Source organism: Phaseolus vulgaris, chromosome 2 (genome assembly GCF_000499845.2).
Source record: "Phaseolus vulgaris cultivar G19833 chromosome 2, P. vulgaris v2.0, whole genome shotgun sequence".
In the NCBI taxonomy this organism is placed as follows: domain Eukaryota; kingdom Viridiplantae; phylum Streptophyta; class Magnoliopsida; order Fabales; family Fabaceae; genus Phaseolus; species Phaseolus vulgaris.
Window position 1 is genome coordinate 7,634,418 of NC_023758.2, and position 144,179 is coordinate 7,778,596.

The 144,179-nt window shown below is 30.2% G+C and overlaps 6 protein-coding genes across 10 annotated transcripts; 2 read left to right on the forward strand and 4 right to left on the reverse strand.

The window, feature by feature from the left end:
- The first annotated feature begins 16,038 nt into the window (after positions 1–16,038).
- LOC137810552 (cysteine-rich receptor-like protein kinase 2) lies at positions 16,039–20,961 on the forward strand. 5 transcript variants are annotated; one of them, XM_068611895.1, is made up of 8 exons: positions 16,039–16,270; positions 17,560–18,374; positions 18,501–18,614; positions 19,069–19,208; positions 19,284–19,494; positions 19,623–19,857; positions 19,985–20,135; positions 20,257–20,961. In XM_068611895.1, the coding sequence occupies exons 2-8, from the start codon at positions 17,612–17,614 to the stop codon at positions 20,590–20,592; spliced, it is 1,950 nt and encodes a 649-aa protein (XP_068467996.1). In that variant the 5' UTR covers positions 16,039–16,270; positions 17,560–17,611; the 3' UTR covers positions 20,593–20,961. The 5 variants fall into 5 exon arrangements, with proteins under 5 accessions (XP_068467996.1, XP_068467995.1, XP_068467994.1 ...); XM_068611893.1 differs by lacking the exon at positions 16,039–16,270 and adding an exon at positions 17,067–17,297; XM_068611892.1 differs by lacking the exon at positions 16,039–16,270 and adding an exon at positions 17,106–17,293 and having other exon boundaries at positions 17,558–18,374.
- A 135-nt stretch (positions 20,962–21,096) lies between these two features.
- LOC137810554 (2-phytyl-1,4-beta-naphthoquinone methyltransferase, chloroplastic) lies at positions 21,097–25,295 on the reverse strand. Its single transcript, XM_068611897.1, has 8 exons — positions 25,085–25,295; positions 24,935–24,999; positions 24,743–24,833; positions 23,822–23,910; positions 23,467–23,600; positions 23,323–23,384; positions 22,874–22,973; positions 21,097–21,312 (listed from the first exon to the last, which is right to left on the reverse strand). Exons 1-8 carry the CDS (start codon positions 25,187–25,189, stop codon positions 21,212–21,214), a joined length of 747 nt encoding a protein of 248 aa, XP_068467998.1. The 5' UTR covers positions 25,190–25,295; the 3' UTR covers positions 21,097–21,211.
- Positions 25,296–31,959: 6,664 nt separating this feature from the next.
- LOC137810555 (homeobox protein knotted-1-like 6) lies at positions 31,960–40,520 on the reverse strand. Its single transcript, XM_068611898.1, has 5 exons — positions 39,865–40,520; positions 39,629–39,748; positions 39,381–39,516; positions 32,437–32,675; positions 31,960–32,305 (listed from the first exon to the last, which is right to left on the reverse strand). Exons 1-5 carry the CDS (start codon positions 40,144–40,146, stop codon positions 32,147–32,149), a joined length of 936 nt encoding a protein of 311 aa, XP_068467999.1. The 5' UTR covers positions 40,147–40,520; the 3' UTR covers positions 31,960–32,146.
- Positions 40,521–61,859: 21,339 nt separating this feature from the next.
- Positions 61,860–85,634, forward strand: LOC137808990 (uncharacterized mitochondrial protein AtMg00240-like). The gene is made up of 2 exons (XM_068610134.1): positions 61,860–61,974; positions 85,354–85,634. The coding sequence occupies exons 1-2, from the start codon at positions 61,860–61,862 to the stop codon at positions 85,632–85,634; spliced, it is 396 nt and encodes a 131-aa protein (XP_068466235.1).
- A 7,244-nt stretch (positions 85,635–92,878) lies between these two features.
- On the reverse strand, positions 92,879–98,458 carry LOC137810557 (protein trichome birefringence-like 2). The gene is made up of 5 exons (XM_068611899.1): positions 97,031–98,458; positions 94,915–95,107; positions 94,641–94,831; positions 94,059–94,217; positions 92,879–93,452 (listed from the first exon to the last, which is right to left on the reverse strand). Exons 1-5 carry the CDS (start codon positions 97,696–97,698, stop codon positions 93,107–93,109), a joined length of 1,557 nt encoding a protein of 518 aa, XP_068468000.1. The 5' UTR covers positions 97,699–98,458; the 3' UTR covers positions 92,879–93,106.
- A 28,125-nt stretch (positions 98,459–126,583) lies between these two features.
- Positions 126,584–132,840, reverse strand: LOC137810558 (protein NSP-INTERACTING KINASE 3). Its single transcript, XM_068611900.1, has 11 exons — positions 131,677–132,840; positions 131,043–131,175; positions 130,844–130,915; positions 130,508–130,651; positions 130,325–130,396; positions 130,116–130,175; positions 129,928–130,022; positions 129,692–129,838; positions 128,642–128,983; positions 127,831–128,222; positions 126,584–127,115 (listed from the first exon to the last, which is right to left on the reverse strand). Exons 1-11 carry the CDS (start codon positions 131,777–131,779, stop codon positions 126,804–126,806), a joined length of 1,872 nt encoding a protein of 623 aa, XP_068468001.1. The 5' UTR covers positions 131,780–132,840; the 3' UTR covers positions 126,584–126,803.
- Between the last annotated feature and the right edge of the window lie 11,339 nt (positions 132,841–144,179).

The window sequence follows — 144,179 nt, forward strand, 5'->3', positions numbered from 1 at the left end:
TTTTGTAATTCCCACTCTAAAGCTACTTCTACTTTGGTTGGGTCCACTAACACTCTTTGTTTTGAAATCACGTATTTCAAAAAATTTACTTCCTCTAATCAAAATTAAAACTTAAATAGTTTAACATACAATTGTGTGGCTCTCTTTTAAGGGTATGTTCTTCATATTCCTTAAATGTCTTAAAATAAATGAAAATATCAGTTATAAAAATAATTACAAAGTGATCTAAAAATGGGAAAAATATTATGTTTATATAATCCATGAATATTGTACAAGCATTATTCACACCAAAAGACATCACTTGATATTAATAATGACTATACTTGGTTTTGAATGCACTTTTTTTGTATGTCTTATGCCTTTACTCTAATGTGATGATATCTTGATCTTAAATCTATCTTAGAAAACACAAAGGGTCATCTTAGTTGATCCATCAATTATAGGGAGAGAAAGTTTATTCTTTATTGTGAATTTATTTAATTGGCAATAATCTACACATAGTCTAAAGCTTCCATCTTTCTTCTTAACTAACAAAATAGGAGCTCCCCAAGATAACACACTAGGACAAATCAACTATTTTTCAAGTAATTCTTCCATTTTTTTTTTCTTCAGTTTTGTTAGTTCAGAGGGTTACATTCAATATAATAATGCTTTAGAAATTGGTCCAATTTCATATATCAAATCTATTTAAAATTCAATTTCTCTATTGGGAGGCAAATTAGGAATATCATTGGGAAAACCATTAGAAAAATCTTGAACAACTGCTATATTTTTAAATCTACTACCTCTTTGAATTTTGGACAATAACAAATAAACTTAAATTTCATTATCTAAAGGCTCACTCACTAAGTTAGTAGATGAATTCAAAAGATCCTCAAAATTGAAAAATATTACCGATTTTTTTTCACAATTCAAAAGGGCTTGATTGGAAGATAATCATTTCATACCTAAGATTACATCTAATTGTGAAAAGGATAGAGAAATTAAATCTACAAGAAATTTCCAATTTTCAATGAACAAAGGACAATTTAGACTTTATTAATAGTTACGTATTTACAAAAGGGAATCAAAACAATCAAACTAGCATCTAGAAAGGAGATTAGAAAGTCCAGGTGTTAAATACAATAACTAGAAATGAATAAATGTGTTGCGCTTGAGTCGTACATTATATTTAAAGTTTTACCTTTAATGAAACACGTACCTTCAATCATATCATGGTTTCAAGCGGCTTTAACTTCATTCATGGTGTAGACTCTTCATGTTGTTGTAGGTCTTGCCTTGGGTGCAAAAGGATTGAAATGTGATTTTTTTTTGTCCGCATTCAGAAAATACATGATAAGGTTTTTCACACTTTGAAACAGATAAATCCGTTAAGATGACAATCTTCAGCATAATAATTTTATCCAGACTTAAGCCACTTAATCTTATTATTCGTAGGTCTACTAGAATTTTCGAAAGAAAATTGGTTGGGTTGAGATCTCCATTGGGGGTGGTTATAAGGTTTTCACTCCTTTGGTCTTCTTTTATCGGGTTGGGGTATGAAATATTTTGGTTTATTATTTTGACTATTTTCAAAATCTTCCAGAAATCTACACTTGTGAATAAGTATAGAAAAATCAAAAATTTCTAATATTCCAACTACTTTTCTCAATTCAGGCATAAGTCCATTCTCAAATTTCATACATTTCATTATCTCATCTGGGTGATAAAAGAAAGTAGAATATTTCCACAAATCTTCAAACTGATAGGTATATTCTCCTACTATCATACTCCATTGCTTCAATTTCATAAACTATATTTCTTTTGCTCTCTACACATCATTAGGAAAATATTTTTTCTAAACTTTTCATTATAAACACTTCCCAGATAATGATTATTCTCCCTCCTTATAATGATTTCAGGTATTATCACACCAATTCTAAGTCTCTCCTATCAACATAACTTACCTTTTGGTTGTAAACAAAGTCATAACTCAAAATCTTTTCTCAATCTCCTTAATCCATTATTCAACTTTTTTTTGGGTTATAACCTTCGAAGAATTGTGGAGGTTTGTTTCTCCTAAATTCAACCAAACCTTGTGACTCAATGGTTTCTTAAGGCCTTTGGTTCTTTGATATAGTAGCGACCATGTCTCTGATAACTTACACTCCTTCGATCAATTCATTTCTCCTTCTACTTGTCATTCGGAATTATGCAAGTTAGTATAAAAATCTCATTTCACAAAGTCTCACATAAAATATTGTTTTAATACCATCTAATGTGATGTCTAATCACACCATTTAGTAGTTAGTAAAGTTTTTTTTTTAAAAAATTACAAGTCAAAAAATATATTTTATTTTATATTTATTAATTTAATGATTCAACTTATAAGTCATAGACTTTCTAAAATATAGTTCTTTAATTATTAATTAAAAAAATTACACATCTTTATTTATATATATAAGTATTTTACAACATTATCAATCATAATTATACATTAAAACATATTCACTTGCATTTATATACACAATAACATATCTCTCTAGTAGGGTTGTAAGTTTATTTCATCTTTCTAAGATAAACTAGTCTAGCGGCATAGTATACAATAGGTCAACATGAGTAAAACAATAAACATAAAAGAAGTTAGAACAAATACCGTGGAGATAAATTAAATAACATGAAACAAAATAACATACAAATATAATTTATTTATTTTTTTATGAAAAAAATATAAATTATTTTAATATTGACTAGTCGGATAAATGAGACTCACATATTCATACACAATTATTTCATCTTATTCAATTTCTTTTCTTTTTTTCTCATTTAAATCCTCAAGCTAAAACGTTAAGCTATAAATTAATTAAAACTTGAGTAAATCTATTATTAATTATTTTTTTCTTAATTTATAATTTAGATAAAATTAATTCTCTTAAATTATTCATTGAATTAATATATATATATATATTATAATATGTTTAGTACAAATATAAAAAGTTTTTGTAATTTAAAATTTTGAACATTATTGTTTAATTTGCTCAATGATATTTATGATTAGATACTATATCTTTATAATCATAGAAATTATATGATATTTTAATAAAATGAAGGACACTTCACGCAATAAAATAGAATAAAATAATACAAAAATGATAAATGTCTCGTCTCTTTTACCTTATTATTATTATTAAAATGTTCACGGATGGAAGTGAAAGACTTTGAAAGTGACCTAATATTATTTGTTTTCAATTTATTATATTTGTCTTTGGATTAAGAGGATTTGTGAGAATTTGAAGAAAGTATGTATAAAGTATGTTCTGTTTGCCTACACTTATTTGTTATGAGCGATGATCGATTTGCGGGAAGGAAGACACGTAATACAATTATTTTTCTATTTTGCCTCCAAAAATAGTCAATTCATTTTCAAACTATTAAAATATAACCAAATTTCAAAGATAAAAAGATAAATAAATTTACATAATTTTTAATTCTAAAAAAAATTCTGAATGCAAAATAATTTTTATATTTTATTACTATGTTTTATTTATATATTTGATTAACAATCATATATATAAAAAAAATTAAAATTATTTGAGAAATAATTTTTAAAAATATATTAATTATATTACAAAACAAAAATATAAAATATATTTATGATAAAAATAAAAATATAAAATATATTTATGATAAATAAAATAAATTATATATATTAATAAAAATGAGAAAAAGTAAATATATTATAAAATTTATATACATAATCAATTATCTATAATATATAATCGATTATATATAGAATTCAATAACATAACGATTAATGTAGTATATAAATTTTACCCATAATCAATTATATACTATAGATAATCTATTATGTATATAAATTATAAATATAACTAATTATAATAATATAATATAATAAAATAATATAGTAATAAAATAAATAATAATATTAATAAAAATATATTTATATATTCATAGTAATTAAAAAATGTTATTAATATTAATAATTAAAATAAGAATATTTTTTAAAATTAATATATAAAATCATAATAAAACTATAAATAATAATATTAATTAAAATAATGATCATAAATATAAATTAATAAAAATTAAATAGATTTAATAATATTATTAATAATAATTTTTATTTTATTTTATTTGTATCAAATATTTAATGGTATTATTAATAAAATAAATAATAACAATTAATAAAAATAAATATAGTTATTTATATAATAATATTATTATTATTATCAACTAGCGGGAACACAAGCACTGACGTGCCTGTGTATCCGCATTTTTTTTTATTTCTATTTCTTTAGTATTTTTTTTATTTTTCAAAAACAATTTCTCTTAATAACATTAAAATGAGAAGTTAAAGAGTATACAGTTAAAGAGTAGTGTGTATCTCAAGATAGAAAATAATTAAATAGAATTTGAGTTTCATATTTTTTATAATTTTTAATATTTCATTAATTATGGGTAAAAATATATGTATTTGGTAATAGTTAAAATTTATTTAAAACTACAAACTCAACCGAAAAAATAATTTAATAGAATTTGAGTTTCATATTTTTTTTAATAATTTTTAATATTTTATCAATTATAGGAATTAAACCAATATTTTTCATTAGGTCTATAAACAACCAATAATATATGACAATCATTACAATACATATGACACCATTAAACAATAAACCAAAAATTCATCCTCAATTGTTTGAAAAATATTATATACAAAAGAAGAAAATGCAATGAAATCTGCTTCTCTTTTCTTCACCTTAGACCCTTGGACCTGTATAGAGACTCGTTCAAATTGTTCCCATCTTTTGCACCCAAATCTAATGTTCCTTCGTGTTAGAACCTTACGATGGGGGGAGTGAGCGCAACAATCCTTCTCTGATTCCTCTATTTTGCTATGAATATTAACTCTCTACAATTAACAAATAAAAAACAAACAAAATATTAGTATAACATGTAAAACATAGATTTAAGAACACGATGACATACCTTCTCTACATAATGTTTTCTCTACATAATGCTCTCTGGTGAGAGAACCTATTTTGAAGGTGGTCTCTAAAATCATAACTTTATGAAAAGTTAAGATGATTTCAAAAATCAAAACCTAAAAGAAGAAAATATAGAGGAAAAGCAAAGATAAAGAAATGGTGATGACAAAAAACTTAAAAATTAAATTGGAAGTAATTTTTCCGTAAAATATGAGGAAATGAGAATATAGTTTAGTTAATGCTTTGTATGATTTCATTTAAATCCATAAAATTGTTACCAAAAAGGGTCTTATGATGACTTTCATCATGTACCTCTGTCTCCTCTTGTTGAGTCTTTCTTATCCCCCTAGTCACATGTTTCAATCACAATTTCAGAAGACAAATTAGTGTTTTACAAATTAAAATGCATATAAAGAGAATTACCTATTGTTGTGATGAAGCGCGCAACTTTTGAGTCTTTTCGTTCTCTCTAGTCACAAACTTCAATTACAATTTCATGAAACAAATGTCAAATTAGGGTTTCAGAAAGATTAATCAAAGAAATGAAAGTATGATTTTACATGAAAGTGAAAAGGAAAGAGAAAAGAAAGTGAGAAGTATGGTAAAAAAAAGAATGTGTTATGTGTAGTGGAGAGAGAAAGTGGGAAGTAGGTACCTATATAGGAGAGAGAAAGTGGGAAGTAGGATAAGTGGGTTATGTGTAGTGGAGAATCATAAAATTTGTTTCTTAAATCAATTTTAAAATTCTACAATTTTAATAAAAAAGAATATCAGTTTAAATCAGAAAAGTAACGTACCAAATCTCCACTCTCCTGCTAAAGTGGTCCACAAAATATTACAAATATCTTTAATTTTTTATTTAATAGAAAAGAAGATCTTTAAAACAGAAAAGTAATTAATCAATCTCTCCACTCTCCAGTTAAATAATAACAAATAAAATAAATTAAAAAATTATTTTATTAATTTTTGAAATTATAAAATGTCCAAATAACCAGAATAAATTAATACAATAAATTATTAAGTAAAGATAAAATGAAAAAAAAATTAAGAGCAGTTAAGAGGAGAATAAGAAATGACAATCATGATATGATAAGAAGGAATAGGCACTTACCTTGATAGGCACTTACCTTGATCCATGAGTGATCCTAATTGAGCAGTTACTTTATCTCCTTTTGCCCAATCTATTTCTTAGCAATTCCGTTCTTGTCACACACTTTCGTGATGGTTAACAGTGAAACAACTATTATTTGCAGAGACAGAACCCTATAACCTTTAGTACCCAATCTCCATCAGATGTAGGTTTTCCATTAGGTATATCATCATATATATATTTCTCACATTGACCAATGGGCCTTTAATTCTATTATTATTATTAAATCATATTCGGGCTCAAAGCCCAAACTCTAAATCATGTGAGTCACTTTATAGAAATTAATTTACATAATTTCTTACATTCTCCCACTTGAATCATATGAGTTATAATACTTTCATGATTTAATAATTACATAAATGCGCATTTAAAAGGTCTTACATAAATTGGTTCTATCATTAATCATAATCAAGGATACGGAAATAATAAGAGTCATGGCGGTTACATGTCATTTCAATCGACACATTTCCTTCCATGTACTATTATATCATCCTTTCTCCTTAATATGACTTTATAGTGAGAAATTCATAATAGGTTCAAACATAATGTCATTGTCATCAATAACAACATAATTTGTTTTCCACAACATAATAACATAATTTGCATGCATATACATAAAGTAGAAAACAACATAAATTTCAGAAACTTTATTTATCAATGAGCTCAAAGTGTCAAATAAGCATTAATAACAACATTCATAATTCACTAGTAACATAATGCCCATATTTACAACATGACCAGTAAATGTTTTGGGCGGTAACCCTTTTGTTAAAGGGTCAGCAATCATAAGATCAGTGCTAATACGTTCTATTGACACTTTATGTTTCTGAACTTCTTCTTTAACGACAAAGTATTTCAATTCCATATGTTTAGCACCTTTGGAATACTTGTCGTTTTTAGAAAAGAAGACTGCTGCGGAGTTATCACAATAAATTTTCAGCGGCTTGGCAATACTGTCAACAATTCCAAGTCCTGAAATAAAATTCCGCAACCAATTAGCCTGAACTGTGGCCTCAAAGCATGCCACAAATTCAGCTTCCATAGTGGACGCAGCAATGACTGACTGCTTCACACTTTTCCATGAAATCGCTCCTCTGGCTAAAAGATACACATAACCAAATGTAGACTTTCGTGTATCCACACAGCCAGCAAAATCTGAATCTGTATATCCAATCACCTCAAGATGATCAAATCTTTTATAAGTAAGCATGTGATCCTTCGTTCCTTGCAAGTATCTTAAAACTTTCTTTGCAGCTTTCCAATGATCCAATCCTGGATTACTCTGGTATCTACCAAGCATACCAACTGCAAAACTAATATCTGGTCGTGTACAAGTTTGAGCATACATTAAACTCCCAACAATAGATGCATAAGGTATATTCTCCATTTGTTTCCGTTCCAAATCATTCTTTGGACATTGCATGAGACTAAATTTGTCTCCTTTCTGTATTGGAACAGGAGATGTCGAACATTTATCCATTCTGAATCTCTCTAAAACTTTATTAATATATGATTTATGAGACAAACCTAACAATCCTTGTGATCTGTCACGGAATATTTCAATTCCTATCACATAGTATGCCTCACCCATATCTTTCATCTCAAAGTTATTAGAGAGAAACTTCTTAGTCTCACTTAATAGACCAAGATCATTAGTTGCCATGAGAGTCACATATAGTCTTAAAGAACCATTTACACCCGACTCTCTTGCATCCTTCTGACAATTCTATAAGGCCCCATACATCATTCTATGCCATTGATTTAAGCTCATCTTTCATAGCATATAACCACTTATCAGAATTATCATCATTGATGGCGTCTGAAAATGAAATTGGATCATTATCAATACCTAAGTCATTTTCTGACTCTTGTAGATAAACCACATAATCATTCGAAATAGCAGACTTTCTTTCTCTTTGAGATCTTCTTAATACTATTATTTCTTGTGGTTGTTCTACTACAGGTTCATTGTTAACTTCATGATCATTAATTTGTTCTTCTTCTTCATCGTTGAGTGATTCAACTACATTAGGAACAACAATACTTGAAGTAGAGGTACTAGTTAAAGGAACTTGTACTCTAACTTCCTTAATCTCCACATTTTGTGAAGTATCACTCCCACTGGTTTCACCAATTTCAATGAACCGTGCATTTCCAGATTCAACAATTCTTGTGTTATGGGTAGGACAGTAAAACATATACCCTTTTGACTTTGCTGGATAACCAATGAAATATCCACTGATTGTTCTTGCATCCAATTTCTTTTCTTGCGGATTGTATATTCTGACTTTTGCCTGACATCCCTAAACATGCAGGTGTCTCAAACTGGGTTTCCTTCCTGTCTACAATTCAAAAATGTGTTTGAACTGCCTTACTAGGAACCCTGTTCAATAGATACATGGCAGTTTTTAAAGCATGCATCCACAATGAAACAGGTACAGTTGACTTACTTAACATGCTCATAACCATATCCATTAAGGTTCGATTACGCCTTTCTGAAACACCATTTTGTTGTGGTGTACCTGACATTGTGTATTGAGCACAAATACCACGTCTCTCATGGAACTTAGCAAACGGACCAGGGTGTTGTCCACTTTCATCATACTTTCCATAATATTCACCACCTCTATCTGACCTGACAATTTTCACCTTTCTGTCTAATTGTCTTTCCACTTCATTTATATAAACTTCTAAGGCATTCACTGCTTGCGATTTTTCATGCAGTAAATAGACATAACCATAACGTGAAAAATAATCAATAGAGGTGATAAAATACCTTTCTTTATTGAAAGAACTTGCATCAAAAGGTCCACATATATCAATGTGTATAATTTCAAGAAGCTGAGTACTTCTTGTGGCTCCCTTCTTTGTGTGTTTTGTTTGTTTGCCTTTAATACAATCCACACATACATTCAGATTAGTAAAATCCAAACTTGGAAGTATTTCATTCTTTACCAATCTCTCCATCCTTTCTTTGGAAATATGTCCCAAACGTTTGTGCCACAAGAAAGCAGAACATTCATTCACTAAACTACGTTTAGTGCCAACATTATGATGCGAGGTCATAAGAGTTTCAACATATAGATTATCAAGGTTCAATTTATATAATCCATCATAAAGAGTATCAGATACAATCAAATAGGTACGCTGATATAAACTGAAACATCCATTCCCAAATTTAAAAGAGTATCCGGCAACATCAAGTTTAGACAATGAAACTAAATTCCTAGATATACTAGGTACATAAAAAGAATCCATCAAGTCTAATTAAAATCCAATGTCGAGGATTAAACGATAAGTCCCGACTGCTTCCATTGGAACCTTCTCTCTATTCCCCATGAAGACAAACTTTTCATTTGGCTTTATGGTTCGGGTTAAAAGGAATCCTTGCATCATGTTAGAAACATGAGTTGTGCATCCAGAATCAATCCACCAAGAATTATGTCAAACTTCAGTTAAGTTTGATTCAAAACATACATAATAAGCATTATGCTTACCCTTCTTTTCGAACCAAGCCTTACGTTTCAGACAATCCTTTTGGAAATGTCCAGATTTCTTGCATAAATAACATTTGCCATTCTTCTTCTGGAGCTTAGTAGAGGACTCATTTATCTTCAGTGGTCCTTTACCCTTTCCATGTTTCTTGAAGACCTTCTTTCCAGCTCCCTGATTGTTCACATAATGTATAGAGTGGTTTCCTCGATTTTTCAATCTAGTCTCTTCCTGAACTAACATGTTATAGTTCTCATCCACTGCCATTCCAATAGACTTAAGTCTTGCCGCAATATTAGTCATTTCAATGACATGTTCGTGCATAGTACGAGAACCATCAAATTCCATGGTGGTTAATGTACTCATTAATGTCCCAACAAGAGACTTATCAGTAGTTTGGGAGCGCTCTTCCACAAATTTCATAAATTCTTTTGCACTATCAGTTTTGGGAAGAGCCGACTTAATATTACTTGTTATGCTCATTCGCATAAAGATACAGGAACAGATACTTGATCACACATGTTTAACATTAATACTTTGAGTCATAAACTAAACATACAATACAGATTCAGAAAACATTCTATGTATACTAATGTTCTCCTTTGGGAGATTCATTAATACACAAAACATAATGATGCTAATAGTATTAACTTTATTTGGTAAGATATGTGCATTAACTAGAAACACTTGTTATCTTTGGATATACAAGCAAAACTATTAACACATACTCACTACCAACAATCATATCCATCAATTATAAGGACAACTAATCAACCTTTGGGTGATCCAAAATGCCATATAATAATGAATTTCCATTTACCCATATATATAAATAATTTAGCATCCATTCTATAGGTAATTGGAATAAAATTTATCAGTAATCTGGAATTAAATAAAACTTAAAGATTTGATCACTTTGGTGATTAACAAATCTATCATACAAATAATTCCAGAAATTATATCATTAATTGAAATAAAATTCATCCATAATTTGGAATTAAATAAAACTTAAAGATTTGATCATTTTGGTGATTACAAATCTATCATGCAAATAATTCCATAAATAATATCATTATATAAAATTTCATCCATAATTTGGAATTAAATAAAACTTAAAGATTTGATCGCTTTGGTGATTACAAATCCATCATACAAGTAATTCCAAAATTTCAATTTAAAATTAAATACATAAAGCGGAAATATAATTTTCCATTCCTCACTTTCAATCAATTAATTAAACTTTAATTTAATGCAAATTAAATTACATTATGACATAATAAAATTTCATTAAAACTTTAATTAAACTTTAATTTAATGCAAATAAAATTACATTAAAACATAATAAAATTTCATTAAAACTTTAATTAAACTTTAATATAATTCAAATTGAATTAATTAATAATAATAACATAATAAAATTTGAATTAAAACTTTAATTAAACTTTAAAAAAAAATGACGTAAAGCCGTAAGGTGCACATGAATTAATTAAAGTAAATGATTAATTGTGAATTCGTGCTGGAACGAATTTAAGTTGTACATTTTCATCTTTCTTCAATTTATGATGCTGTGAATTTCCGAGCCCAGTAATACCAGGTAAAGAAAGTCTCAACCATAACTAAAAGTGCCACAGGAAAAGATGATTGCAGTTTCATCTTTCTTCAATTGAATTAAAAATTCAATTAATGAAAGTTTTCAAAATGACATAAAGAGGCACACTTCATAAACCCCTAATTTTAAAATTAGGGTTCTTCAATTGGGAGTAATTAAAATTAGGGTTCTTTGACTTTGATGTTTTAGGACAATTAGGGATCTATTATAGAGGAATGAAAACCTTAATCTATAAATCATAATTTTAAAATTAGAGTTCTTAAATTGAAAATATTTTAAAATTAGGATTCTTTGATTTTGGAGAAGCATTAATGGAGAATCACAACATGAGCAAAGAGACTCTGAGACCATAATACAATAATAAAATTAAATATTAATATAAGGATAAAATAGGAAAAAAAAAATAAGAGCAGTTAAGAGGAAAATCTCATTTATATATAGGTATAGATTATAAAAAATAAATATATAAATTAATTAATTAGTCTTTTTATAGATAAATTTATAATCTTAATTTTTTATTAATTAAAATTTTAATCATAATAATCACATCCAAAAAATTTATTTTTATGAAAAAATTTCATGTCTCGAGATTATAAGAGATTCGTGTTTTTTTAAAATAATTATTCAATGATAGTAAAAAATTTACAAAAATTTTAATTAATTCAAATTTACACAAAAACATGTTACATTTTATTATTCAAATATTTTTAAAAATAGTGGTAAATTTGTAAACTTATATTTTATATCTTTTAAAAATATTAAAAATTTTCTCACATCACATCACTCATAAACCCCAAGAAACTTTCTCACACATCTACTCTAACAATTCAAACATTATTTCTCTACTTTCTAAATATTTAAAAGTGTTGTTTTTCCTTTACTATAAATTTATAATAACTATAATTTTATTAAATATGAAGTAAATTTACAAATGTTATTACAAATTTTACTATAAAATTCTATTAACACTTGCTCTAAAAACGAAAAAAACTTTTACACAGCCTCATGATCTTCTAATAATAAATTGTTTTTATTTAAGAGACCAAATAAAAATTATTGTTCAAGGTCTATTTAAGTTTCCCTATAATTCTGTAAAAATATTGTTAATAAATTTATTTATTAAACTATAATAATAATTGAGTAAATTAATATTATGTAAGTAAAAAATATAATTTACCTTTAAAAATCTTCTTAATTCTTTGTAAAACACATTTCTATAATTTTTTAGTTTTAAAAAATTACATAAAAACTAATGTCATATATTTAGACGGTTAAAAATATATAATCTATAATAAAAGATTTAATAAATAATAACATCATAAAGGTAGATATTTGTTTACACAAAATTTGTTATTATAACATTATTATTTGATATTAAATTATCTTGTACAGTAAAATAATAAATAAAAATATGTACATTATTATGTATAAATCTACACAATTAAGTTTATATTTTCACAAAGTAACTATCTTTTTATTAAATTTTATTATTTATTTTTATTTGTTTGTTATTAGTTTCGTGCAATAAAATAAACTTGCAAACGATGAACATACAAGAAAGAACATGATCTACATGAATAAAATAATGTATGACATTATTTATTGTAAATTTCAAATAATTTTATTTCAAGTATTTATTTCAATTTTAAAAAATAATCATTTAAAGGTAGAATTGTAAGAACTTGTGTAAACACAAGAGATATATTTAAAGGTGAAGTTATTTAATTATTTTAAAATAAAATAAAATAATTCAATTATTTATTTCATTGAATATATAATTTATTTATTTATTTATTAAAAGATAAATAATTTAAATATTGTACATTTTTTTAAATTACTATTATTCTAGTAACTATTGAAATAAAAAAATTATAATTTTTTATTATTATAAGTAGTTAAAAAAATATATAACTTTTAAAATTTCAGGTAATTTTTTATTGTGTAGGTAGTTTTTATTGTGAAAAATCATTTAAAATTAAAAAAAAAAATCTAAAAGGTAAAATTGTAAAAAATTATGTACACAAAATAGGTGTATCAGTATCTATGAAATAGTGAAATCTATTATTACTTACTCGTCCATATATTTCAATGAATACAATTTCAAAATCAATCATTTACATATATCATAATCAAGTGTCTAAGTTTGGGTTACTTTTCATGTCACAAGTTACTCACATCTACTTTTGGAAGACTCATGTGTGAAAAAATCCTGACTCGTCCAACGAGGATTCTACTTATTCAACGACTTTGCATAATTCAAAAATCCTGCAAAATAATTATTCTTCAAATGGGTTTGAGCTAACTTTTCATTTCATTTTTATGCTTAATATTGAATATTTTGCTTCAAAATAACCACAAGTTGAAGCAATTTGTCACATGTGCAGTAGTCTAAGTCAAACTAGATAAACACACAAAAATTCCATTCATTTAAATTAAACAATTTGATCTCAAACTGAAACATTTCAAACATTCAAATAACACACAATCTCTACATAAAATCAATTATTGTGACCATTTCATTTTCAAATCTAGATCATTTATCCTAAGATACTATAAAATCTTAATTAGCTTCCCTTATGTGTCTAGCTTGCTCAAATCAAGTTTAAGCTCCCAATTTAATTATTCTCACAAGAAAGCTAAACCTGACCTAGAAATCTCTTATCAATTATCTGATTATACCCTTATGATTCTGAACTAACATAGATCCATCTTTGCTCTAGAAGGACTACATGCAAACTCTAGTCCTTAAACATACAAAATTTCTAAAAATAGACTAAAAATGAGAAAAGAGAAACTTACTCTAAAATAATTCTAAGATAAAATAGCTCTCTTCTCCACCAGATTACCTGTGACAAACTATGATTTACGAAGGAGTAAACAAATTTATCCAAAATCTAGAGAAAATATAAAAAGGGTAAAGAGAAATGTTTTAGGGTGATGGTTTTTTTGAAATAAAATATAAATACTTAAATTTTTTGTATTTATAAATTTTATACTTAAATAATAAAATATTCATGGTTAATCTAGATTATACTATTTCTTGTCTTCAACAAGCTTCTTATATGATAAGGGGTTTGTTGCAATTCCAATTTTCAGAGTAAACATGGATTCAAATTCCTAGTTATCTAAAATATACTTTGTAAGACATCCCTCACTATGACCTCCTAATTGGATAGCCATGACCAAGTAAAATGACTATGGTTTATGCTTGTTTTTATAATCCTTTCTTTTGTATTTTTCCTTCTACGAGTGTGATATTGAATAATTGGATTGGGTATATCACTTCTCATAATTTTTTAGACAAAAAAACTCTACTCATACTAAACTTTTGCAAGTAAAAGTAAGTGATTAATAACATTCAACTTCTCACAAATGTTGAATGAAGATATTTTCATGTTATGGTTCATAAAAAATAATATATTGATTAACTGACCCCATTATATCATGCAACACATGATGAAATGTCAGGATAACAACATACTTCTTCCAAACATCATTTTGATAACACTGATCATGTAGGTATATGGGTTGGACTTGTCAAACGATCATCAGTCATGCTAAAATGAAATCACTACTTCAGGAAGAAAAGTATGAGAAAGTTGAATATCTACCAATTAAATGGTGTTTGGCAACTTGGTAGGTCTGACGACCAAGACGAAGAAGATGATGAAGATCTACCATTAATAGAAAAACATGTTCAAGGTGGTCAACTTCAACCCTCAATCCCTCCTTATGCATAAATGTTAACCCAAATTTGGGACGAGATTCAAAATATTCAGGAAAGTATGATAAGCATGAGGTTGATATGAGCACACGTTTAGACTTGTTTGACACTCGTTTTGACAGGGTTGATGAAAAGATGGACTGACTAGAAGGTTGATGAATCAAATTGAACGTCATCAATGACAATGATTGTATTATAATTATGTTATTGTTATTTTTCATGTTTAACCTTGTTATAGTTGTTATTTAATTTTTTATAACTAGTTTATTGATAGCCGTTATGATTTCATAATCCTTTTAATGCATTTTTCATTAATAAAAACTACATTGCAATACAAATATTAGTTATTAAATAATTTTAACTAACACAAATATTGTAATAAAACAAAATAATAATAATTAATAATAAAATAAAATTTTAATACAAAAATATTTAATTATTTAAAATAAACAACTTATATAATAATTATTATTATTATAATAAATATAATAATATTATTTACATTTAATACAAAAGTATTTTCTAAATATAATTTTTAAATTTATGAATATTTAAATTATTTATTTCTTTATAAAAATTGACAATTTATATATATATATATATATATTAAAAAAATTACATGTAAATTATTTTTTCAAAATTAATTATTCAACTATATCGAATTATACTACTATTAATTTTAATTCATCCAAATTTAACAAAAATACATAATATTTTATTATTCTATTTTTTTAAAGATAATGGTAAATTTATAATCTCACATTTTACATCTTTAAGAAAAATAAAAATACCCACATTATCCCATCACTTAAAAACTTTAATAAATTTTTCTCACAAATCCATATTAACATACCCCAATCCAAACACACTTATTTTCTTAACACTTTCTTCCTAAATCCTCAAATTCTCGAACTTCCGACCCTCAATTAAAACACAACCTTAATAAGTGAAACGACATTTTGTGTTACACCAACATTCGTTTTTACAGGGTAACTGAAACATTAAAAATGCAGGGCAGGATGGTAAATTCATAGTACACTGACTACCTCAAAAATGTAGAACGATTCAAAGGTATGACGTTACCTCGCTGCTTCCATACACTACTCCTGTTACTGTCATACTATGTTTTACCGATTCAACTCTCTGCATACCAAAACACTTCCCATTTTGAAATTTACATTACTCAGTTTTTGTCTCAACCTTCATTGACTTGCCATCCTGTTAAATCTTTCAATTCTCTCACACCAACAACTTCAATTCACTTCCCATTTTCCATTGCTGCTTCTTTTTCTATGCAGATCAAATCATAGGTAAGTAACCATTTCCTCTAAAATTCTCTTCCCTCCTTTCCTATTTTTATGTTCTTGCTTTCGAGGTATTGTAAAACAAACTAAGCGACATCTACAACAAGACTTATTTTTGGTTCACTCTTCTTTTTTTGGTTTTCTTAAGACTGTGTCGTTCATCACTGGTTTGGTTCGTGTGGAATGACATGAATGGTTGTTGGCACGTGCGGGGTCCGTTCTCAGTTGATAGATAATAAATGGGGTAGGTTTTGTTGTGGGGGAAAGGTTTTTATTTCAATACCCACTTTTTTATTTTTCTTTATGTTTGAATTGAAAGTGTATGGGAAAAATTATCTATTATTTCATCATCTTCTTTTTATGTAGGTAATGTTGTAATTGTACACTATACTTAAAATAATAATAAAAACTTTAATTTAGTTATTATTTTTAAAATAATATGTTTTTACAAGTCTTTTAAGAAAACATAAACAGCTCACAGAAGTTTACTTATATTCTTTTCCTATTTTTTCATCTCCTTCAACTTCTCCCTCACTTTCATACTCTACTTTGTGTCTCACACCACCTCCACCAACGGTCTTAACAATTTTATTTTATTTAGCAGCATTCTTTAAAAGTTCATTAAAAAAATGATTGTTAATAAATTATTATTATTAATCCAAAGTGGGGCCTGGGGTGGAGTGCCTTCTATTCTGCACCTCATTTTTCAAACAGTTGGTCCGATACTTAATATTCATCAGCATCATTCATACGTCATGCAAGTGTGAGCAAGTCTTAAACTGTAGTATTTTTTTGCATCTGTGTAATAAACAAGGAAAAAAGAACCAAAATCTACTTTTCTAATAATGATTGCCAAAGCTGCAGTACTTTCTTTCATTCTTTGAGACTTGGAGGATGGCACATAAAAGGGAAGTACCGACTTGAGATTCTGCCCTCTTCTGTTCACACGTTAGAGGTTACTTTACTTTACGAATGTTTCTCTTCCAAAGCCCCTCTTGGTCTTCAACTTGCCTTTCTTCTCAAGAACAGATAAGTTTTGGAATTCAACCTCACATCATGTGACATTAAATTTGTGATATAGTTGTTGAAACACGTTGTAACCAATTTAGCTTAAGCATAACAAGCATTTGCACCTTCTTTGCTGATAAAAACAAAAAACAAGCAGTTGAACCTATTAGATAAACTTCTTGCTTGTTTCTGATTCACTAACAGAAATCGTAAAATTTGAACATGGTATGACTTTCTTTATCAGACACACCACACAAATATTCTAAACCCTCCCTTTTTTTTCACAGTTTCTAGTGAATAGCCCACCAGAGAAATTTACTTTGATTGGATGTTCTAAAAATGAAGAAAGTAGTCTATCTCGTCTTTTTATGCAACCTTTCACTTCTCATCAAATTACTACTGCTATCAAAGACTGTTATAGCAGAACCAAGGGCCAAGACCGTCCTAATAACATGTGGCCATGTACGAGAGCACAATACTACTATCTTTGTTCCCAATTTTGTTGCAACTATGGATAAGATCAGTGATGAGATGCGCAAAACTGGCTTTGGCACAGCAGTTGTAGGGACAGGACCTGATACTAACTATGGCCTGGCCCAGTGTTATGGAGATCTTTCATTGCTTGACTGTGTATTGTGCTATGCTGAGGCACGCACGGTTCTTCCCCAGTGCTACCCTTATAATTCTGGTCGCATTTTCCTTGATGGTTGCTTCATGAGGGCTGAGAATTATAGTTTCTTTAATGAGTATACAGGACCAGGAGACAAAGCTGTATGTGGGAACATGACCAAGAAGAATTCAAGTTTTCAAGCAGCAGCAAAGGAAGCAGTTTCAAGAGCAGTTCAAGATGCACCCAACAACAAAGGATATGCCAGAGGGAATGTTGCTGTGGAAGGAGCAACTAACCAATCTGTTTATGTTCTGGCTGATTGTTGGAGGACTTTGGACAAAAGGTCTTGCAAAGCATGTCTTGAGAATGCATTTTTTTCCTTATTGGGATGCTTGCCCTGGTCAGAAGGACGAGCGCTCAACACGGGCTGCTTCATGAGGTACTCAGACAAAGATTTTCTTAACAAAGAGCAAGAAACTGGGAGTTCAAGAGGTAAATAAATTGTAGTTTTCTTCAAGATTCGTAATGGACCATCAATCTGTGCTAGGATGGAGAATGAAAAAAGTTTAGAGAGCAATCGTGAATCTTGAGTATAGTTCATTTTGATGACTTGTGCAGGTAATGTGGCAGTAATAGTGGTTGTAGTAGTTAGTTCGGTGATTGTTTCCGTGGTTGGAGTGACTATTGGAGTTTATATATGGAAACAAAGATACATTCAGAAGAAACGAAGAGGTAATTGTCTCATTTGTAACTGTGTTTATTAGCTAGAGAATGAGAAACCTAAAATATTTTATTATCACTTCCATTCCCCCCACCCCAATGGTAAATAACCGAAACCGATAATGTCGCCGTTTTGAGCCAAACCAATTCAAGCTGAGCTAACTGAACACACTTGAGATAAGATTTTCTCAGTAATTATTTTCTTCATTCAAAAATTTCAATCCTTAAACCTTGCTTAGAAAAAAAAGTATGTTGTCTCTTAAACTACCAAATATTGGTTGTTTCTGCTGCGTATTTGTATGATAGTCCTTGTCCTCTTAAACAAAAATAATATTTATGAATTCTTTTATCTTTGAAGAGATTCTTCACCTTGTCTATAAAATAAACAAATTGATTAATCATCACGAGATACCACTCAACTATGTGAAGGATATTTACCTATCTCAATGTTCATTCTGGTTTCTAGGTTCAAATGATGCAGAAAAGCTAGCAAAATCACTTCAGAACAAAAGCTTGAACTTCAAGTACTCTACATTGGACAAGGCTACTGGATCTTTTCATGAAAATAACAAGTTAGGGCAAGGAGGATTTGGAACAGTTTATAAAGTACGTCTCTTCTCTGAAGATAAATATCTCCATCATTGTACAAAATCAAAGCACTCTTACAATTTGCTATTGCAGGGAGTTCTAGCTGATGGAAGAGAGATTGCTATCAAGAGGTTATATTTCAACAACAGACAAAGAGCAGCAGATTTCTACAACGAAGTCAACATAATTAGTAGTTTGGAACACAAGAATCTGGTCAGACTGTTAGGATGCAGTTGTTCAGGACCTGAAAGTCTGCTTGTTTATGAATTTCTGCCCAATAAAAGTCTTGATCGCTTCATTTTTGGTAATTACTGAAATCGTGCAGTGGGCTTGACTACTCTTTTCACCTATTCATCTCATTTTGATCACAAAGTGATTATAAATATATCATAACTTGAACTAACTTTAATATTTGTCAATTTAACACGACAGATAAAAACAAGGGCAAAGAATTGAACTGGGAAAAGAGATTTGAAATTATCATCGGGACAACCGAAGGATTAGTTTATCTGCATGAGAACTCTAAGACAAGGATAATTCACAGAGATATAAAAGCCAGCAACATCCTGTTGGATGCAAAGTTTCGTGCTAAAATTGCAGATTTTGGTTTGGCCAGGTCCTTTCAAGAGGACAAGAGCCATATAAGTACAGCCATTGCAGGAACTTTGTAAGTATCTTTGCATAAATCATTGCATAGCTTTGAAAAAAAATAGTACGGGGGAAAGAGCCAGGTGCTATTGCAGGAAACTGAAGCATATTATATCTGAGATGACCATTTACTCTTGGTCCTGCAGGGGGTATATGGCTCCTGAGTACTTGGCACATGGTCAGTTAACAGAAAAGGCAGATGTATATAGTTTTGGAGTGTTGCTGCTAGAGATGGTCACTGGTAGACAGAACAACAGGAGCAAAGTATCCGAGTATTCAGACAGCTTGGTTACAGTGGTCAGTAGCAGATTCTTTGGTTGTTTTCTTCTGACTGTTGCATTGATTGTGGTTAAGAAAATAAATTACTGACGGAACAATTCTGTTCTTCCTTTTATCCAATATATTCTGGCAAGATCAGGCATGGAAGCATTTTCAGGCAGGGACTGCTGAACAATTATTTGACCCAAATCTAGTTTTACAGGAAGACCACAACAGCGAGGTTAAGGATGAGATTTTAAGAGTGGTTCACATAGGACTTCTATGCACCCAAGAGGTCCCTTCTTTACGACCGATCATGTCAAAGACGTTACAGATGCTAACAAAGAAGGAGGAGAATCTTATTGCTCCCTCTAATCCACCCTTCCTGGATGAGAATACCATGGAACTTCATGACACAAGTGGTGACCCATTTTATCCTCTTAATGCAGCTGATTCAATCGCTACCATGTCCCGTAGCTCATTTTATCCCAGGTGACCACGAGAATGCAGAGAAAATCCCTACACACTGCATGTCTGCAGCACAGCTTGTTGGCAAATAACTAGGTCTGCCTCATACCTATGACACTTAAGGTCGCTGATAAAGCATCCAATCCTTTGCTATTTGAAATGCATACTTCAGACAAGAGGAGCTTTAAAGCCAAATGTCCAATACGGCTATGGGAAGCAAACAATGCATACTGTACAGTTCAATAGTAACATTGTTATACAGTTATAGATTAATTTGATTTCCATAACAGCTCATAAATACTACTACTTTTGGATACAGTTATTATTTATTTTTATTTCATTTGCGAAAGAATAGTTTTCAATGGGAAAAGAATGAAAAAAAGATTATAGCCTTTAATATTTTGATATTTAATGAGTCCAATTTAAGTGAAGATCATATGAAAAAATATGAAAATGTGATTGAAGCATGTCCTTGGAACATTTAACTCTGCAAATAAAATTATTAAAATGCTAGGCGATAGCTCAGCTACTGTTAATTCAATGGTAACGCATATGGATTAACAGCGTAATTTATGTTTTTACAACCTGAGTACGGAGTCATCCACAAGGGCGGTAAATCTGTTTGTAAAAACATCCATAAATCTGATCTAACGCTTAGCTACCAAACACCCCATGAGGCCTCCACCAATCTCGTAATGTCTGGCAGCAGAAAATCCTACTTCCAAGGCAAGTTTCTCCAATTCCTTCCCTGCATCACAGGAAGGTTCATAAATTAGTGAATCAATCTTATCAAAGTTCTACCAGCAATGAACATAATTTATTTGTCCCATTTGTTTGCTAATCATTTTCAATTATTATACACAATTACTAACTGCATGATTATCAACTAGGAATGACAATTGTACCCTAACCTAATGAACACCTGCAAAAAATAACCAAGATAGATAGATGATTACATGTTAAATGGACATAGGTGCCAAAATTGATGACTAAAGCACCGCACCACACACCCGCATATAATATAGTATAAAATATAATATAAAAACATACAAATGTAGTTATGGTGTTCTTAGTCAGATCAGATGTACTCGAACTCAAGTTGTGTAAAAGAACAAAAGAAACTTTTATGCTGGTGCTTAGGACATTTTACTAAATAAACATCCATAACCCTAAGTAACCATTTCAATGTGAGGATCATCAAAATTGAAAATGTTTGCACAAGCCTCCCACAGACTGAGCTCGATTGGAGGCTCCAAACTTGTACCCCACTTATGAGAGTGAAGCTAAAGTTAAGGAGGATATCATAAATTATTGAGCTTAGAGGGCAGTATTTTTGCAGCATTGCATCCCTCTCCTCTGTTAATATGTATATTTTTTGTTAGTAAGAAACTTGAACCCATGACCTATCCCTCCCTCCATTACACTTTTACCATCAAATCAACCTTATAATCCTTATGTCAGGTTATACACTTGGCCAATAAGTCAAGTGGGTTTGATATTCAGGCTATAATAACAATTACTATTAGGAATGGGAATAAGCCAGGCAATTCATTGGGGCAATAACCTTTACCCACATTAGGCAAGCTCAAGCTACGTCTATTTGTTAAATAAGTTTGACAAAGCCTTTTTGAAAACTTATTTGGCAAGAACAAGTCAAAAGACTTAAGGTCATTACAAAATCCATTTAGATTAGAACTAATAAACCAACCTATTTAAGTAGATACAAATAATATAAGAACAATAGTATTATTATTTTATTGAATTATAACATTATGAAAATATATATTTACAGACTTAAGCTCATGTTCTACACAAAGCCTTACGCCATTAATCTATTTAGAAGTTTGTTATTAACCTTTGAAAAGGCCCTGCTATAAGAAAAGAGTTTTGAATAGGCTTTCAAGAAATCAAACTGTGAGAAAAAGTTAGGCCTTAAAAGATATATATCCGGTAAGTAAGTCAAGCTCGAGTCTCATATTTTAAGAAATATGGCCGGCCTATTTTTAAGGAAAAGCATAGCCTGACCTGTTTCATTTCTACCCCCTAACTGGATTGAATCTAAGGCTTTTAGGAAATTCTTTCAAGATGGTCCCAAACTATATAAAATTTGCAGAAACAAAGGCAAGTCATACAATTAAAAACCCAAGTCACAGCCAAACTTATGTCATTCTATTCTATAGCACTGAGAATAAATCCTTTACAAAGTTTCGCAATATATCTCAAGCACGGAGAAGAAATAGGTGAGACAACATAATGTAAAAATCCTATAAAAAGTCTGATCTGATAAAAAAATTCACTTGAAAACAAACCTGTTAAAAATTCTCTTATTGAACTTTTAAGGTATTTGTATTCCTCTGAAAGACCATAACCAGAGGCAACAGGAACAACAACATTGTCAATCATCCATTCCTAGCATAAGTAAATACGTGGGAGTTACCTTCAGTGAATTCACGAAATCAAAATGACAACTGCAAATTAATAAAAAATTGTACGAATAAGATATGGTAATATTCGTTTACACAAGCAGTACCAAAGATGATTTCATCAGTCCTATCAAACTGATGAACTCACTCAAAAGCATTGCTGAAAAGAATAAATGCATTTTTCTTTCACCTATCTTGATTTTTAATCTTAAGCCAAACCTTTTAATTTACTGAGACGATCAGAAGGGTAACTATACTTGTTCAAAATGAAGAAGCATTGCTGTGCAAATTATTATTAGATCTTATATAAAGCAACCAGTGAGGCTGAGATATACCGTAATTGCAGAAGTTAGTGACTCATTGCTTTTATTAAAGTCTAGTATAGACACTGTAGAGCCTGGAAAGCAAAACAAAAAAAATGTATCAAATTTCATATAAACATCAATTATCAAGTTAATGGATAGAGATACAAAACCCACCAGTTTTTAGGACACGGAAAATTTCCTGCATAGCCTTATGTTTATCAACCACATTTCGAAGACCATAGCCCATAGTGATAGCATCAAACCAACCATCCATAAATGGCAAATCAAGAGCATCACCTTCAACCCACCTACGATGCAACAAACCATTACTACCTCCCCACAGCATCAATGAATGCTAAGATACAACACAAACATAATAAGAACTCTAATATCGACACTGCCAATATCTTTATACTAGACCAAAAGTTTTTTAGAAGGTTCAAAAGTAGAAAAAGAGTTTAAATTTATATTAAAAAAATCCCCAGGTTATAATTAATGTCTGCATACTGCAAAATTTACCCATGCTCACTCAATATTCGTGAAGCATTTCTTTGAAAGCAATTGCTGCCGGGATGAAGCAATCGATAACTGATCCTTCGAGAAATCAAGGCCAATCACCTGCACCACAAAACATTCGATGTACCAATTTCACTGTAAAATTCAAAATGCTATAACAATAAGAAGAAGAATTAACTAAAATACACTTCTACTTGCAATGTAAATATTTTTTTAGTGTCCTTCAATTATATATTTTCAGTTATAGCATGTTCATTCATGTCTATAATAATTTCCTTAAAGCTTAAAAAGTTAGAATAAGAATAATTTCGGATTAATTAAAAAAAAAACTTTAGGCATAATAATAATAATAATATATGAATTTCATTTACGCGCAATGTCCTGTTAGCAACGAGAAATCATGCTAGACATGGACAATTTTTTGTATAGATATTGTAAAAGTCAATAAGTTTATCATACATGATAATACATAATTAGATGAAAGTAAACAATTAGATGAAACTGTAAAATTCCTCTTCTCTCATTTAAAGTACATTCATAATAAATTTAAAGCTTAATTATTACACTTTTAGTCTCTCCCATATTGTAAAGATGTGATTTTAGTTCCTCTGTCAATGGACATTTGGGATTTGTTAAAAGTTAAGTTTACTGAGGTGTCTAAGAAACTATAATCACATAACCAAATTGGCACACAATGGGAACTTCAGAGACCAAACTTGTTAATTTAGAATTGTGTGTGTATTAAAATAAGAAAAAACAAATCTTCTGCAAGTATATCTTTTCCAAATTTTAATTTTAATTTAGTTTATGATTTTATATAGAAATCGATTTCATTTTCTTTAATGTTTTTTCCTCTCTCTCTCCCTTAGGAATCCAAATAGGCCTTGCTATTCATAGTAAAGCAATTGAAATATGAGAAACTAAAATCAAACACCTTGCCATCACAGCCTACTTTGTGGGACAAGAGAAATGACAAATCCCCACTTCCACAGCACACATCCAACACACGGTCTCCCAATTTCGCTCTGTGTCCAAATTCAGAGAATACCCAATTAAGAAATGAAAATACAACGGTTACAATATTCTGAAGAAAATGCGATGGCAAAAAGCGAAGAAAGAGGAATACCCAGTCCACGACACCGCCATTCGCTTCCAAACCCGGTGTTGCCCAACGCTAAGCAAGTCATTCAGCTGTCCAAAGGCACACAGAGAGAAACGGCGTAAGTTATCAAAGAGCTAACAGAAAAAAGGAAGAAAGTAACACAGAGTGGAGCACGTTATCATAAACAGGAGCAATGCGGTTAAACAGCGCCCGACGGTCGTTGGTGCATCGAATCAACGTTGGTCGGAAAATGGAAGAAGAAGGAACAAACGTGGCCATGTGCTTCAGAATTCGAATTCACTTCCCAAATATTTCATCTACGCACACTTCTCATGACGTGTTCCGTTAACACCACAATAGCATACCACGTTTGTATATTTTTTTTTATTTTTTTTTAAGAGTAACTATAATTCACGGTTACTTAAGTGAATTGAGGGTAACAATGCCAACTCATATTAACTACCTAAAGTTATCATTGGAAAAGCGTGTTGTACTTTTGAAATGGAAAGAAATATGTTTTTGAGAAATTTAGTTGATTTTTCTAGGCAATAAAATGTATCATTATATTGAGTAAAAAAATTACTAAAGTACTTTTTCCGAAAATATTACATATTTATAAGATTTTGAGTTTCTCAAATAACCAAAAGATATAATTAGCTATAAAGTATTTAAATAGTATATTGAGTATGATAGGTTAATAATGACACAACTAGATTTAATTTAATTTAGTATTGAGTTGAGTTTTATTTATAATTGGTTCAAAGCTAACAAAATTCAAACTAACAAACTTTTATAAAGGTTGGATTAAGGATTTAGTATGGATGATCAAGACTCAACTGACACTCTTCTCTTATACTTGTATTATGGATAAATTGTATTACATTTTTTTCATGTCTTAAATTGGTTTAGACAAACTTATTATGGTTAACTTACTTAAAGCTTTGAATTAAATTTTACACCTATTGTACTACTTTTTTTTTAATTAGGTTGATAGTTGAATATTACAACTTTTAACATAAAAGAAAAAAAGTTTTTCAAAATTTTGGCTCAAATTAGCCCAAATCATCCAAATGATTATTATTGTGATTGTGACAACGAGATCATCTTCTACAAGGTTGTTGATAGTAAAAGTCTTCATTTGAAAAGGTAATGGATGGGAGAGATCAAATTGAGAGGAGACGTACTAAATTGATATTTTGAAAAAGCCTTTCTCTTATTGAAGTTAAACTTCCCACACCAATAAGTCATCAACAATTATATTAATTATCCCACTAATTTTGTTGAGTTTTTTATGAGGTTCTATAGATCTGTATTTCCTGGTATGTTGGTTGTACTCTTTATCTTTCATGATGATTTTCTCATCCTCGTACCTGGAAATCACGCAATACATGTGATCTCACCATCCTCCTCGTCTCAGACTTCGTCTGGTATGCACGATTTGTACAAATTGAACTAGAATGCCAATTCAAACAAGTTATTTTATTATGGTGTGTACCGTATGGCATTCATGTATATTGTGTGGCCTGTATTTTGGTGGTATCCACACCTTTTACTTGGGTCAACATGTGAAGTTTGTGGAATACACAACAACTCGAAATTGAATGTTTCTATTATATTGGTTTCCCGACTGGTGTTTCACAAGGTATATCTATCATACCTACTAAGACCCCTGCACTTTGAGATTTCTAAGATGTTTGGTGCAGAAGAAATGAAAGGATGTGTGACACTATTCATCAATACCTTGCGCATCTTTGTATTTTCTTTTATGTTAATGTACCACATTGCTAGTTCCACAACTCTTCCATGTTTCTCGGTGGTTCGACAAAAAGATTGTTTAAAAATGAACTTGGATTGACAAAGTCGGGTGGAGGTTGGGAATGTCAATAGATGCTTTAAAAAATTGAGTCATATATTAATGAAGTCATTCAGCTTCTTATGTGACACTATTTAAAGTGGTCATCTTGCTACCCTGGGTTTTTGTTATCCACAAACATAGTTGAAAACCTCGTAAAAAAATCTATCAAATTTCTTTGTAAAGGAATAATAACATTGTAATGTCAGTCCCTTAAAGTTTGTTGAAAAATTCCTACAATGCATTGTTAAGTCGATAGAGAACAAATTGGCTCATCTCATATGTGTCATCAAATGTGTGCTTCGATCTAAGATACCATTATAATTCTTAATATTGCGACACATCTAAATTATTTTTGTAGGGACCACTTGAAATAAATGAAATTCATCAAATTCATATAAAATTGTTTCATCTTGTCAAAAAAATCTAATTAAAAAATCCTTGTTTAAAATCACTCAACCACAAATTAATTTAAACTTGAGTAGGCCTATTATTATTATTATTTTCTTAATTTACAATTTAGATAAAATTAATTTTCTTAAATTATTGATTGAATTATATATTTTCTAAATTTCATAAGGCCTCTCTCTCTTAATTTTATACCACCTTAATGTGTGTGTATATATAATATTATAATCTGTTTAGTTAAAATATAAATTTTTGTAATTTTAAATTTTAAATATTACAGTTGAATGCTAAATACTAAATATATTATATTATTATAATCATAGAAAGTATTGGTTAAGGTGGGGTTAGAACATCCACACAATAAAATAGTATAAAATAAATAAAATAATATAAAATAGTAAATGTCTCCTCCCTTACCTTTTACTTCTTATTATTATTATATTATTATTTTCTTAAAATGTTTAGGGATGGAAGCATGGCCTTGGAAGTGGCATAAAAGGAGTCACCAAAACTCCCCTTTTTCTCCTTTCACTCTTATTTATAATGACACTGTAATCATTGTTTTTAGTTACCTATGTAATTAGAGTTACTTGTTTTAGTTAGAGACATGAATTACTAAATATCTCTGTTTTTGGTTGGTTTAGTAAAAGATAAAAGATATCCCCTTCCTGTCTTTTCAATATCTTAATATTACTAAAATGCTCAATTAATTATCAAATTGTAGTTCCTTAGACTAACTCTTAATTAGATTCAATATGTCCTCTCTCAAATCCAATTCCAATTCCAATTCCAATTCCAACTTAGGTCTTACTTTTAAAACTCTTCTATACATTTTTTGAGGTATAAAAACTAACAAATATATAGTTTAAACCAATACTTCAATAACTCATTTAAATTATAATATTAGAATGATTGAATAAAAGTTTATTATTTGTATAAAATTAGTACCGACAATACTTTTGAATTATCTAATCATTTTCTCTCTTTTTCAATTATATATCCATATTTTAATACAACCAATATCTAATTAACAAACCATCATAAAAATATATCATATCTTAATAATCTAAAAGTGAATTTTAAATTCTAGTAATTCAAAAATTCTAAATGTTTGCGTTCAAATATTTATAAACAAGAAGTAATTAAATGAGTTCTTTAAAAAATTTCGATGTTGAAAAATATTGCAATATAAAATTTGAGATGTTATATTTTTTCTTACTTACAAAAATTTCTAACTCAATTTTTATTTACTAATGAATGGCAGACTATTTCATTACACATGGGTGTACATATTGTGTTTTTGGGAGAACAACTTCTCGTAGTTAGTTTAAGAAGACGTTTTCATGTTATGGTGCCTAAAAAAGTAATGTAATGATTAATTGGTCTCATAATGTCATGCAACACATGACAAAATGTCGTGACAATGATATGTCTCTTTCATATGGTTGTTTAATCACACATCTTATGTTGTTATATGGCTTTTGTAATATGGCATGAACTTGATGGGAGAGTCATCAATCACGTTAGGGTGGAATAACTTCTTCAGAAGAAAAAAAAATCATGAAAAAAATGAATATCTTTGAAGTCAATGGTGTGTAGCAACTTGAACGACCTCATGATATATTTAATTATTTTAAAATAAAAAATTTATTCAATTATTTATTTCATTGACTATATAAATTATTTATTTATTTATTAAAAGATAAATAGTTTAAATATTGTACATTTTTAAAAAAAATATTATTATTATAATAACTATTGAAATAAAAATATATTATAATTTTTATTATTATAAGTAATTATAAAAATAATAACTTTTAAAATTTCAAGTAATTTTTTTTATTGTGTAGGTAGTTTTTATTGTGAAAAATCATTTAAAATTAAAAAAAACAATTATTTAAAAGGTAAAATTGTAAAAAATTATGTACATAAAATAGGTGTATCGACTTCTATCAAATAGTGAAATCCATTACTACTTATCCATATATTTCAATAAATACAATTTCAAAATCAATCATTTACATATATCATAATTTAGTGCCTAAGTCTAAGTTACTTTTCATGTCACAAGTTACTTGACATCTATTTTCGGAAGACTCGTATGTTGAAAAAACAATCACAGAATTGTATTTATAATATTACCTTCATTAAATTGTCACCACAACAAAACTACGGAAAAAGAACTCAATCTACATATGTGACAAGGTAAATCTAATGACCTAACAAATACAGTTCTTCTTTTCACATAATATACTAGGTCATATGAACCACTTTTGACTCTTGTCACTTATCTTTTTCTATATAAGTCCAATTCTCCTTCATAATCCTAAATTCAATACACAATATTCTCAAACATCTCAACATAATATTTTTTTTTTCTTGAAAATAACCATGTTTACTACAAACCACATATTATATAATAACCATACCATCATAGATTTTCATTCATAATATACATTTAACTTAATTTACTAATAATTCTAAATTCATCATCTAGTTATATTGTCATAATGTTCAAATATAACAATATTGTTAAAGATAAACAAATTCATTATTTAAAAATATTAAAATATTTAAAAACATGTTTCTTCAAAATTTAGAAAACACTCTTTCAACTAACACTTGTTCACCTAGCAAATTAAACACATGTTGCAATTCACTGAGCCATCATTTTGCTCGTCCCTAGTCAACGTTGCCTAGTAAACAAAGTATTTGACGAACGAGAATTGTTTTTCATAAAAAATATCTCGTCCAATGAGAATTGATTCACTTAGAGTCCAAACCTCTCAAATTCTCAATTAAATGAATTTCGCTCAGCAAAACTTGACTCATTCAACGACCAAACCACTTGTCCAATAAATTTTGTTTGCCCAACAACCAAAACTCTCATATTTTCAATTAGATGAATTTTGCCCAACCACCAAACCGTTAAATTTTTTTATTTAAACAACAAATTTGATTCGGCCAATGATCAAAGTTCTTAGCTTTATAATTAAATGAATCTCGTCCTACGAGGATTCTACTTGTTCAACGATTTTGTATAATTCAAAAATCCTGCAAAAACAGTGAGTCTCCAAATAGGTTCAAGCTAACTTTTCATTTCATTTTTATACTTAATATTGAATATTTTGCTTCAAAATAACCACAAGTTGAAGCAATTGGTCACAGATGCAACATTCTAACTCAAACTAGATAAACACACAACAATTCCATTCATTTAAATCAAACAATTTAATCTGGAAGTGAAACATTTCAAACATTCAAATAACACACAATCTCTACATAAAATCAATTATTGTGACCATGTCACATTCAAATCTAGATCATATATCCTAAGATGCTATAAAAATTTAATTAGCTTCCCTTATGTGTCTAACTTCCTCAAAACAAGTTTAAACTCCCAATTCAATTGTTCTCACAATTAACTTGAGATAGAAATTTGTGATCAATTATTTAAATATAACCTTATGATCATGAACTAACATAGATTCATCTTTGCGCTAGAAGGACCACATGCAAACTCTAGTCCCTAAACATACTTAATTTCTAAAAATAGACTAAAAATGAGAAAAGAAAAACTTACTCTAAAATAATTCTAAAATAAAATAGCTCTCTTCTCCACCAGATTACCTGTGAAAAACTACAATTTACGTAAGAATAAACAAATTTATCAAAAATAAAAAATCTAGAGAAAAGATGAAAAAGATAAAGAGAAATGTTTTAGGGTGATTTTTTTTTAAATGAAATATAAATACTTAACTTATTTGTATTTATAAATTTTATACTTAAATAATAAAATATTCATGCTTAATCTACATTATACTATTTCTAGTCTTAAACAAGATTCTTATATGATAAGGGGTTTGTTGCGATTCCAATTTTCACAGTAAACACGGATTCGAAATCCTAATTATCTAAAATATAATTTGTAAGACATCCCTCACTTTGACCTCCTAATTGGATAGCCATGACCAACTAAAATGACTATGGTTTATGCTTGTTTTTATAATCCTTTCTTTTGTACTTTTCCTTCTACCAGTGTGATCTTGAATAATTGGATGGGTATATCACTTCTCATAACTTTTTAGACAAAAAAACTCTACTCATACTAAACTTTTGCAAGTAAAAGTAAGTGATTAATAACATTTTTTAAAATTTTCCAGTAAGAGTTTACTTTACACTTAATTTCATCTACTGATTATTCTTACTATTTTTTTTTAGAAATATTCAAAGTCCATACTTCCAAAATTATATATTTGGTTCAACTCATCTGAAGATTTTTGTTCCACAAATCTACTGCTACTGCGATTTCTCGCATGTGATGGACTTAATAACTACGAAACATTACTATTCTTAACAAATTTATAAATAGAAAAATTCAACGATCCGTTAAACAATATTGGTATGTAAATCAACATTCATTAGTTTAATAAAATTTAAATATCATTTTCTTATAACACATTACACAAATGATTCTTATCAAATAAGGTTAGCATCAGTCAGTGATCATGAAATTAGAATCAGTATGCCTAGAGAACCACTTCATATGCAATAACTCACATGATGCAAACTTCTATAAGATTTAAAGTTAATAATACTTTTCTGGGTACATTTTTTATGTTTTTGTATATAAAGTAGTTATAATACTAAGATGCTTTAACACCGTTTTTCAAACATGAAATGATCCAATTGACAAAAAACTTAATCCGTAGATTGATAAACGCAGGGCGACAAATGAAAGGAAGCGCGGCAATGAGCTATTAACGGAGTAGGACAGTGAAGCACAGTATGAGCATTCATTCACAATGTCAGTAGTTATTTATCAAGAATACTATGATCATTTCCCTTTCTCTTCATGGGAAAAGTACGCATTTTACTGTCAGCAATCTGCTTTTAATTTAGAATTTACAAAAGAAAATACAAGCAATAATTAATCGGGATATACATTTGAGAATAATACATGTACACGCACCTCATCATTCCTCTCCAAGGAACCGTCCGTTAAGATTTTCCATCATGGAAAACTGCATATTCTCGGATGGTTTCCAATGACGTTTTCTTTGGTTAATAAACCAATTGTTAATTTGCTTTTGATCTAACCCTGTAGACTTAGCCAGTTCAATCTTATCAGCTTCCTATACATGATGATCAAGTAAAACAAATATTAATAGCTGATGTATCACGTACGTTTGAGTGTGAGTGTGAGTGTGAGAATTAGATTGTTTGCAGAGGAAAATAAAAACAGAAGCAAGAACCCATTAATTACCGTAGGGTAAGGCCATTTATAGTGAACATTCCACCACTGAAGCAATGTTTGCCTTGCTTCCTTCGGAAGTTTACCTTTCTTTTTCTTTTTTGAAAACTCCAGTTTCAAATTACCAATGTGACTCCCATACTTACGTAAAAGTCTATCCTTGAGTTCACGATCTTCACCCTTTGATTGCCCATCTTGACCATCACCATCTCCTGTACTCAAATCTTCCTCCGAAGACACCCCCCCATCATCTAGTCAAATAATACCAATAGCCATAGCAAAATCATCAACACATTGGTTGTTTCAAAACAAATGAGAAAATAATAGTTTTATTACGTTTGGTTACACATTACAGACGCAAAACTCCTACAACCATTAAAATTATAATTCTAAGATTCTCTCTCACTCCTTCTCTCTCTCTCTCTCTCTCTCATATATCAGCTATTAATATTTGTTTATTGAATGTGTGTTTGTCTATTGAATTAAACTTTACCTATTTTCCATTCATTTTCTCTGATCTATTATTATCTTCTTTTTTCATTACAATAAAGTATACTAGTTATTTGACTTCTAATTAAACCTTACAAACAGAATCAATATTATTTGCTGTAAAATACAAATAAATTAATAAATACTAACATTAGAAAGGTTCGAAATTAAATATTACAAAAAATACAAGGCTCTCTTAATGTGAACATACTAATGATAATAATGGGTAAATTTCTTCGTTGAAACCCTTCAAGACTAAGTCAAACCTTAAGTTAGTATTTAATGTCATTTATAAATAGAAAACATTCAAATGAGGCCGTTGGTTCAAAGAAATAAAAAAATTATTATTATAGAAATAAATTCTTGCCACAGTATTCTGAACTTATATATTAGTTAATGCCTTAATCGAGTCTAATGATTCATGCATGAAGTTACATTTATTTTCCTACTTAAAAGTCAGTTTGCAAACTTAATTAGTTAAAAAAAATACATATTACAATTTTTTATTCAGTCACCTGAAGATCTAGATTTTAAAAAAGTGTTGAAATCAAGCCATATAAATAAAACCTTAAAAAAACCCAGTTTAAACCTTAGAAAACTTAACCTATGGGATCCATCATTTTCCGATTTTCATGCTTAGTTCCACTTCACCTGAACATATATAAATTAATCTTGCGAGAAACTTTTGTCACTCATCATTTCTGACCAGCTTATCTCAAAGGCGAATAATGTTTGAGTACAGAGGCCTAGGAGCCCACGAGCACCCACAAATTGCTTCTGACACCCACTCAATCCGACAAGGATTTGACCATCGCATGAGAGTACACTGTACACACCAGACCAGATCAGAGCAGACCTAGGTTGGAAAGAAAGTAAAGAAAATGAAAATATCAGTGTCAGTGCCTGGTTCCATCCATTGTCACTCACTGTGACCCAAACGAGAGAGAGAGACTCAAAGTTTCCAACGAGGCACACGGTACGGCATCATCAAAACCCCATCTCACAGCCCTACTCATTCTTGATCACCCATTTCATAACCCCAGATCTAATCTTTCCATCACAAATTACACCTTTGTACATAACAAACACCTTAAAATGCTAGCAGTGGCTTCAGTACGAAAAATCGTCCCCCATCAAACATCTCATGTCTTTTTACAACATAGATATGTCTATTTGTGGAGATATAGATAATAATAATACCCTTTATGTGTTCAAAAACTTCATTAAAATAAAAAGGATTGAAAAACTTAGAGAACTAATCTACGATTTCGGGGTCCAAAGTAGCCTTTAACCTATACGATTGCTTTCTTTACTAAGGGGGAGGATGAGGGACCGGTTTATAAAAAGGTGAGGCATTTTGGGATCGACAAGTGTTACGCATCAAGCAATGACCTAAGGGTCAATGGGAGAGGCCCACAATGGGACACAAAAGAACAAAATATCGGAAAATGGCAATGACAAGCACTAAGACCAGCAGGCAGGGGGAGGGCAGTGGGGGAGGTATATACATATACATGCATTGACATTGAATACAACCTTCTCTCAGAAAAAGAGGCTGAAGTAAGATCACAGCGAAATCTGCGGGAGTGCATGTGAAAGTTATAAATAACTCTAAGATCACCCGCTGCATACGGGATTCTAAAAGGTCCTAATTAAGTTCTTCAAAATCACCAACATCAACCTATATTATAATATCTCTCTGCAAGCCCAAATTATTTTTCAGAAACATTACCACCAACCAGCACCAAAATGTACCTCATGCGTATATCTAAACACATAAATCTTTTTCCTATTTTCGATGAGAATTTTGACCCTTCGTGTAATCATTACCACTTATCCAGCGGCATCATATTTTTTATTGTCATTTCTGCTTCTTTAATTTAGGCTCCCGCCGAGAAGCATACCCTAGGGTTTAACCAATTTCTAAACTTAAATAGCCCGTAATAACTTTTAACATACTAAGCAAATTAAGTCATAAAAACACAATGATACGCTTTGTCCGAGGAGACAGACATCACACAGAAACAGGGAGACGCAACACACAAAAAAGTCTCTACATCCAAGCCGATGAACACAACATCCAATATAAATACATAGCTCGAGTTAGCACTCCCGGTTGTTTTGGTGGTAGTTGGATACTAATTAGCAAATGTGAACTTAAATTCATTTTATTTAACAAAATTTCCAGACTGAACAATGTCACCAAGACACGTTATAGTCGGTGAAAATTTCAAGTTAGATACATTAAGTCATACAAGTCTTACATCCTATTCAACACGTCCTACGTAAAGTAAAATGTGTTGAAAAATAGTGCTGCAAAAATAAGTGTCACTAGGATCTCAATACTCCAATTTCCTAACATCCGATGCACTCACCATTCACCTCTTTGTAGCACGCCATAGACTCGCCTGACCAGGACCGGTCAAAATAATTTTTTCCCACTATAATATAAATAATGAACATGCAACAGAGGTGCAAAACAAACCTAGTATCAACTAATAATCAATGATTACGAAGTAATTTTATCCTTATTATATAACATGTTACATGATTCATCAGTCATGTGATTTACAGAAGATCATAAAATAAGATGGAGGGCATGGGTAAATAACTAATGTTTTTCACATCTTTTTATGTCAACCCATTATTCTCGTTCACATCTCTAATTATTTATCTCAAGGAATGACTTCATCTTTAAAAGCCTGGAGAATTTTTTAGCACGTAACTAATGCATTTAGCCATGAAGTAAACTTCAGTTAAATACAGACTTTAATAAAACGATACAGAAAGACATTATGAGCAACCCAAACATCCATAAAGCTTTTGCCCAAAAAACACAAATTAGAGTGCAGAATATCACGATGTTCAAAGTTGAGTAAACTTTTATTTAAATGGATCATCTAGGAATCCTCACCCTAGATATTCAAGTCGCTTGGGACGATCTGGAAATGACATACATTAAAAAAGTATAGCATGATCAATCATGATAAATGTCAACAACGAAGAAAGAACTTGGCAATTACAATGGTTCTCCTACACTTGGTCTATTTTACTACATAGGAATTAAGTTATCTAGGAATCACACTAGATATTCAAATCGTTTGGGACAATCTGGAAATGACATAGACTAAAAAGTATAGCATAATCAATCATGATAAATGTCAACAACGAAGAAAGAACTTAGAACATGGCTGGCAATTACTATATGGTTCTCCTGCATTTGGGCTATTTAACTAAATAGGAAATACATTATCTACAAGAACTATGCTATTGATTGGAACAAAGTAGTGGAACTAATAATTAAATTTAGAAGCTGGATTTGAATCAAGTCAAAAGTTTCAGGTGCTTCTTTATCTTTGGGGACTATATTTAAAACTTTATTATCTAAGACTAGGAGGTCATAAATTGTTTATTAATTATCTCATTGAAATTTATTCTGGAGATACCTTGTGTTCATGTTGTCAATGTCCACATTCTATTTATAAATAGGTGGGAGTACCTTCTCTATTCCTTTCCAATAAGATTTTGACCGAAAAAAAAAAATAAAGGCAACAATGCCGCACTAATATGCTAAGAATAAACAATGTGCCACATATAAAGTTGATGTCAAATCAATAACCTTAAGACATGCTTCTAACAAATACAAGATCCAATTTGACACACTGATTTCAGTACAAGAACAAAAAAACTTAGAAGAAATTTAGAAACAAAGAATTTCACACCCAGACAACTTTGCTTGAGGCAATCGCTAAAGGAATATAGGTTGGCAAAAAAGCATAATGAAGGAGAATCTATCAAATTAAGGATGAAACACAAAGCCACTTACCAATTAAAACATCAAAACTGAAAAGGTAATCTGTACTTTCAGGCATAAATTATAATATTTGCAACCATAACCAACCTTATCATGATTACCCTTTTTTTACATTTAAAAAAAATCAAAACATAGCAGTAGAAAATCCACTGTAATCCAGCTTCCACAATTATCAAAGCAGTATGGGAATTGTAACTGATCTTCTGGCGTAGAAAAATTTCAGTATCCAAAATAAAATTCTCGAATGATAAAGTTGAAAACCACAAAATATACATTTGCACTGATTCAGGATAAATTATGCGTATGCGCAACATAGGGTAAATTATTATATTGTAAAAAATAATCAGTAATCACGAATTGCACAGACAATGAGAGAACAAGATCTCAAAGAAATGGAAGGGTATAAAAGATCAATTTACAATCAACCGATTCCTTTGGACTAAAGACCTTGAACACACAAATTTAATTTTCAGGAACGAAAGCACACAGAGGATAATCTAACTTCAATATTGTTGAGCTCACTTTTATTTCTAATTTTACTAACAACAGGATAAGCCAAAGCATCTTAATTCCATTTATTTTACAGAATTAAGAGAGTACTTTAGCTCCAGACAGACTATCAGCCCCCTAGACAATTCCCAATGAGCATTTTTGTAGCCCCCAACAACATGCATGACCTGTGCTCTATTGGAACTCGATACATAAATTAATAAAGTATGAAAGCAGAATCATTGCATGCCATTACTGTCAGATCATGCTGTGTCCACCTAATCCAAAATGGGTACTAGTGCATTACTCCTTGAAGGTTATAATATTTAAATTACGTTATTCTCATAATAAGTCTTCAACATGTAAGCTTCATGTGTGCTGGAAGAAAGAAGGTAGTCTGGTAGTCTATCACAACTAATGAAGCTTACACAGTTACTACATATATAACATTTTCTACCGTCCACTCCCATAAATTTTAGACAGCATTTCCACAGAGATAAAATAACTTAAACATACATGAATCACAAATATTTTCTACTATAATCTTCTAGTTTATACTAATACAAATCTTAGTTAGCGTTTCAGCTACATTTTTCCACAGCGATAATATAATTTAGGCCTGAGCGTCTACTTTCTTAGCCTCAAATTTAAGCTACAGGTTAGACACATTATAATCAGATAAGAATTTGAATATAAGAATTTGAATATGATATATTACAAAAAAAAATAGAAATAAAATTTAGGGGGCAAAGCCAGTAAAACCATGGTTTCAAAATACTCTTGCCAGCAGTTGTTTCTTTAGCAATTAGCAAACTAACACATAAATCGCGCGTTATTTAATCGACTGTGGGCATATCAATCACAATTGATAACTTGTTTTCCATCCACAAGCAAGCATAGCATTACTGGAATGAATTTTGCGCTAAAGTTTTTTGACAGAAACTTGTTCAAAGTAAGCATGCGCTAATAAGGAAATACAAATGGGTGAGCTGGAAGGAGTAGTACGAAAAACAACTTCGGGGTGTTTGAAAACCATTATCTATGGTTTGGTCAGGGTCTTAAATCGAGGCAACTATTTAAGATGTCATTGAGAACATCCTCAATGTCAAAATTGGAGAGCCAAATGCGTAGATCGTTGCTCGTCAAACTTGACATTCAAGAGGAGGAAAAGCATAAAAAAATGGAATTTAAAAATAAGGAAAACAAAAAGCGTGCGGGGAGAACAGCTCCAAGGCCAAACAAAACAAACCACACAAGTCCATAGGAGCTAGTTGAAGACCCGTATAAAGAAGAAACTGAAAAGGTGAAAGGTTCAAACAGCATTACTATCCCGGAACGACCAAACAACCAAACTTTTTTTCCTCCTATGACGAAAGAAGCATGGATCACAGTCTAACAGTGAAAGCACACAAAGAAAGTCACATACATTAACAGCGAGCCGCGAGATTCAGCACAGTCATGCATAAACACCAATCCAGAGAAAGAGAGAGAAGTGTTAGGGTTTCCCTTTCCTTTTTCTTGTGCCCCTTCGAAGAAAAGCTGTGCGTCATGTCCCAATCTCGTTCTTGCAAACACATATTTGCTGCTAACTTATAAGACTATTCTGCGAGGTTTATTCATGTTCTCAACCAATGGTTAAACTGCCAAGGGGATAAAGACCTGGCAGATCAAACAAGGCAACAAAACATAAACAATGACTATTGCTCCATATGGCTTCTAGCCAACTAAGGACACTAATTTATTCTTCACACTAGGTAATCACGAACCCAGCGTTTAAAATTAACACCAATAGTTAAACTTGAACAACCTCTTATCGGCTGATACATGTGTCATCCGCCATTAATGTGCCAGCTAAGGGTACTGTTACTGCTTAAGACCCATAACTCGAAAAGCGTATACCTAAACTCATTTAAGATCACTGTTATAAGACAGAAATAATTTCTTCTCAGCTGATCCTGCGCTATAGATGTGCCAGCTAAGGGTCCTATTACTACAACAGCCCCCACAACGTTTATTAAAACCAGTTCTTCGGGTTGTTTCTCCGTAAAAAAAGCAGCGCATATATCAAAAACGAACATCGATTTCAGGAATTATAATAGCACTAGCAGTGAGCGAGAGCTACAGCCAGTGAGATACTGAGGCGAGAGAGGGAAGAAGAACAAACCAGAAACGGTGGAAACAGAAGCCCCAGTGCAGAGATGGCTGAGCTGCATTTCAATCTTGTTGAGGAAAGTGGTTGCTTCGTCGAATGGGCGAGCCAAGTCGGATTTATACTTCACGAGCATGTCGCAGTAGGTTTCCTGAAAACGAAAAACGCATAATCGGGGACATAATCACAATCTATGAGAAAAGTAGTAATAAATAATTATGTTTGTGCGTGCGTGCGTGTGCAGAGAGAAAGAAGGGGGGGACCATGAACTCGTCGAGTTCGGGATCGGCTCCAAAGCACGTGGAAACAACGTCGCTCTTGCACAGGTCGTTTTCTCGCCGGATTTCCTCCAACAGACGCGCGATTTCCGGAGGCGCCCCAACCTGCAGCAGCAGCAGTATCAGCCGTTAGCATAAAGTAGTTGCGGAGTTTGTTATAACCGTTTTTCCTTTCTCCAAGAAACGGTTACGATTGTAGCAACTTGGTTTTCTTTTCTCACCTTCTGGCAATCGATGTAAGCTTGGAGGAGGCGAGGGTAGTGAGGGTGGGAGGCGATTTTGGCCTTCATGACGGTGGTTGCGACGTCATCGTCCTGGTGGCGCGGAATTCCAGCTGGAGAGGCGGAGGCGGCGGAAGGCTCGCCGGAGAAGAGGTCATCGGATCCGAATATGGGAATCCGGGCGGCTGTGAGAAAGGCCGGGTAGTCCGGAGGGAAAATCAGATTCTCCGGAGTCATGAGGGGCTTGTCGGCGTACTCCGGCACTCCGTACATTTCATCCATGACGGCGACACGAAACGAAACGCTGCGTTCCTTTTCCTCGTTCCTTACCAGAATTTCTGGAACTTTTCTGCTTCTGCTGCCAGTGCCAGAGACAGCTAGTCTTCAAGGAGAAGGAAATAAGGAACACAGAAATAATACATTTAACATTTTCCCTTTTTTTTATTACTATTATTATTTATTAATATTTCTCAAAAATGAACCACTCGCCGCACTCACTCACATCATCATCCTATCTATCAAAGATCATGAACTACCACATTGCAAAATATCTAATTATTATTTAGAATAATAATAACAATAATAGAAAATGAGGTTTTAGTTTGGTTGGAGCTTTTGGATTTGTAGGATCTAGGAACATAACTATGGACTTACCCCTTCAAATCAAAGGGTCAAAGTCCTTTGTTTGGTTGGGTTCATTCACTCTATCATTCCTTTGAATATTTTTTTTAATAATAATATTTAAAAATGATGAGGTGCGTGGGGGTTTAGGAGACTTCCCAAATGATAGAAACATGGTTTGGGTTGGGTTGGGTTGTCTAGGCCAACCAATATTACATACTAGTCTCTAGACCTCACCCCTCTCCTCCTTTTGTGTATGAATGGTCACTTTTCATCACCTGTCATATGCTTTCAAAATTAAATGTCTAAATGCATATTTACATCTACTCTCTCTCTTTCAAACCTCAAAATACTATATATTCCCTCCCTTTTAAATCTAATTACTTATTGCATTTTTCTTACCCTTTTTATCTATTCATGGCTAAAGGATAACTACAAATGAAACAACAAATAATACACATTCTATTAAAACTAAAATAATCACTAATTACCACTGTTGGTCAACTTTAAGTAATAATTGCTTCTGTCTAGTAGTGTGCAAGTGGCCAAAAGTAAACTTATGTTAAGCAACACTCTTTGACTAGATCATTAGGTCAAGAAGTTTAAGATTTTGAGTTACAGTAATTGTATAATCATACTTTTTCATTTCCCTTCAATTATTATTCGTGCGTTTAGTTTGATTTCCCTTACCAACATAACAATATGGATGTAGGAGGATTAAATGTTGATCCCACTCTCATTGACATCTTATGCAATGTATAGTAAATTAAGATGTGTGTAAGACCTTTGTGAGAGTAGAAATACATGGAACCAAATTATTTTATTATATATCTAAGTCAACTTCTTACATGCATATATGAAATATTAAATATGATAGCATGTTTATTCAATTACAATTCCAACATTGAAAAAGCTTAAGAAATCTTTATGCTCAACTCACCCTAAAATAATGTGTGGCCAGATTGATTTTACCCATTTAGCAAGGCACAACATGGAATTTACCTAAGGTTTAACTTCATAGTCAAAATGGTTGAAATTGTTGGTGTATAAATGTTATCAAGTAATTCATATATATTTATACATATTAGGTTTAATTGTGATGTTAATTCTTAAATTTGGACTAATTATTATTTTTCACTCTTAGATTTTATTTACATAACTTTTTGTTTAATTATTTATTTTTTTCAAGTTGTTCTCTTTAGTTATTTATTTTGGAATAAACGATGTAACACATAATGTAAAGGTCTTCACGATCACATAACTCAAAAGTTAGTAAGATTCATAAAGCTTACTTCAGTGTATTAATTATATTACCACTTTGAAATATTTATGAGATGCCTATGAGAGAGAACTGACTTGGAGTGGATTTTCTTAAAAACTTCTAAATAACAAATTTTATCAAGTTTCAAATGTTATTATTTTCTAGTTGTGAAGAAAAATACTAACAACAGACCAAGATTTGTTAGACATCTTGAATTATCTTTTTCGTTTTATACATACAAAATGCAGAAGAAAAGAGGATTTACATGAAGAAAAAAAAATTACATTCAAGAAGAAACACAAATATATATATAATCTAACAACTATATAAAAAATTGTTAATTAGTAGGACTATTTCTTTCTCTCTGTCATATTTAAATTATAAAGTAAAGTGTATATAAATAAATATATCTCGATGTACGATTGTTTAAGTAAAGATAGTTCAATATTTTTAAAATTTCTAAAATATTAAAAAATTATTCAGTAGTTAATGTTTTAGACGTGAAACAAAGCTTAATAAAAATATAAATATTAAATTAAAGAATTTTCAAAAACTAAGGTAACATTTTCTAAAGTCAAATTAAAAATTAATGTTTTTTAAATATTAGAAAATGGGTACTAAATAATAACTAATCAATGTATCACTGGAAATAAAATAGCATAAAAGATATATTTTAGACGTGAAACAAAGATTAATAAAAATTTAAATATTAAATTAAAGAATTTTCAAAAACTAAGGTAACATTTTCTAAAGTCAAATTAAAAATTAATGCTTTTTAAATATTAGAAAATGGGTACTAAATAATAAGTAATCAATGTATCACTGGAAATAAAATAGCATCAAAGATCTTTTTTATAAACAATAAATGCATAAGTGTATAATATAAAAGTTTAACAGAAAATTTATAGGACATCTATGAACTATTTGAATCAATAGTTAAAATAAAGAGAGAACGTAACTCAATTAAAATTCATATAGTATAAGTGCACAATAAACTAAATTATTTAATAGATATTAATCTTAGAAATTATACTAAGGACTTATCAAAATTAAATACATATTTTAACAAAAAAAATCATATTAAGCAACAGAAAAAAAAATACACATTTCTTATTTTCCAAGCGTAGTAGTCAAACCTCTAATAACTGCACAAATTTTGGTGACTAAATAAACTACCACCTTAAAAAATCGTAAAAGGAAGACAATTAAAGACGTAACAAACATAATAAATGAAGTGAGCATCAACGATGGAATTTTGAATAAGTAGATAATTTAAAGGATAATCAACCTTATTAGTATATTAATCACTTAAGTAAGCTTGCCTTAAAACTAAGCATCCCATAAAACTGAATTCAAATCCCCGTATTAATTAATTTAAACGAATCTTAGATTCCTTTGTTAATTTATTTTGTGAATAAATTAGAGGAATATTTACTTAGTCGTTCATAAAAGGATTCTATTCATAATTCGAAGAATTGGACTCTGATTTTTTTAAAGTAAACAAATTGGAATGAAAAAGACCTAAAAAGAAAAGGGGAAAAAGGAAGGCACCTTAGCACGTGTATCTACTTGTTGGAAGTTAAAAATATTATTAAATTATTGTAAATAAATAAGTATAAATCTTAGTTGGAAGTTAATTTTGTAGGATTTAGATAATTTTAATTCATTTGAAAAAAAAAATCGTTTAAAATTACTATTATATATTTTAAAAGATATTAGAATTTTACTTAAAAACACGAGTGATACCTTTATTGAAAAATGTAAATTTCCCAAAAGATAATTCTAAATCCATGAACAAAAGTTGAAGAAATGTGTTGGAATGATCTATATTCTCTCCCGATATATACTTACACAATAAAGCACTTGCATTATCTTCCCATTAAGGGAAAGGAGTGTGGAGATTTTTAGGTATTAAAGTATATGGTAAATCGTCAAAGATAGTGTATAAAACTTAAAGTGTGTAGGGCAACGATGTCACAAGTTGATTAAGAGATTCACTAATTCAACAAATGGAACTTAACTATATATGCTTATGTATGGAATAACTATCTTATTTTTGTATCAAATCTAAGGAGAATAGAGATTTTAGAGAGAACAAGATCATAATCTTTGTTCGCAATGGAAAAGCATTGAATAATAAAGAAAGGAATCTACGCCTTGAAAGCTCGTGATGTTTTGCTTGCACAAAACAAATTAATCATGCAATAAATTAGAATTCTGATCAAACAATGTTCCATCGTAAAAGTAAATGCTATCCAATTTCAACTAACTCAAATTCAAATCATCAAATGTTGCTTTTACGGTGGCAACCATAGTATTATCATTGAAGGACATTATTACAAAAAAGGGAAAAGCAAGTTCATTGCATGAGGCACCTAATGGGCATGGAGGTAAGACATGTCTCTCTTACATTGACTTGTACTTAGGATTTGTTTCGGATAGTCAAGAATTTCAATTTTGTCCAATAATTATGTAGTTTAAAATAACATTTCAATTTTTTATTAATAAAAATAATAATTAAATTAAATTAAATAGAATATTTGAGAAATGTTATAACTCTATAAAAAAAGACTAAACATCTCAACTCAAAAAACTGACCCACTCCTAGTTTGTAATAATATTATCCATGACTTGATAAATAAAAATTATGAATCAACTTAACTTAAGATATCTTTAATTATAGTTAGAGAACAATTTTTTTCTCAATCATTATTAAGTTTGTCTTTATTTTCCATGAAACAAAATAATATAAGGAATCAAGTATCACTACAAGAAAATCATGGAATAGAAACCCATTTTTAGAGATAAAAAATAATTAGTTGCTATAGTGACTAAATTAGAGATCATTGTAAAAACTAAAAAAAAATTGGTTTCTAAATTAGTTTCTATATTGTTAGATGGTTTTTAAATTAGTGTCTAATTAACAACTAAGGTTTTTGTTACTTATTATTTATATTCTAAATTTGGTAGCAAAAACTTTGGTTGCTAATTAGACACTAATTTAGAAACCATTTAACAATAATAGAAACTAATTTAGAAACTCAATTCTTTTTAGTCTCTACAATGGTCTCTAATTTAGTTACTATAGCAACTAATTATTTTTGTCTTTAAAAATTAATTTATATTTCATGATTTTCTTGTAGTGTATATGTAGGAAAAAAAATTCTAACAATATATATTTTAATTTTTTAATCACATAACATATTTTGACTTATGATAGAAATACTTTCTTTAAAATATCTATAAAAAAATATCAAATTCTAGATTAGCATTATTTCCAATGCTTGGATATTCCTTGAGTTTGATTCTTATTAAGATTATTAATACGAATATCTCAATCAGCCACATATTTGGTCATCTTGAACGACTATAGAAATGTGTACATAATATTTACATCACAGCAGAAGTTTTGAAATTTACGAAAAACTCTTAAAAATCATTACGAAATTTAATTAAAGGTAACTAAAAAACAAAAGTCAACGAAACTACGCATGATTGTTTTAATTTCAAAGGAAAACCTAAATTAGAAGTCATCAATTATCATTGCGATAATCCTAATCTCAAAAACGGTTTCTGATATTAAGTTTTCAATCTGATAATTTTGTGTTTTGACTCTTTGATTAGTATTTGCGTTCATTCTTATTATTGCTCTTATTTTGAATAATGGTGGTGAACCAATATTAATCACCGTCTGATTTATCATAAAAAAATTAAAGAAGGAGATGCATTGTATTATAAAATTTATTATTATTAGTTTTATTTACATCGACTAGAGATAAAAATATTTTATTATATATAAGTAGGTGCAAATTTCACTTCATTAGTCAGTTTTATGGGGTTGAATTAGACTTAAAGTCAACTTCTTAATATAGTATCAGAGTCATTTAAAGTCTATCATAGCGAGTGTTTGTTGGATTTATCGCATTATCTATTATCGGTCGTTATCGAACCACCCATAGTATGTTATCCCGCACACAAGTTGTCACTCTCAACGTGAACGAATGTGTTGGATCACATCGATTAGATAAAGTTAGACTTAAAGTTCACTTTGTATTATGATATATTAGTTAACTAATATGCAAATTAATATAATAATTCATGTTGTTAAAAGTCATGAAAGTAATATACAGAAATTGTAGGTAAAAAGTTGACCTAAAAATGGTTGATGAGTGATAATAATAGAGTGTATTTGTAAGAAGAGTGAAAGAGAAGGAAAATGGTGGGACAAGTTCACGTGCGGAAGGACCTGAAAGTAATGTAAGTACATTTCCAAGATGCCAAAACCAGAGGCTACAAAGCAGCAGGTAAACCCTGCAAGCCTCTTTCCAACATTGGACCCCTAAGGTCGGATTTTTTTATTATTATAATTTATTATTTTTTTCAAATATCAAAACCTTTTTTTTTTTCATAACATTATCCTTTGCATTTTTTAGGATATTTTGGTTTCTAGATATTGTATTTTTTCTCGCATTATTGCTTCGAATTAAATTGACCAAGTGTTTGGCTTAGTGTGTGAAGTCTAAATACATTTTTCAAACATCAAACCAAACATTTACTTTATTTTTTTTATTTTGTATAGAATTTAGACATCACAATAGAATGTGATATATATGGCTCAAATAATAGATACCAACAACAATCACTCTGATCACATATGAAAAAGTATAATAAAAGCATTTATTTAGTTAAGTTTTTAATAAATTATCAGTTTAGATATTTTTACTTGGGTGTTTATTAAACAAATTTCTTTGGTTGAATGTTTAAAATATTTTTTTTTCTGATTATCTACTTTGTTTATTTTATTATTGATAAAATAATATGATTATTATTTTTATTTTTTAATCTATTAATGAACTTGTGTTTTTTTAAAATCTCTTATAACTTATCAATCAATTTTAAAAAAATAACACTATAAAAAAATTATAAACTAAAAATTAATTTTAAAAAATAATAATTAATTAATATATTAACTAAATTTCTAAAAAATATTTAATTTAGTTAATATAATGATCAATTATTTTTTCTCTAATTTTTTTATTTAATGCTTTTTTAAAAAATAAAGAAAATGCATGAATAAGTAATAAAAGATAAAATAATAATTATGATGATAATAAAAATCAATTAATAAATTATTCATATAAAAATAAAAGGTATTTTAAACACTTGCAAAAACCCTTTTTAGTAAAAGCTAAATTAAAATATATAAATATATTATATATTTAAAATTTAATTAAATCTTATTTAAATTAGAACTTTCGTGGCATCATATCCTCATACATTAAGATCTTATTGGTTAGGAATATGATTACAGTTTTTTTTTTTATAAATAAAAGTTAAATTTTCTCTCTTCAATTTAATCGTAAATAAATGTCTAATCTTATGAATTTTTTAATTTTGAATGTAATCATTCTAGCCAATTAATTATAAAAAAGTTATACATATCGGTTGCTACCCACTGCTCTTATATAAGTAATGTAGTTACTACTAAAACAGTGAGAAACATGGATATTTTATATTCAAGAAATTACTGTTTATTTCAATGAAACAAATAATGAAAAATAGGGGTGACAAAGAGGGATGGACCATGCGGGCTGTGCGTAAAAAATACGGGATGGGCTGGCGTTTTCAACCTGCTGACCCGCATTAGTCCGTCCTGCATAACCCGCAGTCTGCGCGGGCCAATAGCGGGGCGGGGCAGGTTGGCCTGCTAGCCCGCAAAAAAATAAATAATTGACTTGACTTGTTAGAATATAACTTTCTCTGTTCATCAATTCTTAAAATTTATTCTATAGTGGTTCATTACATTACAACACTAAGGGTTCTAAATAAATCCAGTGTGATTAAACTATTTTTTACAAAATTTGAAGGTTCCTTTTAAGTGATCATCCCTTTATATTGAGACAATGATTTAACAAGACATACAGTTAATTTTATATTTTGTGAGCACATGAAACACGGGAATCAATCTTGTTAAAAAAACTTTCTCTATTAAGTAACTGGTATAGACATGTACATAAATTTTATATCCTGAATCCTTTGTTGCGTTTATTTTAAGCTTGGTTTCATGAACATTGGTTTCCAACCTCTCAGTAGGATTAGACAATAAACTTTAAAAAAAAATATAATAAATCATTAATTTTCCAATCTTTTTTTTTCTTTTAGTTGTTTCTGCAACACTCAATTGTTTTTTGTTCTACGTTAAAAGAAAAAAAAAAAAAAAAAGCAGACCGACCCACATACGGAGCGGATCATGAAAACAAACCCGCATTTTGTATGCGGGGCGGACAGACCCGCTTTGCCACCCCTAATGAAAAACAAAGATGGATATTTTATACTAGGATTCAAGTAATTACTATTTATTTGAATGGAAAAGTGAGTACGACATAGATTTTGGATTAAATAATTTGCGAGAAAATGAAAACGAATAAATGAGAGAGAAGAAGTTGTGATGTTCCATGAAGAGTGGGAAAGAAAAATATAAGAAAATAGGTACAAAATTATCTTAGTTTTTTTGTAGTATTTTTTGATAATTTAAGAATCTCATAATTTCCATATTTATTTCCTTGAAAGATATGATCAATTATAAAGTTTCAAAAGAATCACATAATGTTTAAAGAAGACGAAAAATTATAGTCAAATATAATAATTATATATAATATAATATAATAACAAATAAATATATTAAACAATAATATACAACACTAATAATATAAATGCTTTTAAATAAAAAATGTAACAATATAAGTTTTAAAATTTATAAAAAAATATTAATAAAATAATAATAACATATAAAAATAGCAATAAAATTATAAATAATAATTATAGTAATAATATTATGAAAAAAATCAAAATAAAATTATTGAATAATGATAATATTAATAATAATAATTTTATTCTAAATCTAATTTTATTTTATGAAAACACACTACAAGAAAAAAAAAAAAGGTTTTAGCATAGATTATTTAGGGGAGGATATTATAACCTTAGGAATTGATTTAATTAACATAGGTTTTTTTTACCTTCGTTAAGTTTTAAAGGTTATTAGAAAATGTAAGGATTGAGAAAGATAGTCTTGGAGTAGAAGTGGTAAAATTAAAATGACACCTGAATATTTTATTATTAAATTTAAAAGAGCATATAAATAGAAATTCTGTTATTCAGGTTTCATTTTAAAAAGAACCACCATCTCTCTAGAAAGTTCTTTTCCTTTCCTCTCTCTTCTTTCTAAGATTCTGAAGAGTCCACCATCAGACTCCTGGTAGTGAGTACTACAAGACTGCCCGATCAGAATCTCTGATAGAGTAAGTTCATTTTTTGCTTTTCTCTTTGAGTCAAATTTTGAACTTGTTAGGTTGTTTTTTTCTTTGGTTTGCATGCGACCTTTTTTGCTTCAGGGTTAATCTCTGTTAGCTCATGGTCCTAGTGATATAGTTAGATTTTTTATTAGGACTATGTGGTGCAGGTTAAGTTACCTTTAAGTTCTTGGTAGATTTGGAGCTCTTAGTGAATATCTGCTAATTTTCAGGTAAGGGAAGCTAGCCTTAATTTCCAATAGAACACTAGGCTAGAAGATTTGAAGGTGAAATTTGATATATGGTTGTTGTTATACAATTATAATGTTGTTGAGTATTGGTTGTTTGATGTTGATTAGAGTAATTTTAGCTATAGCAGGGACTTTGTTATTTTTGGGTGCTCTCTGATGTGATTTCGATCAACCTAAAATATTTTCGTTCAATCCAAAATTTATGGGTGCTCTCTGGTGTAATTTCGATCAACCTAAAATATTTTCTTTCAATCCAAAATTCCTGGGTGCTCTCTGGTGTGATTACGATCAACCTAAAATATTTTCGATCAATCCAAAATTTTGTATACATATATGGATATTGCTATTATTATTATTTTAGCATAGTTTATTTTGGATTACTATTGTTAAATAACTTTTTGGACTTATTTTGATTGTTAGAAAGTTTAAATTATATATTATGATTGAATGGTGTATTGATGTGTTAAATGAAGTGTGCAATGATGTGAAAGTAAAATCAAGACATAGTATTTTCAGGAAAGAAAATACCATGTTAGGATTGTTTAGGATGTGCATTGACTAGGGATTCATCTAGAAGGAGATATCCTGACTCTACTGAGATAATGGAATCATATAGATGAAGTTATTCAGGTGGTGAGAGTCGAAGGAGGTTCATATGGATGGGTAAGTTGTTTGAAAGATAACTAACTTGACCTGTTATATGAGTTAACCCTGTCATACTAGGAGAGAGATGATAATGAGATTATTTATGCGCATAGCTGTGTGGATTTCACAGTGATTTAGTATGACAGGTGCCGATCTTTGAGTCTAAGTCAATACACGAGTCTTCTGGAAGTAGAGTCAAGTGTCTATGTGAGATGAGTCAGTGGAAGTCTGACATGTGAAAGAGGAATATTAAATTTTAATAGACACTAGATGATTTGAGAATTTGTATGAGGCTTGATGATTTATGTTTTATTAATTTCAAAGTGAAATTTTATAGAATTTTGTTTTATATGGCTAGCTTACCCTGTTATTTGTTTGTGTTGTTTCTTATCTGTGATGATCGTGTATTTACATGGGAGCAGATGATGTTACAGGTGATTGAGCTCCTCCTCAGTGAGAAGCTGGATGATGAAATTATTTTAGTTGAAATTTGAATATTTGTTTTAATTTTATGTAGATATTAAAGTTTTATAAAGAGAGATATGTTTTGTAACATTTTAAGAAAGAGTGGTGGACATATTTGTATTATGTTTACATTTTATTTTTAATATTTTATACAGATTATAGTTTTTAGATGTGAGAAAATCTAGGGATGTTACAGAAAACCTCGGCAAAATAAGTTTTTAACCTTCATTAAATTTCAAAGGTTTATTTTAAAATCTCAGCAAAAATAGCGGAGGTTTTTTAACCTTTGTTAAATTTCAAAGGTTTATTCTAAAATCTCAGCAAAATAACGGAGGTTTCTTTAACCTTCATTAAATTTCAACAATTTATTATAAAACATTAGCAAAATAATAGAGGTTTTTTAACCTTCATTAAATTCCAAAGGTTTTTTTCTAAAACCTCAGCAAAATAACGGAGGTTCTTTTAACCTTCGTTAAATTCAAAAGATTTATGGTAGAAACTCAATAAAACATTCCATATTTTTCAAGCTTCAATAAATAAATATAATTAAATCTATTTATAAATAAATAATTAAAGACTACACAGTTTTAATATATTTAATATATTTTATAACTAAATTTTTTAAAATTTTAAAAATGTAACTTTACATTACAAATAAGTTTTATAAATTTTTAAAAATTTATTTTAAAAACTCTGAAAAATAACATTGGATAATAAGTATATCAATAACTAATTTTGGATAATAAGTATTTCAATAATAATTGCATTTTTTTTATGATTGATGGTAGTTGGTTTATATAATTCATAGTGTTTCTTCTCCTTAGATATAATAAACATAAGTGTGGTTGAATTGTGATTCCTGGTTAAGAGTGCTGCCTGCGACCATTGAGCCTATGTTGGAGAACAGTGTGTATACGGTGGAAGATAAAAGTCAGGAGGATCATTAGAGATAATGAAAAATTGGGTTAAAGGTTACTTCAAACGACAAGTCATTTTACGGAAATTTTAAACTCATGGTATTTTATTGAGGTTCTTAAACCCATGGTATTTTACGGATGTTCCTAAACTCATGGTATTTTACGAAGGTTTTTAAACCCATGATATTTTACGGAGGTTCTTAAACCCATGGTATTTAACAGATGTTTTGAAAGGCTTTTCGTAAGGTTTAAAAAAAACCCCGGAGAATACGTTTTCTAGGGATGGTTTAGCAGGAGAAGCTACAATCCTGAATAAATGTCTTAATAGAGATTTTAACCATGGATAATGTAAAAATAAACCACTGTTAAAACCATTTTTTTTAGTAACATTTGTTATAATTTTTAGATTAATTGATGATATTGTTATTTTTTATATTTTTGTCTAATTATTGGAATTTTTTTTTTCTTTCTATCATTATATGTATTGTATCATTTTATATTTAATATTTTTTCGCTTTTGGATTTTTATACTAATTTTTGTTTATTTTATTAAGTTTTATGAAATTTAAAATTTTGATTAAATATTTTATAATTATCATTTAATTTATCAAAATTCATTTTCAATAATTTTACAAGTATCTACAATGTATAAATCTTATTTTATTTCTCTAGGAACTAATTGAAGGAAATAAGAGAAGACAAAAGGTTGTAGCAACTGATTGAACATAATTGTACAAAATTGCAAAACTGATCTTATTCATTTTGATTTGTAAATTGACCATTAATGCAATATAACGGTAAAATAGTTTAAGGGTAATAAAATCTGAATTAATAACCAACATCATCCCTTAATTTTGATTTGAAACAATCTTCCCAATTTGAGTCATGATATTGTTTTTCTCAATTGCCATCAATTCTTCATTCATAGTCTCCTTTTGCCATTTCGGGTGTTGAATGGCATCTGCAAGTCTCACAGGTTTTGATTCTGCAAGAAATGCAAAGTGAACTAAATCTCCATTATCATCAACTTCATCATCAAGATTTACTTTGCAATCTTGAAGGTGTACAGGTTGTCGTTGCTGCCTTCTTGGTCGCCCCATCACAGTTGCAATTGGAGCTGCAACTTCAGGTTGAATTACAGCTTCAGGTTGAACTACAGCTTCAGGTTGAACTGTAGGTGCTTCAAGAGTGACTACATCTTCCAAATCATCGTTCAAAACGTAAAATATATCGTTTTTTCGAATCCATTTCAGTTGTTGCATTCCATTGTCATTCCTCATCTTCGGCAAATGTAACATCACGACTAATAATCACCTTCTTTGTCATTGGATTGTACAATTTGTATCCTCCATTTTTATAACCAATGAAAATGGTCTTCACTGCCTTATCATCCAACTTCGATCTTGCTGTCTTAGGGACATGGACATAAGTAATGGACCCAAATACTTTCAAGTGTTGCACATTGGGTTTGATTCCATTCCATGCCTCAATCGGAGTTGTGTTAGGAACACTCCGAGTGGGTGATCTGTTTATCAAATATACCGCACATGTAACGGCCTCAGCTCAAAAATAATTTGGCATACCTTTCGCTTTAAGCATGCTCTTCGCCATGTCCATGATTGTTCTATTCTTTCTCTCGGCAACTCCATTGTGTTGAGGTGTGTAGGGACAAGTTATGTTATGTTGCCATCCAAGTTCTTCACAGTGCTTCTTGAACTCATTAGAATTATACTCACCTCCTCCATCACTATGCACCATCTTAATTTGGCTACCACTCTCTCTTTCAACAAATGCTTTCAATATTTTAAAGCATTGGAATACCTCATCCTTGCTTTTCAATACATAAATCCAGGTTTTCCTTGAAAAATCATCAATAAATTACCTCCAACTGATGATATGTTCATCGGGCCACAAACATCTGTATGAACAAGCTCCAAAGGAAATTTTGCATGCCAAGGCTCCTTAACAAATGGTATCCTGTGATTCTTTCCAAAACTGCAAGCCTCGCACAATTGATCAGGGTGATGAATATGGGGTAAACCATTCACTAACTTTCTTTTGGAAAGATTTTCCAAACTCTGAAAATTTAAGTGCCCAAAGCGTATATGTCATAACCACGATTCATTATTCACTATTGCATTCAAGCACTTGAAATTACCCATATGAATATCTACTGGAAACATGCGGTTTTTTTATAAAAAGGTTTTAAGAATCAAATTACCTTTTTTATCAAAAATTGAGAATTTATTTTCAACTATGTGCATCACGTAACCCTTTTCGCCCAGTTGTCCCACACTCAACATATTACTTTTCATGTCAGGCACATAGAAAACATCATAGATGTACTTCTGATCACCATTCTTCAATGTAATAAGAATTCGCCTTTTCCAATCACCGGAACGAACCTGCCATCACCGAATTTCACTTTTGTGCGAAATGAGTCATCCAAATCTGCAAACAGCTCCTTCTGACCACACATATGATTCGTGCAACCTGTATCCAAATACCAAGTCTGGTTGTTTGGAGTTTCATTTGATGTGGTTGTCATTAATACTTCATGATCCTCTTCATCTTGTTCGTGATTACTATCTTCTTGAGGACAATTAAAAGCATGATTATCACCTTTTGATCTGCACTCATTTGCATAATGGTCACGTTTATGGCAATTATAACACTCAACATTTGATTTATTATAAATGCCTCCTCATCCTCCGTGACCACGTTCCCCGCGCCAAGCGCCTCCATGATTCTGGCCAGCACGACCTTTGCTGAAATAGCTACCATGTTTATGATAGGAGCTACCAATTGAGGCTTGTGCTTCTAAAGCCTGCTCAATTGGTTTTTCAATCTTATTGTCATTCATCCGCTGCTCTATGCGCTCGTAGAGAACCAGACAATAACCTTACTGTCATTTTTGAAATGTCATTGGCCTCTTTAATTGCAGCAACAACATGTTCAAATATGGGAGTTAAAGATCTCAAAATCTTCTCCACATTTGCCTGCTCCGAATGTGTTTCACCATTGGTCTTCATCTGATTTGTCAAGGTAAGAACTTTATTTATATAGACATCAATAGTCTTTGTGTTATCCATTTGCAACAATTCATATTGGCGTCTTAGGGTTTGAAGACGCACCCTTTTGATTTTATCATCACCTTTATAATTGGTTGACAAAATTGTCCAAGCTTCAGTGGCAGTTGTTGCCCCTTCTATTTGCTCAAACATCTCGTCATTCATCCCTTGATGGATGAGATACAAAGCCTTATTGTCCTTCTTCTTCTGATCACGAAGCGCTACTCGTTGCGCCTCAGTTGCATTAGCAGCTAATGCAGAGACTTCACTCTCAACAACATCTCATAACTCATGATAATCAAACAAAACTCTCATTTGCACACACCACCGATTGTAATTTTTTTCATCAAGGATAGAGACTGATAATTGGGTAGAGTTCATGATAACAGACTAGCTCTGATACCAGTAGGAACTAATTGAAGGAAATAAGAGGAGAAGACAAAAGGTTGTAGCAACCGATTGAACGTAATTGCACAAAATTGCAAAACTGATCTTATTCATTTTGATTTACTCAATTATATATTTACTAAAATTACAATTACTGGAAGCTATAGAAATACTAGCAGGTCTGTAAATGGACCATTAATGCACTATAACAGTAAAATAGTATGAGTAATAAAATCTGAATTAATAATAATAAAATCTGAATTAATAACCAATCATTTCAACTAATTTCACAAACTATAATAATGTTTTAATCATACTGGAGTTTCATTTATAAATAATTAATCCTATTTTATTTTAAATAATTTATAACCATAAGAGTAAAATTGTACAATTTCATCAATTTAATTTTTTTTATCAATCACGCATATCACGTTGTTTCTTCCCATTTTTTTTCTTTGTACTGTATTTGTATCTGAATGAGTGTCTAGGTGAATTTTGATGGAGCGTGAATTGTTTGGATCGATTTATTACTGAATAAATAGGAGCATGAGAAGAAAGTGGGGAAAGAATATCTTGCTCCTGAGTAAAAAAAAACAGAAAAAGCCAACTAAATGTGCATGAGAAGACGAAAATATCCTTGACTTTTAAGCCATGCAATATATGAGATACACTATGTTATAACATATAACATATAACATAACGGTTATAACATAATAATAATAATAATAATAATAATAATAATAATAATAATAATAATAATAATAAAATATATAAATTTATATAATAATAATGAAAATATTAATAATAAAAATAAAATTTTAAAATAATAAAAATAGTATAATCATAAATAATAATAATAAAATTATAAAATGACAATAAAAGTAATAATAACAAAATTAATAATACCAATAGTTAAAATTTATATATTTTCATTGAGTTAAAATAATACCAATGTTATTTTATGAATTTTTTTTATACATTTTTATGTCTTGGCAATGTTATATAATTTTTAATTTTTTTTATCTGAGTTGACAAATTGTACAAGAATACTGTTTTAACCAAACATCATCATATATGATTGTTGTTTTTTTCCTAATTATTATAATTTAACTCTCATTCTTTATTATATTGAATTGTACGATTCTATTTTTTTTTTATATTAAGTAGGTAATGGATCTTTACACCATTTTTAGTTTATTTTATTCAGTTTGACAAAATTTACAATTTCACTTAAATCTTTTACAATTAATTATATTTTAATTTTATCAAAATTTATTTTCAATAATTTTGCATGTATTAATAATGTTAAATAATTTGTATTTTTTAATTGAGTTCACAAACCTTTGCGGAAACAATGTTTTAATACACTAATTTCATGTGGAAATAAGAAATTATATTTCATTTTAAATTAGTTATAACTACAAAGAAAAATAATTAGTCACACTTATATACATCACTCACTATTTTCATAAAATTTCTTTTCATTTTCCTCCACTTTTTACTTTCTTTCTTTCAATTCATAGAAACTCATTTTTTTCATCTTATTTTTGTAAGGATCTAGAAAATAGCTTTAGAGTAAAAGTGATATATTTTCAAAGACATCTGAATATTTTATTAGTAAAGTAAAAAGAGTATACAAATAGAAAATTCAGTTATTCAGATCTCATTTTAAAAAGAATCACCTTCTCTATAAAAGTTAATTTTTTTCATTTCGTCTACTTTTTCTCTAACATTATGACCTCCCCGCTCATCAGTGTGACGATTAGAGTCTGTCATTGGATACAAGACTGCTCGATTAAAATCTTACACAAAGTAAGTCCAATTTTTTTTTCCTTTGAGTCGATTTTTGAAATGTTAAGTGTGTCTTGTTAGATGTTGTTGCATGTGAGATTTTTAGCTTCAGGATTAGTTCTTGTTAGCTCAGGGTTCTAGTGATGTAGTTAGATTTTTTATTAGGACTCTATGGTCCAGGTTAAGTCATCCTTAAGCTTTGGTAAGACTTAAAGCTTTCTCAGATAAGGGAAGCTAGTTTTATTTTCAATAGAACTTTAGGTTAGAGGATCTAGATGTATGTGGGGAGGGGGGGGGGTGTTCACTAGTTCCAATTTTGTTTGTAGGATTGATTGTTTGTAAGTAATGTACTGTATTGTTTTAAATAAAGTGTGAATATGTTGATTTTGATATGGATGATTTATTGAAGTTTTTTGTTTTAATTTGAAAAATTGGTTGATTTGTGTAAATTAATCTTGAAGTGAATGAGTTATTGAATTTGTTCTTGTTTGACTCTAAATGATTTAAATTTGATTTGATATAATCATGATATATAGATTGATAGAGTAAATTGATGAGATTACTTCTACCATGTTGAATAAGATATTTGTGGTTTAAATTGTTGATGAAGTTCAAGTTTGATATGAAAATTTTGGTTATATAGTTAATTTAAAACCTTTAGTTGTTATATGTTATATGAATTTTAAATAATTTTGAAGTTGTTTGCTTTCTAAACCTTTGTATGAAATGGTTTAAGTTTTGTATAATGTGAGATGTGAATATAATCGAGACAACATTTTTAGGAAAGAAAATACCATGTAAATATATTTAGAACGTGCATTGACTAGTAGTGCATTTAGAAGGAGGTATTCTAACTCTATTGATATAATAGAATCACATACATGAAGTTATTCAGGTGGTGAGAGTCAAAGGAGGTTAATGTGAGTTTGTTTGGAGTGTGAAAAAGAACCTGGTCTTTCAGATTCTTATGAATTAACCCTGACATACACGATAATTCGAGATACTGAGATTTATATGCACATAGTTGTGAGGATTCACACTGATATAAGAAGATATGTGCAAATCTTTACGTATAAGTTAATGCATGAGTCTTCTGGAAGTATGGTTAAATGTTTGAGTATGAGAGTCATTAGAAGTCTGACATGAGAAATATGAATGTAAAATTTTGATAGACACTGTTTGTTGTGTGAAAACTTTAATAAAACTGATATGTTTATATATATATATGTATTATTTAAAGTTTTAAATTTGTATTGTAAGATTTTAAAATATAGTTAGCTTACCTTGTGATTTGTGTTATGTTTTATTTTTCTTATCTTATGATGACGGTGTATTTATACACGGAAGCATGTGATATTTCAAGTAATAGAGTTCTTCAGTAAATAGATGAAGTCTCTGCTGCTTTATTTTAATTACTTTGTTTGATGCATATTAAAATTCCCATAAAAAGAGATCCATATATATTTTGAGATATTATAGATTATTTATATATATTTACACATGTCTTATATATAATAAATATTGCATGCATATTATCTTATTAAATATGAGTAAAATATTGATGTTTTTTCAAATCAAATTCATCATTCTCCTCTCTTACAAATTTATATATAAAATCCAAATAAAACATTAATTCAAACGACCTATTTTTTTTTTTTCATTTCTCAAATCTACTATTTTCTTATCCTTCAAAACTATCCCTTAATTCAAAGAAAGGATTAGTCTTCTTATTATTCAAATTCACTTTTTATACCCATACTTCCATATAAGGATGAATTTGCTGTGATGTTTTCTGTCCATTGGTTTTCCTTTTACTAAGGTTTGTGTTAAATTACCATCTTACTTTTTCTATAGACAAGTTAGAATTTTTTTTTATTTTTTTATTTTTATCTTTTTCACACGATTTAATTTTAGAATTATAACATCAATTATTGTATTATTTTTAAAGCACATGTCTGTATATTTTAAGTATTACACATTAATCATTATACTGGTTGATTTTATTTTAAACTTAATTGGAAATATTTCAAGATATAATACAGGAATAATAGTAAACCACGCCATATAAAGAATATAATATTTGAAACTAAAGAAGTAATTAAAACTATACATCTACAAATAAAAGGAAAAGAGTTTAAAATAATAGAAAACAAAAACTATGAAACCTGAAAATATATTTATATATAAAATATAAAATTTATATAAAAATATCGTACAAAAGTATTTAAATTCATTATTTTATAAACATCAATTCATAGATTTATTAAACGATTATAATCAACAGAGTAATTTAAAAATAGGTTTTTTTTCTTCTTTATTTCTTCTCTCTGTTAGGTTTGCAGAACTCCCTCTAGTTAGGTTTTACCATGTTTCTTTTTGTTTACAACCATTGTTCTTTTAAGTGAGTATAGGTGAGGAAGTAAGAGTTGATATAATAATAGTAATAATTAAAAAAGTAAATAAAATGTTAATTTTATTTATGAAATGTACGATAAATTGAAATAATAGTGTTTGGTTTCACAGGTACCGAAACCCAGGCCATGGTTCGAAGCTACTGTTTGGTTCTTTCTCTTCAGTTTTCAATTTTGATTGATTGATTGATGGATGATGAAATGATGGTTCACTCCATCTCCTTTCCTTTCACTCTTTATGGGTCACAACTCAATGCATTCATTCTTTTCTAACATCACATGTATGTCTGGTTAAAGTATAATAATATATTATTTATGCACTTCTTTAATCCTGCACCATTTTCCACCACTCTGAAATGCTTTCAGTGCATGTCAATGCAAGTATCAAGCTTTTAATATCATTTTTCACCCTCTTTATGAACCTCTATTTAAAACAAAATAAATGTCATCTAAGTTGGGATCTGTGGAATAGAATTTGTTTTTTCATAGTAGAAAGATTCCTTTAGTTACCACCCAGAACTAGAATAGTTATGATATATCAACTGATCTTACAACATAATCATGTTAATGCTGCTCATCTAGCATTAAATAACAATGGTAGTATCACTTTTATTAAAAATCAAATCTGAAATCGGCTTATGATAATTAGTTGTATTTTTTTTTTCTTTTATCGTTATATATAAAACAATATATAAACTGTTTTGGTGTATAGTTTTCTAATTTTATCTTTTATAATATTAAAATATAATAAATTTGACAGCTATTTATTTTAAATTGAAAATTTTAAATTTTTTGAATTTAAACAAAAAAAAATCAATTTCTTACCATTTCATCCTTTAAATAATAATTATTTTTAAATTCAAATAATTCTTTCCATAAACTACCTATACAATAAAAAGTTTACATATAAAAAAAATATAAAAAATTATTTTTTTATAATTGTTTTTAATAAAAATAATTTAATAATATCTTTTATTTCAATAATAGATTCTAAATTTAGTAGCTAATTAGATACCAATTTAAAAACTATTTATCAATAATAAAAATTAATTTAAAAATCAATATTTTATTTCTCTAAAATAGTCTCTAATTTAGTCACTATAGCAACTAATTATTTTTTGTCTCTAAAATTAATTTTTATTTAATAATTATTTTAGTAATAAATATCAATTTAACCTAATTAAACTTTCATAACAAATAAAATAGGAATGGGTATATCCAATCCTAATATATTAATTTTATATTATATAAATAAATAGATTATAAAATTTAGAAATATACATTTATTACTAAAAAATGTTTTGTGATATATTTAAGAAAAAAAATCAATATAAATACTAAATAATAAATTGAAAATTCTTTTATTACTACAAGAAAATCATCACATAGAAACCAATTTTTAGAAACCAAAATAATTAGTTGCAAATAGTAACTAAATTAGATACCATTTTAGAAAGTAAAAAAAATGATTTTTAAATTAGTTTCTATTATTGTTAAATAGTTTTTAAATTAGTATCTAATTAGTTACCAAAATTTTAACTACCAATTATTTAGTTTCTAAATTTGGTAGCAAAAACATTGGTCGTTAATTAGATATTGTTTAACAATAATATAAACTAATTTAGAAACCAAAAATTTATTTAATCCCTAAAATAGTCACTATACCAACTAATTATTTTTTGTTTCTAAAATTAGTTTCTATTTCATAATTTTCTTGCAGTGTGATACATTACTATTTGAAAAATATTTCTTTAAAAAATATGTAATTAACTTTAAAAAACGAATACACGAGTTTTTCGAGAAAAACAATTTAATAAAAATGAAAAAAATACATGAAAGATAATGTTTTCATTTGAAAACGAAAATTCCTATTTATAATGATAGTTTTGGTTCTTTCACATAAAAAAACATGGTTTACTTTATTTCAAAATCTTTTTAATTATTTTTTTAAAGTTTTCTTCATATTAGGACCAAACAACATGCTGGAGGTCTTCTGCACGTAGGTATCATGCTCAATTAATTTAGTAATGTGGTAAAAACATTTAAGCATGTATATCTTAGATGAATTGATGTTGGTTATACAAAGTGTAATTTAATTCTAATTCAATTCCATAAAATCAGCTCATGAGTTGAGGTTTGTACCCACTTATATACAATAAATTATCTTTATCTCTAGTTGATGTGGAATCTCCAGCACATCCCTCACACCGAGAGTGACAGCTGGGATAATATATTATGGGTGATCCGATAACGATCCAATAGCGGGTGACCTGATAAGCCCAACAAACACTCGTCAGGATAAATTCGAAATGGCTCTGATACCATATTACAAAGTGGACTTTAAGCCTAACTCAATCTCATAAAACCGACTCATGAGGTGAGGTTTACACCCATTTATATACAATAAATTGTCCTTATCTCTAGTAAATGATGTGAGATCTCCAATAATTCGTAATCTCATTCACTAATTAGAATTCTATTATTTTACAAATTCAAATATTACCATAAAATTATATTTTTGTTTGTAAATTTTGTGTAATACTCATAATTTTGTAGATTTGAAGCAATTTTAATGAATAAAAAGTTTGTTAAAATCATGTTTTTATTGTAGGTGTAATTATTGAGTGAATGAGATATATTTTTGGCTTCTGTCTGAGATAAGAGTAAATTAAAAGTATAAGCACATTTATAATTTATGCAGTTTATAAAAATCTATAGAACGTATAGAAGAATAAACAGAAGAGGTTTGCAGCAGAGTGAATAACACGTTAAGGGACAAAAAAGTGAAGCAAAGACACGGGTCTTGTGCATATGGAAGTGCAGTGTACGTACCTGTGAAGGGGACAACAAGTACTGCATATATACTATGAGTTTGTGGCTAATATGGTTGGTGTTGCCGTGCATGCCATGGCTCAACTTGTTCCTGCTATGAGACTAATACCTGCTTCTATTCACAACTTACTTCCCAAAAGTTTGTTTTCTGGGATGTTACAAGCAGGTGAGACAATATGGTGAGAAAAATATGAGAAAATTAATGAAAAGCTTCACACACATGAATGAATAGGGGGAGCATAGTTTCTTCACTGAGGTTGTTTCCCAAGAGTGTGAGGGGATCTATGTTTTCTTTATATAGGTAACTTGGATGTTGATGGAGCATCACATAATTTTTTTTTATTAAGTTTATGATTATTATTAAAAAATAACTACAAAAATAACTCAATTTTAGAAAAATTAACTTGTAAGGTGATTACACTGTTTTTAGGCTTTGTTTAAACAACGATGTAGTGGAACCATCACTTATATACTATGAATTAATTATATCTTTATTTAATGTTCAAATACAACTATCTAGTAGTGTCAACTTTTATATTAGATTATATATTGATGTGTAGGATGACAAAATAATTTAACAAACTTTTATTATGAGAGATTCAAAATATTCTGATATTATATTAAAAAATAGCTTTTAATACAATTAAAATTATTTAAAAACATTTTTTCAAAATTTAATTCAAACAAAAAATCAATTTTAAAGTATAATTTAGATGAAATTACATGATAAAATATTAGTACAGATAAAATTACGTTTAATAAAAAATTAAATTTAAATTATTTGAACATAAAACATAAATTTTAAAAAATTAATCTTTTTAAAATCAACCTCAATTTCATAAGTTTAATATATATATATATATATATATATATATATATATATATATAAAAATTTTAAATCATTCTTCTATGAGTAATATTTATCTTATCAATAATTTTATTTTAATTAATTAATTTTTAAAAATATTTAAATAAAATTCATTATGATTAGAAGTATCTAAAATTGAATATCATGGTACTCGTATATATCTCATTAAAGTGATAAAAATACATGTATTTTTACTCTTAGATATTGAATAACGATATTTATTTAATATGCACACAAATGGGCTGAATATAATTTTTTTCCATCCCCAATTATAATGAACTATTCGTTTTATAGTCTTATGCGTAGAAAAACTTCCTCTTAAATGAATACATTAGTTATAAGGTGCGATTGATGATATGTCTTCAGTTTAGTAGTTAACTGTCTAGAAAATTACTTTAGAGTAGAATTGGTATATTTTAAATGATTCCTGAATATTTTTTTATCTAAAATAAAAAGGGCATATAAATATAAATTCAGTTATTCAAGTCTCATTTTAAAAATAACCATTATCTCTCTAGAAAGTTTTTTTCCTTTTCTCTCCCTTCTCTCTAAGATTCTGACTTCCTCGCTCATCAGTTTGACGATCAGAGTCCACCATCAGACTCCTGACAATGAGTACTACAACACTGTCTGATTAGAATCTATGATAGAGTAAGTTCATTTTTGCTCTTCTCTTTGAGTCAAATTTTGAACTTGTCAAGTTGTTTTTGTCCTTGCTTTGCATGTGACTCTTTTAGCTTCAAGGTTAATCTATGTTAGCTTAGGGTCTTAGTGATATAGTTAGATTTTTTATTAGGACTTTGTGGTGCAGGTTAAGTTACCTTTGAATTTTTGGTGGTTTTGGAGCTCTTAGTGAATATCTACTAAATTTCAGGTAAGGAAAGTTAGCCTTATTTTCCAATAGAACACTAGGTTAGAAGATCTGGATGTGAGGGTGACGTGGTCACCAGTCTCAAACTTTCTTCCAGGATTGTTTGTTTTAAGTATATTAGTAATTGACTGAGATTTGAGTGTGAAATTTGATATATGATTGCTGTTATAAAATTATAATGTTGTTGATTTTTGGTTGTTTGATGTTGATTTAGAGGAATTTTCAGCTATAGAATGAACTTTTTTATTTCTAAGTACACTCTGGAGTCCTTTAGATCAACCTAAAATATTTTCGATCAATTCAAAATTTTTGGTGCTCTCTGGTGTCATTTAGATCAACCTAAAATATTTTCGATCAATCCAAAATTTCTGGTGCTCTCTGGTGCCATTTAGATCAACCTAAAATATTTTCGATCAATCCAAAATTTCTGGTGCTCTCTAGTGTCATTTAAATCAACCTAAAACATTTTCGATCAATCCAAAAATTTCTAGTGCTCTCTGGTGTCATTTAGGTCAACTTAAAATATTTCCGATCAATCCAAAATTTATGGTGCTCTTTGGTGTCATTTAGATCAACCTAAAATATTTTTGATCAATCCAAAATTTTGCATACATATATGGATATTACTATTATTATTATTATTTTAGCATATTTTATTTTGGATTACTATTATTAAGTAACTTCTTGGATATATTTGGATTGTTAGAAAGTTTAAATTGTATGTTACGATTGTATGATGTATTGATGTGTTAAATGAAGTGTGAAATGATGTGAAAGTAAGATCAAGACATAGTATTTTCAGAAAAGAAAATACCGTGTTGAGATTGTTGTTAGGGTGTATTGATTTGTAAGTATCCTGTGAATGAGACGATCCTGACTCTACTGATATAATGAAATCACATAAATGAAGTTATTCAGTTGGTGAGAGTCGATGGAGGTTCTTATGATTTTGTCTGGGGTTTGAAATAGAACCTGGTCTTTCAGGTCATATGAATTTACCCTGTCATATGAGTGGATGAGATACTAAGATAATTATGCGCGTGGCTGTGTGGATTTCACAGTAGTAGTATGACATGTGTAGGTCTCTGGATGTTAATTTCAATACACGAGTCTTCCAGAAGTAGAGTAAAGTGTCTATGTTATATGAGTCAGTAGAAGTCTGACATGTGAAAAATGAATATTGAATTTTAATAGACACTTGATGATTTGAGAATTTGTATGAGACTTGATGATTTATGTTTTATAAATTTCAAATTGAAATTTTATAGAATTTTGTTTTATATAGCTAGCTTACCTGTTATTTGTTTGTTTTTGTTTCTTTAATTTGTGATGATCGTGTTAATTTACACGGGAGGTGATAAAACTCCTTAATGAGCAACTGGAGAAATTAGATGCTTTTATGTTGAATCTTTTGTTTGTGAATTTTGTTTTGTGTGTAAATATTAATATCCCTATGAAGAGGGATATCTTTTTGAGATACAATTATGAGATAGTTGTATATATTAACATGTTAATTAGATATTACTTATATATATATATAAAATTAGAGATGTTACATTAAGCAAACAGAGTGTATAAAAAAAGACTAACATAATTTTTTAGGACTAATTTTAAAAAATATAAAAAATAAAAAGTATATCTTTTGGATGATTATTTTTAAAAAAAATTAAAGAGCTAAAAAATAACTGTGTGAAATTGATTAACAAAAAATTTTAATTCTAAATAAATCACGTATATATAACTATTAATTACAAGTTTTATATGATAACTTGGATCTGGTACCTTTATAATAAAATATTTAATAACATGTTTATATTTTGATAATACTTACATATGAAATATATGGATATAAGGAATAAAATAATTTTTAATAGCTAAAATGAAAAAGGATAAAATATTAAGAAAAACTAATTTTAATATGTGAGATTAAAAGAAATAAAAGAAACAATATATAGTGAAGTTGAAGATGAATTGAAGAAAGGATTTTGGGGCGGTGGAATATAGGCATGACGTTGGTGCCAAATTCCACAAAATGAGGATCCCTATTTAAATAAGTTATCATGAAATTTGGAGAATCCAAATCTGATTTAAATACCTCACCATCAAACCTTTTCCAAAGTGCACTTCTTTATGACTTTGATCCTCCATTTTCCCATCACTAGACAATATTTATATTCTATTTACTTTTAATTCTTATAAAAAAATCTTTGATAAAGACCAAAATAAATGTTCTATGTATTATAAAACAATTGCAATAGTTAAAATAAAATAACTAATCATTTTCATAAGAATTGAGATTCATTAGTTTTTTTACTATGTGACAAGTTTTTTTCTTTGTTATTCAATGTGTTTCTTTTTCTTTTGTTTGATGGGTGTGTCTTCAAAAAATGCTTTCAAGATATAAATAATTTTATAAGACCATTATCTTTATCATGTTACACACTATTTGTTTACATTTATTTTAATATGTATTATTTATTTTCTCTTTAGTTTGGAAGGTGAATGTATACCTTAAGTAAATTGAGATATAAGTAAGATAATGATTGTATAATAAATGAATAATTTATACATAAAAAACCTATTTATATTTATAATATTTTAGTAGACTTTGTACCTACATGTAGTGGTAGTAATGGGTTAAATCAAGTGTAAATTTGATTAAACATATCGTTACTTCTAAAGTAAAATTTTATACTTATCTTTGTTTGAATATTTGATAAGTATGAAAGTTGTGTCTAATCCATGTTTCCATTAAATAATGTTTTTAATTTCTCACACTTCCACAATTTATTAATTGATGTAAGAAAGTTTAGATGCTTATTACTAAAATGCAGTGTTTTGTTCTCAAAATATTTTGATGCATTTTACCATCCCAACTCAACTAGTTTTGTTGGAGAATCCTATAAATATCGTGTATAAAATTTATCATGGAAGCATGATTTTCATTGACAAAATTGTACTCAAATGAGTTTTTAATATTTATTTTATTCTTTGAAGAAAATGAAAAGAGAGATATAAAAATAATGTAACATTAAAAAAACATTTTTTTTGTTAAACTCTACTTTTCTGATTCTCACGTGTCCAATAATATGTAAAGAGAAGAAATAACAGCTTTTATCTGGGCAGTTTCTGAATGCACGTGCACAGTTTCCCTTTCATTGCCCATCATTTTTCAACCTTTTTTTTTGTTTTTTATTCATAATTAGACAACCACTTGAATTTATTAGCCTTTAAATTATTTATGAAATATATTAGTACATTAAAAAAAATATAAACCAATTTTTAAAATACAAAAAATAATTATTTATTATAATAACTAAATTACATATCACTTTACAGAAATTTGATTTTATAAATTAGTTTTTATTATTATTAAATAGTTTTTAAATTAATGTTTAATTAGTAACAAAGTTTTTTTACTAATTATTTAAATTCTAAATTTGGTAGAAAAAACTTTAATTGCTAATTAGACACCAATTTCAAAACCATTTAACAATAATAAAAACTAATTTAAAAATCAAATTTTTTTTAATCTATAAAATGGTATTTAATTTAGTTACTATAACAACTAATTATTTTTTGTCTTTAAAATTTTTTATTTTTTGTCTTTATTTTTATTTTATTTTATGATTATCTTTGTAGTGGTATGTAACAAATGTTACAAAGTAGAAAAAACTCAGTATTTTCTCACAGTAGTAGTGTATAACATTTGTTACCAAGTAGAAACTCACTAGTTTTTCAATTAGATGAAAAAATTTATTTGGGACAAATTTTAGAATTAAAATATTGTTAGGGATTTCATCATGTATCCTAGATCACCAGTAACCCTAAATTCATAGTGATTGAATATAATAATGATGTCACATTCCCGATTATTTTTAAAGGCTAAAAAATGTGTTCAATTGTTGATTTTTGTCTTCTATTTGTACAAAAGAGATATGTTTTGACCTGTTTAAGTATTAATTTGGTCTTTTTATGGATAATCTCCTTCACATATGATTTGCTCTTACTTTCTATTCAGTTTCTAATTTATTCACCTTTGCTTTATTCCCTTTTAGGATAGAATTAAATAATGATATATCTTTGTGATGTAACTTAGAACAAAATAATTATTAGGGAATAAAACTCCTCAACTGATAACATTTAAAGCTATATTTAATATTCATAATTCTAGACACAAGCTACTTATTTCATCTTTAAATTTCTACCGGAATAATTATAAGAATTATTATTATTTTGCTGTAAACGCATATCTAACTGACTTAATTCATAATTAAATGAGTAGAATAATATAACATAATGTACAGGACTAAAAGAATGATCTAGCCACACGTGTTTATATAACAATAGCCCAATTATTGATCAAGGATTATTAATAACACGATCTTTTTAATTTTTTTTATTCAAAACCATGATCTTTGTAATTAGTAGATATTAAGAGAATGAAGCAAGAGATTGGTGAAAAGGAAAAAAGATTGATAAACCACGACCTGAAACAGTGTGAATGAGTGAGTGAGTAAAGAAAGTTATCATGATAAAAAGTCAAACTATACAAAGGCAAAAAAACAACGTGGTGAGTTAAAAAAAACAGCTAAGCAATGAAAACGAGGTCTAAATGTTGCTTATTAGTTGATTTAGAAAAGTTTTGTAAATAATTTGTTAAGAAGTGAATTTTAAGTTTAATTTAATCACTACAAGAAAATCATGAAATAAAAACCAATTTTTAGAGACCAAAATAATTAGTCGCAATAGTAACTAAACTAGAGACTATTTTAGAAATTAAAAAAAAAAAATTGGTTTCTAAATTAGTTTATATTATTGTTAAATAGTTTCTAAATTGGTATCTAATTAACAATCAAGGTTTTAAAAACCAAATTTAGAAACTAAATAATTGGTAGTTAAAACCTTGATTACTAATTAGATGCCAATTTAGAAACTATTTAACAATAGTAGAAACTAATTTAGAAATCAATTTTTTATTTAGTTTCTAAAATGGTCTCTAATTTAGTTACTATTGTAACTAATTATTTTGATTTCTAAAAATTGGTTTCTATATCATGATTTTCTTATAGTGAATCTTATAAAACAATCTATAAGATGATATTTATATCCACTTTTATATATATATATATATATATATATTATAAAATGTCATAATTTTTAGTAGGTGACTTGATCAACAAATTCTCGTTAAGATAATTTCGAGATGATTCTGATATCATATTAAGAAGTAGATTTTAAGTATAATTCTAAGACAGAATTTTACATCGATGGATATATTATGAAATATGTATTCTTTAATTGATGTAGTATGAAGATAATAATTATAGTTATAGTTATGATGGTTTTGTGGTGATGATTGGGGTGTGGGTTATGAAGAAGATGTGTAGAGCATAAATAAGGAGCCGACAAGGGTGCTTGTGGCGCATAGCATTAATTGGTTAAACAACTTGACATGATGAGCTGCGTTTGGCATATTAGCCCACTAATTCAATTAATGGGAACTCTATGTCATAGCTTCATAGCTTCATACTTCTACAACTGTCTTCGGTAACTATCCCAATTGCACCTTATGAAACTTCCAAACATTGTGCTTGACTTTTTGATAACGATTGTTTGGGGTAGTAGGCTATGAACTTCTACAACTTTCTGTTACTTAATTTAATCCATTCATTTACAACTTTCTCCAACTAAACCACAACAACAAGAAGATGCATGCTTCGTGCTTTCTAAATTATTGTCAATCTCCTCCTCGCTGTCAAAAAGTAATATTCAAGACCAACTCTTAGTTTCACATTTTTCTTTTAAATTCATATTCATACTTTTGAAATCAAATGAGTTAAGAGTTTCATAGTATAGAAGTGAGTGCAAACTTATCTTATGAATCAATAAGGTTGAATTGTGTTTAAAGTCCATTCCTTAATATGTCATTAGAGTCTATTTGAAAATTATTAAGAAGTGAACTTTAAATCTAATTCAACTTCATAAAACAGGCTCATGAGGTAAGGTTTGCACCCACTTATATACAAAGAATTGTCCTCATCTCTAGTAAACGTGGGATCTCCAACAAAAATCTTATTGATTAAAGGTTGAGTTATATTTAAAGTTCAATTCTTCAAATTAAATATAATCTTAAGATCTCTTATATAAATTTGTCTATAATTTATTGGAAATGAAAATCTTTCATATATTTCTTGTTGTAATAAAGGACATCAACATCAAGTCATCCATTATCTATCCATCCATAAATATAGTATCATGTACGAATTGGAGGATTTCATATGAGATGTACCGAAAGTCTCACATTGATTAGAACTTGAATTAGATTTGAAGTTCATATCTTAAAAATTGAATATAATATTTTAATCTCTTATACAAGTTTGTCTATGATTCATTAGAAATGAAAATCTTTCGGATATTTTTGTTGTAATAAATAACAATATATTATAACTAAAAAAAATTAATTATAATATTTCATATACATTAATCATCAACATAATTTATACATATTATAAACTAAATATATATTACGATTTTAGAGTAACATTCTATACTAATTTTACATAGTAAAATTTTATAGTAACTTTATAAAAAAAAATTAGAATAAAAGGACAGGTGAATGGGTACAAATGTTTTGAATGATAGAAATGGAACAACTGGATACAACTTAACGAGAATCATATTTGGTTGTGAAATGAAAAGCATGGAATAGTGGTAAGTGGTTGATGTGATGAAGATCTTCAAATCCTAATCTTCTTTTATATTGACTACAGCAAAAATGGTAGATGTATATGTGTAAGGTCATTTCAATACCTGTCATGACCAAAGTGCTCTCACAAGAGTTAAGGGTTTTATGGTGCCTTAATCATCTCTATACAGTGTAGTTTTGTTGCAAATAGTAAGACACAGCTTAAGCAAGAACGTTTTCATTATATGACAAGTAAGAAGGGTAAGAAAGAGTGTATTACAAAAAAAATTTGATTTGGAAAAAGCTTATGAGAGTTCTTCCGAGGGTTTGTTGGTGAGGTCATGGTTTTCCCACTTTGGCATCTATTTTGCGGGATGTGTAGTGGAACATGCACACTCTGCAACCTTTCTTATAAAAATTATGAAATATAAACAAATTTTAAAGATAAAAAATAATTAGTTGTTATAGTTATTAAATTAGAGACGTGACTAAATTTTTTTTTGACTTCTAAATTAGTTTATATTATTTTTAAATAGTTTTTAAATTGGTATCTAATTAGTTATAAAGTTTTAGCTACTAATTATTTATATTTCAAATTTGGTAGCAAAAACATTGATAGCTATTTAGATACCAATTTAAAAATCATTTAACAATAATATAAATTAATTTAAAAATCAAAAGTTTTTTAGTTTTTAAAATGGTATCTAATTTAGTCAATATACCAACTATTTCATGATTTTCTTGTAGTGATGAGAAGCAAATGAAGCATCTAGGTCAAAAATAAAAATAAAAAATATATTGTTGGATGGAAGAAAATTAAAATAAAATAATGATATTATTATATAACTAAAAAAAGTAATAATTAATCAAGAAAAGAGATTAAGTTGAGTTTCTCAACTTGAGTGGAAAAAAATTACTCATTGTCAAGTTCAAGTTAACTACGGTTTGAAGTGAATTTTACTTTTAACTGGATCTGGAAAAAAATTAAATATATTGGTAAACTGATTAATGAAGCTAAAAGTTAATTTTGGGTGTTTCAACTTAAATTCAAACACATAAGATAGTTTACACAACACGTTTTTGTCAAAAATCATGTACACAAATATTTCTGTATGTAAGAGTCATACTTTTTTTATATAAAAAAAATTCCACATTTCTACTCTATCAAATAATCAATATTTTTTTACTGAGTAAAAAAACCAAAATTTGGTCCCTAGGATTTAGAGACACTAATTGATAGGTACTTGAATAATGTATCGTTATAGTGACACATTTTTCAATTTTTACATGGTTTATAGACACAATGAATAAATATTGACACTTGAAAGATTGAGATACTAAGTGATAGGTGTTTGAATAATTTTTTTTTTATGTAAATCAGTCCATGAGTAATTTATTGTCTTCTATTTAAGTCCTTATGTTACTTTTAAAATCTTGTGAAGAACCAGACAAGCATTCATGTAAATAAAAAAATCCTTATTATATTGGATAACCCCTTTTTCTCATGATCAATCATCACTTACATTATAACATCATTGTTTCTTTTAATAAACTCTCTACATTCGTCATACCATTTGTTAAGTTTTGTTATTGAAGGATTCACAATATCTTGAGATAACTCAAGAATGACACCTATTGAAGTCACTTCATTCCAAAACTCTCTTTCATTTTCAAAATTTCCTCTTGGGTAGACTTTATAATCAACATATCATAGTATATTACATCTCATTGAATGTGTTCATTTTCTCAAACAGAAACATGATTTATCATTTTAACCCCATCAACAATGTCCAGTTAAACTCTAATAAAACTTGTGATTTGACCCCACTTAATATATAAGGATACATTTTCCAATAACATGTTGGTATCTAAAAACTTTTACTAATTAGATAAGAATTTAAAAGTTAGTTATTTTTTTTATTAATAATAAAAATTGTACTGATCGAGATTAGAAGATCTGGTAGCATCCAATATCGAAGGCCATCTTATTGGTTAAGGTAAAAATCTCAAGATAAAAAAGAATGTGTGACAAATCAAGTAATTTTATTTTTATGATTATACACATTAAATATGGTCCATCAATAATATAGTCCATTACAATCTATATAAATAAACACATCAGACAAAGTAAAATTACATTATTAATATAACAATTATTGCATCTCGAATACCAAACACTTACTTGAACGTTAGGGTTGGTTTGAACCATTATGCTTACAAAAAGAATGAAAAATAGCAAAGGTAAAAATCGACCGAGATGAAAGTAAATGCTAGCTTACTAGTAAAATCTACCCAACATGAGACGACCAATATACTGCCAACAACTTTCGGGTGGGGAGCCTACTTGACAAGTCATCAAACACAATGAAGATCTCCATGTCCTCGGCATTCGTGGACGAACGAGGCCAAATTTTATACTGAGTAGAGGTTTTGGTCCAATAAAAGGGAAATTGAGTTCCCTTCTCATCATAAAAGTACTCCCTACCCTCCGGCTTTACAAGGACTTTAAAAACTTACCCTTGAAGTCTTTGTATGAGGAGGTAAAGGGAACAAAAAGAATGTTACCCGACCGACTTGTGAGTGACAACTAACTCACAGGGTTGGACGGGTGAGAACTATAATAATGAGGAAAAGCTTGGGGAGAAGGACAAAGATTAAACAAATTACAAACAAGTCAAAAGGCTTGTAATGTGACCTAAGAATTTGGATGTAGCTGAGTCGGAGCCACATTGAGCATCTAGAGAATGCCCATTGTGAACTCGTCGAAAAGAAAAGTTATGTGCAGATCGGTTGGGGCCAGATGATCTGGTAACACCTAATATCGGATGTCCCTTAACCAGCTAAGATATAAACCTCAAGATAAAAAGGTATGTGCGACAAATCAGGTAATTCCATTTTTATGATTATACACATTAAATACGACTTACCAATAATATAGTCCATTACAAACTATATATATAAACAAACATATCAGACAAAACAAATGTACGTCATTATACAACAATTATTGCACCAAACACTTATCAATAATTTTTTAATATATAAAATAATATCTAATTTAATTAATATAATAACTAATTATTTTTTTCTCTAAAATTAATTTTTGTTTAATTATTTTTTTAAGTGTACAATACCTCCATGAATTACATGAAAAATTGTAAAATTACAACAAAATCGTGAAAATGAGAAAAAAAAATAGAACATAATTTACAGATATAGAAGATTAAATTTGAAAATGCAAATATAACTCCAGAACATGAACTCATTCACTAATTGTATTTCTTACAATAGTGAAGGTATAGGTGTGAAAAGGAGAATAAGTATTTCTCTCCTATCAAATAATGCCATTTAAATCCCTAATAAAGAAGATTAGATTCTAAGAAGAATAAATCATACAATAAGATAAGATTTTGTTGGTTATTGAGATTTTATTATTATTAATTCTGATTTTATTACCCTTAAACTATTTTACCGTTATATTGCATTAATGGTCATTTTACAGTCTGTTAGTATTCCTATGTTATAGCTTCCAGTAATTGTAATTTTATTATATATATGATTGAGTAAATCAAAATGAATTGGATCATTTTGTCAACTAATTATAAAGGTGAAGATAAGATCAAAAGGGTGCGTCTTCAAACCCTAAGACGCCAATATGAACTGTTGCAGATGGAAACCACAAAGACTATTGATGTCTATATAAATAAAGTTATTGCCTTGACAAATCAAATGAAGACCAATGGTGAAACACATTCGGAGCAGACAAAGGTGGAAAAGATTTTGAGGTCTTTAACTCCCAGATTTGACATGTTGTCGTAATTGAAGAGGCCAATGACATTTCAAAAATGACAGTAAGGTTATTGTCTGGTTCTCTACGAGCGCATGAGCAGCGGATGAATGACAATAAGATTGAAAAACCAATTGAACAGGCTTTACAAGCACAAGCCTCAATTGGTAGCTCCTATCATAAACATGGTAGCTATTTCAGCAAAGATCAGTGGCCAGAATCATGGAGGCGTTTAGCACGGGGAACGTGGTCGCGGAGGACGAGGAGACATTTATAATAAATCAAATGTTGAGTGTTATAATTGCATAAACGTGGCCATTATGCAAATGAGTGCAGATCAAAAGATGATAATCATGCTGCCAATTGTGCTCAAGAAGACAGTAATCACATACAAAATGAAGAGGATCATACAGTACTAATGACAACCACATCAAATGAAACCCCAAACAATCAGACTTGGTATTTGGATACAGGTTGCACAAATCATATGTGTGGTCAGAAGGAGTTGTTTGCAGATTTGGATGACTCATTTCGCACAAAAGTGAAATTCAGTGATGGCAGGTTCGTTCCGGTGACTGGAAAAGGGCGAATTCTTATCACATTGAAGAATGGTGATCACAGGTACATCTATGATGTTTTCTATGTACCTGATATGAAAAGTAATTTGTTGAGTATGGGACAACTGGATGAGAAGGGTTATGAGATGCACATAGTTGAAAATAAATTATCAATTTTTGATAAAAAAAGGTAATTTGATTCTTAAAACCTTTTTATCAAAAAACCGCATGTTTCCAGTAGATATTCAAATGGGTGATTTCAAGTGCTTGAATGCAATAGTGAATAATGAATCGTGGTTATGGCATTTACGCTTTGGGCACTTAAATTTTCAGAGTTTGGAAAATCTTTCCAAAAGAAATTTAGTGAATGGTTTACCCCATATTCATCACCCTGATCAATTGTGTGAGGCTTGCATTTTTTGAAAGAATCACAGGATACCATTTGTTAAGGAGTCTTGGCATGCAAAATTTCCTTTGGAGCTTGTTCATACAGATGTTTGTGGCTCGATGAACATATCATCAGTTGGAGGTAATAAGTATTTTTTAACCTTTATTGATGATTTTTCAAGGAAAACCTAGATTTATGTATTGAAGAGCAAGGATGAGGTATTCCACTGCTTTAAAATATTTAAAGCATTTGTTGAAAGAGAGAGTGACAGACAAATTAAGATGGTGCGTAGTGATGGAGGAGGTGAGTACAAGTCTAATGAATTCAAGAGGCACTGTGAAGAACTTGGGTTGCAACATAACATAATTTACCCCTACACACCTCAACACAACAGAGTTGCCGAGAGAAAGAATAGAACAATCATGGACATGGCGAGGAGCATGCTTAAAGCGAAAGGTATGCCAAATTATTTTTGGGCTGAGGCTGTAACATGTGCGGTATATTTGATAAACAAATCACCCACTCGGAGTGTTCCTAACACAACTCCGATTGAGGCATGGAATGGAATCAAACCCAATGTGCAACACTTGAAAGTATTTGGGTCCATTACTTATGTCCATGTCCCTAAGACAGCAAGATCGAAGTTGGATGATAAGGCAGTGAAGACCATTTTCATTGGTTATAAAAATGGAGGATACAAACTGTATAATCCAATGACAAAGAAGGTGATTATTAGTCGTGATGTTACATTTGCCGAAGATGAGGAATGGCAATGGAATGCAACAACTGAAATGGATTAGAAAAAAACGATATATTTACGTTTTGAACGATGATGTGGAAGATGAAGTCACTCTTGAAGCACCTACAATTCAACCTGAAGCTGTAGTTCAACCTGAAGATGTAATTCAACCTGAAGTTGCAACTCCAATTGCAACTATGATGGAGCGACCAAGAAGACAGCAACGACAACCTGTACACCTTCAAGATTGCGAAGTAAATCTTGATGATGAAGTTGATGACAACGGAGATTTGGTTCACTTTGCTTTTCTTGCAGAATCAGAACCTGTGAGACTTGCCAATGCCATTCAACACCCCAAATGGCAAAAGGCTATGAATGAAAAATTGATGGCAATTGAGAAAAACAATATCATGACTCAAATTGGAAAGGTTGTTCCAAATCAGAATTAAGGGAGGATGTTGGTTATTCAGATTTTATTATTATTAATTCTGATTTTATTACCCTTAAACTATTTTACCGTTATATTGCATCCTATCTTATAGCTTCCAGTAATTGTAATTTTATTATATATATGATTGAGTAAATCAAAATGAATAAGATCAGTTTTGCAATTTTGTACAATTACGTTCAATCAGTTGCTACAACCTTTTGCCTTCTCTTATTTCCTTCCATTAGTTCCTACAGATTCTACTTATCTTATTCATCTGCTTGTGGAAACTCCTTGTAATGGATGAGTACATGAAACATTCAGTAAATTGTGAAATTATTGAAATAAATATTAATAATGTTTCTAATGATTTAGGAAGAAAAGGAAAATTTTAAACGCAATTGATGAATACATTCTATATCCACTATAAATTTGTATTATATATCATAATTTTGATTTTAAGTGTTCATCATTTGAATAAATGAGTTCTAAAAGATGATTCATAGTAGAAGGGCTAATATTGCAACCTATTATAATATATTATTGAGAGAGAAGGTTTGAACTAGAATTCGACAACCCCTGCCATTTGCAGGTAGAAAGTCAATAAACCTTTTGCCATTTCAATTTTTCGATAAAAGAATTGTATACGGTGACTATGGTTTGGAGATAAAAATATTTCTTAGTATATAAATAAGTATAAATCTTATTTTATAAAGTTGATTTATATTTAAAGTTCACTTCATAATATGGTATGAGGGTGTAGGATTTTGTTTAAGGGTTGTAACACCCCTAAAATATCTCTTTTAATTCATTTATTTTTTGTTGATAAAAACTGGTATCAGAGTCATTTAGAGTCTATCCTAATGAGAGTATGTTGACTTTATCAAATCATCCGTTATCGGACCATCCATAATATATAGTTTCACGCATGACTTGATCGTCTCGATTAGGCTTAAAGTTCATTTCTTAATAACTACAAATGATAGTTAATTCGAATGCATTGATAAATTCAAATAATTATACTATTATCTAATTATAAATAATTATGTTTGATAAAAGTATTAGTTTTACAATAATTATTTTAAAAATTATATTCCAAATAATTTATATTAATTCATGGTTTAAATCATTAACAAAAGAGAACATTTTTCTTCAATTCAAAAGGGTAAAAATACATAGACAATATTTCTATGCATGGCATTAGATATTCCAAAATAACCTTCATATCCACTTTACCTTATAATAAGTATAGCTTTTTTTAGGAGATTTCTCCAAGGACTAGAAAAAGTTATCAAAAACAATACTATCATTTGTTTATTTCAAATTTTGACAAGTTATTTATTAATTAATTATATTAGGAGAAAATAAAATTAGTACATTTTATTTGTTCAAACCATAATTAGGGTTTTTTCTGTCGAAAAACTAAACATTATTAAGGAGTAAAGAGAAACGTACTTCAAACGAGAAGAAATGGAAATAAAAGTGAGAAGAAAATAAAAATATTATTTCTAAAACATGATTAATAAAGAAAAGAAAAATTAAGGTAGAGTTTGAATCCTATAATGATCTAGGAAGAATATGGCATATCATCAATGCATGTCACTGTTTCTATGTTAATAACCAGTCATGGTGGAAGCTTAGGAAAAGTTTCCAACAAATAAATAATCACTTTGACTTCTTTCATATTTGAGGGTTCAAAAATCCTTGGTGACACCTTTTTGTGAACCCCACATAAAAAAAATAGCGTAAATTTTTTAACATCCTTTAAATTTTTCTGTACATTTTCTCTTGTTTCAAAATAAATAAAATATTCCAAAATATGAAAATTACATATGAAATTTCCATTAGGAAATCAAAGAGATTGGTCCACACAAATTAAAGGGTGCAAGAAATTGGACCAAAGAAATTACATTGCAGAATCACCTTGGAAAACTATGGGCCTTATTTGTGAGCTGAGTCCAAATTTGTATAAGGCTTCTTTTTTCTGCACCCCTACATTTTTCTTCCTGCACCCCCACAATTTTCTAAATCCCAAAACTGGCCTTAATCTTTTATTTGAAAAAGGGCAGCATGGTTACCGGAAATAGGGATCTGGGAGTGTGCTATGGATTCATCAATCCAGAACTCAATTTTTTTTTTCGGATGAGGGGGTGTTCCGGAAGCAATTTTTGCATAAATTATTGATTTTCAGAATGCTGAATCCGGAAGCCTGATTCTGTTACGGATTCGTGAATCCGGAATGCTTTTTTTTAATTACGGATTTCTGAATCCAGAATACATATTTCTGTTGTGGATTGATGGATCCAAAATGTTATTTTTGAATGGTGGATTTTTGAAGGTGAAATGCATATTTTAAATTATGGATTGGTGGATTCGAAATTTTACTGGAAGTGCCAATCCGAAATTTTTCCGGATTCCATAATCCATAATGCAAAAAAATAAATACAGTTCAAGTGCATTTTAGGGTTTTTAAAAAATAATTTGGACAATTTCGTCTTTGCATAACATTATGGGGGTGCAGGAAGAAAAATGTAGGGTACAGGAAGAAACTGCCTTTGTATAAAAGGTACCTTAATTTGGGTCCTAAGGATACATGGGCCATTTAAGTTACTCCCAAGATAAATTACTTTTTGCACCTAATGTTCTCTTCCTGCACCTCCTTATGGTGTTGGAAAGGTCTAAATGTCTATTTTTGTTTTCTAGATCACGAAATTCGGAAATATGTCTGAGATCATACAATTCAAATATTTTTGGATTTTGTAATTCAAAATAAATTTTGATTCGCAAAATATATTCTGAATTTCTAGGTTATTTAATATAAAATATATTTTTAAATTTGGCAATCTAAAAATATATTTTAAATTTTATAATTTAAAAATACATTATGAATTGTATTTGAATTGTTTTTTTACTACATAATCTAGAAACATGTTTCATTTCAGAATGCATAACTCATAATATATTTTTAAATTTAAAATATTATATAATTTATAATATGTTTTTATATTTTTAATTCAAAATATAAACTTTGAATTTTACAATTCAGAATTTATAATAGATTTTCAAATTATATATGTATCATACCTAGATATGTATCCAACCTTTAAATAATTTAGACTTTTCTTATACCTATAAAACTACAAGAAAAAGGCATGGAAATGCTAAAAAATAAATAGTTCAATTCCATCAAAGTGCAAATAAAACTGTATGGTTAAAAAGATACATTAAAATTTTACTGATAGATTTTTACAGTGGAAAAGGCATATGAAAGAGTTAGATTTGTAAAGACCTAAGAAAAAGTACGATTAATAAGCTATAATATGTCTTTAAGGATCAATATGCAAAGTCATTTGTTTGAATCATATCTAAACTACTTAAAATTACATTTTCAATTGCAAAATTAGGATTAAATATCAATAAATACAGTTGCTTTCGTCATTAATTTGTAGTTTAATATTTTTTAACGTACTTATCGGACAGGAATGAGTTTATCTAGTGTAATTTTTCTTTTTGTTAACTATCAAATTAGTGTAATATGGTAATGTGCTATAATGAAAAAAAGTTGTCGGTAAATTTAATATAAAAATAAATTATTAACGTTTCACCAAAAATATAGGCACACTTTTTTTTTTTCATTTTGACTAGAGTGATCACTGAAATTTAAAAATAAATATTTTACAATAAAATTAGTCGATGAAATTTAGAACGACTAAAATGAATTACAGACGATTTTATCATCACATGAAATATGAAAATGTTTTGATTTAGAACAATACTTGAAATGCAAATGCAACTCTTGAAGCATGGGGGATAAATATTTTTTAGATATGATAATTTTATCATATAAATAAAATCATTTTATTATATTTTCCATGAATCAAATTAATATAAAATAAAATTAAAATATAATTTAATTTTTGAAAATAATAGTATAGTTATAAAAATAAATTTTTAAAGAAAATAAAATTTATTAAAAATTAAAATAAAACAATATTTTTTAATTTAAAGATAATAAAATACGTATCACAACAATAAGATGCTGTATAACTTTAACTATTATAAATAATTATTTTTATTTTTTGTGTATACTGCGACGAAATTTAGTTATAATTAAAATCTCATGTAAAATTCACAAATTTTTATCCCTAAATCAATTCTAATAAATTATTGCCACTTTTTTTTTATCTGTGCATGAATTTTACAATATTGTTTACTTATCAGTTTGATTTAAGTTAAAATTCAAAACCATCAAATTAACTAAGCTTTTTAGTTAATTCTAAATAAATAAATAAAATTAATATTGAGTTATTAATTCAATTCTATGAGTTAGATTAAATATAAAATATTATTTTTTAGTTTCTATTCCCACATAATTTATTATAATTTAGACAACAGTTAGTATTATTTTTAATAAATGGATAACCTTTTCTATAATCATAATTTGATAGATTTCATTTCTATTTATCCATAATATCATAAAAAAATTAATAATAAACAAAATAAAAAATACTAAATCATAAAATATCAAACTATCAAATAAACGAAAAAAATTAGAACAAGGGTCTAACTGGTAAAGATTAAAATATATAAATTTCAATAGTTAAAAAGAAAATAAAGAAAATAAATGTTATATTTGGGTTACAAAAAGAAAAATACGAAAACCTAAACCAATCGTCACATCATCCATTTATTTATAGAAATCATACAAAAAGGATAACACTATAATTAATTCAATAACTTTCATGATATTTTTTTTTTATATTTTAAACGTCTATAATTCATATTCAATTATAACATCTACACCAAACAAATTTATAAAGATTCAACACTATCATGTTCTAACCAACACTATCATGTTCTAACCTTAAAACGGGTAAAATCTAACTATTTTCTAACTCAATAAAGGCCAAATTGATTCAAACTTACAACACTCTACATAAACATAAAAGGATCAAATTTTACATTTCATGCTCCATTCATTCTCAATCTAGGATAACTATTGAGAGAGTACCGGTTACACAATTAATTATTTTGTTTTAAGTTTGTAAACCCTATAAAAAGGGGACATGCTCTTCTTTGTTGTACAAGTGAAAAACAATAACAAAAATAAAAACGAAGAGTTTCAATTCTTGCCTTGTTGATTGCTATTTTTTCTTCTCCTTCTGTAATCGCTGCAGGTTGCTCTTCAAGGGAGTCATCATGTTTCCTTTCTTCTTCTTTCTGAAACACACAATGAATGCTCGATTTTGTTTTTTTTTCTAATGTACATATATTTTTACCCTTTGGTCCCTCTGTCATTTTACTACTTTGCCCTTAAATATTTTCTACCATTTTTCTATATGGTATCATAGCAGGTCAAAGCATGCTCTACTTTTGCTGTTGATTTCTTGTTCTTTATTGTTTCTTGATCCTTTCTTGAGGAACAATGGATTCTAATTCATCAGAAACTACTTCTAATGTTGATGCAATGGATCCATGTTTGAATTTGACTAGTCCTTACGACTTCCATCATGGAGAAAATCCAGGACTGGTTCTTATCTTTCCCCCTCTTAATGAAACCAACTATCATGCATGGAGTAGAAACATGAAAATGACTCTTTTATCCAACCTCTTAATGAAACCAACTATCATACAAGGAGTAGAAACATGAAAATGGCTCTTTTATCCAAGAATAAACTTAAATTTGTTGATGGCAGGATTCCCAAACCCAACAGGAGTACTTCAAGTTTTGAAGCATGAGAAAGATGTAATGTAATGGTTCTTTCTTGGATATCAAGAACCTTATCACCACAGATTGCAGAGAGTGTTGTGTATATAAACATTGCTCAAAACCTTTGGGAAGATTTGAGAGAGAGATAAAGAGATCATTTTCGGATCTCATATATGCTCTAAGATTTGCATTCCACAAAACAGGGAGAAAGAAATGTTAATAAATTTTTTACAAATTTGAAAATTATTTGTGAAAAGCTAGAATTTCTTAGACTTATACCTAAATGTGTTTGTCGTGTTCCTTGTAATTGTGCTTTGTAAAAGATCTATGCTAAATACAGAGATTCATAATATGTCATTTGCTTCCTAAAGGTCTTGGAGAGATCTACAATAATGTTAATAGTCAAATTCTACTCATGGATCCTCCCCCTAATATAAACATTTTTTTCACTAGTTCTCCAGCAAGAAAGAGAACTCAAAGGTGCCACTATAGACATAAAGGTTCTCCTGAATACCAATGAAAAATCTGTCAACTGGAAACAACAAGAACAAGGTTCTTGGAAACCCTAGAATCTGAATGAGAATCATTTTTTTTGGAAGACTCAAGGAAGGGGAAATGCATGGCGTGGCCAAGGAAGAGGCAGAGGAAGATAAAATAATCAATTAAAAGAGTGTTCTTACTGTCATAGAACAAATCATACATTGGATGAGTACTACTCTAAACATGGGTATCATTCATGGTACAAATAGAAGAATGAACAGTTTAACACTAATCAAGATAGAACGTGTAATCTGAATGTAAAGAGTGACTCTCTACAAAACAAGAAGCAAGAAGAAACTGGAAGAAATTCCTTTACTACTGATCAAGTGTAAAGACTCCTACAACTATTATAATCCTCAACAAGTCATGGTATCAATCAGATTCAAAGGTATAATCATAAGACTGCTACAACTGAAACATCAACAAAAGGTAAGAAGTCATGGATCCTTGACATTGGTGCTACAGATCATGTGACTTATCTAAAAAAATCAATTAACTGTTCTTTACAAAATTAAACCTATAAATATAAAATTACCTAATGGATCTCTCATTACTGTTCATTATGCTGGAATTGTTCAAATTTCTGAAACATTAATCATATTCAATGTTTTATATGTTCCTGAATTTTCATTCAATATTATTTCTAAGTGATTAAAGACTTAAATTGCAAACTAATTTTTTCCCTTGAGAAATGTCAGATTCAGGACAACATTTCATCCAAGATGATTGGGCAAGTTGGTTTGTATAAAGGATTATACTATCTTCATGATTTTCACATTGGATTCGAAAATAATTTTTTTGTGTGCTTAACACTGTTCTTAACTGTAACAAAAACAATGTTGATCTTTAACATTACAGATTAAGACATCCTAGCAGCAAAACTATTGAATACATTTGTAGATTTTTTCGCTATGTGTCCTCTGTTTCTAAAATTGCTTGTGATACATGTCATTTTGGCAAACAACACAAACTCCCTTTTCATAAAGTAATGCATGATCTTTAAATGCTTTTAATATGATTCATGTTGATATTTGGGATCCTATTGGGGTTCCTTCTATTAATGGGCATAGGTATTTCTTAACTATTATTGATGATCATACTAGACACACTTGGATATATCTTATGAAATAAAAAACTGAGACTAGAAACCTTTTATGAAATTTTGTCATGTATGCTAAGAACTAGTTTAATCTTGATGTGAAAATTATAAGGTTTGATAGTGGTAAGGAGTTTGACTTTATTGAATTATATGATAAACTTGGGATCTTGCATAAAAGATCATCTGTTGGAACCTTTCAACAAAATTCTTTTGCTGAAAGAAAACATCAACACATCCTTAATAAAACTCACAGTCTTATCTTTCAATATGGATTACCTAAATCTTACTGGTCTTATGCTGTTGCACATGCTATTTACTTAATAAATAGATTACCTTCGGTTGTTTGGAAAAAAAAATTCTCCTTATGAACTTTTGTATAAAATTTCCCCAACTATCTTGATTTAAAAGTCTTTGGATCTCTCTGTTTTGCTTCCAGTCTTGGCAATAATCGTACTAAACTGAAACCCAGGTCTAGAAAGTGTGTTTTTCTTGGATATAAATCAGGTATAAAAGGGTATGTTTTATTGGATATTGAAAATAAGAAATCCTTATCAACTGAAATGTTATGGTTTATGAAAATATATTTCCTTATAAGAATAGTAATGATACTTCTAATATTAACTAAAATAATGATACTCAAAACAATATTGATATTTTACTAGTATCTCTAGTTAATGAAAATATCAATTTTGCTGACATTGATAAAAGGTTAAATAATTCTAGAAATCATATTTTTTTTGTCAATGAGAATTAGGACAACAACAGAAGAGACATTGGAAATAATGAAGAAAAGATAGACAATCAAGAATATCAAGCAGTAAGTCATGACACAACTACAAGTACTGATTTGAAAAAATTCACCAGACAGAGGAAGATACCTTCCTTCCCAAAGGACTATCATCATCAGGTTAATAGTTTCATAGTCAATGAATATGATAAAAACATTTTTAAGACCCTATATCCTTTATCATCAGTTTTATCATATAAACATTTGACTAGAAACATTTAAATTATACTCTTGCTATATTCTCTAATACTAAACCACAAACTTTTGAATAAGCATGTAGACAGACAAAATGGATTGCTGCTATGAATAAAGAGACAAAAGCTCTACAAGAAAATCACACATGGTACCGATCTACCATATGGAAAAACACTCATTGGATGCAACTGGGTTTACAAGATCAAACACAAAGCGGATGGTACTATTGAGAGACATAAGGCCAAACTTGTTGTAAAGGGTTATACCCAACTTGAAGGGATTGAATATTTAGATACCTTTTTTCCTGTTGCTAAACTTACTATTGTTAGACTTTTGTTAACCATTGTTGCAGCTAAAAATTGACATTTACATCAATTAGATGTTGACAATGCATTCTTACATGAAGACCTTGATGAAGAAGTATATATGATACCACCTCCAGGGATAATAACTGAAAGACAAAACCAAGTTTGCAAACTTACAAAGTCCCTTTATGGTTTAAAACAGGATAGTAGACAGTGGTTTGCTAAGTTGTCTTCTTTCCTTATTTCTTTTGGTTTTCTCAATCAATATCTGATTATTCTCTTTTTACTAGAAAAACTAAAAATTCTCCCACTGTTTTAATTGTTTATGTAGATGATATTACTCTTGCAGGAGATTCATTACAAGAAATTGAAAGAATAAAAAAATTTCTAATGAATCTTTTAAGATAAAAGATCTTGGTGAACTAAAATACTTCTTGGGTCTTGAAGTCGCTAGATCTAAGAAAGAAATTCATTTATGTTAAAGGAAATATGCTATTGACATCTTGGAGGAAATTGGAATGCTAGGAAGTAAACCTTGTTTTACTCTTTTATGTCTAACACTAAATTTTTGTTTGAAACTGCAGATAAACTTCAAAATCCCAATCCATATAGAAGAATCATTGGCAAACTCCTATATCTCACCAACACTAGACCTGACATAACCTTTGTTGTCCAACTCCTTAGCCAATTTGTTCAAGAACCAATAGTTCATCATCAACAAGTTGTACAACACGTTCTACACTACATCAAAGCTAATCTTGTACATGGATTATTTTTTAACAGTGAATCTAAAGTACACATTAAGGTCTTTAGTGACTCGGATTGGGCATCTTCTCCTGACACAAGATGTTCTATCATAATGTGAGTTGATTTTAGATGATTCCATTTTAGAGGTGACACTTTACTTATGATTTGGATTTTAGCAAATATAAGGTGAAACCTAGAGAAGATCTCCACTGGACACGAACTTAAGCAAGTGGTTAAGTAAGTGTGAAAGTTCACTTCCAAAGACAAAAGGAAAAACACATTATAAGGTGAGAATGATGTATGGTGTGGAATGTAAAAGACATGAAAGGAAACATGATAACATGAAGGAAATCGAAAGGAAAAGATGAAGCAAAACAAATATAGGAAGCATAAATGATAAGTGACGTATGGAAATGGTAGAAGAGATGAAGGAAGAAAGCTTATGGTGATGGAAGAGAGTTGGACACGCCACTTAGAGTGTGGTTTCTCCAAGATGAGTGTAGAGGGCCGCCACTTGAGAGCTCTCAACTCACTCAAGATAAGACCTAATGCTTAGAGCAAACTAGCCTCACACAATTTGTGCAAAGTTTCCTTCTTCTATAAAATTCAACATGAAAAATACAAGGAGTGTGACACCCTATTTATAGGAGATGGTGCATTGGAAAACAAGAAGCAAGGGTAGGATGGGAAACAAAAGAAAGGTGTGGCCTTAAGCATTGACTAAGTCAATGCCACACCATAAAGCCTATTCTTCTAGAAGATAGGTAAAAAATCCTAAACCTAAATGCCTTGTCATAAAAAAGTGGGCTTGAAACAAGCCCATTTCGCTATGAACACTCTTATTTATGCTAAAGGCACCTATTCTAGCCTATCTTGTTATTTGGAGCCCTAAAGTGAGCCCAATTTATTTATAACTTGTTTTATTATTAAGAAGATTAGAAGGAAGAACATTTGATGTTCTGGTCTTTGCCCATTTCTCCTTCTGGTGATGTCTGTTAGATTCTTGGTGGGGTCTTCACTTGAAAGTTGAGATGACTTCTCATAGTGTGAATGGTAATTTGAGTCCTTGGTCATCTCCTTGTTGGCTTGGATTGTATCATACCACTAGCTAGTGTATTTTCCTAGGCTACTCTCTTATTTCCAAGGGAACCATCAGGTTTCCTTTCTTCTTCTTTCTAAAACTCACACAGTGAAGACTCGATCTTTTGTTTAGTTTTTTTTTATGCACATATAGTTTTACCCTTTTGCCCCTCTATCATTTTACTACTTTGCCCCCTAAATCTTTTCTACCATTTTCTATAATAACCAAGTAAAACATAACATATACTTAATTTCATAAAGTATTTAAATAACAACATATGTCATCGAAGTCCAATTACAATTTAATCACTTTATCGAGACACGATATCAAATCACCATTTCAATCTCATTACTCTCATTACTCTCATGTTACTATATTTTTACATTTCAAAACACAACAAATAAAAAAATTTACATCAATATATCCATACATAAAGTACATCATTGTGACCGAGCTACACCCACACAATCTAGATTTTTCATTCTAAGGTGCTATCTTTTTTAATTAACTTGTCTTACTTGAAATTCTAATTATTTTAACAAAGCTCTAACAACTCATGCTTTAACATAGGAACTTCAAACTTGGGTATATAAAGCCCTAATTATAAAACCAAATTACCTCTACAACCTTAGATAATCAGAGATTCATTTTTATTCATCCAATCACACATGCAAACACACATTTCTAAGCATACAACCACACAAAAAGGATAAAGAGAAGCTTATTTTAAACAACATTATGATTGATAAACTATGTTCTTCTCTTTGTTAGAGTCATTATAACAAAGTTGGATCTTGGAAAAAACAATGAATAAATTTGTCAAAAATCTAAAGAGAAAGCAATGAAAATATATTTTAAAGAAATAATATGGTTTTTAAATAGATAATTTTATCTATTTCTAATTTTTTTAACTTAACTAACAAAAATATTTAGCCTTCATCCTATTTAAACCAATTATACTCTTAAATAAATTTAACTCAATTCTTATAGAAGATTGTGAAAGTAATAAAATGTACATAGTTAAAAGAAAAATAGTAAAAAAATAATCTAAAAATGATAGAATTTATTGTAATTTTTTCTACTTTTTTTAATCTTTTTGTTATGTTTTTGTTATGTTTTTTCCTACTTCTTTTCATCCAACATCAATAATTTATATTTTATTTTATAAAGGTATTTTCATCTCATCCATTTCTCTTCTCTTAACCGAAAAAATAATAAAATATGTTAAAAAATAGTCACAAATGCAGTGAACCTATTTTATTTTCTTTATTTGTGGTGAGATTCATGGAATTTGTTGTTGTTGTTTTAGAAAAGGAGATGAAAATGGTAAGTGTGATAGCCTCTATGCATGTTGGTGCTTATTACCTTAATTACATGTTCTAATTGTGTAATTATTCCAACTTTTATTTTACTTATATAACAAGTTTCCAATTGCCAACCACACTCAAAAGCATAACACTTTCTCAAAAATCCCTTTCTTGCTGACCAAAACTCAACATCAAAGGTGCTAAACCCCATTTACTTTTTCTTTTCAATCATGCTGTTTTAGGCTGTGTTTGTGTAAGCTCAAATACTGTTTATAAATACACTATGTGTTATATTTGACAAAAATAAATGTGGTTTGTTTTTAAGACACTTTTATTTATTTAAAAGAAAATTTCTATGTGATTTATATTCTAACTTTCTTCTCTTATGTGGTGGGATTAGTGTTGAAAGACAAACTTAAAGTGTGTTTCGTTTAAATTCTCCTTATTGAATTATGGCTAACTTTATCACGATTTATTTATTTATTTTACTTTAAAATCTGTTTTAATTTTAATTTTAAAATCACCTTTTGATATAATTTTATTTTATAAAATTAAAGATTTTCGCTAGTAGTAAATTGTCCAACAATTATTTTATAAGCGAATACTGAATTCGTATCAGGATAAACATTTTAAGTTGATGTGAGTAATATATATTTAAATATTTCTATAAAATTTAATTATATTTTATTTTTAATTCAAGAACACTTTAATATTTTTTAAGTAATTAAATTATATATATTATTTATTTTATCACATCAATCAAGTTATTCACAAATTTTAGAAGTTATATCCAAAAGTTTGGTAGTGTGGTGATGAGCATAAACTTAAGATGAGGAGATAGAATTGGGTGATTCTGGTTGATGAGTGTTATTCTTTTTTAAAATATCTGTTATGCTCTTTTGAGATCTTAGGGGTACAAATAAGTGCATCTGACCTTCAGAAATTAGGGAATCTTCTCTTTACCACATGTAATATATGAAGGGGCACTTAAGAAAAAGTATAAATGTTTTATTAAAAGACAAGGGCTATGAAGATTATGACAATAGATTTTGCAGTGTTGGAGATTGGAATAGCATCACCTCCCAAATTGAAGGGTACCTAGTACCTGCAATGGTTAGATTTGACCAACATCTGGTGGGTGTGTCCACAAACAAAAAATTGATTGCAGATGAAAATCAAACTAGGAATGTACAAGTACTGGGTAAAGTAGTCTTGATCTTGGACAAAAAATAATGAGAAAGGGCCCATAAGTTTGATTCCAAATTGAAACCACATTATGGAAAAGTCACTTGTCCTACATCTTCCCATGCCATGTGTAAATATTGGATGGCAACATCTATAATTACTACGATGATGACTACTTGGTGAGTCATCCAAGTTTGAACGTAAATTGAACTGAATTCACAGTAAAAGTTTGGAAATTTTGTATCATAAAGGGACCCAAAAATTGATTGCAAAATTGGAACCAACTTAGATATACTACTAATCATCTTTCATTGGTCTTGGTTTGTCTAATTGTAAGTGGTGGACAACAATGATAGTGTGTATTATGATCTATGAAGGCAACAACAAGAATCCAACTTACTTTTCAGCAAAACTGAATTCATTTACCATTATAGATAGGTTAAATTGGTAAGAATAGAATCAAGTTCTTATACTAGCATGAATTTAAATTCTGTAATTGATGCATATACCTTGTTAATAAGAAATTTGTGAAAGTAAAATATAAACACTTTTAGTGTCTGAGGGTCTGTTTTGATACTAATGAGTATCTGAAACCTAAATCATATAAACTTTTTTCTTCATTAAGTTTCCTTAATTTATTTCTTCCATTCATGTTAAGGATTTGATTTTTCACTTCACCCTTCTTTGACCAAGTTAATTAAATGGGTTTGTTGTTTCATACCAATGGCCACAAATAAAAGTTCACAAAACACAAGCTGTGAATTGCTATCTCATTCAGTGTAATAGACAATGCTGATGGCATATAAAAAAAAGGGGGCTACAGAGGTAATAAATAAACAGCATAGAAAGATTCCAAAAGGGGACTGACTTAAAAGCTATAAGAATTTTGTTTTCTTGCTTGAAGAAGAGGCAAACCAAAATCTTGAATGGATTGTCTAGCTGCTATGATTGTATGCATATCTGAGAAGGAGATCACTGCCATTTTTTGTACCATTCATCAACATTCTTTGAAGAATTTTGGGTTATCTAAAAAGCCAGCTATAGAAAGAGAAATGACTCTTGGACACAAGTTCAAGCTATAGAATTGACTGCTACTTTTTTTTTTCTCACTATAAAATAAAATACAGAGCTTCACTTCTTAGAGGTGACTAATCACTCTTTAATTTCAAAGGGAAAGTTGAATTGGCCCCTAGACATTATGAAAAGAAGACACATGATAGGGATCAATTAACAACTACGATTTAAACACTGCAGCATGGCTACACACACGGCTAAGATTATCTTTAGCCCTGAAATCAAAATCATGGTATTTTGAAACTTTAAGAAATATAATTACAAAACAAGAAAACAAAGTGGTTTGCTGGCATGGCTGGTGAGTAAGAGAGAAGGAAATTAGTGGAGAGTTAGGAATTTGAAACAGTAATGAATTCTCATCACAAATTTCTGATTATTTCTAGCAGAGAGTGTAAACATGTTTAATATTTTGGAGGCCAAAACATGTGTTAATTAGTATTTTATTGAAGTTCTGAAGAGGATTATTTAAGTTGTTGATTAAGAAGATATAAAATTAATTTTGGAAGCAAAGTGGGGTTTGAGTAATGTAAGTGGATCCAGAGAAACATTAAAAGCCTCCTACCATCAAAAGTCAAGCACGAATGAAAAAGTAAAGAGTGGGAGCCCATGTTTTAAAGTTTATATTGACTCTTTCACATTCATATCCTTTTTATTCCAATCAGATATCTTGTGTAGACACTATTTAGTATTGAATTTTAAATTCCCTAAAATGCCTAGAGTATGTAGTGTAGTGTCTGTATTTGGTAAAAGTAAACCGAAATTTGGCCGAGAAATCTCAAATTCAATTTAGCATATTATAAACTAAGTACAGCTTAAACAGTAGAAAGAAAAGAATGAGATAATGAAATTAGGTCAGGACCCTGGAAACTTCCTTCCCATGTAAACCAGTAGAAGAAAAAGAAGGGTAAAAAAATGCAGTTAGGTTAGGTCAGGTGTATCCTGGTTAGTGTTAGATTGAGATTCAAGAAGAAAGTTTGAAAATTAGGTTAAGGTTGAGATTCAAGAAACCAAATAAATGTTTTTTAATGAGCACAGTTCTATTTTTTTATCATGAGTTTGTATATTGAAACTTTTGATGGTTTTAAAATAAAAAAGTAAGAAGCAAATGGATAATGAAAAGATGATGTGATGATAACACCTCTTAGTTCTCAATCATCAACTATTTAAAAGAATGGTCCGAGACTAACTTCTCCACTAGTTTTCTATAGAGCCCTTTGGACCCTCTAAACCAATCTATCAAATCCTGAATCTGGTGAGCATGAAGTTTTGTTGGCAAGCATCCATCCATGGTTCTTAAGAAGCATGGAGAGAAAGGAGTGTGAGAGGGTCCTTACCCCTCACACTCCCCCTCTTTCAACAGTTTGCTTGTGCTTAGCTTTGGCTTCTCTAATCAACAAGGGATGTGCTTAAACATTCTGTGAGTGGCAAAAGCAGATATGCATTCTCCAAAGGATGAGAGGCTTTGGCTACACTCAGGCAAACCGGCAAGTCACAAAAAGGCAATGGACTCCATCGGGGTCTCTATGGCTATGTATTGCTCATTTATGTAGTTCTTCTTGCTGTAGAATGTAATAAACAAGGTTGACCTTCCTTTAAGAAGGTACCAACTTGTGCTGTCTCAATTACTCAATTTGCAGCTCACTAGATTTCCTTTCTCTCTTCCGTTTCTGCAGAAGAGTAGGTAGATAATTGTGATCACTTCACTCCATCTCTGTCCCCTCCCATTCTGTGTGTTTCCTTTTCCATGCTTGTTTGTGTTGTTAGTTATGTCCTTATGAGAAATAAAAGAAGAGTACAATTCTAGTTCCTCAGAGTTTAGGATTGTATTTTATTGAACTTTATTAGAAAAGCTTCAGAATTCTCTTTCTTAGGTGAATGATGATCATGTCCCATGACCCCTCACCCTCACCATTTCCCTTTACACTGCTGCATTTCTGCTGTTTCTAACATTTGAAGTTGTTCAGGGGGCTCAATGGTAACTACTTTATCCTATTTATATAGAAAAAAGGCTTCCCTAACAACAAATATTTATGCCCCAAAAGTAATAGAAAAGAAAAATAAATCTTAGTAGGAACGGTTTACATAAACACCTAATATATACAAATGAGTAATGTAAAGAGTACACATATATTTCTAAGAGAGTACTTTTGCATACATCGATTATTAATTTTAGTGTATATGATAAACCATGATTGATTAAAAATTGCTGAAGTTAAAGTCAATAGTCAAAATCATTTCAACCAAGTCCACATTTCTGGTTATGTCTCCCTCCCTTGTATTTATTGCTATACGTTTACAAGCGAGATTTTGGGAGTTCAATAGGGGAACAAATTTCCTTATCATAAGAAACACGTTGAAGGTTGCGAAGTTACTGATGGTAGTGGATGTCTATTCAGCTCTATTTCTACTCTTTTATTGGCTCAATGAAAAATGTGAAGCACAGGCTAAAGTAATGCGCCAAGTTAAAAAGGTACAACCTATTTCACCTCATGCTAACACCACACTGGAAGCAGGTTCACAGTGCCATTGCAATAGGCAGAAGATTAATGGGTTAAAATGGATAAATAGATAGCCCCTTCAATTTAATTAACATTTGTCTTATTCTGTTTCATTTTCTATTACCCCTCGCCCCAAACATCATAAGGAATCATTTTTACAAATTTGATCCTTCCTTTTCTTTAACTAATCAAGGTGAATCAAATGAAGCTTTCAATCTACAAATTTTACAGCTTTCGTGGTTTTCATTATGACAATTGTGCAAGTCAGTGGATGTCTACAGAAAATACAGAGACTTGTCCCTCTAATCAATCATCTTCAGCACAAACTATAACTCAAGGCACCCTTTGTGATGGACACCTACATGTGGGAAATCAATGAATATACACGTGATGAATATGTATAGTGGATCAGAAATCCTATTGGAAATTTTTTGAGGAGTTTTGCTCAACTTTTCCAATGGCCTTTTCCATATTTCAAGAGAGAAGCATACAGTAATTCATTCCAAGTATCAGGTACTCCAGGCAAACACCAATGACTGCAATCTTGGTGTAGTTCAGCAGAGGCCTGCTCCTCTGGTGTCTTATACTCCATTCTGTATATAGAGGGATGTCCATCTTTTCTGTAATCTGTAAGCCTACTAATGTTCATATATATCACAGGGGTTTTCATCTTTGGGATGACCACATGCTCCAAAGCCCTCATTTTCGAAGGATACTTGCGCAAGTGCTTTCCATCAGTTATTGGCTCAGTTTCTTTGTGGCACTGTCCTCCTGAATTCCATTGCCCACCCCTGAAACCATACAAGGCAGTATTAGAATATATTGATCAAGGCATACCAGATGAAGATGAATCAGCATAGTAAATGTTAATAATGTATAGTACAATTGAGATCACCACCTAGGAAAATGGAGTCTGCATTAACAATTGCTAGTAATTAGGTCAAATTGTAAGTGGCTAATTTTATTGATTCTTTGTTAATTCCTAGTAAAATAGTTAATTTTATTGGTAAGAAATAAGATATGTGTATCAAACGCTCTACTAACATGGCAGTAAACTTTTGAAAATGTATACAAATACTAATTTGGACTATGGTACAACAGTTATAAATACCATTACAAGAGTAAATGATTTTCTGGAATTGGTCATCTATTGAGTTCAAAACAATACAATACAATATCAATATTAAAGGCAAACCCGCACAAACAGTATGATTTTTCCGAAAAAATCCCGTAGAGGTAATATAGATAAAAGAGTCGTTATTCGTATAATAACTAGTGAAACATTTGTTGAAGCATTTTCTTTTTGTGTTTATACCACTATCGCATCATTTATTGAATATTGTATTAGTAGCAACTTCAGACTCTTAACATTTGGCAGCCATGTAAAACAACAATACCTGAAATGGGTGACCGAGTATCCTCTGAAGAAAACCTGAGTTCGATTGGCATCAATATTGTTGTCAATCCATTTAGCCCAAGTGGTCAATGCCCTTGTATATGCATCCAGAACTTTGAGTCTGGGGTATATATGGTTGCCTTCTTGATAATAGTCTTCTCTGTAAAAATACCAGATAACAAAAAAATCAAAAACCTTACTTTTATTTTTATTTTTGAGGATATAATACGTTAAGCACTTTGAGCTGAAAATATATAATAACATCTTGGTTAAAAAAAATCCCAAGTGATATGGTATGCAAGAAATTTAGTTAAATATCACGCCAAGAGTCTGTTATAATTCACAGAAAGTAAGCACTACAAGGCAGAAAACTCAAAGTGTGACGAAAACAAGAGATTAAAATCTTAATAGGAAAAGCAGTTTCACATGTCAAAATAGTAAGCATGGTTGTACACAGTCGTGCTAAAACTCTGTTGTTATTCATTATCAAGTAGCACCACCTAATCTACAGATTTCAAGGAAGGATAAAACTATAGTGGCATAGACAACCTGCAGGCAATGTTACATAACAGACTGAACTCACCCTCTAGATGTTTTCTCGTGAGTCCACCAATGACCTGTATTGAAGACTATGATGTCAGCATCATGATAGGTGCTAGTTGTCTGATCCATCAAATCCAATCTTAATGTCTCAAAGGACCCATTTGTGCCCTTGAAAGTAGACTCTCGAACAATGAATGGCGAACTAACAAAATCTACTGAACAATTATAATCCTATAAATATGGAAAAAATATTCAATGAGATATCATTACAAGATGCATACTTGGGAAAATCTCATGGATATACAGAAACTTGCCTCAAATCTAAAAGCATAGACACCTTTCTTCTTAAATTCAGTTTTTCCTGAAATTTCAAAAACACGTTTCTTGTCCTTGACACTTTGACGCAGGATACACACCATGGACTCCCACATGTTCCTGTTCAGCGAATCCCCCACAAAAACCAGCTTCTGTCCTCGCAACTTTTCCAGAAAATCAGTTGCATTCAAACTGAGGCGACATCAATAATTAACAAACATTATCACAAGCATTGATGTATAGTATCTATCAGATTTCAACTTATAACCAACTGACATTAAGTGAAGTTATTCAAGAAATACATAAACTGTACTCCAAAAATTGATGAAGGTAATATGAGATTTCGCAACAGTATGGTTTAAAATGGCTGTCCTAGGTTTGATACTAAGTTAAAACACTAAACTACCCCAAAAGGAAGAAAAATAAACTTGGTTTAAAGATCCCTAATCAACCTCCCTCACCTGCCTGAGTTTCAAGTGCAGATTATTCCATATAGCCTGTAGATCACTAGATTCCTTAATCTGACCATCCTAATCTTACTGAACATATTAATATTCCAAGAGAGAGTTTTAGGGTGATGAGTATAAAGGATGGTTGGGGAGCAACTCCCTTTGTTTAGTTTAATAAAAATAGATAGAAGGAAAAGTATGAGAAAAAATTCTCCCTCAGACTATATTTTTTTTTTGTTCTCCAGATGGTGAGAATAAAGGGGAATGACTTTTCTTTCAATTTAAAGTCTTGTCAGATATGTTACCTATAAATTGAGCTTCTTAATTTTATGTGAAGATTATACTGTGATTTCACACAAGTAAACAATAATTGTGGTCGTTGGCAATGTACCTCACTCACAACTATGTCCCATGTCTAACATAAAGTATAAATATTCAAACTTGTTTAACTTGCTTCTTTTGCTATCTCTTGTCCGGAGTAAATCAAAAGGACTTTGTAATATACAGAAAGAATTACACACATTATTCTAATGAGGCACATTTCCAGGGGCTACCATTTCACAACTTGACACCCGTAATCCTTTGCATTGAAACTGATGTGACACCAATAATAAACAAACATAAGCAATAAACATTTATACATTGTATGGTTTAAAATGGCTGTCACTGGTTTGAAAATTGAAGTAACTGCAAACCAAAACTAAGGTTAAAACACTGAACAATACTAAATATAAGAAAAATAAACAAGGTTGTATAAAGATCCCTAATCACCCACCCCTGCCTGAGTTCCTATAATTGCAGATTATTCCATATTATCCTGTATACTACTAGATCTCTTAATCATGTTAAATCATATAATCTAAACCCTACTCACCATTATTATTACTCCAAAAGGAGAGTTTTAGATTGAGGATGGGGTAGAAGATGGTTATGAAACAATTTCCCCTCAAACTAATTTTTATTCCCCTCTAAATGGTGCTTATGGAACAACTTTTCTTTCAATTTAAAATCATGACTTTATTATTTTTTTAAATAACGATTATTTATATTGTAATTTCCTACAACCAAAAAACCACTGTGGTCCTTTACAATGTACTCACAATTTCGTCCCTTATATAACATATAGTATGGTTCAATCCTCAAATGTCCAAACTTGTTTAACTTACTCCTTTAGCTATCTCTCATCAGGAGTAATGGCAAAAGACTTTATAGCATAAAGACAGAAATGCTCACATCAATGTAATGAGGCACATTTCCATGGACCAAAGTAATCTTTCACATCTTGAGATCTATAGTCCTTAACCTCTTCCATCTCCCCTTAATAAAAATTCATACAGATGAAACGTAACTCTTTTTCCGTTCTTCTCTATGCTATCTTATTCCCTTTCCTCTACATTTTCCTATATTAAAAGCTTTTCAGCATTCAAATTAAGTAAGATCAAGTTTATGTTTTCTATCCTTCCTACTAATTGTTCGCTGGCAAGATATCATTCATCTTTTAATTATCAATATTAGAATCGCATATAACCTCCCTCACTCCATATTCACACTCAAACTCACATAATAAACATACAAATTGCATTTCCACAGGTATTTTTTCCCATTCTAAATCAACAAAATTTCTTAATCATTGTTGATGAAAAGAACAGCAAGAGCATCATCATACCTTGGAATGTCACACCCATTCGGCTGCCATTTCCACTTCACATACTCACTATCAGGCCTCCCATTAAGATGGCAATCAAAATCCCTATCAATGAGAGGACAAGACCCCAAGGGATAGTACGGTTTCGACTCATCCCTCACCCATTTCCCATCAAAGATGTCACACTCCACAAACAAACTACCAACACTCCCATTACTTGCCTTAACCAACCCTTCTTCACACTTTCCCAAAGCATCATCACCGCTGCATGACGAATTTCCCGCGTGCCCATTTTCCTTCCCTGACACAGTAAAATTCTTCAAAGAACAACAATCTTCATGCTCCTCATGCCCATCATGCAAGCTTGCATTTTTCCGATTCCCGGTGAGGTTCCCCAAAAGGGTCTTCTTCTCCAAACACTCACTGGACACGTTCACTTCAGCCCTATGCAGAGAACTAACGGAACCATTGGAATAACGGCCCGAAAAAGGAAAACGCCAAGAAAATGAAGAATTGGAATCGGACCCTTGGAGAAACACTTGAACCTTGGGAACAGTGAGTGAAGTGTTGTTGAGAACGGTAAGAAGAAGAAGAAGAGAAACTCCAACGCCTAAACTGAAGGCCGAAATTACCTTTCTCTTCTGAGACATAAAGGATTCCGAGAATGCAAGCCTCATAGAAGAGTCCATGGTGGCGATAACAGGAACAACAAAAAACAAAGCCAAGGCATAGAACAAAAACAACAGCACCACCAACAAGAACTACAACAACAAAAAGTGCTTTGTGTTCACCGATCAGAACGGTTTTGAATAAAAACAGTGATGAGGGAAAAAGGGTTTGAGAGCTGGAGTGAACGTGAGCATGTACAGAGAGAAAGTGGGGTGTGAAGTGTGCACCTTTGTAGGGTGCAATGTGCGTACATGAGTGAACCAAGTGAGAGAGTGTGTTACTATTCCTGTTACTAGTAACTATGAAGTGTCCCTTAATCACTTTGCATTATGTTCCTTTGGGTCTTCTGTGTGTTTTCTCTCTAGACAGTTACACCATTAACTTGACCTTCAACACCAAAATTAAATGTGAAAATGAGGTTGACTCAATTAAATTTTGGGGAGTTATAATTCTCTAGATTTGGTTATAATTCTTAGGAAATCGCCTCTATAATTAGAAAAAAAATGTTGCATGTGAAAGGCATTGTTCTTTTTTCTATCATCCTTCAACATAATATTAATATTATATATATCATGTACTCAATAAAAAAAATTATATATGAAACAATGTATATATTAATTGGGTTTTAAATTGAAATTTATGGTGATACAAAAAAAATGGCATAATGGTTTGGGTAAGTGAATTTGGAAGGTAAAGTTGGCATATTGAAACCTAACTAACCCTAGGCAAAGTGTACTTTTGTGATGAAATTTATGGATAGGAGGAGTGAAGTTGTGTTGTGTGTTGGCCCTTGGAGGGTGCATTAATGTAGAGAGAGGTTGAGATTTGAACGGAGGGGTAGTTTGGTAAATGCAGAGAAAGGGCATTTGTTTTGTTTGTTGTGCAAAAGGGCAAACAAAAAAGTGCGTAGGAAATAACGGTGACGCCAACACCAAGAGCATGAGACGTGGCGTGACCGAAAGGCTACAAAAAATTGTGATGCGTAACGGTAGCACCGACGATGTGCATGCGATGTGATCTCGACGCGTGGCGAATGTGGGTCATCAAGCGTGGAGATTTATGGTTTAGAGATGGGAGCAGAAGCACACTAGCGTGGACGCACATGCCTCTTTATAGAGAGCTTTTTGTCTTTCGGAGTTATCAATATCATTTTAATTTATTCTTATTATTAGTTAAAATATATTAAAATGGAGTGAATCTGTTAGAAACTATACGAATCTACAAAAATTTATAATTTTTAATAAAATATGAAAATATATTGTAACTTTTTCGTGATTTTCATAAGAAGGGGGATTTGAATATTAGTAGGAATAAATATTATGAGGATAAAAGAATATTGAAAAACATGTTATAATTACAAATCACACACTCCACTTTTGCCGGACAATGCAAAATGAAAATAATTCCAAAATAATTTAATTGTAACATATAATTATTATATTATAATATTTGTATTTAATTTGTATTACTCACATCAATTAGAGACTTAGGAGAGTTATGAGCATAAATATTATTTGATGAAACATATGCATAATTCATTTTCTTTAACATTAACGACTTGTGAAAGAAGATAATATACATAGGTAGATTATTCATAAAGAATTCTAATAATATATTAAATGAAAGTCTATTATACCAATGAAATGAGTCTCTATGAATAAATCCTAAGTTAGCTAGTTTATCCGCACACGCATTTCATTCACAAAAAGTATGAGTAACTCTAAACCTTATTTCCCCACAGTAATTAAGACAAGTGTTCCACCGATTACGAAGTATCCACGAAACTTTAGTCCTAGCAGTAAATGCATCACTAACCAAGACAAAATCATATTAAAGTCATACATTAGTAAGATCCATTTTATGAGCTTCCTCCATAGCATATATAACTCCATAAAACTCAACAACCAAAACAGTTTGAACGTCAATAAACACTAAAAAAAACCACCAATAAACTCCCCCATACTCCCATGGAAAGTACCCCCCACAAGTAGCAAGATCAGGATAACCCCTAGCCGCACCACCAATGTTAATTTTAACCCAGCTTGATGAAGGAAACTCCCATCTAACAGGAAGAGAACGGAGAACTTTACCACTACGAGTACTAATACCAAAAAACTTAAGCATGTTGAAATCCAACATATCATTTTTCATTGAAGTTTTAGACGAACTTCCCATTTAACACGTGAGATCTTTAATGGCCGAAATAGCCTGAGAAACATCAATCTTATCCTAAAATCTAGCATAATTCCTCATACACCATATCATCCAAATAGAAAAAGTGATCACAACAAACTTAATCAATTTTACCAAAGGACTACCATCACTCTTAATAAAAGAAAGAAGATAATCCTTATTAGAGAAATGAGAATTAATAAAAATTGGTCAAACCCAAATCCAAATATGTAAAGTAGTAGAACATTCAAAAAATAAATAATGTTGAATAGATTTTTCCTGCTTTTCTCAAAGCAAACACATAGAACTTATATGCAAACCTCTATTCTGAATATGCTGATCTGTAGGAAGTCGTCCATGAAAAAATGTCCAAAGTATTAGAGTTTTGGAATGAGGAATATATGAAGACCAAATGATTTTACCCCAACCACGGGGAACTTCTGAATCCAAGAAAAAAGTCTTAGCTGATTTAAGAGTGAAACGATTAGACTCATCCAGAGTCCAATTAGGAATATCTTGTTCCTTCCTAATCATGATATATTAGTAAAAAGATGTGGCATCTGCTAGAAAGACAATGGAATATTCCAATCACAATCAGTCCAAAATTGGGAGACTGTATTTGGAATACTAGCACCATCAAATAACTCTGCAATATTTGATAAAGAAGTAGTAGAACACCATTTAGCATTCCAAAAATTAATAAAAGTACCTATACCAACAGTCCAATAAGTATGATCAAGAATGGTTTCATAAAACTGCTTAATTCCAGAAAAAATAGATGAGGATCTATAAACCATTCTAAGCTTATATTTTGATTTAAGAACTCTGGCTTTCAAGAGAAAAGACCAAGGCTTATTACTATAAGAAAAATTCCAAGCAAGCTTAAGAAGATACACATTATTTTAATGATGGAGATTAATAATCTTTAAAACTCCATTCTCAAAGGAAGAACAAATCTTAACCAATTAACTATAGCTATGTCTTTTTTCAGAATATCACCTGTCCAAATAAAATTTATATGTCATTGCTCGACTCGCTTAAGAATTGAGACATGCCCTTTATACATATTAAAATTATAAGCTAGAAATTCAGTAATGACTGTATTAACCAACTGAATCTGACCTATCATGCTAAGAGATTTTTCTTTCCAAGATGCTAGCTGCAATCTGACTTTATCAGCCAAAGATTGCAGAAATCGACACTTTGGAGCACCAACAAAGATAGGCACCCCTAAATAATTAAAAGGTAAACAATCATGAATACAAGAAAGAAGACGTTGAATTTTGGCAACAAATCTTGCAGCACTATCCATGGTGAAAAAACTACTCTAAGAATTATTAACATATTGACCCAAAAAATCACCATATGTTTCAAGGAAAGTATTATGGACCTTGTTATACTTGGTGTAATGGGAGGAGAGGGTTACACAAAATTGATAGAAAATTGGATGAGGCTTTATGTAATGGAGCGTGTCTAGATGAATTGGATTCTTGTAATTATCAGGTTCTTGTTAAAAAAATTTCTGACCACTCCCTTATTCTTGCTAGTTTTGCTAGTAATTGTTTACGAAAGGTTAACAATTTTCGTTTATTTTCTATGTGACTTCAGGATAGTTCGTGTATGAAGTTTATTCATGATTCTTGGGCTAATACAGTTGTTGGTTGTCCTATGTTTATTTTGCAACATAAAAAGGTTACAAATTTAGCTTCGATACTGGAATAAAAATTCTTTTGGTAATGTTCAAAATGTAGTGCTTCTTAAGTAGGCTTCCCCCCTTGGTATTCAACAAAACTTAGAGACTACTAATTTGTCTGATAGTAATGGACTTATCTATCAAGAAAAGATTGCTAAGGAGGAGCTTGACCATGCTCTTCACTGTTTATACTTGTTTTGGAAAGAGAGAGCCAAGATGCTTTGGTTTAAAGATGGGGATAGAAATACTGCTTTTTTCATGTTGTGGTAAGAAGATAAAATAATTATAGTAGGATTCACAGACTAAGGATTGAGAATGAGGTTATTGAGGATCATATCTTGAATTTTTATAAAAATCTTTATGCTGAGTTTATTTATAATGATCAGGTTACAAGAAGTAGTATGAAAGAGTTTATTGGTACTTATATTCCCGAAATGGTTTCCTCTTAAGAGAATACTATGTTGATTAAATGCTTGGATTGTTTGGAGATTAAAAATGCAATTTTAATCTTAATGGTAATAGTGCTCCTAGTCCAGACGATTTTGGTGGTGTTTTCATTCTTGTTGGGACATTATTGGGTCAGATGTTTGCAAAGCTGTTCAACAGTTTTTTAAGAAAAAATAGGCTTTTCCTAAAATAAACAACAATGTGGTCTCTCTTATTGCTAAGATTCAGGGTGTTGATTCCATTAAAGATTATAGGCCAATTATTGTCGCTAATTTCAAATTTAAGATTATTTTCAAAATAATGGCATATAGACTTGCAATTGTGGCTGCTAGAATCATTTCTTCTAATCAACATCTTTTTGTGCATGGAGACAAATTTTAAAATGGTTAGGGGAGGTAATGTGACTTACAAAGTTAATATTCATAAAGCTTTTGACACTCTGAGTTTGAAGTTTTTATTGTTAGTTTTGACACGCTTTGGTTTTCATCCATCATTTGTTTGATGGATTAGTGCAATTATTCGTCCAACTATGTTTTATATCATGATAAATGGTAGTTTAGTGAGTTTTTTCCCTTGTAGTAGAGGTGTCAGACAAGGTGATCCCTTATCTCATTTACTTTTCTGCCTCGTAGAGGAGGTTCTAAGTAGAGGTATTTCTAAGTTTGTGACTGATAAGAAGATTCTACATATGGCTAGTCTGCCATGTTATATCATCCCTCTCATAATAAAAATTATTTATCCCCGTCACTACAAAATATATTCAATTTCTTTTTGTATGAAAAAAAAAAGAAAAAATTATATTACTGAAATTGAAAAATATTATTTTTACCCTAACGGTTGTCTCATATATGGATGTACCAATCATTTTAGAAGATTCATTAGATCACTTTCATCATGGATACCCTACAATGAATCCAAAATGAACTAAACTAATAGATTTTATTGGTGAATTTATAATAATTACTACAATATTAATTAAACCAAAGCAAAAAAAATCAATACTCTAATAAATATTTTTTTATAGAAATTATTATAGTTATAAAACTACATTGTTTTGATAAATCTAAACATGAAATTAACTCTTTAATAACTATATAACTTTTTTTCCTGACAAGATACATGTTAAACAAAAGATAAAAAATAATAACCATAAAGAAATTGTATCAGTAGCGCATTATGCTCTAATTAGTTGCACTCAACTAAATTATATGAAACCTAAACTATAACAATATTTTAATTAAACTGGACTAAAAAAACTAGTTAAAATTTGTCACTTTTTTTGTTAAAGTCCTTATTTTAAATAATAATATATTATGTACTTATAAGACCTATTGTTTAAAATTTGGTATAAATGAATTATTCACTACAATTTAGATAATATATCATTTAACTAAAGTTAAGTGTTGGAAGACCATAAATGATATTATTTAATAATATTATTTGAATTTTTTTATGCTCTCTTTTCAATATTTATAAAAGATTAAATATAAAATGTTGGATTAAGAACCATTAGAAGGCCCACTCTAGAAAAAGATATATCATGTTACATTTTTTAAAGGGAGAGATAATCTACTAATCAAATATAAAACTAATAAATTAATATAAACAAGCAATACAACATTCTAATAGGTGAATTGCATTAAAATATAATTTAATGAACATTGATGGTTTTCTACATCCACCTCAAAACACTTTTAAACACTCACGATGACTATATTTGGTAGGACTCATGTATAAATAAATACTCACAAGTAAAAACAAAACAACCATAAAGAAATCCAATTATAAATCTTAATGTGATATTCAAAATTTTGCTAAATTCTTTACTATCCTTTCCTTTTCCTTATGTATTTTGTTAAGAAATCTAAGCTTAATTTTACGTTTTTGTTTATATAAGGTGTTTTTATTGTAAAAATTAGTATGGCCACGATCATAGCCACAACTACGACCACAAAAATATGAATGCTACATTCACTTTTGGAAATAGAACATAACCAATTTAGCGAATCTCGTGATTTTTCATTAAAAAACCATTATTTTGTTCAACTATAAAAAGATATGAAATTAATTCAAAATATTTTTTTAAAACTTTTTTCACAATATAGTTGTTGTAGGAGCAAATTAGTTGCATGAAAAGTGGAAAATGCATTCTGTAACATATCATCATCACTCATTCTTGTCTCTAAACAATTTCAATTGAAAATTAATTCTAAACATTACCGAATTATATTATTAAAAAAATTTGCAATCATAAATGCATCAAATTCTAACGAACTTATATAAGAGTTTTTTTTTATAATAAAATAATAAAAACCATGTTCGTCAAGTATTCATTACTATATAAAATATATTACTCTTTCTACTAATCACAAATATTCTAAAATTTATTTCTCATGATCACTACAGGATGAAAATCTAAAATAATAATGATATATTTATATGTAAGATGAAAATTTAATCAATTTTTTAATTTTATTTTGATTATGTGCTTAAACAACAAAATGTATAACATAATTTTATTAGTACCAGGTCTCGTCACAAACAAGTTCATATATGAGCGGACACAAAGATCTTTGATTATGTGTTTCGTCTTATTGAACAGACACATACATGCTTGTTTCGTTTGACCAAACAAAAGCAAACACTTTACTTGTATACTACTTCATTTGATAAGTTTTTTGCTTGGACAGATGAAGTTGATACGTTGTATAAGCATTCGTAGTACATGTCAAGACTTATAAAAGTTTATTCTATATGTGCAGAGAATGTTCTTCTCTTCATTTCTTTCAAGTTTCTCTACATTGATAACTTTTTTGAAAAGATAGAATAATAACCCTATGATTTCAACAAGTTATGTTAGGCTCTATGTTTTTTGAAAATGAGGAAATAAATTACATTTCCTAGACCTGACAAGTCATGTTGTTTGTCAGAGAAGTTGTGTAAAGAAGTCACACACATTTAATGTTACATGGAGAATATTTAATGTGTTTACATGCTTCAACATGGTTAGACATAAGACGAAGAAGATGACATTTTCTTGTCATCTTTATATAAAAAAGATCTTTGTGAAGAAGAAAGGTTGATAAAACTCTTACAACAAGAACATGAACAAACTTTTATAATCTTAAGCAATCATTTGATGAACCAAGTGGTGTTCAAGCTTTGAAGAATCCAAACCCTTTGAAGGATGTTGAAGGCTAGGCTCTGCTTGCTGTTGCTGAGTTGTCTTAGATAGGATCTGGGATAGATTGTTTATGTACCACTCTTGATTGAATCCAAAGCATAGACATTCTCAATCTTTTTAAAAGAAAAGTGTTTTTCAAAATAAGTGAAAAACAATCGATTGTTTTGTTGAAACAACCGATTGTTTTATACTTAGGAGTTTTTAGAAATGGTTGAAAACTGTTTTTCAAATGGTTGAGCTGTTAAAACCAAAACAACCGATTGATTTGTGGAAACAACCGATTGTTTGTTTTGATACCATAACAGAAAAATGGTTTACACTTTGACTGAGCATTAAATGTTTTTCTAACTGTTTACGCTCCAGTCTTTAATGTTTTGACCAATCCTTAAATGCAATGAATAGTTTGTTAAGAGTTGATAACAAACAACATCTTTGAATATATTCAGAAAAACAAATTTGAATTAAGAAGTTTTTTGAAGTATTTTGAGATTTTCAAAGAGTTGAGATTGCTTAGAGATTGAGATTGATCAAAGAGTGTGAGATAGGATTTTTGCTTGTATTGATTTCAGAATTGCTTCTGTAACAAGTGTAATCCTTGTATTTTGTTGAACAAGAATCTTTGTGTGTTTGCTGAGAAGTGTTGTGTGTTCTTGAGGGGATAAAGATCAACATTCTTAGTGTTGGTGTGTTGACCAAGAGAAGTGTGTGTCTTGAGGGGATCAAGGTCACTTTCTTGGTTGTTGTAAGTGATCTAGGTTTGATTGCTTAGTGGTGTTCCTCAGTGGTTTCTGAGAAGACTGGATGTAGCTCTGGGTTTAGAGTGAACCAGTATAAATCTCTGTGTGCATTTTCTTTATCCCTTAACTCTTTAAATTCAGTTTTGTTATTTGTAAACTGGTATAAACAACCGATTGTTTTTCTGGTGCTGTGCTTTTTGCTTTGTGTTTTGAAAAACTGATTTCTTAATCAAGATATTCTCGAAGTAATTTCATTCAAGGCTTAAAAGTTTTCGAAATCTCTCTTTAAACCATTCACCCCCCCCCCTCTAGTTTAAAGCCATACATTCTAACAATTGGTATCAGAGCTTGGTTCTTGAAAGTTATTCAAGTTGATCCAAAAATCTTTTTTCTATGGCTGGAAAACAATCTTTTGAGGAAGGTGCTTCAATCTACAAACCACCTTTATTCAGTGGATTGAATTACAAATACTGGGAAGCCAAAATGAAAATATTTGTGGAATCTATTGATCAAGGAATTTGGGACTCAATTGAGAATGGTCCTTACATTCCAAAGTTTAAAAGGAATGGTTTTTTCATTGCAAAACCTTGGTCTCAATGGACCAATGGTGAATGTAAAATGGCCAAGTTTGATTGTACTGCTCAAAACATAATAACTTCTACACTAGATACTAATGAGTTTTTCAGGATATCAAAATGCAAAACTGCTAAAGAGATGTGGGACACACTCAAGGCTGCTCATGGAAACAATGAATCAAAGGAGGCAAGGTCAAAGAGTCAAGCAAGAAGGAAAAGAAGGCAAAACAAGAAAAGCCTCAACCTCTGCTTCATGGCCAGAAAGGAGGATGACTCAAGTAGTGTAAGTTCATCTAACTCCTCAAACTCTGAAAATTATGGTCAATTACTTCAAGCTTTTCAAGAAACGCATGAAGAAGCCAACCGATTGGCCCTCTTGAACAATCGGTTAAAAGAAAAGAATAGCTGGCTTGAAAACAGAGTAAAATCACTGGAAGAGAAATTAGAAAATTCAAAAACAGATTTTGAAAACCTTGAAATCATTTACAAAAACTCCTTTTGTAAGTGTAATACTCTTGTTTGTGAAAATTGCAAAAATCTTGAAAATAAGGTTCACTATCTTGTTAAAACTGTGGATAAGCTTTCTAAAGGTCAATCCAACTTTGAGAATGTCTTGGCATCTCAAAACTGTGTTTTTTGAAAAGCTGGATTGGATTTTAACCCACAAAACAAACAAGATAGATTTTCAAAATCATTTTCGAAAATGCCAGAAAAACAACCGATTGGACCATCGAAATAACCGATTGTTACATGCTTCTATTGCATGAAAAGAGGTCATTCTGTGAGGTTCTGTAAAATCAGAAAATCAGCTGTTCCTATAGGCTTTATGAAGTGGATTCCTAAGTGCAATAAAGATTCAATTGATGAATATAAACAAAATGGACCCACATTCATAAGGGGACCAAATTTTTGTACTTGAAAATCTTCTTTGTAGGAAATCTTGGAGGAGAGCAAGCAACAATGGTACTTGGATAGTGGATGCTCCAAGCACATGATAGGGGACAAATCAAAGTTCCTGAGCATCTCCTTTAAGCAAGAAGGGCATGTCACCTATGGGGACAACAACAAAGGAAGGATTCTTGGGAGAGGATCCATAGGAGACAAAGACATCTTGGTCATTCATGATGTGCTCTATGTAGAAGGTCTAAAGCATAATCTGCTGAGCATTAGCCAACTATGTGACAAGGGTTATCAAGTGATGTTCAAGTCAAACACATGTGAAATCTGTCTACCCAACACCAAAGAGGTAATGTTGAGTGATGCCTTTTCTGCATTCAAAAAGCTAGCAAGAAGGCTACAAAAAACAAAGAATTGCAACATAGGCTCTATTAGAAGTGACCATGGAGGAGAATTTCAAAATGAGAAGTTTAGCAAATTCTGTGAGAAGATGGGGATTATGCACAACTTCTCTGCTCCAAGAACTCCACAGCAGAATGGTGTGGTAGAGAGGAAGAACAGGTCTCTTGAAGAGCTAGCAAGGACAATGCTTAGTGAATCATCTCTTCCTAAGTACTTTTGGGCGGATGCAGTGAGCACTTCGTGTTATGTGATGAATAGAGTGTTTATTAGGCCCATTTTGAAGAAAACTCCATATGAAGTCTTCAATGGAAAGAAGCCTAACATCAACCATCTCAGGGTTTTTGGCTGCAGTTGTTTCATTCTCAACAATGGAAAGGAAAACTTGGAAAAGTTTGATGAGAAAGCGGATCTTGGCATATTCATAGGGTATTCTCTCACAAGTCATGCATATAGAATCTACAATAAGAGGTTGATGACTGTAGAAGAATCAGTTCACGTTGTCTTTGATGAGGTAGATCACAGAAACATCCAAATCCCGAAGACCAGAGTTGAAGAGGATGAACAAAGCATCAGTTTGGAGAAGCTGGAAATCTGTGCAGAAAAACAACCGGTTGATTCACAGAAACAACCAATTGAAATTCTGCAACAGAGTGAGTTGCCCAAAGAGTGGAGGATTCCTAAAGATCTGTCAGTGGAAAACATCATAGGGCAGATAAAGGAAGGTGTCTCCACACGAAACTCCATCTCAAACATCTGCAGGCACACAGCTTTTGTATCTCAAATTGAACCAAATTCAATTGATGAAGCTCTCAAGGATGAGAAGTGGGTTGAAGCTATGCATGAAGAGTTGAATCAGTTTGCAAGGAATGAGGTATGATTTCTTGTTCCTAGAGCAGATGAAATGAATATTATAGGTTCGAAGTGGGTTTTCAGGAACAAGTTAGATGAAGATGGTGTGATAACAAGGAACAAAGAAAGGCTAGTTGCCAAAGGCTACAATCAAGAGGAAGGCATAGATTATGGTGAAACCTTTGCCCCTGTTGCAAGGTTGGAGGCTGTGAGGCTGTTGCTGGCTTTTGCTTGTATGAGTGGTTTCAAACTCTTCCAAATGGATGTCAAGAGTGCCTTCTTGAATGGCTACATCAATGAGGAAGTGTATGTAGATCAACCACCGGGTTTTGAAGATCATAAGCATCCCAACCATGTCTTCAAGTTGAAGAAAGCTTTGTATGGACTGAAGCAAGCTCCAAGGCAGTGGTATGAGAGGCTTAGCAACTTTCTGCTATCTCATGGTTATGAAAGGAGAATGGTAGACAAGACTCTTTTCATCAAAAAGTCAAATTCAGAAATAATTCTTGTGCAAATCTATGTTGATGACATCATCTTTGGTGTATATCAAACCAAATACAGAGGATTGATTGGCTCTTTGCTATATCTAACAGCTAGTAGGCCGGACATCATGTTTGTTGATGGAGGAGGGCCCAAGCTCACCACACGATGAAAGCCAAGCCTCCAAGACTAGACGGTCTAGCCTATGATGGGGAGCGTCTAGACTCAAAAAGGAGCGTCTAGCCCATGAAGAGGAGCGTCTAGCCCATGATGAGGAGCGGCTACATAAGGAGCGTCTAGGCCATGATGAGGATTCCTTCTAGACCGTCTAGCTTCACATACACATGGGTCAAAGCTACGGTTTTGGGAAGAGAAGACCTTTGTAATTGTTACATAAAGGCCCATTAGGGGTGCTTAGTAATTAGAGTAGTGTAGAAAGCATATTTGTGTGAACATTCTAGAAAGACCATGGAGGGGGTGAGCATAAAAACTAGACACACCCCTCCCCATGTGCTCATTTGTGCACCTATGTGCCATGTGCACCCATGTGCTTCACATTTACATTTCATTTGGCTAGCATTAGGGTTGCATTATGGTCCTCCTTAGCCTATAAAAGGAGGAGCCTACACCTTGTATTTGGCAAGTTTAATTGAGTAAGGTTATGCTGCCAATTTTGTGCACAAGCTTTACTTCTCCTAGAAATCTAGGCTCTAAACTTCAATCCTTTCACCTTTTTCCCTTGAGCTGGCCGAACCACTCAAACACCATACTCATCATGCACCTACAAGGCCAACACAACTCTTAGGAGGGTCTTGATCATCTCACCCATTGCTTCCGCACCTTATTTTCTACTTTGATTCAAGAAGAACACATGAAAATGCCATCATTTGTGGTGTGTCTTTGTGCTAGATATCAAGCAAATCCTAAAGAGTCACACTTCAAAGCTGCAAAAAGAATTTTGAAATATCTCAAAGGAACATCATCTGTTGGGTTATGGTATCCTTCTCACTCTCCAATTCATTTAATTGGTTATTCAGATTCTGACTTTGCAGGTTGCAAGCTAGATAGAAAGAGCACAAGTGGCACTTGCCACCTCCTTGGCTCAAGCCTAATCTCATGGCATAGCAAGAAGCAAGCATGTGTTGCTCTCTCTACTGCTGAGGCTTAGTATATAGTTGTTGGTAGCTGTTGTGCACAGATTCTATGGCTCAAACAACAACTAGCAGACTTTGGATTACAAATCAGCAAAGTTCCTTTGATGTGTGATAACACAAGTGCCATCAATCTTACCAAAAATCAAATTCAGCACTCAAGGACCAAACATATTGAGATAAGACATCATTTCATCAGGGATCATGTAAACAATGGGAACTGTGAAGTGAAGTTTGTGGAGACCAAACTGCAATTAGCTGACATCTTCACAAAACCACTACCAAAAGAGAGATTCTTTTTCCTAAGAAATGAGTTAGGTATTCTTGATCTTAATAATCTCTCTTAAATCTGTGTTGTTACTGTTAAAGTCTATTTGTGAAGACAAATAGGGGGAGAATTAATTGGTCTTGTGAATCCTTATCTGAAACTATTTGATTCAATTAAAATCTCTGATATAAAACTGGTTTCTGCTGCTGTTGATAGAAACAACCGATTGTTTCGAGTAAACAACCGATTGTTTATCAGATTTTATGTCTTAAATGTGTGCAAATCTAACTTGTTGTTGTAAGAAGCATTGGATGGTAGATATGCTATTTTTGCAGGTACTGCTTCAGATTCAATCAGATCAAACACAAGCACCAGGGATTTGTCTTCATCAAATAGGGGGAGATTGTTGAACCAAGTGGTGTTCAAGCTTTGAAGAATCCAAACCCTTTGAAGGATGTTGAAGGCTAGGTTGTGTTTGCTGTTGCTGAGCTGTCTTAGATAGGATATGGGGTAGATTGTTTATGTAATCCACTCTTGATTGAATCCAAAGCATAGACATTCTCAATCTTTTTAAAAGAAAAGTGTTTTTCAAAATAAGTGAAAAACAACCGATTGTTTTGTCGAAACAACCGATTTTTTATACTTAGGAGTTTTTAGAAAAGGTTGAAAACTGTTTTCAAATGGTTGAGCTGTTAAAACCAAAACAACCGATTGATTTGTGGAAACAACCGATTGATTTGTGGAAACAACCGATTGTTTGTTTTGGTACCATAACATAAAAATGGTTTACACTTTGACTGAGCATTAAATGTTTTTCTAACTATTTACGCTCCAGTCTTTAATGCTTTGACCAATCCTTAAATGCAATGAATAGTTTGTTAAGAGTTGATAACAAACAACATCTTTGAATATATTCAGAAAAACAAATTTGAATTAAGAAGTTTTTTGAAGTATTTTGAGATTTTCAAAGAGTTGAGATTGCTTAGAGATTGAGATTGATTAAAGAGTGTGAGATAGGATTTCTGCTTGTATTGATTCAGAATTGCTTCTATAACAAGTGTAATCCTTGTATTTTGTTGAACAAGAATCTTTGTGTGTTTGCTGAGAAGTGTTGTGTGTTCTTGAGGGGATCAAGAACAATATTCTTAGTGTTGGTGTGTTGACCAAGAGAAGTGTGTGTCTTGAGGGGATCAAGGTCACTTTCTTGGTTGTGTTGTAAGTGATCTAGGTTTGATTGCTTAGTGGTGTTTCTCAGAGGTTTCTGAGAAGACTGGATGTAGCTTTGGGTTTAGAGTGAACCAGTATAAATCTCTATGTGCATTTTCTCTATCCCTTAACTCTTTAAATTCAATTTTGTTATTTGTAAACTAGTATAAACAACTGATTGTTTCTGCGAAACAACCGATTTTTTTTCTGGTGCTATGCTTTTTGCTTTGTATTTTGAAAAACTGATTTCTTAATCAAGATATTCTCGAAGTAATTTCATTCAAGGCTTAAAAGTTTTCGAAATCTCTCTTTAAACCATTCACCCCCTGATGGCATTTCATGTGTTCTTCTTGAATCAAAGTAGTAGAAATGATGCGGAAGCAATGGGTGAGTGAAACAAAGCCCTCCTAGGAGTTGTGTTGGCTTTGAAGGTGCATGATGAGTATGGGTTTGAGAGGTTTGGCCAGCTCAAGGGAGAAAGGTGAAGGGTTGAAGTTTATAGCCTAGATTTCTAGGAGAAGTAAAGCTAGTGCACAAAATTGGCAGCATAACAATACTCAATTAAACTTGTCCAATACAAAGAGATAGCCTTCCTATTTATAGGCTATTTGGGCTTAAATGTTAAGCTACATTTCTAAGGAAAAGAAAACCAAAATTAAATCTAAATCCTAAGCCATGTGCCATGCAATGACCGGCCACACAACCCTAGGTTCTAGAAGGTTTCCTTCACAAAGTTCTTTTTACACTACCTATCTTACTAAGTACCCCTAATGGGCCTTTTATGCAACAAAGCCTCTTCTCTCCCAAACCGTAGCTTTGGCCCTTGTGTGTGTGAAGCTAGACGGTCTAGGACTCTTCATAGATGCTCCTCATGTAGCCTTGGCCTAGACGCTCCCTTGTGAGCTAGACGCTCCATTTGGAAGACTAGACGCTCCTTTGAGAGACTAGACGCTCCTTTGTGAGGCTAGTCTTAGTCTTTTGGCTTTCATAGTGTGGTGAGCTTGGGCCCTCTTCCATCATCCCCTCCCTCTTGAAAAAGGATTTGTCCTCAAATCCAATGCTTTTGCTTAGGGGAATGGTTGTGGCTGGATGGTGTCCATCATCTCCTCCTTCTTTTGAGAAGATCTATCCTCAGATCTTCAGGCTTGACCTCGGATAGCAGCATCTTGTTTCTTCAAAGCTTGTCCTCCTGGATCAAACGTCCACCTATAGAAATAATCAAAGAAAGCATAGGTGTTAGTTTGCAAATTAATTTTACTAGGTTGCCATTGTTGTTTGTCTTTTGGTGTTGGCAACCTTGGACAAGATTTCTCTTTTAAGGGTTGTGTGTGGCCTCTAATCATCTTTTTTATTTTAAAATGGTCATTTGTGGTTACCTTCTCTTGAGGCATAAATCCTATAGGAGATGGTAACAACTTAAAAGAAGAAAGATGATTGAGCACACACATAACTTTAAAAGTAGAAGTAGTTTTGTGAACTACTTGATGGTATGTTTGCTCATCTCTAAAATTGTGTGTGCACTTCATGATTTTTCTAGGCATAATAGAAAGAGCTATATTTTCAAAAATATTTTGACCATGCGTTTGAGGATGATGAGCATTTAAAGTATGCAACTTAGTTGCAAGGTTTCCAAAGGAAATCCTCAAATCATGGTTTGCGAAAGTTGAAGCTCTATTCAATACTATGCTTGAAAATAAACCATGAAGATGTATCACTTCTCTAGAGAAGAGTTTATCCATAACCATGAAGATTGAATTAAAACCTTTTGTTGTCCTAGGGAGTTTTAAAATGAAATTTGTATCTTCCCAAGGATCATTTGCAAAAGGTGAAGGAGTATAGAGTTCATGAGACTTTACTTTAGGTGTAGTTTGAAAACATGAGTTGTACTTAAAGTAATGTCTTTGAACCTCTTTTCTCATGGGTGACAAAAGTTTTCCTCTTAAAAGCTCTAGCGTTTGATCAACTTCCTTTTGTCCCATGAGTTCTCCTTCTTGATCTATGCAAGCTTCTTGTAAGGACTTTTCTTTTGTGCTCATGCTTGCAAGTGTTCCTTTACAAAAGGAAAGGCTAGGTTGTTCAATAAGAAGCATGTTTGTAAAGGTATTTTCAATATGCTTGACTTGTTGAATGACCTTGTGGGAGGGAACACTATTCTCCCACGCCCACATGATGTGATTCCAATAGCCACATAGAACAAGATTCTTGACACTTTGAGGAATCACCTTGAGCTGGAAAATGTAGAGGCACTTTCTTAGAAGTTGGATCATGGTTCTAAGATCAAGAACTCACCAATAACAAGTACCAAATCCCAAACTCATTTGGATGAACCAAATATTGTCAAATTGAATCAACAAAGGAATAGAAACTAGATTAACCGAACAGAATTAGCTACTAATCATATGAACCGAACAGAATTAAAAACAAAACAGAATATAGGTGCTGAAAATAGAAAAACCGAAAGCTAGACAACTCAAAAACACAAGGCAACAAGAACAATTGAAGAAGAAGAAAGGAAGGAGAAGAGAATGCTCATGAAGATGGAAGATAGGTTGGATGATCACGCCACTAGAAGTATGGATGCTCCTAGATGAGTGTGGAAGCCGCCACTTGAGGAAACCATGGTCCTTCAAGATAAGACTAGAGTAGAAGCTCAAAAGCTCTCCAAATGCTCACTCCAATTTTGAGTATAGTTTCTTTAGATAAATTCAAATCTGAATTTTACAAAGAGAGCACCTCTATTTATAGCCTAAGGTGCTGAAATGTAAGCTACACAAATTCAAAAAAACTCCCTCCCAAAAAGCTTCTAGAATTTGCGCCTAAAACAAGGCATGAGGAAGGTGTGATCCTTTCTCTCACTTTGGCACCTCCTTATTTACTCCTACACCTATCTACTAATACACCCCCCCTAAGACTCTTAACTAGAGACTAAAAGATGCTTTAACAATAGAGGTTTCTAATGTTTCCCTCTAAGCACCTTTCTAAACAATATTTATTTAAAACTTGGCATTGCCCTTCATGGGATGGTCTTTGGGCTTTTGTGGGCTTTGGCCTTCTTGGGCTTGGGCTTGGGCTTTATCTTTTGCAAAGATTAACAAGAAAAACTTTAAATGTGAAGGCGAATGATCTTGTTCTTCATTATAAAAAGCCACCTTTAGTTGATTCTCATCAGGGAACACTATTCTCCCACGCCTTTTGTTTCCAAATTTTTTTTTTCTTTTTCTATTTTTTCTTCATCCCTTTTGTGTTTCATTTGTATTTGGTCTTTTACCACTTGGGAATGTGGTAAAGGGCTAAGTACAAATCTTTTATGCTTGTGGATAAAAGAAATCTCGTTAGTTAGACCATTATGTGAGGTTTTCTTATCAAATTGCCATGGTCTACCTAATAAGATGTGGCAAGCTTCCATAGGTACTACATCACATAAAACATTGTCTTTGTAGTTGCCTATAGAAAACTCGATTTCCACTTGTTTGTCTACACGTAGTTCTCCATCCTCATTGATCCATTGTAAATTGTAAGGTTGTGGATGAGGAACTACTTGTAGTTTTAATTTTTCAATCAATCTAGTGCTACAGCAATTGCAGCATGACCCACCATCCACAATAAGAGAGCATATATTTTCTAAAACATTGCATCTAGTATGAAAAATGTTCTCTCGTTGTGTCTCAATGGGTGCACTAGGTTGATTGTGGAGGATTCTTTGAATCATCAATAAGTCCCCCTCCAAAGGATTTATCCTTTCTCCTTCCCCTTTTTCTTGGGTACTAGGTTCATCTTCACCACTTGTGTATTCATCTTTTCCTTTTAAAAACAAAATTCTTTGGTTTGGACATTGTGCTTGCACATGCCCTCTTCCAAAACATTTAAAACATTTGGTGTCCCTAGCACGGATGTATGGGGTGGAGGCATCTTTCACTAAGGGTTTGGTAGTCTCTTTGGATTCATCTCTAGATGTGCTACCCTCCCTTTTAAAGTCTTTCTTGGGATAAGAGTTGGAGTAAGAACCCACCCTTTGACTTGAAGTTTTGCGCAAATTTTGTTGTTCAACTTTAATGCAAAGTTGAACCAAATCATTCAAGTCTTGGTAGGGTAATAGTTCTACTCTATCCCTTATTTCAAGATTGAGCCCACTTAGAAACCTAGATATGGTGGTGGTTTCTTCCTCTCTAATGGATGCTCTCATCATGTAGAGCTCCATTTTCTGCCTATACTCTTCCACACTTAAGTTCTTTTGTTGGAGTCTTTGGAGCTTGTCCATCAACTCCCTATGGTAGTAGGAAGGTATGTGGCGACGTCTTAGGGCTCCCCTAAGGTCATTCCAATATTCTATGGAAGGCTCCCTATGAAGACGTCGGTCTCTCTCTAGAGAGGTCCACCAATACATGGCATTGCTTTGGAAACTAAGGGTTGCTAAGGGTACCTTCCTCTCTTCACTCACCCTATGGCAAGCAAAGAGTTGCTCTACTTTCATCTGCCAATCTAGGTAGGCCTCTACGTCTTCCTTACCATAGAAATGGGGTAGGTCTACCCTTACTTCCTTTGGGCTCTCTTGCTCCCTTTGTCTAGTTCTTCTAGGGGGTGGTTGATAGTAATCATTAATTCTAAGGCTTCCCTCCCCTAGAGTAGCAATACTTTGTGATGCATGAGTATTTGTTTTTTTTTATTTTTGAGATTTTTGGGATTTCTCTTCTTGAGCTTTAGCCAACTCATTGATTTTGTTTTCATTCTCCAATTGTCTAAAGGAAATTAATTGTACCGCTTGGGATACCTCTTTTAAAAGGGTTTTCAAAGATTTTACTTCACTTTCCATAGACTTTGGAGAATGAGGAGAAGAAGACATGGCTAAAACTTTGTGTATATAGGTGTTTTACTTGGAGAAAGTTTAGGAAAGTTAGAGAAGGGAGTTTTCCAGGTAAGGGAGGTGAGTCACAATGGACTACTTAAGTACCAAGCCTTTTCCTTGCCAAAAACTTTTCCTCCAATGACTTCACACAAAATTTTCTCTTAGTAGAACACTTAGAACACAAGAAGTTGAGAAATCAAAAAGCAAGAAAACTATGTAAGCTAGATATGCAACAAACTAGTCGGTATAGCACAAAATTAAACAATACTAAACATGCAAAACGTTTCTACCAAAACAAAAGAAATACAAGTTCAAACAAGCAACAAATTACTAAGCAAAATAATTATGCTATTCGGCCCTAGGTGAGGCTTCTTGGACACTTTGAGCCCTTGAAGACACACTCACCGTCTAAAACGTAATTTAAAAGAGGTAATTAATAATCCAAGTTGTAAAGGAGATAAGAAAACCCCCTTTGTTGTTCCTCTTTTTGGTTAGTGCACTTTCTTTGTTGTCTTGATTGTTGATCTTCTAGGTGTTTGTAGTGTTTGTTTCAAGAAGCTTGTTTCGGCCTTAGCTTGACTCCTCCTTAGAAAGTTGGCTTTAATTCTCCAATTTCCAGCACCTATTCACAAAGGCTTAACCTTAAACCAAGTCAATTTCCATGCACATAAGCACCAAGAGAGAATTAATTTCCAGCACCCACAAAAGAGAGGTCAAGAAACAAAAGCAAGAAACAAATTTAATTGAAAGAAAACAGTACCACCAAAAGGATTTATAATATGACAACTTAGAAAGAGATTCAAGGAATTAAATCAAACAATTAAAGGTACTCAATAAAAGTTGGCACACAAAAGGAATTCCTAAAGAAAAGCACTAGATTAGATGACCAAATAAAAAAAAACAGCACCACTGGAAAATGTTGTGGGCCAGAAAACGTGTTTGTTCCCCGATTTATGCTGAGCTGTAATTGTAAAAAAAAATTCTGAAATTTGGATGCAAGAAAATTCAGGATCTTATCTAAATTTTGGCTTTGGAATCACCTAAAACGCATGCACCATTTTTTTTTAATAATTTTTGCAAATTTGGTGTGCAGTTAGGCCAGCTGTAACGCTCAAGATTCGCACTCTGATTTTGTGAGATTTATCATTTTTTTTCTGTTGCTCCTTTTGACCTCATTCTTTTTTTGTCTTTTCTATAACACCTTAAACTTGCATTTTCCAGAAATTCAGAATTTTCCTATGGGTAGAAAAATTTTGTTAAACAAAACAGCCCAGAACAGAGAGGTGTTACAGGGGAAATCTGGAAAACTGGAAGAAAACAGCAAGATAACCAAAATTAACACAATGGAAATGTGAGAATGGAAATTGTGTATGAACTAAGACACAATTATGAACTCAAACTAAAAATAAAAAGCACCAAAGGATCAAAATAACAGCAGATTAAAGCAATATAAAGAGACCCAAAACAAGAAACAATCAAGCCAAAAAATAGGACTACTAAGAATTGATGACAATATGGATGAACATGACTTGACAAAACATGTATAGATTCAGAAATTTAAAGACTCAAAGCATAATATGAAGCAAAATAATGAAAGCAATAAAGACTCAAAGCCTAAAACAAAAATAGCAACACAAAGGTGTATGGAATCCTATCACAAATTGCACAAGAACTTGTTCAAGATCAAATGAACAAGAGTGCTTGGGTTGGATCTTCCACAAAGCACACCAAGAACAAATTAAAAATATAAAAAACAGCAAGACAAGTAAGGAATTGAAATGACAAAGATGAAATAAAGAAGAACTGAAATTAAAAAGACAAGCTACTCATCTTGAAGAACCAAAAGCTCATGATACCAAATGATGGCATTTCATGTGTTCTTCTTGAATCAAAGTAGTAGAAATGATGCGGAAGCAATGGGTGAGTGAAACAAAGCCCTCCTAGGAGTTGTGTTGGCTTTGAAGGTGCATGATGAGTATGGGTTTGAGAGGTTTGGCCAGCTCAAGGGAGAAAGGTGAAGGGTTGAAGTTTATAGCCTAGATTTCTAGGAGAAGTAAAGCTAGTGCACAAAATTGGCAACATAACAATACTCAATTAAACTTGTCCAATACAAAGAGATAGCCTTCCTATTTATAGGCTATTTGGGCTTAAATGTTAAGCTACATTTCTAAGGAAAAGAAAACCAAAATTAAATCTAAATCCTAAGCCATGTGCCATGCAATGACCGGCCACACAACCCTAGGTTCTAGAAGGTTTCCTTCACAAAGTTCTTTTTACACTACCTATCTTACTAAGTACCCCTAATGGGCCTTTTATGCAACAAAGCCTCTTCTCTCCCAAACCGTAGCTTTGGCCCTTGTGTGTGTGAAGCTAGACGGTCTAGGACTCTTCATAGATGCTCCTCATGTAGCCTTGGCCTAGACGCTCCCTTGTGAGCTAGACGCTCCATTTGGAAGACTAGACGCTCCTTTGAGAGACTAGACGCTCCTTTGTGAGGCTAGTCTTAGTCTTTTGGCTTTCATAGTGTGGTGAGCTTAGGCCCTCTTCCATCACCCCCCCTCTAGTTTAAAGTCATACATTTTAACATCATTAACCTTTATTTTGTGAAGAAGAATATTGTTTGTGTTTATACCAATCTAAAAGATTGTACTTGAACTGGTATCCGTCTTAAGGACATTATTCTCTTGTAGTAAGCGAATCTCATGATCATTTTGACCACAACGTTTGTGTTATCAAAGTGTTTTATCCAAGAGTGGTTATATCCAAATAATACTCATGTTTAACCAAAAGTTATGTCCAAACAATACCTGTTGTTGTAATAAAGAACATTGACAAATCTTAAAAATGATGGGGGAGAGGCTTGGCCCCAATCATGTCGTCGGATTCACCACTTTCGACGCTTCTTCCTTTGAGAGTAGAGACATGGGACAATGTTGTTGGTGATTAAGGTGGGTGTAGTTGTTTTGTATCATTTATTAACGTAAAAAGTTATGGTATTACACACACTAGACATGTGAAGAATATACTATGGTGGCTTTGTATGGATACTTAGTTTAAGTATTATTTTCTAGCAAAAAGATTATTAGTCAATAAAATTATTAGTCAATACTTATAGTTTATCTAGAAGTGGATGAAAACTAGTTTTTCACAGCATTGGACAATGTATGTGTCGGGTTGAAGTTGCGTATAAACTTCATCAAACACATCTCTTAAGGAAAACAATTTGACACTGCATTTGTTTAGCTTAAATTTTGTTTGTTCAAGTCGGTCAAACATTATTTTACAAAATATTTTTAAAATTTTTAAAATTTTTAAATAAATAGTTTAACCGTATTTTCTTTATTTGATTTTTTTTTACAATATACTATAAATAGAAGTATAATTATTTATTAAATTATTCTTTTAGCAGTTTTAAAAATTGAAATAATAAAATCATTTAGTTAATTTTTTATAGGGTAGCTCGGTTTTTATAGTTTGGTTCAGTTCTGTTAAGTACCTTTTTTTTAGTATAGTTTGATTTTTATAATTGATTGTTCTTTAAGAAAAATAATTTGAGAAATAAAACTTATAATTTTTTAGAAACTAAAATGATAAAATCAAATTTAATTATATCTGGGGAATAAATATAAACATCTAGAGTTATACTTTTATTGAAATATACAATCAAACACCAGAGTGAAAGTCCTTGCTAATGGAGATTTTGCATACACATTAATTCGAAACCAAAGTTACCTACTTAATATCTTTTTTTATCATCAAAAAAATAATTTTGTATGCAATTTCTTAAATAGAAAATAAATTTAACGTATTTAAATTGAATTAGGTTTAATTATATTTTTTCTCATTTATTATCAACTTTCTCTATCCTGATTTAGTATGATAATTGACAAAATTAATTGAAGTTATAAAATGAGAAGGCATGAGAAAAGAGAAAGGGGAGAAGTGAGAGGAAAGAGAAAGTAAGAGAGGGAAAAATAATATATAGACAGCATATTAACATTGTAATAGTTAAGGCAAAAGAAATGACAATAAACAAGTTAAGAGAAATGAGAAATATATCATTTATGTATTTATTTAATTTGTAAAAAAATTCTATTAGTGAGTTGTCCTTAATTTCATTTATTTTATTTATATTAATTTCAATGCATACGGATTTATTTTATTTATATTATTTATCTGTAGTTGATTTTATTTATATTATTTATTATGAGTTATACTGTTCTATTTATATTATTTATCTTTAGTCACTCTTGTCCATTTTATTTATATTGGATTGTGTAATTTAAAAATATTTTTTATAAAAAAAATACTTTAAGATTTTATAACATGAGAATTAAATTTATTTTCTAAATTACACAATTTCAAATTTTTTGCAACAAAAATTGATTTTTCCATTATGCAATACTAAAGATACTTTTGCCTTAGAGAGTCCACAATCCAGAAAAATTGCAGATTGAAAAACTTGGAAAGTTTCCATATTGATAAATCTAAAAGAATCTTTAAACTATAAGGGTAAGGTGAGAATTTTTCATATTTATGAGTGCAGAAGGAGGTGTAAAAAGAAATACCCTAGTGGATCGAGATAATGTTTGCGGCCAACCCAAATATAATTAATTTAGGGCAGTTTCTTCCTGCACGCCCACATTTTTCTTCCTGCACCTCCACTCTTATGAAAATCATCCTTATTAGTTTTTAAAATTCCAAAAATATCTTTAATCTAAAAAACCCTAAAGAGGTGCAGGCAAGGATGCTCTCTTGCGCAGCCGTGTCTTTCATGTTTCAGCAGCAACACACTTTCATGTTCCAGCAGCAGCATGCTTTCATGTTCTAGCAGCAGTGCGACACCTCCAAATCCTCTCCTTCAATCTCACATTTTTTGTTGGTGATTTAGAGTGCTCTTGACAAAGGTAAGTAAATTTATTTGCTGATTTGCACATCCATTTTTTTTATGAATTTTTGTTTCCATAAGTGTTTTCTTCCATTTCAGATTATAGAATCCGATAGAATTTTGGATCACAAAATACGGTAAAATCTCAAATTTTTGCTTCTAGTAAAATCCAGGATTTGTGGTTCCGGGAAGCTTCCGAATTTGTGGATCCAGATTTGTGTTTTTATGATCATCCTTTCTTCAACATATAAAACTTCATCAAAAGATTTTTTCTATCTTCAAATATGATTTGCAATGAGCTTCTTTTTTTCTTCTTTTAATATTTTTTTTGTCTATAGTTTATTTATATTTGTTTAGTAGAAATGATACAATGGTTTTATTTCTCTCTTTTGGTTTCAATAGAATTTTATATGTGCTGTTTTTTTGTTTGTATTGGTTTAACATCTTATTCATTAGTTTGTAATTTGGTTTAACTTGAATGGTGTAATTGAACAGTAATGATAAAGACTAGGGGAGGAGGTTCACAAGGTGGTCTACGTCCCACAACCTCTGTTAGAAGAAGACATGTTAATGAAGATGAAAAACATGGATAATGACTTCTCAATATCATATCAATCAACCACATCATATAATTCTTGTTCAAATTCATCACTATTGTCCATGCTTCTACAAATAAAAAAAATGAAACAAAATCATTGCATTTCGGATCCATGAATCCATAAGTCAAAAACATTATTTCGGATCCAACAATCCATAATTCAAAAAGACCATTCTGGATTTAGGAATCCATAACACAAAAAAACAAGTCCAGATTCATAAATCCATAATGCAAGTGATGCATTCCGGATTCAGGAATCCATAACACAAAAAAATAATTCCGGATCCACCAATCCATAATGCAATTTAGGCTTCCGGATTCAACACTCTGGAAAACAACAATTTATGATCTTTTACCTTCTGGAACACTCCCTCATCCGAAAAACACAATTTAATCAATTAAGGATTCATGAATCCATAATATATTACCAGATCCCGATATCCGGTAATCTCTTTTAAAATTATAGGTCAAGGTTAATGTTGGAATATTTAAAATTGTGGGGTGCAGGAAGAACAAGCCTTAATTTAGAATTACAAAATTTAGAATTACAAAATGTTGGTCCATTTTAATCCTAACTTTAGAAATTTCCTAGTTACTCTCTGCTAGATACATTAATATGTATTTTCTTTGTTTATTGATACGGTTCAAGTCTAAATATTAAATTTAAATAAATTATTTAACTAAATTATATTGAAATCATACAAATTTAAATTGAAAATTTTAAAGCGTTTTTTTAGATAAATACATAACAAAAACAATAATTTTGTTTGATTTAGATTCATTTTTACACTCCAATTTAATTTTTTTTAATAAAACTCGTGTCATTACATAAAAAATAGCATAAAACTAAAAAAAGAAATTTCAAGTTAATAAAGATTAGAGTATTAGAAATACAATTATACAACCAACCTCTAACAATCCTTTTTAACATATTTTTCTATTAATTAAGATTTGTTAAACAGGGTAAAACATGAGATATTTATCAATAAAATGAGTCCCACAAAATTGCAATTTTTAATAAATTTTTACCAACACAGAAAAAAATGTGTTTGAAACAGTATTTAGTAAGGTAAATGAGAGATATATTTAATACCATTAATTGAGTCACAAAATTATTTTTTTACTATAATAAAGTCCCTTTTTCCACCTTCACATAACCTCATATTAAGCCATCATTAATTCAATTCCCTTTACAATTATGGTGTTTGACATTTGAATGATGGTTTGAGGATAAGTGATAAGGTTCTATGGACATGTTTTATGGTGCATGAGTTGTTCTATTGATTATGATAGTTTAGTAATGGATTGTGGGTTAGGTATTTATTTGAGTGTGGAGGTTGGTTTAGCATAAGGGAAGAAGATCATCACATCATGGTACATGAATGTTGGTGAATCATGATTGTGTTAGGTTCACATGTTTTATGATTATTTGAAAAGGAATTAATGGTTTGATAAAAAAAAATTCAAAGGATATATCAAGCAAGATCACCACAATTGTAATGGCATATTGCTACCAAAGATAAGTTTCAAAAATTAAATTATAGTTACTTATTCTTATTTTATAAGATTTCATTAATAAAATAAATTTTCGTTTTGGAGACTTATAGTAATAAATGGAAGAAGGGTTAAATAAGTCTTTAATTTATGATGAATTATGAAATTTTGTTTTTAGTCTCTAACATATTTTTTATTTCTTTCTTAATAAATTTTTAGTTTTATTTTTTGTCCGAAAGATAGTTTAGGTAGTGTTTTAATCATAAAAAATGTTTAATCATAAAAAGAGTTGTATAAGTCATAGATTTAAATATTCTTTACTACTTAGCGTGAAAATCAATTTATGATTTCATCAAAATCTTTTAGGCTATGGTTGCTTCTATGGTTCACAAGGAAAGAAGTGAGAGGATATCACTTGTTTGGATTTAGGATTTTGTAGGAAAGAGGGGAAGAAGATATACTTGTGAACAGTAAATATCATCTCCTCTCAAAATGAAGAGATGTAAAGGAAAAATCACATCAGCATGTGTTATTTTTTAATTTACCTCTATTCATCTACAAGAGTTTTTAATATTAAAAAATAGATAGTATTTTTTTTATTTATATACGATGTGATTTGTTTTCTAATTTTATAGTATATATTTAATATTTTAAGAAATTATTTGAAGTTCTCTTTTTATTTAATTTGTTGTTGTGTTTATATTAATATATTTTTTTATAATTATTATGTTTATGAATTAGTATTTTTTTTATAATAGTTTTTTATGAAATTATTTTCTATTGTTAATTACGATATATTTTTTTAGTATTTTTTTTATTTTTCATTACTATAGGGTTTTTAATAATAAAAAATATTATTTTTTATTTATATAAGATCTGATTTATTTTTTGATTTATTTTCTAATTTTACAATGCATGTTTAATATTTTGAAATTACTTAAAATTTTGTTTTTATTTAATTTATTGAATACAATTTTTTTTCTAATTATAATTTTTAAATTATATTTATTTATATTTAATACATATTTATTTTCTAATTTTAATTTTTAAATCTACGAAATATGTAAAAATTGTTTATTTTTAAACAAAAATAACTCATTTCATTATTACAAATTTTTAATAGGCAAGGATAAATTTGTAAAGTAACATTTAACAATTTAACCATCACATCACTCACAAACTCTCATAAGCGTTCATCACACATCCACTCTAACATACATCAATCAAAACACTCTTACCTTCTTTACACTCTCCTTTCACATCTCTACACATACACTCCTTCAAATCCTCACACATCCCCTCCTCAATCCAAACTGTACCTGAGTGGAGAGATGGGGCCCAGGCACGGTCGGTTGATGTAGTGTAGTTGCTGATGTGTCGGTCTTCTTCTCTTTCGGTCGGTCGTTCCTTCTTGGTGTCTCCTTCGGTCGGGCGGGGGAGGGTACCTGCGAAGGCACTCCGACGCTCAAGTAAGTATGAGATTCTAAGTGAGGTTTAGTAAGTGAATCAAAACGTACCTTTCTCTGGCTTGAGCACTGTATTTATAGGATTGCTAAATGGCTTTCTATCTCTTGGGTTCAGGGTGGTTATGGATAGGTTTTACCAATCGTGCTCCGGAATACCCGGGGGAAAATATCTTCTTCACACACGTATTCCTTATTTTTCGGAGTATCTTAACTACCTTAGTCTTGTTGCGCCCTCACATTTATTATGAGTTCGGTCGGCCGGTCCGTACATCTGTTCGTCCGGTGCCTGCCGGTACACAAACAAACCCTTAGGGCCAGCCTGTTTGTTTCCGCATGAATATTGTTCATGCAGATAGAAAATGAAAGAAGGAGTGTGTTTGTATCCATTCAAATGTAAGGAAAGAAAGGCAAGGATTTGTGGGAGAAGGATAAATTCAGCCCCCTCTATGTAGCAAAGAAAGATAAGGAATTCACACAAAAAGTCAAGATTACCCTCATTCTTTTATACACATAAAATAACACTATTTTATATATTACAATAAAAAATATTATATATATTTATATTATAATAAAAATAAAATAATTAATTATAAATTTTATAACATAATAAATTAAATAAATTAATGGATTCTGAAAATCGATTATTTTATAAAAGTTTGTAACATACTATGTTATAAATTTGATAATATTATACTTAATTATTATAATAATATAATATAATAATAAAATAAATATATTTGTATAATAATAATATCAGTATATTTATATAATAATAATAATATCAATATATTTATATAATAATATTAAAAGAAAATAAATTAGTAATATAAATATAAAAACTATGAAAGAATAAAAATAAAATTATGTCTTTTATATTAAAATTTATTTGAGGTTGAAATAAAAGTTTTTACTTAATTCAAATTTATACAAAAATATTTCATATTTTATTATTTAAATATTTTTAAAATAAGGATAAATTTGTAAAGTTACTTTTTATATATTTAAAAAAAATAAAAATTTCCTTACAACCATCACATCACTCACAAACTTCAATAAATTTTCTTCACAAATCCACTCTAATATACCTTAATCCAAACAACCTCACTTTCTTCACACTTTCCTCTTAAAACACTACAAATTCACTCCCTCAAATCCACTTCCTAATCCAAACACACCATTAGAGTTATGGCAAAAACAAAGGGAGATATATAATGAAACACTCTTATCTAACAAACTTCAATACACGTAATTAATGTAAAAAGCCATGACTAATTAATTAGAGTTTCTAATTAAGAGTTTTTAAATAATTAACATAAAATAGATGAACTTATAACATATACAGTGATTTATAATTAATGTAAAATTGTTTTAAACTGAATGTATGACCTATTTTACAATTCTTTCTTTTAAATTTGATTAGTCCAAAGCTTCCATGCCAAAAGTCTTAAGGTAACTAACCAATGAAATTTATTAGACTTTAGGAATGGCTAAATACAAGTTTATTCCACTGGCTCTATGAGATTGCTTAGCCACCAAGACTAACATCAAGATCATGTTAAGTGCAACTACATACAATTTTCTAACATTGATTCAAAAAATTTCTGAAGAAACTAAAATGAACATTCCAACAAAGATACTTATACATGACTTTCCTTTTTTCTTTTTACAGATGAATACGTGCATTACATAGCTATTGACACTAATGACAATGTCATTTTTAACATTTAAACTACACCTTTTAAACAAGGAGCTATAGTGGAAAACCAAGATGTTTGTCACCTAGGGCCAGAAAGCTCCATGGCTTCAACTATGAGTGAAGATTCCTCTATTAAATCTGAGTATCTTTGAGGCTCACAAGACCGAAACCTCGGTGTTTCAATCCTCTGTGAGGCCTCCCATCTCTCAGCTAAACCATCCCCTTCCAACATCTTTAATACTTCTGACATCTTCGGGCGGTGTGAAGGATTGAATTGTGTGCACAAGAGTGCAACCTGAACCATTTCTTCTAACTCAATCAGATCAAAGTTTCCCTTTAGATCTTTGTCTACCATTTGACTTAATCTTCCATCCTGGTGGAGCTTCTTAACCTGAAAGTTGTTTGATTCACATGGAACAAAAGAATGGTTATTGAGGAGGGGAAAATTTATCTTTTAGACCCGTTTACCAAGAACAAGAGAAAATAAATTGCAGTGTAAGTGGCCAGTTCTTTCAGCATTTTTGTTAGCACCAGTCAACCCTGATGACATTTTTTGGAGATTTAGTCCACCCTATTGAGGCTCAAGTTAATTTTTAGGATCATCAAAGGTAGCAAAACTCACTGTTTTCTTAATCCAGTTGCATTGCATTCATAGAACTTTAATTCAATACCATTGGTCAAGCTAAGAAAATTGTTGCTTTCTAATCATTACACTTAAAAGGCTGATTCTAAGCAGCTCAAGATATAAGATTTTTATTAAAATAACATTTATATTGTACCTTCTGTCTTTATGATGTAGTAAATGTTTTCTTTCCCACTAAAAACATTTCACTTTTAGTTGCTTAGAATCAGACCTAGTAAGTATAATCTTAACCAAACTGTTTTATTAAATACCAACTCCTGTTAAGAGAAGTTACTCAAGTACTCTTGCCATTAAAATTTCTAGGAAGACAAGTTATGCATATAAGAAGAAAGTTGCTCCTAGTGCCAACAAATCATTCATTGTAAGTTATGGAAATAAATACATTCTAAAACATGTAAAAGAGTGATATGCTAACTAAAGGAGAAAAGAGATGTTGAAAAGAGTGAAAGGCTTGAGAGCGTACCCAATCAAGCATTACACCTTTCTGGTTCGCTGCTCGCCCAAAATCTAGAGCCTTGTGACCTGTAATCAGTTCAAGCAGCAAGATTCCAAACCCAAACACATCAGTTTTTTCTGATGATTGGCCAGTGGATAGATACTCTGGAGCAATGTGACCAACAGTGCCACGCACAGCAGTGGTCACATGGGAGTCTCTATGATCCAGAAGCTTAGCTAAACCAAAATCACCAACAACAGCTTCAAAGTCTTCATCAAGCAATATGTTAGCTGCTTTCACATCACGGTGAATAATTTTAGGGTCACATTGTTCATGCAAGTAAACCAACCCTCTTGCTGTACCTAAAGCTATTCTCTTCCGCCTACTCCAATCTAACGCTGGATGGCCATGGATATGATCTGGTATATCAATCCAAAACCAAAGCCAATAAGTTTAAAATGATCTTTGAGGAATTGGATTATAATTATCAACTACAATCATGAGCAGCTCAAGAAAATGTCTGCTTAGCAAACCAACTAAACTATAAGTGAGAACTAAGAACGGAAAAAGGTAAAGATAATAGGTAATCTGTGATTGAATAGTAACCCGGCACAAAAAAGGCTAGTGTGTTTTAACATAAAGTGGCCAGTTAACACAATCTAAATACCTACACATAGTTATCTGAATGAAGTGTTTGTTGACTGAACTAAACAACAATGTAAGATTCAAATAATCATATACAACGGATTATTGTCAGTTGACATAAAACAGAGTGAACATTGTACTTCCAGTTCCTAGTATACAGTTAGGTAAACAGATTGTAAACTTCAGATCTAACCTTTTAATCTAGAGGCTACACTTCCATTAGACATATAGGGATAAACGAGGAGCCTTTCATGCTGAGTGCTGCAAAATCCCGAAAGCCTGAGAAGATTCCGGTGGACAGCCAAACTGATTGTCTCAACTTCTGTTTGAAATTGGATCTCACCACCGGCTGCATTGTAGTCCTTTAACCTCTTAACAGCCACAACAGACCCATCATTCAAGCACGCCTTGTAAACTATTCCAAAACCACCTCTTCCAAGAATGTGCTTCGAGTTGAAATGGTCTGTTGCAGTTCGAAGCTCTTTGAATGAAAACCTTTTTAAATGACCAAGACGCACCTCCGGATCATAATGTTCTGCCAAATAATAAACACACACAAGTGTTAACTGCACATCAAAAAAAGAGAACGAAATAAAAGCTCTAGCATGCACAGTATTTTGGTATAGGAACACAACATATGCTTATATCACTTAGGTTAACTGCTCCTCTTGCCTTCAAAGAAAGTGATCCTTATATGAATTACACATTACATATACCACTAGTGACACTGTTCACACTCAATTTTTTTCTTCTAGAATACCCATGACATAATTTGCATAACACCAAATTAAATTTTCAACTAAGATTTCCAACAACTTTTCCAAGTTTAGAACTATGACTGGCCATGTTGCAAAAAGTCACCAACAGGTTTTACTCCTATTTCATTACATGCATGATAAGTCTTACAGCTGATTTAATAAGCTTAGAGTAGTTGGAAAATACTAAAAACAATCAAGAAACAGTGCAACATGTTGAATGGTCAGAAATAGACAAAAGTCCACTGGAAGCAACACTGCTTAGTGTTAGGTAAAAGCAGTTCAATTAACTTTGCCAGTGTAACAAACATGAATTGAAGCGAGCATCTAAGATGCGAATTCATTGAAAAATATCCTTAATCGATTGTGTGCTCCAACAGTGCACTAATGAGCAACCGATTTTTTTCAAATTTGCCATAAAGTTTACTAATACGGAATTAGAGAAAAAAAGAAAAAGAATTATAAAAAAGGAAAGTGAGAGGACTAACCATTAACATCAAAGAATATCTGTTGGTTGCGTCTATATCGCCACCAAACAAGAAACCCAACTATAATCACAATGACAAATGCAGCACCAAAGCTTGCACCAAAAGCAAGTGCCACATGGTGGCTTTTTTTACCCGAGTCTGATTGGCCTAGAAAACCAAATAACCACATCTAATCATTGATATATTTGTTCGAAGAAAAAATAATTAGAAAGTAGAGTTCAAAGATAAATTAACACCTCTTAGTGCATCTGGAGGGAAGGAAAGTGGCTCTGGTAAAACAGAAGAACAGTTGTTTGCTTTTGGACCACAAATTAAAGGGTTACCCACAATCCTGACGTAAATAATTGAGCAAGAGATAAACTACACTGCCCTGTTTTAAACTTGAATACAGGAAAATAGATGAGGAAATCAGAAATGAACTTACTTTAATGTTCTTGCCGATATTCTAGGCAAGGAACCACTGAGATTGTTGTAGGAGAGGTCCCTATACATATTCAAGTCATAAGAGTTAACATAGCTATCTTTTAGATAGAAATCAAAGCTTCAAATCTTTCCCTGATTTTCTAAGCTAAAACTGAAATATGATTAGGCAAAAAGGAAAAATAATGGTGCAACAAGGTAATAAAGACCTACACAAGGGTTAGACCTTCAATGTTGCTAAGAGACTGAGGGCAGGATCCTGTAAGGCTGTTATTGTTTAACCTCCTGGCATGCACATACGACAATTTACATTGAGTTAGAAACACAATCTCATTAGTCACTAAAAACTCATAATCGCTGCAACCTTTATCGTTATAAATGCTTTTTGTAACTTACAAATAATTCAGGTTCTTGAGGCCTCCCAAAGAACTGGGTATCTCACCACTAAATGCATTATTGGAAAGATCAAGTGTATGAAGCTTTTCCAAGTTTCCTAATGCAGCAGGAATCTTACCAGAAATGCCATTATTCTGAAGCAACCTGCATATATGTATACTTAATTAAGCATAGTTGTAATTTCTTTCACTAATTCAGCTTATAATTCGGGGGAAGTATAAGCTTGTGAAAGGATAGAGCTGATCAATAAGAACTAAAAGACACTGATCCCAAACTCAACCAACATACAAAGCGAAAGCCAGATATAAAGAATCTCAACAAAAATAGCAGACTTACACAGATTGCAAGTTAGTAAGGTTTCCAATCCCGGGAGATAGTGTACCAGACAAGTTCTGACTCGGCAAACCCCTGATAAGAGAAAAAAAATCCTTTAGTTGAAAATCAAACTTGCAAAAGTTGTGGTTCACTTTCTAATCAATTTCTCTTGGAAACTTCTTAATCACTCTAGAACTCTCTTAAAGGCCAAGCAACTTACAATGCAGAAACGGAGCCATCAGAGGAACACGTAATCATCCTCCAGCTACATGGATCAACAGAACTAGAATCCCAATTTTCCAGAACGTTGTGAGGATCAGTCAAGGCACCCTTTATGGCCATCAGAGCTACAACTGTTGAAGGAACAAACATAAGAGGGGGGTATGAAGTTTCATCCGAAAATCCTCTTGTATCTCCAGCACACAAATAAAAAGAAAAATTTTCGGCCAAGAAAATAAAATAAAATAGGCAACTGAAGGCCCCACCCCAACCCCCTAGGTATGGGCAAGAAGAAGAAGAAGAAGAAGAAGCAGAAGAGGAAGAAGAAGAAAAAGAAGAAAAACCCTATTCAAAAAGAAAAAGAAGAACCTCTCTGCTGCTATTTTGTTATAGGTAGTTAGGTAGCACTTAAATTCTCAAGGAAGAAGAAAATGGAAAAACCAAGACAGAAATAGCATCATTGCATCAACCTTAACCACCCAGCTACCGTGCCTACTTGTTTCCAGCATAATTAAATTGGTCAATATGCACAACTTTTGTGCCTTAAATCATCAATTACAACCTTTCACCTCACAAGTTTTACCAAAGATCCCAGTGAACAAAACGAAAAAAGAAATCCCAAGAAGAACATTAACCTTCATAGTTTATGCCAGATGGAGAAAGAGCAGCAGAAGAAATCTCCATCAACAGCAAAAGCAGCAACCCCAGTAGCCAGAAAACCAAACTACTAAGTTCCATACTCTACAATCAGTCCTTCAACTGTGTTTCCCTCACACAACCACTGACCAGTGCTCAAAGCCACCATAATTAACAACTTCTCTCCCCATTCCCACAAAGAATGTCCAGTCTATATCACCTTATCCAAACAGAAAAAGCCAGTCTCTGGAATCAGATTCCACATAAAGCAACTCCACTCTCACCAAAACAGCAACTTCCACTACCCAATTCAATGAACATCAAACCGAACAGAACCCAGATGCCAAAATTTATTTTTTTTCCTGTTCTGCCACCACAGACCAACTTGGAAATGGAGAATTTGAATCCAACCAAGAGGAGTAAGCACTGAGAACACCAAAAAGAGCAGAACTTTATTGGTGAAAAACAAGAAAAAAGAAAAAGCCAAGTTCAAAGCTGAAATTGTGAGATCCTTGAGATCTGTGAACGGTGGGTTTGGGTTCTATAAGGTGTGGACAGCCCCCACAAATAATTCCATGTGCGTGTGTCGTTGTTTCCCGGTGATGGCACTACCATTATCTTCTTTCTTTTGCAGTTGCAGAGAATAAAAAGGAGGTGAGCATGGAGCACGCTCACAACCCAACCAAAGAAAGAACCAAACAGAGGACAAAACAAAATGCCAAGGTGGACACAAATGTAGATGCACAACAATAACCAGTGACCAAAAACTTCTTTCAGGAATAAAAGTAAATAAATGAACTTAAATTATTATAATGCTGGAAAAAGGGTTGGTGCATTTTAATTTTGAAAAAAAAGAGATTAAAGTGTGAAGAGATGTGTGGGATTGATGAGAGAGAGATGAGAATTATGGGAATGGGATGTGGTGATGAAAAAGAAAATATGGTTGCAGGCAGGTAAGTTTTTTTTGGACAGGTCACGTGGTTGGATTGTCTCCTCCTTTGTTTGCTTTTGGCTTGAAAATGTAACTTTTTCAGAATTTGGGAAAAACAAATATCAACCAACCAAACAAATCACATTCTGTAATCTGCAATCTGCAGCTCATGAACTCATGGTCCATTGTGCTACACTGTGCCTCTTTCTTTGCTTAGTAATGCAGGAACCCCTTTCATTTTAACTTGGATTAAATTAATTCAAATGGTTAGAACATGTCTAAATCACTGTTAATCATAAATTTTATGTTGAAATTGTTTAATAAATCAACATACTGTTAGTTAAAGGGATGCTGACACAGATTTTGTAAACAAAATTTCAGGTTTAAGTTGTATGGAAAAATGTATTAGAGAGTACATATTTATCTAATGATAATTAACTAAATTTTCTAATAAACATTACTCATTTACAAATTCATAAATATTTTAGTTCAATTTTGTGTGAAAAAATTAGTGTAGAAAATATGTTCCACAAAAATTGCATACAACATTGATTTTCAAATAGTAGTAATCAAATAAAATACATAATATCTTGTAAATAAAAAGTTCCATGCTGTTAAAGATCTTTTAGCGGTGACAACTTTTATTGATTTTTGTGAAAAAGAATAAAACTTAAATTTTTATCTCACTACTTATATAGCTCAAAGTGAAGGATCAAATTAAAGTAAAATTAATAAACAATTTATAAATAGAAGTAAAAATTAGTTAAATTTTAAAAAGCAGTAATTATTTTTTCTCTAGTATCAAAAGGAACTAATATTTATTCTGAAAATAACTTAGAAAAATGGGCGAGAATAATTTGTTAGTTGGTTAGTTCTTTCTACACTGGACAAAATATTAAATACGTCTTTTATTTTTTTGAACTTTTTTTTTTATATTTTGGAAGTTAATTATTGCTAAATATGTCTTTGGTTTATTTTTAATACATAAATTATAAATTTGAGAGGAATATCATTAAAACAACGTTGGTATTCTTTTTATTTTTAAGGAACAATATTGAAATGATTTTAATTAATCGTTAAATTGTTAACCAACCCTAAAAGTTTATGGGTTTTTTTTTATAAAAACAGTGGTAATAAGATAGGTTCCATATTTTTTATTTAAAAAAATTAGTTTCAATATTTCTCTGAATGGTAAATTATTTTTTAATTGACTCAATCTGTAAAATGATTTAGACATTTAAAAAATAATCTCTTAAATGCACAGTATTTTAAACTATAATCATAAATTTAAATTTGTATTAAAAATCAGGCTTGTAAACAAACAAGAGTCTTAATAAAGTAATTTCTCTTCATGATCTCCTTAATTAATTATTTGATTTGTTTAATTGAATGATTATGCATAAAAAATTAGGAAATTCCACATTAATCACTGGTTTAATTTTGAAGCTTTGTGATGAGTCTCTCCACGATAAGAAACATACATTTAAATCAGTTTATTCTGTATCACTGAAGCAACAATTGTACGCAACACACATACTCATTGGTTCCTAAAGTTAAAAGAGGTAAAAAATATAGAAACAAAAAAATTTATGTATACGTATCTTGATTAAAAAATTAATTTAAATTTATGTATACATATCTTTGATTAAGAATTTTTTTTTTATTGAATTGCTAAAATCATGTTTGATAATTTTTTGCATGTTTTTATTTCTTTCCTAATTATTTCAAATAGAAAAAGAGAAAGAAGCAGTACCATTTTTATTTTTTTGTCCATAAGTGGACAAAAAAAGGAAAGAAGAATCTTCTTTTTTGATAAAAATTAATTTATTTATCATATTTCACTATTCATGTCATTCACATGTATCTTTTATTTTTCTTTTGTTTCATTTTTTTCTTCATAAAAAAAACTAAAAACTCATCTTATTTTTTATTGATTTCACTTTTTCTATGTTTTAATTATTTTAAAATGTAAAAATTGCAATTGCAAAAAGGCCCTTCCCCAATTTTGATTTGTACAATAAAAGAAAAATGGAAGGAACAATTATCCATGCATGCATAATCAGAATTCAGATGGCAGTTGCAGTGCAGGGGCTACACTATACTACACGGTAATTTCCTTTTCTTCTTCCCAATACGACAAAACAATGAAACATAACGTCAATATTAACATGTTGTCCATGAACTGTTCTCACTGTCTTTCAATTTCAGTTGAAAAATATATTTAGTAACATTTTTTATTCCTTAAAAACAAATTTTGTTTCAAAATTATATTAATTAAAAATAAATAAATTGCTTTTACAACTTCAATTAAATTAATTTTTTAATTAAAATTTACGTGTGTGAAGGGAAGGAGCTAACATGCGCCTATGGTGGAGGCGCAGAAAGAAAGAGAAAGAGGACTAAAGGAATAGTGTAAAGTAATATTCTTTTGTTGGATAGCGTGGAATTGGAATCTCTTCACTGCACTCACAGGGACACTCCCTCTTTTTTTTTCTTTTTTTTTTCATTTTCCCCTTTTTTTATTAGTATTCTTTTAATTTACAAGTCTAAATAAAAAATTAAATACTAAGCAATTTTTTAATAACTATTTTAATTATTTAATTATTTATTTTAAATATTTTAAAAAAATTTACTAACAATAATGAATAGGTAGGAAACATCTTCATGTTAAATATTATGATATTCTATTCAACAAATAGTAACTCTGAAGTACCCATATTTATTAAAGATGTCTATTTCATGGCAAAGGAGAATGAATCCATTTTTAAGAATTAAATAATTAAAAAACATTAAATACTATATTATATTGTTGTATAAACCTATTTTAATTATATAGATAATATATAACAATACACGTGGTGCCTAATACTATAAACATATGTTTGTCCCTTTAAAAAGGTACGAAAATAGCACAGTTGGTTGGGAGGAAATCAGAAAAGGTACTTTTGTTAAGCACAGTGAGCAGTGGCAGTAGTTTAATACTAATCTTGTTTTTTAAACAAAATTTAAAAGTACTAGTTCTCTAACCTCGAAGTGATTAATTTATGTAACAAAATCCTAATTATTGAACTGCCCAATAGTTTATAAACCCAACTCCAAGGGTATTTTTGTCGCATTGGGAAAGCTGAATATTCCTTGTGCACTTACTATATTAAGTTCCTCTTAAGTAGTTTTTTTTTTTTAATTTTTTTTACTAATCTTTCGTTTATGCAAGTGGAGATTGTGAAACACCAATAGGCCATGGCTTTGGGAATTGAAAAGTGAAAAATTCCTAGTTGCATATTAAATGCTATTTGCCATCAACAACACAATAATCACATATGAGGAAATCAGACCAATCATACAAACACCATATTTATTACATGCTTCCATATTCATTTCTTGTGTTTTATATATCAAACTATTTCTCATATTTTGAATTCTTATTTTTTTCATGTAGTAAAAAACAATTTCATTATTCTTTTAAGGCTTCACCAACTTTAAATTCAATTTTTTTTAGTACCATAAGGACCCTCTCCTAACCAACTCCAACTTTTTTCTTATAAATTAAATTACTATGAATATTTTGTGTTGGATTAATTCAATGGCACATTACATTCTAAGCATATTCCATGTCTATAAGTAAACAATTGGGACATGAATTAGTTGTTTTTTAAGATTAATTAGTTGTTGTATTCAAAGTTAGAATACTTAATGTGTATCATCAATTAATTTTAAAATAAAAATGTTAAAAAGAAAACATGAAATAGTTTGGAGTCATTGATTTTTTTTTGTAGTATCCAACATCTCTTAGATTCTCCCATTCAAACTCTCAAACATATGTATTTATAACTCCTCCATATTTTTTTTAGTTTTTCGACACTTCTCTTCTATTATTTTGTCCTTATATTTTGCAAAGTTTTGGTTATTCCCTCCTCCTATCCATTTATCATTGTAACTTATATTTAAGAAAATTGTGCAAGATGAATTTACTTACCCTATCATGGAGTTAAAATATGTTGTAGTTACTTTATATTTTAAATCCTAAAGTCTATATGTGATTTCAAAATATTTTGTTTATATAACATTTAATGTTTAATATCGAGATTTTTACTTCTTTTTAATCTATTTAATAATTAAACATTTTTATTATTCTTTCTCTTTTTTTTTTGAAAGTTCCTTTTATATACTATTTTTTTTCAACCATCACAAATTCTTCTTCTTCTTTTGTCTTTATTTCTAAATAAAAAAATTATACTTTTTAATATAAAAAAGTAAAAAAAAAACTTTATATTATCATTAGAGTTATTATAGATCTAAACTATAATTTACATTATTAAATATTTATTTTTTATAAACTTTAATCAATAAAATAAGTATTTCGATGAATATAATAGTGTTACGTCACTTAAATATCGAGATCAATAATACTTTAAATATATATTTTTCTTTTAATTCACTAAAAACGTCTTTTAAAATTAAAATAAACTCCGAATTCCAAAACAATTAATACTTCATATACATATAATTATTATACTAGTTCATCAAGAATTAAATCTCATTTATTTTGTAACAAAATATTTGAATTCAGATTTGCTGCTTATTTTTTGGTATTGTGTTTTTGTCTGTCTTCAAATTACACTAACTTTGATATACTAAAAACATTTAATATTTTAAAATATAAAAATTCAATTAATTTGAACACATAATAAAGAAACAGTATAAAAAAACTAGTAAAAAAATGAAACTAAAGAAGGTCAGTGACAAAACCTCGTTTATATTGTCTGTAAAATTAAAAGAATTTATCATAAACTTTTGCTATTAAAAAATTCTTACATAATTAGGTTAGGATTGAGTTGGATCACTCTTAGTGGAGGGTTGCAATTATTGGTCCATCACAATTATAATAATAATAATTTATTATTTTTATTATTAGCAGTAGTATTTAAAAATATGGTGTGGATAAATTGTGAGAATTTATCTTCTTATTCAATCAATTAATGAGATTCGTTCATCTTTAATGTTCAATAAAAGAAAAAAGGAGTTCCCGTCAAACAAAAGCCAAATCTCAAATGTCGGAACTCAATCATTGTATCATCACGTGGGTCCCACCTCCTTCATTTCCATCATTCCCTTAGCTTAACTCATCTATACAAATTTTCAATTACATATATAGATATATATGATCCATGTCTAGTTTATATTTCAGATTTCTTTAAATTAAAATACATCCTTTAAACCAAAATATATTCTTCACTTATCAATAAACATAAAAGAATCTTTAACATTAGTAATTAAAATAAAAGTTTTGTGTTTCTTACTACTTCTTTTAGATGAATGTTACGTGCAATTTAATATGTTTTTTTCTGCATAACTTTGTTCTTAATATTACGCAAGTGTCATTAGGCAGTTTCCAATAAAGTTATACTTTACATAAAAAAATTCTTGAAAAAGCAAAAGTTAAGCCAGTATTGTGAAAAGATAGGAGAAAGAATATAGAAAAAAAAGTATAAATGGGTGGAAAGTTTTTGGGACATAGCTTTTGTCACTGGCTTTAGTTTTGGGTTATCTCTTCATGATTAGAGGTAGTAAAGAGGGAGGGACAAAGAACCTGCCCTTGTTGCCCATGGTTTCTCTCTCTGGCCCATTCACACCCCAACTTGATTCCTCACACTCTTAGGTTTTCATTTTTTTTATTATCTTAAAAAAAGTTTTATTTTCAATTTACTTGCTAAAACTTTGATGATCATTGTTGTTTTGGGGTACATAAACTCCATTTATTGAACACAAAAGTTATGATAAGACAAAGTTTCTTGTGAAAAAAACTAATATTTTTTTTTTATATCACGGTTGGACGGTTATTCTGACTTATTTAATGTTATAATTATTTGATCGCAAATGTCGTGAGGTATAACGTGATCGACCGACTCATGACGATAAGTCATGGATTGACCTAGTCAACAAGGCTAATCCATAAATAAAAGTTATTTAGCGTAATCTTAAACACGAACTAATTCCTTAATCATGTACGTCATTAAGGTAATATAAATAGTGCAAATTCCAAGAATCATATACGTCATTATCTACAGTGCTCTAGCAACTGAAAGTCTAGTTTTTTACTAACTAGATCTTCGGAGTGTCTTCTGCAGGTACCATTCGAACCTGTGTCCCCGGATAACTGTGAGAGAAAACGAAAGTAGTAAGATAAGAGAATCAAAGGTAAAAGTAATCGACTGACAGATGCGTCCAACAATCATTCTCCAAGTAACAATCGTTTTCCAGGTCCAATATTCGAAGGAGAACATGACCAACCAAACCTTGATTTTCCATAGCTACTCCAAAAAAAAAGTGTTAGATTTGGTACTTTTTCACAACTTGTGCGCAATTATAGCAGGGTGAGAACAATGGGGGAAGAGCATCCTATTGACTTTTGTTCAATAGAATGAACTTGAAAAATCACTTTTCATGCTTTTCAAAAAGAAATATAGGAACGGTACTTTTATACAAGTACACTTCAAAAAAGTTTGTGTTATTTATTTAGATGTATTTATATGTTCATTTTTGTTTTAAAACTTGTTTAGAACATACTTGAGGATGGGACAACATGCGAGAACGGTAGCAATAACAATGTTAAAATAAAGGTGTGGTCTTATAAAAAAAATCTTTATAAAAAAAGGGTTGGGGTGTAGGTTAGAGAAAAGTAGGTTGTGTGTGAAAAAAGTAAGAATAACTTGTTTGAAATCATTCATATTGATCTAATAAAGCAAAAACAATTTTTGTAAACCTTTTAATTTGGGGATAAGTTGTTATTTAGAGTGGCACACAAACAAAACTAGTAGTACTCATTAATCTCCATCCATATAAGGACTGACATGGTAAATAAATATTAGTTGTAGGACTCACTTCTAATTTTAATGTCTTTATTAGAGATTAAATGAAAAACACTATATACCTTTTAAGAATTTGAAATCATATTTCACCTAAAAAATAATACTAGAAGAAATTATAAGAGAGATGCTCAATTATAATATCTTTTATAAGTAGATCACATCTACTTAAACTTTCATTTTTTATTAATATTAAATAGCATTTCTATATTTCATATATTCGACTTTATTTAATGAATAAAAATAAATTGATATTATTGTTATAAAGTAGAGAATGGTATTAAAAAAATGAGAAACACGATATGAATATTTATTTTTAATTAAGAAATTTGTTATTTTGTCACCGTTTTTACAATATAAGATAAATATTTATTTTATCTAATTTACAATAAATAAATATTTTATGTATAAACTGTGTTATATTTAAATTTGAGAAAAAAAAATCCTGCGGGTATTATCATCTAATTATTAAAAAAAAATATCATTATTTACTTTAATAATAATCATCTAGAAATGAGACCAAATTGGTTTTCTATCAATTTGACAAATAGTACGTGTTTATTGAACTCTTAAAATTTATAACAAACAAATATTTTTAAGATATAACTTATACTTTAAATTTAGACAAAAAAATTATATTGTGAAGTAGTTTAATTTTAATTATCGACAATTTGAATATAAATATTGAGATTCAATTCAAAAACAAAATAAAAACAGATAAAAAAGAGTTGTCAAAAGAAATTCTTAAAAAGATAATATGTTAAGAATTAAGCTTTAAAATATTAAAAAAAAAAAAAAATTAATCTTATAAAATTAATTTATAAATTAAAATTACATGTAACAATTTTCGATAAGATAAATTTTAAAAGACTTTATATGACTTATAGTAAAAAATGACTTAATATAATTTTATAAAACTGACTTTTGTTTTTATATTTGCTTCAAAAACACAACAGAGAAAGAGGGGTTTTTTCAAAGACTTATAAAATAAAATTTTCATTCAATTATATATTACATATTTAGTTATATATATTTTAAAAAATTCTCATAGTCTTGATTGATATTTATAATGAGTGATTTTGATATTTGAAAATATTTTGAAATGGTAAAATATATTTTGGAGAAAAATAAAAAGTGTGGAAGACATCTTTATGAAATGGAGGGTAGTGGTTTTGCATCATTGGTACTCCTTCTGACTGGCGTGGCCCACCAATGTCGAACTCTATGAAATAATTGAGCAATTCCAACGTAAAGTAACCCAAACCAAAACTTTTCCACACCCAACACCACAACACAGACGTTAAAAACTTTAGGGTTCAAACTTTGAGCCAAAATAATTCACAAGGGTAATCTTAAATCTACTATTTTATTCAAACTACAACACCTACTCATTTCTAATCACTCATTAGCCAACACAACTATTTATCTTCTGCTCATTTACATGTTTATAACTGTTTTGGTTAAGGGTTTCTTTTTCACAGTTTCAAAATCGTGTGAATGATGAAATTCCTTTGGATGGTAAGAAAGCATAATTTTTTAGTGGTGTGGGGGCCCCAAGAAATGTGATTGTGGTCCAAAGGGATTAGATACGAGCTTCCCATTCCATAACAATGTATGATGCAAGAATTCAAAGATCTCATTCTCTTTCAAAATTGGTTTTCACTTTTTTATATGATTCTCCCAACTAAATTCATGACTCTTTGCTCCATTTTTGTCTTGGAGACGTATTTGATCGTGATGCTTAACCAATTGGGTTTGACCTTTTTCACTTCATTTGTTGAAGAAGGCTTCAACACCACAAAACAATCCACTAACCACTCCACCACCACCACCTCTCAACACACATTTTTTGTTTCTTTTGAGATGTTTTTCCCCCTAACCTCACTACCATGCACACTTCTTTAATCTTTCTTTTTCCCATTACTTTCAACATCCTCATCATTTTACTGTTCTCTCTCTCTCTCTCTCTATTTATATACTTCGCAAGGAGAAAATAACGAAGGTCTTCATATTTGTTGGGTCACTTTTTCCATATTGTAAGAAAGATTCTTCTTGCACTTCCGTACCTTTTCGCACACCTCTATACTTTTTTCTTTTTAGTTTCAACAATAGTCTTTAATTAAAGTATAAATTAAAATTAACAAAACGTCTAATCTACATAAAAATATATATAAATAAAAATAAACTAAAAATTCAATATGTCTCAAATAAAATTTTCTGTAAAAAAAATGAAGTTAGGCAAATGTGATGTGTAAATTGATTCTTTTTCATTTTAAAAAATATGTTTGATTTTGTTTATTTTTAAATATTAAGAAAATTTAAATAAGAGTATTAAATTATTTGAGTTAACTTGTGTCTTAAAAATATAAAATTCACAATGATTAAATTGTTTTTTTTCGAATAATGAAAAAATTGAATCAATAAAATAAATAAAAATATTTAAAAAATATGGTTACTTTTATTATTAGTTTGAGCGAAAATAACATTTTATTTTATTTTAATTTTTTAGTTGTTCTTTTGAAACCCACAAAATTCAGAAAAAAAAAACATTGAGGTGCAAATATAAAGTGTAAAACTTGAACAAAAATATCTTAATGTTAAATACAACAAATATTCTCGTTAACTTTTTCACATGTTAAAATGATGGAAATACTCTCTCAAATACTGTCATTAGAGAAGAATAAAAGTGTTGCGACTAGAAGAGAGGTATAAGAGTGTCACATAGGTTATTTAAATAGGTGAAAAAGGTTAAAACTGATTTTCAGCATAAAATATGAAAATGGAGGAAAAAAATTGCGTATTGTAGTAAGCTTAGTTTAAAAAAGGCCCAAGTTTATTAGGTAATTGCTTCGTATAACTTCCTATTTTCCTGTATCTATTGAAATCATTTGCTATCAACCCGTACTTCATAAGATTGCCAACTAAAAAAGGCACAAAAGTAGCCAGAGATAAAAAAAATAAAAAAAATAAACATGGAGTGTAAGAAGAAAACTAGGAGGTACAATAAGTAATTGTCAGTATCTTATACATATCAAGGGTCATTGCATTCTCCAGTCTCATATATTCGAACTCCATAAAAATTGAATTCTCAATTTTACTTTTCAGAAAAATGAAAAAAAAATCCACAATGCAAAAATTTAGAATTCAAAATATTTATTTTGGATTATATATTCCAAAATACTACTTTTTCTATTTCAGATGGTGTATTGTGGAATACATATTTTGTAAAAAAAATATTTATTTGTTTAAGACGTGTAATACAAAATTGTTTTTTTAATACAAAATTTAATTTTCTTAATGTAAAATTAAATTTTATTCATAGTAAAAATATTTTCATAAATTAATAATAATAATATTCTTATAAATTAAAATTCATGTACAATATAATTTGGAACTTAAGAACAGAAAACATGAGTACATAAGAAAAAATATCTAAGTACTATGTCCTAATCACCTCATACAACACGCAACGCAAACGTCTAGTGTAGATAGTCCTTTCATCTGTGATCGACAAACTAACTGCAGTGCATTCTAAGTTTCTTCCACTGCAAAAAAAAAATGTGTATGTTATGACGATTATTTTTGTATAAAGTGGTGTTTATATCGCCACAATGTACGGGTGTAGAGGTGCGTACCACCATAGATCTGGTCGTCACAAAGTATAATGTGACGATCTATTGCGAATCGTTGTAACACACGTCATATAATACATTATATAAAGTGACAGTTTTAAGCGTGTAATTTATGTCAATTATAAATATCATAATTTTCAAACTGGATAAACCAATATCAGTGTAAATAACGACGGTTTTAAACGTCACTTAATACAATATAATATAACGTTTATAATAACCATTATAATTGTCGTAATTCAAATATTAAATATTTTATTTTAATTTTATAATTTTTAATATTTTTTCAATTATATTTTTAGAATTTAATTTCATAGTATAACTAAACTTTATATAATAATTAAATTTCATAATATAATTAAACTTCATTATAAATTAAATCGTAACACAAATTAATTTCATAATATAATTAAACTCTATAAATACTAATAATTGAATAATATAAACACATATTTATAATCAAAAGATGACTTTATTCATTCATTGAAAGAACAAAGTTGATAATATCAAAATATTTGAAACTACAAGTGAATCAAAATGATAACATTAAATTGTCAAAATAATCAATTGTTTTATATTTGGACATTACAAGTCACGTCCTAATTTGTCTTGCTACCTCCACTTGATCCTATAATATTTTAGTTTAGTGATGAAGTACCATTTTTTCAACATCCGGTATTTGAAATAAACAAAATAATGTTTAAAATCAATTTTATTTCTAAAAAGTAGATGAAAATAATATTATAATAAAATTTTAAGTATAGTATTGTATATCTCATTAATATATATATATGTCCGTAACAAATTTTCCACATGTCTTTCCAATAATAACATCCTCACCAGATACTCTTGTGCTTTATTTAAAAAAAAAAAGAGTAGTTCTTCAATTTCTTGGGACAACCTCATCATCCAGGTTATCACAAGAAACATGCCTAATGCCCTGCAAAATGAAAATCGTTAATAAACCACAAACAAGAAACTAATATGTTCTCAAATAAAAATTGCAAAAAATGAATAAATATTCTCCAACAACACAATTTTTCACCAAGGTGTTAGTTTGATATAGACATCCA

Bases quoted from the DNA above. Each gene is read 5' to 3' on its own strand.
- LOC137810552 (XM_068611895.1), top strand. From the start codon at position 17,612: ATGAAGAAAGTAGTCTATCTCGTCTTTTTATGCAACCTTTCACTTCTC. The intron at 19,858-19,984 runs GTAAGTATCTTT...TTGGTCCTGCAG, and splicing joins ACAGCCATTGCAGGAACTTT to GGGGTATATGGCTCCTGAGT. The intron at 20,136-20,256 runs GTCAGTAGCAGA...TGGCAAGATCAG, and splicing joins CAGACAGCTTGGTTACAGTG to GCATGGAAGCATTTTCAGGC.
- LOC137810554 (XM_068611897.1), bottom strand. From the start codon at position 25,189: ATGGCCACGTTTGTTCCTTCTTCTTCCATTTTCCGACCAACGTTGATT. The intron at 23,911-24,742 runs GTGTTTGATTTT...TTTGTGGTGCAG, and splicing joins AAGTAGGCTGTGATGGCAAG to GTGATTGGCCTTGATTTCTC. The intron at 21,313-22,873 runs GTTTGTTTTCAA...CCTGTGATGCAG, and splicing joins AATAAGAGAATTTTTAACAG to GGAAGGAATTGGAGAAACTT.
- LOC137810555 (XM_068611898.1), bottom strand. From the start codon at position 40,146: ATGGATGAAATGTACGGAGTGCCGGAGTACGCCGACAAGCCCCTCATG. The intron at 39,749-39,864 runs GTGAGAAAAGAA...CTGCTGCTGCAG, and splicing joins CTTACATCGATTGCCAGAAG to GTTGGGGCGCCTCCGGAAAT. The intron at 32,306-32,436 runs GTAATTAATGGG...CATCATGTATAG, and splicing joins ATAAATGGCCTTACCCTACG to GAAGCTGATAAGATTGAACT.
- LOC137808990 (XM_068610134.1), top strand. From the start codon at position 61,860: ATGGTTGGTGTTGCCGTGCATGCCATGGCTCAACTTGTTCCTGCTATG. The intron at 61,975-85,353 runs GTGAGACAATAT...TTGAAACTGCAG, and splicing joins TTCTGGGATGTTACAAGCAG to ATAAACTTCAAAATCCCAAT.
- LOC137810557 (XM_068611899.1), bottom strand. From the start codon at position 97,698: ATGGACTCTTCTATGAGGCTTGCATTCTCGGAATCCTTTATGTCTCAG. The intron at 95,108-97,030 runs GTATGATGATGC...ATGTCGCCTCAG, and splicing joins AATGGGTGTGACATTCCAAG to TTTGAATGCAACTGATTTTC. The intron at 94,218-94,640 runs GTGAGTTCAGTC...GTATTTTTACAG, and splicing joins CACGAGAAAACATCTAGAGG to AGAAGACTATTATCAAGAAG.
- LOC137810558 (XM_068611900.1), bottom strand. From the start codon at position 131,779: ATGGAACTTAGTAGTTTGGTTTTCTGGCTACTGGGGTTGCTGCTTTTG. The intron at 130,176-130,324 runs GTAGGTCTTTAT...GAATATGTATAG, and splicing joins ATTGAAGGTCTAACCCTTGT to GGACCTCTCCTACAACAATC. The intron at 130,023-130,115 runs GTAAGTTCATTT...TATTTACGTCAG, and splicing joins ATATCGGCAAGAACATTAAA to GATTGTGGGTAACCCTTTAA.